Consider the following 117,545-nt stretch of genomic DNA (forward strand, 5'->3'; position numbering starts at 1 on the left):
GCTATATATATATATATATATATATATATATATATATATATATATATACATATATACATAAATACACATATATGCATATATACACATATATATATACACACATATATACACACGTTTATACATATGAACACACACATATATACATACATATAAATACATATATACAAATATATATATACAACGTATATGATGTCATTTTTTCCACATCTGTATCACAGCTGTAAAATTAGGCTCATGATGATTTGAGTCTAATAATAGTGACCTTCACGTGATAAATGGAGGCTGCATGTGACACCGTTTGAAAGGTGTCTCGTTTTTGTTAAAGAAGCAAGAGGCAGGCCTGACAGAGGATCTCTCATTCAACCTATTTGATCTGACCCATGTACAGTCTATGGTCTGATCCATGTATAATGTACGATCTGACCCATGTACAGTCTATGGTCTGATCCATGTATAATGTACGATCTGATCCATGCACAGTATATGATGTGATCCATATACAGTATATGTTCTGATCCATATACAGTATATGATGTGATCCATGTATAATGTATGATCTGATCCATGCCCAGTATATGATGTGATCCATATACAGTATATGTTCTGATCCATATACAGTATGTGATGTGATCCATATACAGTATATGTTCTGATCCATATACAGTATATGATGTGATCCATGTACAGTATATGTTCTGATCCATGCACAGTATATGATGTGATCCATGTACAGTATATGATGTGATCCATGTACAGTATATGTTCTGAGCCATATACAGTACATTTTCTGATCCATGTACAGTCTATGATGTGATCCATATACAGTATATGTTCTGATCCATATACAGTATATGTTCTGATCCATATACAGTATATGTTCTGATCCATGTGCAGTGCATGGTGTGATCCATGTGCAGTGTATGATCAGTGCAGGGTCTGTGCAGCAGAGTCGGGGGCAGAAGGAGGGATCGAGCTTCACTCTCATGTTCTTCTCGTTCCTCTGTCTCACTGGCGCGGTGACGATGAGCAGGCAGCGGACTCTCTGTTGTCTGGTGCGCACTCTCCCGTCTCCATCGTCAGCTCTCCACGATCACCATGGAAGAGCCTAATTAATGCACGCAGCCTCTACGTGTCCCTCTCCTCGTCCTGCTGCTGCTGGAGCTGGTGCATGCATTTTAAACCTCCGCCGTCACTGAGACCGGACCTGCGAACCCATCACACCCGGACCCACTGGACCAGGACCCGGGGAGGAGGAGAGGAGAGGACCGCGGCTCAACCCTGAAGTCTCCAGGAGAAAAAAGGTAGAGCTCGGCGCATCAGACTGAAGTTAGCCTCTTAGCATAGCTGCCTCTCTGCATGCAGACAGTGATGATGCCTTTATTCCCATCTTTATTTCTAGAGGACAGCAGTTTTTTTTTTTTTATTAATGGCCACTTTCCTCTCGGCGCTGTCATGCTCGGTGGATGAGGAGGTTTTTCATTATTAATAACACAGACTCACTAGAATAAACCTGATCATGTGGACTGTCCACTGAGCTGAGGCTTGTTGTAATAACGCTGCCAGCTGTTTCTGCTGTCTCCTCTTTTTCTGCTGGATTTCACCACATCTTACCTCAGTGGCGTCCAAGCCAAGGGGAAACATATCACCTCGCCAGATGATGGCTATTTTGCTCGTGGAAACCACAGTGTTCATTTTCATGCACGGATGCACGGTCGATGCAGCCGTGGCATTACTATCCAACCCCCCAAAAGGGAGAAAAAGAAAGCGCATGTATTTTACGCATTGTTCTCGCCTCGGCTCGGCTATGAGGCAGAAGAAGCATATCAGAGCACAAAGGAGATGTAGGTTAAAGTCTGGATTCATCACCAGAGCAGCAGCGTCACATAACAGTGACACTCACTGATCATGTGGGTTTTTTCTCTCAATGCAACAATATAAAGATGATTTCTCCTTGGAGCATCAGTGCAATGTGACCTTTTCGGTTTCTTCCTCTGCGGGGCCTGCTCGCAATTCAAGGACTTACACAACTGATGAGACCAACTGAGAGTGGCAGCTCTCAATTCACTCATGTGCTTTCATGGGCTTTGAGCTGCATGGCATCCGTCCTGTTTAACCTTATAGAATATGGTCAGTTTTTTTTAGGAAATGTTGGATTGTTTTGCATCTGAGCCAGGCCATATTTTTTATTGTAGTTTAAGGAAAAAGCTATAGAGAGGAAAGAGGAGCGCATCTGTTTGGACAAATATGTGAATACAATCCAGCAAGGTTCCTTTTGGTGCAGGGATGGTAGATTTAAAAAAAAAAAAAAAATTATATAAACCACTGCTGGTTGTGAGAAATATTTTACATTACTGTGATAAAAACAGAAAGAAAATGCACCAACGTGTTACAGCACACTGGCCTCCTTCAGGGAGACTAACCCTTAGCCACACCAATGAAGGCTGTTCAGTTTTTTCTAGAGCAAGGGTGCTATGGTTTATTTCTTCTTTTGTATCTTATTTGCATGCTTGACTCTCATAATGTCTTTTATATATACACTACACAAAACCTCCTCATATGACCCCAACCATTTATTTGTAAGCCACGTTATATACCTACTTCACTTGACTTCCCATGAGTCCATTCAGAGCACCTCTGCTGCACCTCACACAGTCAGGAAACACACCTTTAGATTTAACTCCATCTTCAAGATGGTGGAATTAAATTGTCAGTATTGGACTTAAACAAAGACACCAAATTCAATTAAGACAATTGGTTAGTTTTTTATGTAGCAAATTTCTCAACCAGGGGGAAATGGTGTGTTTTACAAAGAAAAGAATAAATAGACTGTATCTATATAATGCTTTTCTAGTCTTATCAACCACTCAAACTTCTTTAAAGTAAAAGTACGTTCACACACAGACAGAGCTACAGTACGCAGAGCTCTTTCCATTCTACACCATTCACTGAAGTGAGGAGAAGTGAGGGGATCAGTCTCTTCCCCAGGACACTTTGGAATGCCGACTGGAGGAGCCAGGGATCGCACCAGCAACCTCCTCTACCTCCCGAGCCACAGTCACCATAAAAACTGAATTAAAACTGAAGCTGGACATTGAATTGGCTCCCATTTGAGCAGGAATATTTGAAGCAGTTGTTCATGATGAGTCTGGCATAGCCTTAAAGCAAATCTAACGCATGTAATGGAGCGTGGCCGATCAGTTTGTTTCATGAGTGTACCTGAATCTAATGTTGCGGTTTGAGGACACCTATGATGCGCTCTGTCATCAAGTCATAAAGTGTGCAAAAACGTATTAATGCCACCTGTTCTCACCTTTTTCTCATTCTCAGAGGCAAATAATGCCAGCAGCACCAGAGTCGCTCCCCCTGGTGACGTGCCAGCTCATCGGTCAGACCGCTCTGCCCTCCTATAGCCTCCCTCTCTACCCTGGCAGATCCATGCTGCTGGATGCTCCTCACAGAGCCACGCCCGCACCATGAGCGCCAACGGGCCCACCCCAGACCCAGTCCCAGCCCCCACGGCCCCAGTAGCCCCTCCCGCCGCTACCCCTGCCCCTGCTCCGGCTCCGGCCCCGGCCCCGGCCCCGGCGGCGCCCGCTCCTCCTGCCCTGCCTGCCCCAGCGACCACCACTATCCCAGTAGGTGCGTTGGCACAGAAGAAGCGGCAGCAGTATGCCAAAAGCAAGAAACAGGGCAGTAATGCCAACAGCAGGCCACCAAGGGCTCTGTTCTGCCTCAACCTCAACAACCCCATACGCAGGGCCTGCATCAGCCTGGTGGAGTGGAAGTATCCTTTAACTGTGGCCCTATGTGGGGTAGAGTGCATGTGTGAGTGTGCATGAGGGGGTGAAATTGTTATCGTTAATAGAGTAATCAATTGACGGAAAATTACTAGGCAAATATTTTGATCATTAATAATTTAAGAAATGTATCCTGCAACAACACCAAATATCCTCTGGTTGATTGTGGGGATGTGCTGCTTTTTATTCTAGAACACTATTAAGTGGACATCTTGGTGATTTGGGTTCTTCGTCAATACAAGACATTTGAAAGCATCACCGTGGAGACTTCATTGATGGTCTAATCAATTAGTCAATAAAATAGCTGCCAGACTCATCAATAATAACAATAATTGTTAGTTGTTCTTGTCTAAATCTCACGTTGGATCTTATTTGTAGTAATAATAATGGAGAGAATGAGATCCCTTGCCTTGCAGTTACATCTGGGGTGTAACATCTGATGTCACATCAATGTAATACGGTGGTTTTTGGGAGCGAGTTTTGGCTCATGACCACCTCATTACTTATCTTGTAAACCACTGATGTAATTAGTGGTTACAGAAACAAAAGAAACCAAAAATGCTATTAATGTGATGCACTATTTCTTCAATGTTCAGTCATTTTTCATCCTGTTTTTTCCGTAACTTCTCTTCTCAGGCCATTTGATATCTTTATATTAATTGCCATTTTTGCCAACTGTATGGCCTTAGCTGTCTACGTCCCCTTCCCTGAAGATGATTCAAACTCCATAAACCACGACCTGGTGAGTGGCCTCATTTTTATGTCTTTGTTATTATCCAGTCATCCATTTGGTGCTTGTTGAATCAGCGCTGCTACTTAAACTCAAAGGTTGCAATCAGAGGCGGACTGCTCTTGCCTTGCATAAGGTTGAGCTGGACTGTTTGAGTTGACATGGTCGAAACCTCTTGTGAGAATTTCGGGTCATTATCTTTAAACACATGATTAGAAATAATTAAAGATGATTTCCTCTGGTTCATATCACTCTCTTGACTTTCTTCTCTATTATTTCTATGTATTATAGTTACTTTGTCTTTGATAAATATTGAGATTTAACAGTAATGTGGCTTTGTGTAAAGATGGTGTCGTCATCGGTTCAGTATCTGCTGTGCTCAGAGAAACACCTGACAACTATCCTCATTGGTGCTTTATCATGTCATGGTTTTCCTGTACAGAGGTTTTATTCAGCTTTCTATTTTTAGAAACTTCTCGTCATTGCACCACTCTGTGCACCTTGTGCATGTTTCCTCGTGTGATGAATTATGGGTGTTGTAGTGTTGTAAGCATTGTTCCACAGCTGAGGATGAGTGTGCTCTCCAGAAGCCTGACAGTCACACACAGTGTGGGCCTTAGTTGAGCAGAATTCATCTGTAGTGCTCAATGATTTATGAGCAGCTTATACGGAGCGTCTGCAGACATCTGAATGGTCTTGAAAGCTGCGTCTGAGAGCGGGTGCACGTTACACAGCCTGTTGTAAAAGACGGGCGCTAATGTTTCTCTGTTGGTTACACGGCTGAAGCCACTGTGCGGGATAAGCTGCAGCATCAGTGAAAAGTGTGTCTTGTCCTCTTTAGCAAAGTAAAGGTGCGCTGCTTCCCGGTCTGACCTCCTGCAGGGTGACCTCAGGGTGTTTGTTTACACAGCGGTGCTGCATCAGAGGAAAGTCGGCCATCTGGGACATTACAGTGTCTCATACAGTGTTATACAGTACATTAGGCTTGGTTTAGAGAGAAGTTTGAAAGAGATGGATTGTCTTGATAGTGACAACTGTTAGAAAATGTGCACACGTGCATAAGAAAAATGGAATCTGTTGAAATGTGACGTTAGCTGAAAGAAAGGTTGGATATTGCTAAAACTCATTTGCTGCCCTAATGTTGATATAAATATACCAAGAATAGTGTTTAAACTAAACTAATAGACGTGACTGTGCATGATGGACTGTAGTTGTTGTTTAAAATGCAACAATCTGAACCATTGAATTGATATCAGCATTTATACTGACCTTTCTAAGTGAATCAGACATCAGCCAGAAATGACAAAACCATCTTAAGATAAACATCAGATTGTTTTGGGTCATGTCGGCTTCTTCTGATGAGCAAAGCTACTTTGAAACTAAATCTTCTCCGTTTTATATGAGCTTGCCAATTAATGCTTTCTAATGTGAACAAGGGAACCTGGTTACAAACTCATGCTGACCCTAGTGTTACAGATAACAGCGGACACTTTGGAAGAAAAAGGTGTGTGTAATCAATATCCAGATGCTGCTTTACCTTCACCATGAAAAACTCTGCTCATTAATGTCTCATTAATGTTACCAGGTTCCCTTTTGGCTTTAAATCTGAATTATTAACAAATTGCCACTTTTGCAGTTGTAGTGTGTCACTAAGTTGTGAGAACAAGTGTAGTTTTTTATTTGATGAACGTGGGCGCGATTGTTTATATGTGAAAATAAGCTAAATGGGTTTTATGTGTTTTAGAAAATGAAATCGATGTTAACATGAGGTTTGCTGATTTTGAATCACGGGAGAAACAGTCAGATTGGTGCATCACTGCTTTGACTTTATTTTGACTTGTTATGACGCAAAGTGCTGCTGTGAACTAAATAAATGTTTTACTACAAAGAAGAGATGTGAGGTCAAGAGAAGCTACTTTCAGCCGTGCGGCAGCTCTGTTGTGTTGTAAATGGCTGTTGAGCTAAACAGCTCTCAGTGACAGCTCACACTCACTAATATGAGCCGAGCTTTGGACTAATTGACCCTGGCTAAGTGTTGACAGGTGCTTATTTCATACTGGACAAACCATTATGAGCTTAAAGAGCATTTTACATTCTTATTGTTCAGAGCTTCACTTGGTCATGTGATGAAGGTTCTCTGAAAGAGAGAAAGGCCTTGAAGCATTTGAATATTGACCACTAATGTCCCAATGTAGGAATGCCAGGATGTGAAACCAAAATTCTTCATCTTGTATCTTGACAAGGGAAAACGTAACCATGACACCCATCTCCAACCCGCTGCCCCCGCTGCAGGTGGAGTTTGTTGAGCTCTCGTTTATGGAGCGACGCATGCGAGCTAGTTCAGGCAGCCAGCTCGAGCTGCGCTGCTCCAATCATGTGACATACATCAAGTGACATACCTCACTCTCCACAACCATCTATAATACACACCCACCTTATCAGGTGGTCTATTTAAGCAGAGAGAAATTTTCCATCATCCCCTTTGCTCGCACTGCTGCTGCAGCATTGCTACCAGTTGCTTCAGCCCCTCCACCACCCCAGCATCCACCTGTAGGCTCCGACGGGGGGGTTACAAGTATTTGCTCATCACTCCCATCATTCCTGTGTAATCATACGGGGGAGTGATTAACTTGGAGCCTAGACGCCAAACACTAAACCTGTTCTACGGAAGAAAACTTCTCCATACTGACATCCAAGTGTCTGTAAGCCCCGACATTCAAATCTGACTCGAGCCTAAATATCCTATATCCTCCTCTGGAGCCGTGTTCAGAGGTGGATCACAGTGGACATTTAGGCCAAAAACATGGTGTAAATGACTCCATCATCGGCATAGTGGTGAGTCAGCATAGAGTCAGTTGTCTGGAGCTGTATGGGTATTACTGTGCAATATTTGTAACTTAATTCTAATAGAGCAGATATAGTTCTTCTCTAAACATATGTGTCAGGTGGACACCCATTCAAAATGAACTAGAAATGTTTTGTTTTAAATACTATCATGGACGAGACCAAGTAGAGGTGAGAGGACAAGCTGATAAAAAGATGGATATTAGATACAAAGATATCTTTCGTATTTTGGGATTTTGTCTAACCCTTATAGTCAGGACAGAGTTTTAAAGATGCTCCTCTCTGCATATACAGAGTCTTCTTTACCTGCTCCATGTGTTTTTCTGCTTACAGCGGTTATACTGACTCTTGTCTTGCACTACAGCCAGCTTTACATTGCTTGCACAGGACTTTGGTTTAATTCTGCAGTGTCAACGTTAACTCACCAGAGGGTAAATAATGCAATCTCTCTCTTTTCAGCAGAGGTTGAACAATTCAATACTTTTTAGTTGAGTGCAGGTGTGTGCCAGCTCGGCCGTAGTCGTTCCACAGAACTCACGCTGTTCTCGCAGGAGGAGCGCTACAGAGCAAAATGCTGAGCTAGTGTTGCTCTTGTCGACAGCAGGTAAGGCTGTCGGGAAGATTGCCATTTCACATACTCTCTGCTCTGCAGCCTCACAGGTGGACTGAGGACTGATATGAAACCCGAGGTGGGGTGCTGAGAGGCCTGATGTGTAAAGCAAGGATCAAATTATATGGCAGGGCAGCAGAACTACGCGGGCTTTAACTCAGTGTCACACTCAGAGTAGGTATAACTTTCAACACACAGGGACACTGAGAGTCTGATACACACCAGCTGACTTGTAGGGCCTGTGTAGACTGTTCGCTCAGTGCAGTGTCACTGAGGATTCTCAGTCACATTAGCTTCTGAAAGCTAAAAAAAGGCTGCTTCTGTTCTTTTGCTCATGCTACACTGTGTAGACAGTGTGTAGGTGCTGCACAGATGCAGTGAGATAAAACAGTGCATTGCTGCAAAGTCATAGAGGCCTTAGCAGCATGAGTCTCCCCGTCTTGTTAGTAAGGCTTGGTTAAATGCAGCAGCTCATTATAAATAGAAAGCAATTTCCTCCTCAGGCGGAACACAGGGCAAAAGATTGGGGTCTTGCTACCACCAAGGGGCACAAGTGAGTAACAGGAAGTACACATGCGCACGTGAGACAACAATCTCTGTCAGGATCTCACAGTCATTTCTAAATCTTTTCTTACTTCCCTCTCCTTTTCTTCCTCTTCCCTTTGTTGAGTCATTTCACCAGAATAGTAAGAAATGCGCACACATCCCGTCCTTGCACATGGATGTCCTTGTCACCCACCTTGTCTGTGGGACAGACAAATCGTCTGCAACCCTCCTGCCTTTGCTTTAAGGTCATTTCTGACTTATCTGAGACTCAACACCCCGGGCAGCTCCCGCTGAAGGTAGCTGAGCAAAACAATGACCTTTTCATGGTGAACATGATTCATAAATCTTATCCTTCGTAAAGGAAACATGCAGCGAATCGCGTCCAGTATCATGTAGTGTTTGCCCGTATCATTGTTATTGCATAATGCCTCAGCCGCAGAGCTATTTATTTTACTGGGGACAAAAAGGACAGAAACATGTAAAGACTGAAATGTGTGCGTACGAAGTGATAGGGAGGTCATTTGGATGCCGTCGCAGTTGGAGTCAGTTTCACATTCAGATGCTCTTACAATGTCAGCATTTTTTAAAACAGGAATCATTTAGCTAATTCTAAAATATCTTAATCATTTACTACCCTATATCATATCTAGATTTGATGTAATTATTAAATTAAATTTAGAGATGGTTGTTGTGAATGACTGTTCTCCTCATTTAAGATTTACAAGTGAAGCTCTCTTAACGTAATGACAATTAAAATGCTTGTCATCTACCAGCAATGTAATATGTTACAGGGTTTTCTACTCTGACAGACAGCACAGATCATTCAGTAACTCACATGACAGGACTTTGTAGAACTATTTTACAACACATACAATTACATTTGAATTCCTAATTTAGCACAAAATGATCCATAAAAAGACAACATTTTATTGTCAAAGGTTATGTACTTATACTTCTCTTGGTATGCATGATGTAAAGTTCTGCTTGTGTCACAAGATTTCTAATTATACTCTGTAAAATTGGCTTAGCCTTAGCTTTGGCTGGCTCACTACTGCCTTTCAGCTTTTACTGGCCACAGTATATAAGCACAATCTGTTGACCAGCAGGCAGCACTAGTTCCTGCCACAGGTTCAAATACAGATTCACGTATCACACAGATGTAGCATCAGTTTCACTTTGAACCTCACATCAACAGTAAGATCAGATAGTTTAACACCAACTGACTCTGAGGCCCGAAGCTCAACAGCACAGAGGACGTACTTTAGCAGCGTGTGCTAATATATATTTAATACGACTAAGTCATTAGTACACACTGTGCTCCACAAAATGAGCAACTACAACCTCAGAAGTCATTTCTGATGTAAATACCAACAACCATCATGTTGCCAAACTGGTGATTTGAAGTCAATGCCTGTTGACTGATCACGGTCACGCTGTGCTTCACTGTGACAAGCCGCCACTGAGAGGCTCCCAGTGGTTCATGTCCAACAACATTAGAGGCACAATACAGTGAAGGGTTTATTTTTAAAAGACGTTTATGACGCAAACTATTTAAAGTTTAGTAGTTAGTTGGTTTTTAAGCTGAAAATTTGTTTGTAAATTATTCCATTCATTAGGTGCCTTAAAGCCTGAAAAATGTCCTTTCCAATTAAGTCCAGACTTAACAACAACAACAGAACAACAACTGGCTAAATGAGCCAAGAATGTTTGTATCATTAACAATGATTTTGTCATTCTTTTGTACAAAAGTGCCTCATGCTGATACAGTAACTGTGCACTTTGCTTTAGAGTCTCTCATGGACAAACTAAGATTAATAAAATAGCAAACTAGAGTAATAAATGGTAAAATATAAATTATACGTCATCTGTATTCTACTGCACTGCCGGGTGTATGAGCATAAACCTTGTGTTTACCTTCGTCAAGGAGATTATGCTTTCATCTGTGTTTGTTTGTTTGTTTGTTTGTTTGTTTGTTAGCAGAACTATGCAAAAACTGAACCGATTTCCATGAAATTCTGTGGAGGGGTGGAGAATGACCGTAGGAAGAGTCCATAAATTAAAATATATATTTAGAATATAGGACAAGATGTTGAATATCCCTTGTACGCTTTATATATAAATTTATATAAATTTCAGAATGGATCTGGATGAATGGGCGAATCCAGGAATTGTTTTCACTTTCTTTTAAGTGGCGAGATAGAGAATGGATTTAAGACACAAGCTGCCACTGTGTCCTTTGGAACAACTTCTTCTCATCACTGTCTGCTACAGTCTTCGTAATAATTGTATATCTAAGTCTATAGGCTGAGGAAGTTACTGACCTGGATTTTCGTTGGAGGAGAGGTTTATTTTGGAGGCACTATTGTGTGGTATAAGAGCCAAAACGTGTACCCGATGAAGCAGTCAGCTGTGTGTGTGTGTGTGTGTGTGTGTGTGTGTGTGTGTGTGTGTGTGTGTACTGGCTGGCACAAGCAACAACGTCTGGACTGTGGCCTCCCATAGAGACGATGGTGGAAGTATGTGTTTAGTCACTTAACGTAACTGCTCATTTGTGGCTCACACTAGCAGTGTCCCTGCTCGTTATCTTGAATGTGTATTTCTGTGTGTGTGTGTGTGTGTGTCAGTGTGTGTGAGAGAGAGAGAGAGAGAGAGAGAGAGAGAGAGAGAGAGAGAGAGAGAGAGAGAAGAGGGAGAGAGGAGAGAGTCAGAGCTGTGTTAGCTTTGTGTGGGCAGTGCACAGTGTGTGTGAGTGCATCCCTGATAAAGTACAACAGTGGAGCATGTGCGTCAAACAGAGCATCTTAAAGGAAAACAGACGATTTGCGGATTGATTCATTCTTTCTCTCTGGTTATGTAAATAACTGGTATGAACTGGGACTGTGAGGCAGACTGAACTCCACATTCACAGATGATATTTAACATGTGAGACATGAACTGAGTGTGATGGCCACAGCCACAGAGCTGAAAGAGAAACATGGTCAAATTCATAGAGTCTCACTACATTCACATGCAACATACACATTTAAAAATACAGAGGCCTGAAAGATGGATCAGCATGAGGGTGTTTTTCTTTGTGTGAAGTTATAGTCTATATTATGAATTCATTTTGTTTCATATCAGCCAGTATATATGTCTCCCTCTTGTTTTAATCTTTTCAAATGAAGGAAGGAAATAACTGATTCCTTAGCGAAGAAAAAGGAAGGAGGAATAGATACATCTCCAGGAAGGGTGGAAATAAAAGAGGGAGTTGAAAAAGGACAGCAAAAATTATGGGTAAAGGAAGGTAAACATCTTTTTTTCCATTCATCCAAAAAACTGTTATTGGTCTGGAAGCTAAAGAAGTTGTGTTCAAATTAGCAAACTGAAGATTGTGGGTTAAATCAGTTGCACATTGTAGGTAAACATTCTACTGGATTATGTGAGTGTGGACGTCCTAATGTAGAAAAGGAAAGTTGTTATAAGAGATTGTTCAAGAGTAAAACAATTTTCCATAAAATCTTTCTTTGGTCAGAATGAGAATCCTCATCTGATCATTAAAGCAGTTTTGCAGTTCCTGTATGATTCAGGGTTCTATATGAAAATGGGAGTGTTCTAGTGTCAGTTAGATTTGATCCTGCAGAGGTTTAATACTCTGGTTGAGATGAATCCCATTTTGTGAAAAGTCACCCTGTGTTTGTTTCTCCTTTGACTGCTGGGTCCCTGACACTCAGGTTGACCCGGAATCAAACTGGGAAGAGTTGTTATAGACTAAACAATGACGAGAGTTACCAAACCCAGACACATTGATGGAGACACCTGCACCTTTTAGGCAGCTTCTGCGACACACTTTTTCCTTTGACACAACTATTTGTTCCATTCTTTTGGTTTCCATGGCAGCTACTATACGTCACATATACAGCCTTGCATGGACACACATCTGCAAGCATGACTGCATGTTCATGCAGATGAACTGTACAGTAACAGAACATTAACTTTCACAAATGAACAAACACCAAAAATGTTGGAGAGATCACGAGTTTTACTTTTGTCATTTGTATTCTGTTGCCTGTGTCTATATTTAAATGTGAAATGGAGAGCGTGGGCTGACCTGAAATGCTTAACTCTGTGTCAGGTGTGTTAGTGTTTAGGTGGCAGATGTAGACTTTGCAACATTTGCACGATTAGACGACATCAAGAGGAGCTTTGATGGTTTTGCTAATGAGCTCCATTCCCCCTTCACTCTTTAAACTTTGAAGATCTCTTTACAGGCTGATGCAGACTGGCTGACACATGGCTGGTGACAGCTTCGGCATTTTGGGAATTGAGGAAACGGCTACAGCTTGATTCAATGATTGCGTTATATTCTGTGTGTCGATTGTGTAACTTTAGGGCAGAACTAGGTTATACATCGGCAACAACCTTATGCAACGGATACTCAGTGTGATGTTGTGTTTCTTTGTGAAGCTATTTGCTTGGTGTGGGTATGACCTGCACTCGTGGTGTTTTCCTCGGCAGTGGGACATCCACATCCTCACACACCTCCAGCCTGCCCCCACAGTGCTTCACACACATAAACGTGTGTGTACACTACACACGCTATGCTACACACAAACTGTACACACAAACACATGGGCACAGCTAAGTGATAAAGAACAGGGCATTAGAGCAGATGAGCTGAACATTATGTTGTATTTTGTGTTGTTGTTGTTGGATTCAAATTTTCATGCGTTCAAGTAGAAACAAGAGATGTTGTTTCATTCACTGTTTTAGTTTTGGATCTTCAGTGTTACATTCCATATTTTTACAATTTTTCCCTTCACGATAACAATTCTTATACCTGGACTTTTGTGTAGCGGCTGATACTGAGTAACAATATGATAACAGTGCATTTAGAAAAAAAACTTATATATTTTAATATTGTATAATATTATAATATATAATACATTCTTTGTATTATTTGCTACTGACCCTGTATGGAAATGATGATTATTATCATTGTCGTGTGGCCTGGCTCAGGTTAAGAAAATACATGCAGAGAATGAATCTCATAGAGTTTCATTTATTATTTAGTTTGATAGTTCTAGGAATACACAGCAGTTACTTAATTAAATGGGTACAAATAATAAGACCTTTATTAGATTGCTAGTTTTGGCAACACTATTGCCACCCCATCAAACTGAGGTCTTGCATACAGAACATGCCACCGTTTTACTGGTGGGACTTTCCAGCTTGAATTATTGCCAAGTTGCTGACATTTTAGTTAGACCTTGCAAACTCTATGCTACCACATACCACCTCTTCTTCACCGCTCTAAAAACACTGCTTGTCAGTGGCAGTACAGCACAACTGCCTTTTTGAAGCGGCAAAGAAGAAATTGCATGTTTTATCTGGGTGAGACTGATATATTTTAAACATGTGGAATCTGATTGGTACATAGATCTGTGTACTCACCCATGCTCAGAATATGTTACAATAAATAAAACATCTATATTTTAGTTGATGTACAAACTGATTCAACTGGTGGTGCAGCAGACCTTATTAAAAGATGCAAAAGACAAACCCCATGCATAACACACACTGGAACAGCCATCCCAACATAGTCTGCTCACTCAAGCGCACTTACTTACTGTGCAAACCTGCAAGAGTAGGCGGTGAAGAAGCACTAAATGCTGGCTGCCCTCACCCCCCCTGGCTTAGCTGGGTGGCACTGACTGATCTATACAGACAGGGGAAGGCAAGGGAGTTGGGGAGAGATGGAGAGAGAGCGTGGGGGGAGGAGAGTGATGCGGGAAGTCCTACAGAATACACGCCTGCTCATTGTGTGCAGAATCAGATCCGAAATGACATTATTACGTTTCTGTGACACTCAGGAGATATCTGCTCTCAAACTGTCCCTCAGCTGACGGCTGCAGAGTTTTGATTAGTTTAAAGTAATGTGTTGGCTGCTGTGTGGTGTGTCGGTGCTGTTGTACTGTCCACTGTGCTACATATGGCTTGCTCTGACATTGTCGTTGTTGCGTATAGTGTGTTGTGTTTTCACTGCCGAAGCGCGCACAGATATCAAACATGCATGTTGTCACTGTGACTCATGTGACTGGGCTCGTCGCCACATGCTCAGATGTGGTCTTACATATACACACACATGTGGCGATGAGACACTCTCCGACTTAATAAGAGAGCTATATAAATTAAGCTTATTATTGTTATTATTATTGTTATTATTATTATTATTATTAATAATAATAATAATATATTGCTAGCAGTTTCCCCTGTTTCAACTCTTTATTCTAAACTAAGCTAACCGTCTGCACTTATATCAAACTTTTCCTCAAGTTACTCTCAGAAAATAAGTCAACTAGTGTTTTTCCCAAAACACCAAATGATTCCTTCAAATGCTGTTTCAGTAACTGTTGAACATCAGTGATTATTAAATATGATACGTCTGGGTTCGTAGTTGCAGGAGCAATAGCCTGTATTTAGCCTGTGAGGTACTGTGATACGTTTTGATTCCCATGGCCTCACTTCAGGAAACTGTCATTTAAAATGGACTTTATATAGATAATAGAAGATAATGTTTGATCAGTTTTAGTGACACTGCAAGATGTTCCTTGTCCCAGTCCCTCTCCTTAATACGCACAAAATTAACTGATTAATTTCCTGTGTGTAGTCTGCAGGAGGATGCACTGGGCCTCCTGAGCACTGCAAACATGCGTGTCTGAATTGTAAATAGGTTTACATAGCTGCTATCTGCCTGGCTCAGTCCTATGGCGAGTCAGAGGAAGGCATCATGAGATGAACTGAGACATGAACACTGACCCTGTGGGAGAGATAGGGGCCTGTTCAGCTGTGAGAGCGCAGGAGTATCGTGCATTATGCTGTGTGGTCTATTGCTCTGCATGAGTTCTTTGTGTCCTGTTAATGTGCATTTAGGGACGTGTGTGTGTGTGTGTGTGTGTGTGTGTGTGTGTGTGTGTGTGTGTGTGTGTGTGTGTGTGTGTGTGTGTGTGTGTGGATGTGTGTGTGTGTGTGTGTGTGTGTGTGTGTGTGTGTGTGTGTGTGTGTGTGTGTGTGTGTGTGCGTGATTGCATGATGTATCTTGTTGTGATAATGTGACAAGATAGCAGTAAGTGAGGTGAACATATAAGTGCTGATAGAATGCATATGGTGCAGTATAATGATAAAAGAGGACATATTACAGTGAGTCTCTTTACAGCACAAATAAATGAAGATGAGTCAGAGATATTTATGGTCCTCCCCAAAGGCCTCTGTCCTCACTGTCATTGTCTCTCTTCCTTTTTTTTTCAACCATTTTATTGGAAAAAATGTTTTTAAACATCCCTGGAAACAAACACACATCAGTGCAGAAGAGAACAACTGAAAACACACACACACGCACACAAAAGCCCTGATTGTTGCATCAGTGCAGATCAGATCATTTTTTTATCTTGTTAAAAGGTGTCTGAATTTTAGGTCACTCAGGCTCCTGTAATTGTAGTCCAGAAATGCTTCCTGTAGTTTTCATCTCTGAGATTCATCTGATTATTATTATTTTGATTATGTATTTCTTTACTCATCTCGCAATTTCCATTTTCATTAACATTGTCATTTCATGAGATTGAATTGGGAGGGAGGGGGTCAGGGATAAAAAAATAATCAAAATATTGAGAGACGATTTTTTTCCAGCAAAATATTTTTCCTAGAAAAATATTGAGAAAAAGATCGAATCCCCCTCCACTCAGAACTGAGTGATTCCAGAAGGAAATAAAAAAGATCAGACATGTAAAAATCTTGTATTCATTAGTCACTAAAACATGTTTCTGCTAATTTACCATGTTACTGCAGCAGCGGCTTACAGTCGTCTTTTGGTCTGTAAATGCCTCTGAAATTGTTCACTCGTCCCTCTGTCACTTTTTGTCCATCTTCGTATGAATCGCTCTGTTCTCTCTGCTCCCCCCGGCCTGAGCATGCTCATGTCACAGAGGCAGCAGCCAAGAGCTTAACTCAACCTTTTTACTGCAGTAACAAAGAGGGCCACGTCTCTTATTCTGGGCTAAGTGCTTCTCACAATCTGCAGTAAATGGTTGGGAAAACAAGCCCCGCAGCCCACAGTGCTCTTGCGCTGCCGTTATTGTGTCCACAGAGAACACAGAGCAGAGGATTAAGGACTCCCTCAGGTGGAAGAGGTTATTATGTTTTTAATAATATGTTAGTGTCTGTGCATTTGTCTGTATTGTATATTATAATAATCCATGGAGGTCCCATGGGAAAAGCGAAATGACGGTGTCTTGTACATTCAGTGTAGAGTTGTACTGATGGACTGATAATGTGAAGACCAGCCTATAGGCAGAGTTTACGTTGACCTGCCTCTTGCATAAAGGATGAAGAGGTCCTCTCTCTTGTTTCATATCCCCAGGGAGGTCCCAGGACCGTCCTAAACTGCTGAGTCACCCTGTGGTGTGTCCACCTCCAGCTTCTCACACATCTCACTGCATTAATATGCACACAACACCTTTATCTAAGCTCTGTGTGCCTCAGTTGTCAGTTTCACTCCCGGCCGACCTCGACCTGATGGCTTCATGTTCCTGTGTTCTCTCTGTCTTTGAAACAACCGCAGGAAGGCACAATGTTGAGTTACATCACTGGCTCTAATCTGTATGTGTCCCTCTAAACACAGCCATTTTATTCAAATTCTCTGTGTCCCGTTTTTACCTCCACCGAGGAGGTAAGGTTTGTCTGTTGGTTGGTTGGTAGTGTTATTTGTCAGCAGATTAACACAAAAACTACTGACTGCACAAAACCTGGTGGAAGAATGAATCATTTTTTTATAACCTTTTTTATTGTGAGTTTTTTTTTGTTGACATTTTCACCAATTTCCCAGGAAACAATTCATGGATCTTCTTTTACAAATTAGACATATTTAGGGGACTGATTTCTATGAGTGTGTGCAATTTGGTGCAGCTCCGAATAAAAATCATAATCTAGCAGATTTAAATTTTGTTTCAGGCTTTATTTCAGCCTCTGTATAGCAAGTACAGACACAAACCTACCCACCAACGGGTAGCAGTAATAATGTAATGCATTCTTAGCTTATAAAACTCGTTTGAATTTAAGGAGACTGTAGGGCCTTGGTAAAGGTATGCACTCTACTGAGAGCCACTTGGGTTTATTCTCAGCATCACTCAGATACATTGGTGCCTTGAGAGCCCACTCCCTGGTTGTTCAGACTTGTGAATGAGGAATTTCCACCCTTTTGCCCCTCACAGCAAGTGGGTGCTGGATTCTAACCTTCCAGCCATCCAGGGCCTTTCTGTGTGGTGTTAGCATATCCTCCGCATGCCTGCGTAGGTTCTTCTGTGGGTACTCCGGCTTCCTCCCACAGTCCACAGAAATGCAGTCAAGGTTGACTGGAGATTCAAAATTACCCGCAAGTGTGAATGTGAGCGTGAATGGTTGTTAATGTCTGTATGTCGGCCCTCTGATAGACTGGCGTCCTGTCCATCGTATTGTACCCTGACTGTCACCCCATGTCAGCTGGGATTGGCTCTGCCCCGTGACCCTTGAAAGGATAAGTGGGAAACACAGACAGACAGAGGGATGGAGGGATGGAGGGATGGATAGTGCAGTTGTCTTTTAATTTGTTCTTCTGCCTTTTCCTCTTCCACAAAGGCACAGTACCCATTCTCACATAGTTTTGATTCATTTCAAGGATTTAGTTTTGTTCATTCAGGATTATGAGCAGAGGGAGAGAGGCTCAGAGGGTACATGCACGTCAGTGGCAACTTTGTTCTTTGTGGTGTGTTCTAGAGACAATGTCAAAACGTCCGATCAGTCCACCTCTGTTATCTCTGGTTCTGTGAGGTGTGATTGTGTGTCAGGACAAAAACTGTTTATCCAGTTTAATTTGAGATTACAGGTTCGAAATAAAAGAAACGGACATTTCACCGTTCTTATTCCAAAATGCTATTGTGCATCTGGTCAAAGTTTCTCATATTGTGTGAATATGTGCTGAGACATACGTGTTGGAGAGTGTGAGAACCACATCAGCTGAGAACGAGGTCAGGACAAGGGGAAACTTTGCTGCTGTGGTTGAGTAATGTTGTTCAATACATTGGAGGGACACAGTACGACAGAATGAGTGTTTTTACATTTCATATTGATCGGGTTTTTCAATGTAAAAGAAAATCAACGTGTGACACTCACCAACAACGTTTTAAAGACATGCTTGTTATCTTGTGCTTGATAAGCCAATGTGTATGCATATACATAACTATGTGTGTGTGATCACATATGTTTCTCTTCTGTGACTGATATTGGTGAAACAATGTGCACCCTTCACTTTCGCCCCAAAAGCCCCACGCTCTCTTTTTACCAGCTGATTGTGCTCTTCATGAATTTTATCCCATAACATAATACTGTATCAGCTAAGATGTGTCCTCGTAACCTTCATCACTGAATCTTCTTCCCCTGGTGTTTAAAGGGGACAGGATTTAATATTGAATTGTACTTGTTAGTTTGAAGACTGTTATGAGCACAGTGGGGCTCCGACTAATAATTATTTTCATTATCTATTTATCAGCCTGACAATTTCCTCATTAATTTATAATGAATGAATGAATCAAACAATTCAAGGTCATGGTTACCTCCTCAGATGTTTAGTTTTCTCCATCCAACTGTCTGAAACCCAAAGATATTCAGGTTATATTCATGAAAATCAGCAATATATATAACAATATATGAAGTGTATAAGTGTACTTGTATACTGTGAGTACACAATCTTTTTATCCACTTGTTCCTGTGTGCTTCGATATATATCCTTTAGTGTTAGTGCCTGTATGTGTTGACCATTCACAGACGTAATGTAAAGATGGACGATACGTCACCACTTCCTCCCACTGTCCAGAAGTCCCAGATATGAAAGCTATCATCTTGTCAAGTCTGCGCAGTAACGATTTGGGGATGGAGCCGCTAAAATGACAGAAACCATCTTTGAGAAAAGTTTATTTAACGTTTATTTCGACTTTTTTGGTTTTGTCCATGTCCCATCTGCTAACATGGAGGAGGCAGGGTTTATGACCTATGCTGCCTATACCAGGGTGTGATCGAGACGCTTCAGTCACATCATCCATCTTTATTTATACAGTCGATGCGTCCATCCAAAACAATGCCCTCCAATGTCCATGTTTAATGATAGTCCTTTATATCTGTATCCTAATAACAATCTGTTCTCTTTTGTGTGTGTGTCCACAGGAAACCGTTGAGTATGCCTTCCTCATCATTTTCACGATCGAGACCTTTCTGAAGATAATCGCCTATGGTCTGGTGATGCACCAGAACGCGTACGTGAGAAACGGTTGGAACATGCTGGATTTTGTCATTGTCGTCATAGGGTAAGTTTTAAAGTGCTCGTATTTTTGAACATAGTAAACATAGTTGACATCCTATCAGATGTGTCCGTCTGTTGACCAGGTTGTGAGGTTTTTGTTATGTTAGTAACGGTCTTGAATTAGCTCTTCGAGTTCACACTTTCAACACTTGCAGTTTACAGTTTTTCAGAGAGGGAGTCGGTGTTGAAGTTAAAGTTGCTTAATCCTTTGCTCCAAGTGGCCGAGTGCTAATAGAGACCCTCGTACACCCACACTATCTGACCCAGAAAAGACAGAGAGAATAAATCAGAGCTTTACCACTACTGGAGTGAGTCACCATGCATCTCTCCATACTTCATCTCTTCTCCAACACTCCCATCTTTCTCTCTCTTCTCTCCGACTGTCTTTCACTCACACTCTCTCTCGTTGTGCTCGGCTTCGTCTCTTCAGCTCTTCCTTATTCCGTTTTGATCCCTCAAATTGTTGTATTTGATGATTTACACTTCCCCACCTCACTCTGCCCTCGTTTCTGTCTTCTCCACACTCTCCGATTGATATCTACATCCCAACTGCACCTTCTTTTCTCTCCTCTCTATCTTCTTACCTCTCTCTCCCCTCTCTCTATCTCTCCTCTAATGCGCACAGTCCAGTGGGTAGCTGGGTCAGATCTCTGTCTGTATGCGGCATGCAAGGTTGATCTGCCATGCAGCCAGATGCAAAGACGCCTGCTGCTGCTGCTGCTGTGAAGAGTGACTGTTGCTAAATCCATGAAATGTCACATATAAAACACACTGTCAGTATCTGATGTGAAACTATAACTCAAAATCACTCTGAAACAGCTTTAAAAAAAGGTCAAAGTTCACTCCACTTCACACCAGGCTTTGATATGATTGTCTTGTATTCATAGACTATAGCAGGTCGGGTTATGGTTTAATGGAGGTTAGAAAAAGGTTGTCATGTAAGTTTAATATTTAACTTTATGAAACATATTCTTCATAGAGAGAAAAGTTTGAAAATGCAAGAAAAAGGCATGTAAGATATCATGTTGAACTTCGGGCCTATTTGAAGTGGAGGTGATGGACGTTGCCTTTGTAATTGAAAGTTTTAGCTCTTTACCTATAAATAATATAAAATACAGCGTTTCCCCCAGAATGAATTCAATCTATTCCAAGTGATAGAAACAAAATAGCGAAAGAAAAGTTCTCATTTGAGAGAGAGAACTGCATTTCCTGCCACTCGCTGGTCCGTGCACATCTACAGCTAAAAGTCCGGCTGTCTGCATGGACGCTAAAAACTTTGTTGACGATAGCGGGAGCACGCAATGCCAGTTATGAGCATGTGGCAAAACGCCAAGCTAGAGATCTCTTATGTTATTATGAAAGGTGTACACATCTTGGATGGGACTGGCTGCCACAGTTTCAATAATTAATGGGAAAGACCGACATATACAATGTGGTTTATTGTCTTTACATCCCACACATTTTTGTTTTGGTTCTCTCTCACCACTTTTGTTTGCTGCCACGTTGGGCATCTGTTTCTAGGAACACGTGCAGATAGACTGACTGGTCACTAGCAGCAAACAGCTTGTAGACAAAAGTAGCTAAAGAGAAAAACAGGAGTTGGTGAGGATGAAAATAGATCTGCAGAGGGATTAAATATTGAACATGGATTCATCTGGAGGCCAGAAACATGCTACTTCATATGTGCTGGATGCAGTAGCATTGTTTACAAATTGATTGTAAAGAAAGTGAGAGTTTGTAGATTTTAGGCTAAAAATGAAAAATGTTTGAAAAGACATAATAAGAGACTTGATCTGATTTCACTGGTGAAGCAGTCAGATGTATCACCTACGTAAAGGCGGCTCTCCTCAGGTATGTTCAGCAGAACAGTGTTGCCATGTGAAGGCTTTTGATTAGAACGTGATTGGATGAGTAATGAGACCCCAGTGGCAGCCGGTCAATCTTACAGCTGTGACTTAGTGCAACATAAATCTGAGCAGACTGTGCGTATAGCAGCTTCATTCACTGTGTTGAGCCCACAGCTTTGATATGATGTGGTGAGATGATTTTTCCCTCTTGGCTAGGTGAGTGACGTCCAACCCACTGCAATGAAGTGTCCTCCATCGTGATTCAAGAGATTTGTTCACTGCTGATTTTAATTTGCGAGCGCAGCAGGAGCCCGCGTTTGTGCCCCATTTATCTCTTTACATTGAGGCTGAGATATTTTACTGCTCTCTCAGCTTTGCCCCTGAATGTCTCGTGTGTAGCGTAGAACTGTGTTTCTTAGTGATAATCTGCTCAGGAAACGTAAGAACCGGCAATTATTTTTGTCACGTTCTCAAAGACACTATGCACTTAATCTGAATATAATCTGAAATGTGTTTGGTAACCCGTTTTTAAAAAATTGTTATTGACTAAAATTAACATATGCTTCAATCTCTTATACTCTTAATAATCCAAGTGTATCCTGGTGATATCAGTATGGTTTGTGGGTGGCTGTAAATAAAACTGGTGACACTACTTTACAGTTTCACAGTTAAATGTTACTTTGGTGGTTCAGCAACAGTAAAACAAAGACACTAACTGTTTATTTAATAGAGTGTGAATAGTGTGAAGACGCTGAAAGTGTGAGAAAAGACAAAGATTTGTGTTTTTAAGTCAGTTTTTAATGTTTTTATTACTGAAGAGAATGATTGATGAATGACGATGGTATTGTAGATTTAATACGATGCACTAATTATGTAACAAAATATCGTAAAATGTACAATTTAATGTTCCACAGCCCATGGAGACCAAATATTTTTACTCTGCTTTGCAACAAATAAAACATTTAGAAGCTGTAGTTTCCATTTCTTTTACTTGAAAATTGACTGAAAGGATTAATCAAATAAGAATAGCACGCAGTAGAGCTCATAACCCAACAGTCCCCTTAAATTCAATCAGGCAGCACCAAATTGCACACACTCATAGATATCAGTCCCCTTAATGTGCCTGATTGTTTTCATCAAGATCCGGAAATTATTCTCTGAGAAATTAACGACAATGTTTGTAAATGTCCTCTATCGCAATGTTAAAACAAGCGGGGAAAAAAATATCCTGGATCCAACCCATCATCCGGATTCGCACATTATATTTAATTGGTTCTTCCGTGACCAATACCACATCCTTTCACAAGGTTCTGTGGAAATCCAGTCAGTAGTTTTTGTGTAATCTTGCTTAAAATCAAACAAACCAACCAATATACAAACACACAGAGGTGAAGACATAACCTCCTTGGCAGAGGTAATGATTAATTAACCAAAATGGATTATTCTTCTGTGGAATGACTAATTGATCATTAGACATTTCGATCACCTCATCAGCTCTGATCATCTTGAATTCAGATGCTGTGGAAATTCAGCACATGGCTCATTTGTCAACACTCAGGTTATCGGTTGTCCTCAGAATAACAGTGTGACTGCCTTCTCTTTGCTCTCTGACAGACTCTTCAGTGTTGTCTTGGAGCTTTTGACCAAAGAGGAGAAGCCAGAAGGTGACGGACTCGCGGAGAATCCGTCGCTGCACGGCCATGGAGGTAAACCAGGTGGATTCGACGTTAAAGCCCTTCGAGCCTTCCGTGTGCTGCGACCCCTGCGGCTGGTCTCAGGAGTACCCAGTAAGAACCGGACCCGCTGAGCTCCACACACCAAAACACATGCAACCCACAGGAATCCAGCGTGACCCAGTACATTACATTTACCACATATAATTTCGTATATATATTATATATTATATCGTATCGTATATAAATCTACACCCTTCTTTAAGCGTAGGTTGAAGGGACAAGTCCAGATGGTGTATGCGCAAACCCTGAGGACTGTTTTTCATCTGTACATCAGAGCCCCAGAGACATAAGTTCTGTGTGGAATACAAACAAACAAACTCACAGTAAACACTCCTGACACATTTATATGATACATGTGGTTCCAGATCAACAGAAAAATGTAATGAAGCCTTTTTCAATTTTGCACATAAAGCCAAAATGGTCTACAAAAACATTGACAGTGATCAAAGAAGGAAAATGTATTGAATTAAGTAATATGTTGTGCATTTAAAAACATTTTATATATTTTATTTATATATGGATTGCATTAAACTGCATTTAGACGATAAATAGGAAGATGTTGCAAAATATCAAACTGTGTGGCCCTCTGGATCGACAACGAGAATAGAGACAGTTTGTTGCTATATATATAATATATATACATATATTATAATTTTGACTGTGTATATGTTTGTACAAAGACCAGTCAGGCTTCATCTAATGTGTTTTCTTCTTGCATAGGTTTACAGGTGGTGTTGAACTCCATCATTAAAGCCATGGTCCCTCTTCTTCACATTGCTCTGCTGGTCTTGTTTGTTATTATCATCTATGCTATTATCGGCCTGGAGCTTTTCATTGGGAAAATGCACGCAACCTGCTATATGCCTGGATCAGGTACGTCCTCATCATTGTCTGTTTTACATATGAAATGAAATCGTGATCTGCATTTTAATTTATTGTACCAAGCTGTTATTTTATGTTTTCAGTAACAAATATAAACATGTATTTCAACTTGAATCCAACAGCATATGTGACCAGATCAATAGAGATCTTTTCAACCATTTGTCCAAACAAGTAGACACAATTGCTTGTGTGCATTACGTATTGCGCAAACTGAATCAGAGAAAGTCTCAGAAAGGCTCTTTTACCCATGGAGCTCTCAAAATATTATTTAAATCACAAGACATGATCAGAAAATTTCTATTTTCAACACAATGACAGAAAGGACACTTCGGTCCTACAGCATTTTAAGTTCCACTAAGGACATGGTTTACACAGCCTGTGAGTTTCTGTCTAAAAACACAATCACAATTTGGTGGTTTCTTTTCCCACAACATCTCTGTTGATACCTTGTGGCTGATAAAATGAAAGTAGTAGTTCATGAATTCATCCATTCTCTACATCACTTGGCCTTTGGGGGTTGTAGAGGGGAGCTGGAGCCAATCCCAGCTGACATTGGGCGGGAGGCGGGGTACACTTTTGACAGATTGACACATTAACTCTCACATTCACAGTCAATTTAGAGTCTCCAGTTAACCTTACCCCAATCTGCATGTGTCTGGACTGTGGGAGGAAGCTAAAGTACCTGAAGAAAACCCATACAGACGAGTGAAGAACATGCAAATGCAAACCGGGATTCGGACTTGAGGTGACAGTGCTATCCACCGTGCCGCCACGTAGTTTCATTTTAAGAAGTAAATGCACTTGTTCTGCAGTAAAATGTCCCCAGAGACTACTATTATAAATGACATGGTTGTGAACACTGATGCCTCAGTGTGTTTTACTGTAACAGGGTCGAGGTGGAGCTTGTTTGGTTCTGTGGCTCTAACCTGGAGATCGAACCGCTCCAAAGAGTCTCAAGATAAATATTCTAAAATAGCTGTTGTGAGTTGATTAATTCGGATCATTTTGAAGTACTTTCTCCTCTCTTTCTGTAGATATGACAGCAGAGGAGGACCCGGCTCCATGTGCGATCTCAGGTCACGGGCGCCAATGCCCCATCAACGGCACAGTGTGCAGGGAGGGCTGGCAGGGTCCCAACGGTGGCATCACCAACTTCGACAACTTCCTGTTCGCCATGCTGACGGTGTTTCAGTGCATCACCATGGAGGGCTGGACGGACGTGCTGTACTGGGTGAGCTCCTCCCACTTTAATAACCTGTGACTTTGGCTGGCCGTCAGCGTTAAATGTGTGTTCAGATCAGACACACAGCAGTGATGTGACTGACACTCTGATGATGAAGCTGCTGATCATTTCCTGAGGCAACTCTTATCACGCGGATGTGATTGATTGACTAAATGACTGAAAGCAGCTCCTCTGACAACGCGACGCACTGACACTATTCCTGCTAATTGTCCGTTTTTCTTTATCTAAAGAAAAAGCTACTGTTTAACCCGTGTTCTCTTCTTTTCTGACAGTCTCTAACTTACATTTCATTCTGTTCCTTCTCTACATTCCTCTATCTCTCCCTCCTCTCCTTCATCCGTGGCAACGCTCGTCTTCCTCCAGATGAACGATGCTATGGGCTTAGAGCTTCCATGGGTGTACTTTGTCAGTCTTGTGATCTTCGGCTCCTTTTTCGTTCTTAACCTGGTTTTGGGTGTGTTGAGCGGGTAAGCACCTTCTTCTCTCTTCCGACAGAGACCCTCAGCTTGCTCGCTTGCAGGCTGGAGGTTCTCTGTCCTTTTATGTGTTTCCTGTCGCGTTAACCAGCTGCATTTTGGTTCCTGTAGGTCAATGACGCCATCGGATGGGAGACGCCTTGGATTTATTTTGTTAGCCTCATCATACTCGGCTCCTTTTTCGTGTTAAACCTTGTGTTAGGTGTGCTAAGTGGGTAAGAGGCAACGTCTTGCAGTGGGTTTGCAGTGTGCAAAGCGTGTATATATGCTGTGGGTTGTTGTTCACCCCGCACGGCTTGCTGTGTCAGGAAATAGTCTTAACCCATAATAGAGTTTGCGCTCTGCTGAAAATTCTCATGGATGTGGGAAGTACACAGATCCTGACAATCGTTTTTGCAAAACTAAAAAAATATATTGCGTTAGGCCCATCGAGATAAATGCACATTCTCTCTCAGGCGTTCTCCTCTGTCCTCTGTCGGCGTCAAACTATCACGTTCCTCTCCACGGCAACTGCAAAGTGAGCCTTTCCTCCCCCCACCCTGCCATCCCCAACCCACCCAACCTCCTGTGAGAGAAATTAATCTCATTCCTCGCCCTTCACTCCCTCTGCGCTCCTAAGCTTTCTCAAACCCCACTTTGCTTTCCCAGCGCTGCAGAGTGGGGGGTGGGGCATTACAGTAGAATTAACTCTGGATGGTTGACCAGCAGAGCCTAGTTAAAAAAAAGAAAAAAAAAAGCCAAGAAGGTTGTCATAATCATCAACTCAGATCCTCTCCTGCGGTTCAGACGGCTAATTGAGATTGGCGGGGTCAGATTTCTGAATGCAGTCTAACAAATGCTGCTTTCTCACCTGCTGACATCCAGTCTTATTGTTGTGTGTCAGTTCATCTCGTATTCTTTACTTGATCATCATCAGAGCTCAAATAACACCATGACACCTATCCTGCCATACATGTATATACAGAATGTATATAATATCTAGGCCCTGTCTACTGAAGCGCTTCACATATCGCTGTTTCCGCAGTAGTCGTAGTTGTTTTATATAATGTTTGAATTTTGATGTGGTGCAAATGTTGCATGTCTCTTGAAACCATCTGTCCACCTAAATTACCTTTTCTGTATGATTAAGATGCTCGCAGCCTGAAGGATACGCTACTGTACCGTCAGGCTCTAAATATAGCCGCGTGTTGTCTTTCAAAGGTGTACATCTCCCTCCAGTGGCTGCGCTTCAGAAAAACACACACAGCTTTGAAAGCGTGTGTTTGAAGTGTGTGAATATGCAGAGCAGAATCTGGACGAGGAGAATTAACAGGAAATACACACACAGGCTATCTTCAGTCAGTGCAGTAAAAGCAGAGGGTTTTTTTTTTCTTTTCTGAAGGACGAGTTGTTTATTTCCATTTTGCTGTTTGCTGTGGAAGTGTGTGTTCTTTTTGTGCATATTTATGTGGTGATTTTTGCCCTCCTGCTGGTTTGAATGCGTTTTCCGTGTGTTGTCTGTGTGTGCCTCTGCAAAACCAGAGAGTTTTCCAAGGAGAGAGAGAAGGCCAAAGCTCGTGGAGACTTCCAGAAGCTGCGTGAGAAGCAGCAGCTGGAGGAGGATCTGAAGGGTTACCTGGACTGGATCACTCAGGCTGAAGACATCGACCCCGACAACGAGGACGAGGCCGATGAGGAGACCAAGCGCAACCGTAAGTGTCCTCTCCCACTCGCTCCTACGATTTGTTAAGTGTAACGCAAGAGCCCTTCAATACAGAAAACTGATCAATATATTCAAATGTTCTATCCACCAGTGTGTATCATTATTGACTTGGGAGAGATATAATTTCTACATATAGGCTTAATATGTCCTTTATCCTATTTTTTCTATAGTCAGGAAATAAGGATTGTTCTCCAGAAATCTGAAATGTGAAGTGGGAGGTTTGTAAAAAGAACATGGTGGTTTGCAGCTAAAAGATAATTTCTCTCTGCAGGAGAAAACGTTTCAATATTTAAACTCATATTTAAAACAGAATACATGTTTTTTCTCTAAATTCTTGTTTCCTTGTGGGTTATGTGCTCTATTTCTCTTATTGCTCCAGAAAATAAGTCAATCTTGTTGAGACATATCACAGTTACAGAGGGTTTACAGTAGAAAAAAGAGCCAATGCATAAATCTGACCCTGCACGCAAGTCTTCTCTCTCTTTTTTTTTATTGTGATTTTGCATCAACTTGTGACCGTCCACCAGAGACAAGAGAATTTCTGCTTTTTCCACCTGCGGTAGCATCAGCAAATTATAATGCAATTCATGTAAATCTCCAGTGAGTCTGAGTTGAACTTGCAACTTTTCAAAAGCCATCTTGGAACTGTAGGAAATCACTGACTGAAGTGGAAGTAGATAATGCAGGTCGATCAATGCTGCAAGTAAAAGATCAGTTGCACTTAAAGAAATCTCGGAGCCCATCAGCTAATGATGAATCAGCCTCTGGGGGAAATGGCCAATATTTTGTAGACAATGGACCGAGACGCCATCTTCTGTTCGCTGTGCGTCGTTTACAGTCTGTCGAGGCCACACAATTGGAACTTGTCTCCACACAAAACACAAACACTGATACTTTTTGTAGGTGTTTTAGATCCCGGTGACAGTTTTGCTAATCTCTATTAACGATATGAATACAGAATATGTAAAAAAAATACAGATAGCCGATGCATGTCGCTCAATGTGTTCCACCTCTTCTCCTCTCCACACCAACTGTTTACCTGTGGGAAACCGAAACTTGCTCAAAGGTCAATTTGATTCTAGAATATAGGACAATATGTTGAATATCCCTTTTACGTTTGAAGGTCTTCTTCACAAATTAAGTTACCAATTACCAGTAGATATTAGTGCGGCCCTGAGCGGACATTAGGGACATAACATTAGATGCGTCATCAAGTGTTTTGGCCTTGTAATCAACAGGCCGAACGTGAGGTTAGAATGAGGCTTAAGATAAATCTGACTGGCTACTGGCTGTTACTATGAAATCCATGTGGCTGCTCAGTAGATCAGACATCATTACCTCTAAACACTGTCCCCTGTCAAACTAGAAATAGAAACTAAAAGATCCCAGTCTTGTCCCTCACCTACATAGTCACATGCAGAATGCGTTTATAGAGATTAAATAAAGTAATCGCTAAATATCTCCTGGGACGAACACTGTAGAACAAGAGCTGAAACTGTAATAATGATGAGTAAATATTACTGGCAATTTTAGGTCTTGGACACAATATTGAAATAGAATTTCACTCAGACTACCTCTGCATCTATAAAGTCCACTATAAAATATTTTCACATTTACGCAATATTTCGTCCATCTATGAAAAAGAGATCGCCTTTTCTTAGTAGTGGTTAATATAAACATGTGTGAAGTGTTTGAAGCAGAGTGTACAGACCGGTTTTATCTCCACCATCAATGAACAGTGCACCACTGACAGAAATGGAGCATGCTGCGACGCCACTGGATCTTCATGAGGAGGGAAAAGGAAAAAATCATGTTACTTGAGCAGTAGGAAAACTCTTAATCCAAATCCTCTTTATATAAGCAGCACACATGATGCAGAGGAGAAACTGTGACTGCTTCACCTAAGAATCTGTGTATTTTTTTGCACTGCTCATTACAATCTCCCCTCATTTTTAATGTTCTCCCCGTTCATTCACTGTTGCCTCTCCCACCTGTCTTCTCCTGTAGTCAAACCTCATGTCCTGTATAAAGTCAGGTGTGAGACAGATGTTTAAGTTTTGCAGGTGAAGGTTCTGTGTTGCGTGGAGGCAGGTCCATACTGCTTCTCAACATCCATCCTGGCTTTCGGTGTCTGTCGACGATGTGCGAGCCCCTTTCTAACATGTTATCATGCAAAAGCTGTAATTAGCGCTGTAACATGTTGGTACAGGGCCGTGTCCCCTGCAGGCGTTTCCTGTGACTAACAGCTCTCCATGTCGTTCTTCTGCCCTCCTCAGTGTCTGCAGCCCCTGTGGCTCCTGCTGCGCTTGCCATTGTTGGATATTGATATTTTGAATACTGTTGTTGTCCTGTGGTGCTTGTGTGCTCTGACCCATTTTGATAGCAGCCCATTCTCGCCCCCCATGTCCCTCTGCTGTGCCGTTGTGTCTGAATGCATGGGCTTGCATGCATTACACATGAAGGGGTGACTCTGGCTGACCTTACTGAGAAGAAGAAAGGAAGGTTTGGGTGGTTCAGCCAGTCGTCCGACACTCATGGTAAATCCTGTGGTTTCCCTCCATTGTTCTCTTGCTATTATGTGTCTGTTTAAACGTTTTCTTACATATGTGTGCGAAAGAGTGTATGTATGAGTGTTTGAAGCACAATCTAATCTCAAAAAGGAAACTCGAATGGCACTTAGTGTGGTGCATACCTCCACCAAGTCACAACAGTCCCCTTCAATTAATACAAGCCTTGTAGCTGAGGCCACATTACGTTTCTTAGCTACAAACTGGTGATTGTAACAGGTTTCCAACCCTATTTGTTATGATACAGCAGCTGAAAAAAGACTTCACCCCTCTAAAACCATATTTAAACCCACTAGATCCAGGTTGTTATTTTGATCCACATGAAATTGCACACACTCATTAATATCAACCCCCTGAATATGCCTGAATTTTATTGAAATTATCCTCAGAGAATGAAAAATGTGGAAAAAACACCCTATTTCGTAATGTTAAAATAAGTCCTGGATCCGCCTGTTGATCAGGATCCGCACCAAAATTGAACGGCTCCTTATTCCTCCTCCTTCCCCCATGTTTCATGGAAACCTCTGAAGTAGTTTTTTAGAGATAGAAATGTTACCAGCTGTATTATCTGATAACTACCCCACTACTCTTTTGTTTTCCATCTTTCAAGTTCAAGTTCAAATGTTTTTGTCATTTAAGTTAACATAGGGTCAATGATGCACTGTTACGTGGTGGATGTGAAGAGCAAATCAGCTTAGCAATAAGTCTTGACAAATACAAATTAAGAAAAAGAAATAATATAAATCCTTAAAAACATTAATGTTAACAGGGTCAGTCGTCCATTATTGTGGCTGCGTTCTTCACAAACACATTTTTTGTCATTGAATAGTACAAGGAGACGAGTGAAATCAATTTTAAAGAACAGCAGCAAAAAGTCCAGTTGAATCTTCAGAATGGACTCCTGTGTGAGTGTGTGTGTGTGTGTGTGTGTGTAGTATCTCATCACTGTGCCTTACTGCTGTGTTTAACCCCCACGTTTGAGCATCAGAGCCTCTCAGTTGTCTTTATTCCTTTTGCCCTGCTGTTTTTTTTCCTCTTTTAAAGTCTACCGGTTCTAAATGAAACCTTGTCTCCGTTAAGTGAGTGTGACGTGGAGCAGTAATACAGCTGCCACGCCCTGTTTCCTTCCCACGTCCCATTTCAAAAAGCTGGAGCTCAGTATGAATATAGGAAACAGGGCTAAACCCAGATCACTACTCCAGCAGTCAGCACTATTTCCAGAGCTGAGAGCTGTCCTAACACTCAGGAATCAAAGCCAACACGTCTACATAAGCTAAGCAGCGGCGGCAGTAGCACACACACCGTGCGAGCTAAAGCACTGAGACGTTTCACACAGTTAATCATCATCCGGCTGCACAGACAGTCTTTGCAAGGAGCTGGCAGTATTTGGAGTGTAGCGTTTCAGCGACAGCTTTAAGAGCTCCGTCCTCCTCACCCTGCTCCTTTCTCCACTCCGCTCCTCATTGTGTGCATCAGTCAGCTCCGGTAGAGCAGCTGTCCACTCGCCTGTCCCGTGTCATCTCCCTCTCAGCACTCAGTAAATGATACTGATGATGACAATGATGCACAGCCACAGTGCCGCTTAGTGGCCTCCTCTCTGTGAGGTAGTTTTAGAGTCGAGGCTTTGGAGTTTAAAAAAGTTTCACCTTTCATTTATTTAAATCACTATCAAACAGTCGGGATGCCTTTGGAGACTTTATAGTGTAAAGCGACTTGTACAGAATGTTCTATCTTTTCTCTTCTTTTTGGAAGAACTCCAAACTGATGCAGCCTCAGTGTTATTTCTTCCCATACGCTTCTTCCCCCTGGGATGCTCTGCACTGTGAAATATCTTGTGCCACTGCAAAGTGCATATGATTATTTTTTTTGTAAGTGTCTGCTTTATTTGCTGCCGCAGCGAGCGTCCCGGCCAGCGAAACGGAATCTGTGAACACCGAGAATCAGAACGGGGAGGATGAAAAGACGCCATGCTGCGGAGCTCTGTGGTGAGAACATACAGCACCTACATGACCACTGTTATTACATTAAAGTGTAATAACAGTGGGGTTACTACTTCAATAAAAAACATGAATCACTCACATCACAGGCTCTCAGCCCAGTCATCACCACTTCAGGCTTCTTTTCTCCATAGTACAAGTTACTCTTTAATATTTATGTTGTGTTTTTAGTAATGACGTCACTGTTTCACGATTTCTTGTATTTACTTCATTCCTCATTTATTTATAGATTGATGTATTTTTCTCTCGTTGTCTAGTTTAAAGTTGTACTTTTATCTTTTCTTTTTTCTTTCCCTATAGGTTTATTTAAGTTGTATTTCAGACATGTAGGTCCATATCAGTATAAAAATAAAATATAAATAAATAAATGGCAAAATACAGAATGCAATTATCACACTTTACAATATAGGGACTGTGTATATACAGACTTTTGTGTTTTGATTTGGTTAATTGAAACATAACATTATGTGTTATATCAAATTCCTCAGGAGAGCAAGAAAGGCTCAAGCTTCCAAAATCCTGAAGGCATATAACTGTTGTGTTCCATATTACCAATCCCACAAAATAATTCTATATTAGGTTAAAGCAAACATCTTACATATGCATGTTTATATTTTCTTCCTATACTGCTGTTGACTGTTACAGCAGGACACGTATAATGACTAATCAACCTTTTTTTCATTCGCACTAACAACTTTCAATAACTCAACAAACAACCTGTGATGGTAATATTAACTGAATTCTTCTTTCTTTCAGTCAAAAAATTTCGAAGTCTAAGTGCAGGTCAGTATATTTGTGCCTCTGTGTCTCTGCATGTTGAATGTTGAATAACTATCCCTATACAGTGGTATAGGGATATAACTACAGTGCCTGCGTTAGATTGTATCTATTTTTTTATTTGTAAGTTTTAGGGTTTTATTCGACTCTACCAGAGAAGATACATTAACAGCTTTTAGAAAGTCAGCATGTACCATAAGGTATTTTTAGAGAATCGCCTTACACAGTGTTTTTTCAGCTCGTTTACTGAACAGTATGACTTGCAGAAAATATAGTGATGCAATTCCCTCATGGCCCTTCCCCCTTAGTCCACTGCATCTCTGTTATTAATGGGAACAAACCTTAGTGATTTCTTAAAAACAACCGCTGATGTTTTTATTTTATTGTTTGGACATTTTAAGTTTGAGACCAGAGCCTTTGTTTTTCTAAAGCACTTATAATGACGTTGTTCTTTGTATTAATGTTGCTCCCTCCTCCCGCAGTCGGCGCTGGCGCCGCTGGAACAGGTTCTGCCGCAGGAAGTGCCGGTTGGCTGTTAAATCGGTGCCTTTCTATTGGTTGGTCATCATCTTGGTGTTCCTCAACACCCTCACCATATCATCAGAGCATTACAACCAGCCGTCGTGGCTGACCCAAGTGCAGGGTAGGAACCACACTGCAGTGCTTCTTATTGTTACCTGACATTATTACCTTATTATCTCAAAAAGCTAAAACACAGATATGGATCACAGTTATTTGAAATCTGTATTTCACAGTTTTTCTAAATTTTATACATCATAATCATTATCTGTATATAAAGATGGACGACGTGACAGGTCCCCAAAAGTAAAGCCAGAGCATCTCTATCGCCACCTGGTGGCTAGGTCAAGTATAGCTCATAAATCCTGCCGCATCCATTTTAGTGGATGGGATATGGACCAAATTAAAAAGTTAAGGTTCACATCAAATAAATTATTCTCAAATATGGTCTCTGTCATTATAGGTAGTTGTTATGACACTGATGTTTGTTAACGTGATCATTTTTCCATAAAGTTTGGTTTTAAATTAGTTATTTGATGCTTTAAAAACAGGGTCAAACATCATGACTGACAGCTGAGACTAAGTCGTTAAGCCTGTGTATTGATGGGACCTTTTTTGGGTTAGGGGTTTGGTTTTATTTCTAGATAGTGGGAGGAAGTGGAGACACATTGTGGATCTTTATTTACAGTCTGTGGTCATGAGGATGACGTATACTCTTCATTGTGTTATATGTGTATTTTCTCATGAACTACTGCAGTTGTGTCATGTACTCTATGTTATGCTATTATGATGTTCATTTTGACTTTGACCGAGGATGAAGGTTAAATTATATTGAAACAAAATAGAACACTTTTCTGTTGGAACATCTGTGCTTAGACCGAATAAAGAGTAAATGTGAATGACATATTTTAAGTGTTTTAAAAGCACTGACACTTCTGTGCTGTCAAATAATCGATCTTTTCTGTGGTTTTCAGATGTGGCCAACAAAGTGCTGTTAGCCATGTTCACGTGTGAGATGCTGGTGAAGATGTACAGTCTGGGGCTACAGGCCTACTTCGTGTCGCTGTTCAACCGCTTCGACTGCTTCGTGGTGTGTGGAGGAATCACTGAAACCATTCTGGTGGAGTTGGAAATCATGTCTCCCCTCGGTATCTCTGTGTTCCGCTGCGTGCGTCTGCTGAGGATCTTCAAGGTCACACGGTGAGACCACGCTTTGTTTGTGTGTGTTAGTGTGCGTGTGTGTTTACGTGTGGTGTTCAGCTAATCGTCTGTCTATCCTCTCTCTGTAGTCACTGGCAGTCACTGAGTAACCTGGTAGCATCTTTGCTCAACTCCATGAAGTCCATCGCCTCCCTGCTGCTGCTGCTCTTCCTCTTCATCATCATCTTCTCCCTGCTGGGCATGCAGGTGTTTGGCGGAAAGTTCAACTTTGACGAAACTCAGACCAAGAGGAGCACGTTTGACAACTTTCCCCAATCTCTTCTGACTGTGTTTCAGGTACAGTTCAAATTATGATATAACTCTACGACCTGCAAACATTTCGATTTTGCCATTAGTGCTTTATGATATACATAAATTAAAAACACAGATAATATAGAACAAATGTGATGTATTTACATTAACACATTTAGAAAGAATTAGGGTTTAAGATTTTACTAACAACTGAAGAGATAACAATAAATGAACAATAAATCAGACAAGCTGAGATAACGCCATCAGTGTGTGCTTTGTCTGATATGTAACAAGAAATTGCAAAAATGAACTTTCAAACTCTTCTTAAAACTAATTTACTATTGTCACCATTATATAGTTTGACCACTTCAATCAATCAATCAATCAATCAATCAATCAATCAATCAGTCAATCATTAAGCATTAAACATAATTAATAACCAGTCAGATTAGTAGATTTTCTACTGCACCATGTGAAAAAAAAGCTGTTGTCAGCACATTTTCTCTAAAACTGTGACATTTGACATTGAAATAAGTATCATGACTGATTTTAGATCCTGACCGGAGAAGATTGGAACGCTGTTATGTACGATGGCATCATGGCGTACGGAGGCCCTTCGTCCTCTGGGATGATTGTGTGCTTTTACTTCATCATCCTCTTCATCTGTGGAAACTGTATCCTCTCTCACTCCTACTAGCACACCTGACGCTGCTCCACACGCTAAGTCTAAGTTCATTCATATATGTGTTTGGAACGTACATGAAATCTGTTGCTGGAGTGTTGATAACGTATGAATAACGACACTGATCTGTTTTCAGTCATTGCTAAGTGTTTGTGTAGTTACACTCAGTGGTTGAAGAGAGTTGTCCTTCACTGAAGCCTTCGCTCAGATATCCTGCTGAATGTCTTCTTGGCTATCGCTGTGGACAACTTGGCAGATGCAGAGTCTCTTAACACAGACGGAGCAGACACTAAAGGGTGACTGCTGATCTCCTGCTAAGTCTTTGTGTGACAAATATGATTTAAATATTAGTTTCAACCAGTGTGTCTGAAGGAGAGAGGTTGTTCCTTCCTGCAGCTTCTGCTCCCAGTCGACCACATGCACCTTATATGTCACTCAGGGTTTCAACTAATTCACTGTAACTGTGCAATAATCATTTCTGCCATGGAATTTCAATTTAATATATATTCGGTTAACATTGTACACCAATTTTTTTTATTCTAATGTTAGATGTCAAACATTTACAACAAATATGTGTGGGTTTATTTCAGGGACAAAAAGGAGGAGGAAAAAGAGGACAAGGTATCTTTAACTTCTTTCTAACACTGAGTCAAAGATAGATTGAGATGTTATGTTCACTGACTCACTTTCACACTTCCTGCTTGACTGTAAGGAAGAGGAAGAGGACAATGATGACACGGCAGCGGAGGAGGAGGATCCAGAGGTACCGTCGGGGCCTCGGCCCGTCCTCTCTGATCTGGTAAAGAAAGAGAAGATCACTCCTATCCCAGAGGGAAGTGCCTTCTTCATCTTCAGCACCACGAACCCGTAAGACAGCATCACAACAACATCGCGCACGCCACACAGGCAGATAGTGTCTGAGGTCTGTGTTTCCTTTGTCCTGCAGGGTGCGCGTGTTTTGCCACAAACTCATAAATCATCACATCTTCACCAACCTCATCCTGGTGTTCATCATGCTGAGCTCCGTCTCCCTCGCTGCTGAGGATCCCATCCGGAACTTCTCCGCTCGCAATATTGTAAGTTTTCAAACCTTCCTTGGAAATGTATGGTGACCTCTGACAGATTGGAGCGAAGAATAGTGGGTCAAGTGATATTATGGAGAAATAATTTTTGTGATAATAGTAGAAGTTCTGTCATAAATGTTTGGTTCTTAAAATGACTTTGCTGGTGCTAACGCATTTTTTAGCTGATTCATTTTAAATTGAAGACTTTCTACATGTCTACTGATCCGTGATGTAAGTTTATACATTGAATTCTTACCATCATGTCTGTGTTTAAATAGCAGTTAAAGTAATTATTTGATATGCAAGACAAATGGACAAAGGCCGTCGACAACAAAGGTGTTTGAAAAGATTTGAAAAAGTGATATACAATCGTTAACTTTACAATAATAAAACCTATACACTAGCAATTTAACTATAACTATAGCATATAGGATGTCACCAGGAAAATTACATCAGGTTACGATTGCGAAAAAGACGTGTTTGTGAGTCTGAACTAATCTTTTCCTTTGAGAGGCTAGAGCTGCACTTTTTGTCCTTTGCTGCAGTTCTATAAACCACAGAGAGAGAGAGAGAGAGAGAGAGAGAGAGAGAGAGAGAGAGAGAGAGAGAGAGAGAAACAAAGTGAACAAATGATTAAAAGAGTGAGAGAGAGAGAGAGAGAGAGAGAGAGAGAGAGAGAGAGAGAGAGAGAGAGAGAATACTGGTGGTTTATTTTCATTGTCCAACAAATACAGTATTTCATCTGTCCTGTCCTTGACCAAGATCACTTGTAGATTATTTTCCAGAACAATACATTCAGTTTATTTGTCTGGACAAACCTTCGCTCTTGTCAGGACGCCGGGACAATTCTGTAAATTACGGTCTGTGTGTATTAAAAGTCAATGACTGGTCACTGTGCTCGGTTCCTATATAGTCATGATTTAAGGGTTAGATCGCCAACAGCAACATTTTAAATCAAAGAAACGACCAGAGTCACATGTTTGATTGACAGTAATGTTTTTCTCTTATAATTGCTTTTTTCCCCAACAGAATAGCTTTTGAACTGCAATGATTTGTAGCAGCTGACTCAAACATCTGAGAAGTCAGAGTGTCCTTAAATGCACCATGGAGAAGAGATTTTACAAATAGTATCTGTGTTTACTCACTGAGGCACAGGTAAAGAGATCAAAATACCTAAAAGACACAAAAAGGAAGGAAAGAAGAAGAAGAAGACTTAAGACAAAAGTTGAAGGAGTAAAATAATACAAATTAACTAGATGTGTAAAATAATAAAATAAAATAAAATACAATGATGTTTGATCTTAGATTTTGTAAAAATACTTTGGTTAAAGTCCCTTTTTTCAGCTTTCAGTCTGGATTCAAAAGCTGCAATGGACAAAGGATCCAACAGCTAAAAAAAATTAAGCAGATAATTGATTTTTGTACTGTATTGTAATGAACTGAGATGTAGGTCTGTGCACTTAAAGGTCCAGTGTGTAAGATTTAGGTGAAAGGGATCCATTGGCAGAATTTGAATAAAAAATAATCCTAGTTTTGTTTTCACCAGTATGTTTCAACTAAATTGTACAAATTGTTGTTTTCTTTATCCTAGAAAGGGCCCTTTTTTATTTACATACTTAATATTTAAGCGGGTCGTCTCTACGGAGGCCGCCATGTTTTTTACAGTAGCCCAGACTGGACAAACTAACACCTTTTGAGTTTTTATGACAACTGAAGGCTTCCACAGGTTCTCTTTCATGTTTGGAAGGGGAGGGTGAGGTGAGGGGCATTCAGCTGCAACATGCAACCTCACCACTAGATGTCACTAAATTCTACACACTGAACCTTTAAGTTGGCAGTAATATTAAAGCCTCCTGTTTATATTTCAAGAGCTACAACTTGCAAAAACAACAGGCCCGTCCTCTATAACTAAATAACCCTAAGGCTGTGTTGTCGATGTGTTGTTTTCTGTGCATTGTAATGATCTTTATTTCATTCTGCTCAAAATGGTTCATTTATGACCTTCAGTTTTCTGCATGGAAAATGACAGAGAAGTAGTGAATTATCTTTTTGCAAGTAATTAAATGTTTCTGTGCTATCGTTCCAGAAGATGCTTAAAATGTTCCTTTCTTATTCATTTAGTTTTTTTATATCATGTATGAAGCTGCACAATGAACTGTCTTTGTTAAACATCTGCGTTGCTTTTTGCAGATACTTGGTTACTTTGACTATGCTTTCACGGCTATCTTTACTGTTGAGATCGTGTTGAAGGTAAATGCCATGTGTCCCCTGTCCGTGCTGTGACTAACCACACCCCCAATAACACTCCAAACGTCTCGTTGCCTTCCAGGTCCTAGGCTATGCAGATTATGTCTTCACTAGTATGTTTACATTTGAGATCATATTGAAGGTAACCCCTTAAAATGACAACGAGAGCCTTGCTGCATTCTCTCCTTGTGTGTCACCTGCCACTCAGTACAACCTGGCTTGTTTGTTTCCTTTCTCTTATTTACTTTTTTCTTCACGGCACCTCTTTTAAAATGAATACATAAAAAAAAATTAAAAAAGCTACAAACTAATATTGGAGATGTAACATTGCACACACGAACACAAACACAAAGATTTGTTCAAGTAACACTAATCACAGAACTCCTGTTGGGGGAAGGAAACATGACATCAACATTACATTCAACTCACATGGGCGTCACGTCATTGGGGCAGTCATCACTGAAATGATTTTCATGACACAGATATGATGCAACCCTCGGTGCGATGCAACACAAATTTGACGGGCTGTTTCAGACATTGTTCAGGCATTGGCTGAAGTTGAGTTAGGGGCAGGGACGCTGGGAGTAGGGGTCCTGAGGGGGCTGCAGCACTCCCTACAGGAAGGAGACTGGAACTTAATTATTTCTAGAGAAGAATATTTATGGAACTAAAATCAACATTTTTCTTTTTTATAATATTTGATTTGATTTTAGAACATCAGCGTATTTTCTGTGTAGATAATTCGGCACAAACTGGGAGGATCAAAGATTTTATTTGTAGTAATAGTGGGTTAGATAGGTCTCAAAAAGAAAATTCTCCATTTCCTTTAATGGCCCTAAAGCTATGGGTTTGCTGTCTGTTGTAATTTATAATATTCTGAAAACTGGTATAAAATGCTGTTGGCCATTGAAACCATGAATGTTATGCTGCTGCATTTAATATGACGTCATTATGTACTTTCTCTCAGCACCCCCAGCTCTGACTGACTTCCAGTGTCCCTGGTTAGGGGTAATTCTAAGTGGGGGAGGGTGGGGTTCAAAGACGTAAAGTCAACTCCAGTCAAAGCTAAACGCCATGCCTCTCGTACCGACTGCTCTTCAGATAAGCCATAAAAGAGGGGGCAAAACCAACCATGTTCCTGCCGAGCATGGTTCAGTCTGCTTTCCCCTGACTGAGTGCATAGAAATGTGGAGTTGCGTCTGCAGCCGTTTGGGCAAAAAAAAAAAGCTCCTGCTACTGTCTGACTTGAAATTCTCAGCTGCTCTCAGTTAGCGCTCCCCTCTCTCCACCTCTCTGCAGGGCTCCACATTTCCATGCACTCGGAAAATTAATCCTTTACTTTTATTATTTGGAGAAGAGTTTTTTTGGCTGGTTTCTTCTTCTCTGCCTGCTGAACTCTGAAGTTTTAATTGGGAGCTGCTTCCCCTACATTATAAATATTAAAGAACATAATGGTATGTGCTTTAAGATGACGGTCCACATGAATGTGACAGTAAGGCCATTTCGACTTTCCAATCACTATAACTAGAGCTCTAGCAGGTAGTAAATATCCCTGACATCACGGCAACAAAACGCATGTTTTATTGCCTCATCCCATAGTCGATTGTGAAATGAATGACTTACTACTACATTCATGTAGTTAGGGGCCGTGGGGGTGGCGATGGTAGATTTAGCCTCCTGTTTCACTGCTCTGAGCTCGCCACCCCGAATCAGTGTGATTTAAAGAGTGTGGAGACGTGTGCGTGTGTGTATGTGTGTGTGTGTGTGTGTGTGTGTGTGTCTGTGTCTGTGTCTGTGTGTGTGTGTGCGTCTGTTTTTTTGCAAGGTAGTGAGTGCTAAGAAAATGTTTTTCCTTTAAACGTGTTTGTACTGTATGTGTGTCTGGGTCCTCGCTGACCATAACCGTAACGTGTTTGTGTGTGAAGTGTGTGCGTTGGATTAAATGTGTGAGTGTTTTTCTTTCTCATTTGCTCCTCTAACTTCTTCCAATTTCTCCTCAGATGACCACGTACGGAGCTTTTCTGCATAAAGGTGCATTCTGTAGGAATTATTTCAACCTGCTCGACCTGTTGGTGGTGGGAGTGTCCCTTGTCTCCTTTGGCATTCAGTGAGTACAAACAGGAACATTTGCCTTCTGGCCAAACACTAAAGAGACGGCACGACTTTTAAATAAACTCAACCATAGACTGTATGTAACGATGGACCATGAATCTCCACTTCCTCCCACTATCATTAAAACAAAGGCTAAATATCACTTATAGCAGCGCTGCCATTTTGTGCTTTTCGAGTCAGTGTCTGTGCACTAGCGATCAGGGGATGAAGCCGCAGCAGCAGGGTCCCACCGATACATGTGCTCGACCAATCTCGAGTCAGTCTCAGCTGTCAATCATAACATTTCACCCCGTTTTTGTTGCCTAAAATAACTAATTAAAACCTAACTTGCTGGAAAAAACAAAAAAAACCATCTGTGTTATAAAAACAACCTAAAAAGACAGAAACCATCTTTGAGAAAATGTTATTCGACGTGTGCTGTGACAGCTTTGAGTTTTAGTTCGCTCGATGTCACTTTTGAGGAGCATTCATGTCGTCCTTCTTTATATACAGTTTATGTTTTTGACCAAAGAGCTCCAGGAAATACAGAGACACAGGAACAAATCGTAGGATCTGTCGAATCTTGTTTCTCTTAAAGAGAAAAGACAAAACATGTCAGAAAACAGGCAATTTCCTCGTATAAGAAATCAAGAACACAGAGTTTTAGCTTCAGTCTGATGTTTGACTGGATGTGATGAATGGATGCAGAGAAGAAATGAAGAGGTAGGAGATTGACAATTAGAGTGTTGTATTTATTTATTTGTACTTCAGTACATAACTTTACTGACTTCTCCTCCTTTTCTCTCTTTTAATCACGTGCGCATTAAACCCATTTGTTATCATTTTTCAGATCCTCAGCCATCTCAGTGGTGAAGATTCTGAGGGTCCTCCGTGTTCTTCGGCCCCTGAGGGCCATCAACAGAGCCAAGGGCCTGAAGGTGCGGCCTATTCCCAAGTCATCCTGCAGCTTGTTCACTCTTATAACCACAATCTTAGAGTTGTCTGTTCATTAGGGATGAAACAACCTCTAAACACTTTTACCACTTTGTCTTACAGCACGTGGTGCAGTGTGTGTTTGTGGCCATCAGGACCATCGGTAACATCATGATCGTCACCACTCTGCTCCAGTTCATGTTCGCCTGTATAGGGGTGCAGCTGTTCAAGGTCAGCAGTTACCCAGGATGAGAGGATATTGGATTAATATTCTTTTAATATTCAGATTCAGAGAGAAACTTTTTTGTTTTCCTCCACAGGGAAAGTTCTATCGCTGCACAGATGAAGCCAAGTCCAGTCCAGAGGAGTGCAAGTTAGTTTAACTTATCTGGTACAGCAAATTTAAAACATGCACAATCCTCAATTAGATCTTAACCATAATACATGACTTTCTCATAGGGGCACCTACATCCTGTATAAGGACGGAGACGTGAACCAGCCAACCATCCACAGACGACTGTGGCACAACAGCGACTTTAATTTTGACAACGTCCTGATGGCGATGATGGCTCTGTTCACTGTGTCCACTTTTGAAGGCTGGCCTTCGTAAGATTCAAACTTTTTTCTCCCCAAGTTAAAGTCAAATCTCTGTAAAATCGACACCACCTGAGAAACGGACAACACACCGATGACATCTGTGTTTCGAAAAACCGTCTTCACACACTCTCCCCTTCTTCTCTTCTCCTCTCAGGTTACTGTACAAGGCCATCGACTCCAACAGGGAGAACCTCGGCCCCATTTACAACTACCGCGTGGAGATTTCCATCTTCTTCATCATCTACATCATCATCATCGCCTTTTTCATGATGAACATCTTCGTAGGTTTTGTGATCGTCACATTTCAGGAGCAGGGAGAGAAAGAGTACAAAAACTGTGAACTGGACAAGAACCAGGTGAGAGTCAGCAGCGTCACAGAGTGTGGGGCAGCAGTTTGTGAATGTGAGGTAAAAATATAAAGAGAACATAAAATATACTGATATATTAAGATTAATATTCTTTTCTGACATTTGTTTTCTTGTATTTTCATAACAATGAGTACAAATTATGCAGTTTATTTATGTCTATCTTGTGGCTCAAAACAATAATCTAGTTTAGATTCCGGTTTAAAATGAATTTTTGTTTATCTCTGTGCAGCGTCAGTGTGTGGAGTACGCTCTCAAGGCTCGTCCACTGAGGCGGTACATACCTAAGAACCCGTACCAGTACAAGTTCTGGTATGTGGTGAACTCCACTGGGTTTGAGTACATCATGTTCGTGCTCATCATGCTCAACACGCTCTGCCTGGCTGTGCAGGTAAGACGTCAAGTTACATCTCTGAAACCAAGGATAGAAATGGGATCATACTTCACCGTTATTTGATACACAAGCAAAAAAATATGCATAGATAAACATTTGTCAACATTTTGAACAAAGTAGGTGTTTGTTAATGCTCATTTAATTTGAAAGCAGTTGACTTTCAATAATAGTGGGTGAACATAATATGTGATATGGTCTATTATTACATTGGCATTTTGTACATTATGGAGAATCAAAACATTTTGAATTTGGTGCCCCCTCGTAGCAGACTCTTAAAGACGCAGTCATAAACAGCAATACAAGGAAAGATGCTAAAAATGTAAACTTTTAGAATTATTTTAAAGAATGCTGTGAATGCATTAAAATATACGTTATTAAGTAAGTAATTAAGTTAGGGCTTTTGAGTGCTATATCCCATTTTTAAATATATGCTATATCCCATTTTCTTGTTCAAACATATCTATTTTTAAATGTTTCTCTTCAGCATCTTTGCAGTTCTCTAAAATGCACGTATTGGCCTTTTCATCTGTTTTTTTTCACCCATTCCTCTGTATCTCCTCTCTGCAGCATTATGGTCAGTCAGCGACATTTAACTATGTCATGGATATTCTCAATATGGTCTTCACTGCTGTCTTCACTGTGGAAATGGTTCTTAAACTCATCGCTTTCAAACCCAGGGTGAGTCACCCCCGCAAATACATTCATACTCACACTACTTCCACCAGATCACTAACACACACACTCACTCAAACAGAGACAGAAATAATCTCACCGAAAATATTAATATTGGTTATTAAAGAAATATTTAAAATGTTCTCAGATATTCTCATTCACTTCCTTGCCAAGGGCGAGAGGATCAATGTCACTCTCATCTGTCCGGGAAATGTGAAGTCTGCGTAGCTTAGCATAAAGACTGGAGATGGGTTTGAGTTGTCCAACGTTAAAATCAAATGTTCCTGGTTTAACATGTTAATAAGTCAGTTTTAAAGTTTAAAGGTTGTTTTTAGTTTGGCTAGCTTCACCACTCTGTCTTTATGCTAAGCTAAGCTAACCAGCTGCTGGCTGTGTCTTCACATTTAACAGACAGATATGACAGGGATATTGATCCTCTCAACTAACTCACAAACATTTGTATTCCTAAACATTTCAAATGATTCCTTTGATGTTCAATCAAAGAGCAGCATATGTGAACGTGTTTTCATTCTCCCCTCGACTGTGCCACCTGATCATCAGCTGTGTGTTGCGAAGAAGGACAGGCTTCTAGTAAGAGACTGAGCGTGGGGTGCAGTGTTGATTTTATTTTACCGCTGAAATAGTTCACACTGTTGGCAGCAGTGATTGTGCATGTAATATTAGTATTAGCATTAGCATCAGCGTGGTGTGCACACTCTGCAGATCGATCTGCGTAAATTACTGCACTGTAATCAGGAGCCCTCCAGCTGAAGTAGGCAGCAGGTTGGTTCCTGTGTGTTTAAAATTAACGACATACTTTAAGTGGATTAAAATTTCAGTGTGAGAGTAAGGCCCTGTCTGTTTTTGCTGATCTTACCCTCCACTCGCCAACCACTCACTCCACCTCAATCAGGGCTACTTTGGAGATGCCTGGAATGTGTTCGACGCCCTGGTTGTGATTGGCAGCATAGTAGACATTGTACTCAGTGAGATTGATGTAAGTAAGCTCGGCTGCGACTCGCCTCGCTGCTCTCTGTCGTTTCTCTGTTCTTCCGCAGCTCTCGATGGCACGTCTCCTGTTTTATCTGATTTCTCTTAATGCTTTATCTCCTTTTTTCTCTCTCTTTGTCCTCCCCTAACCCTGTCATTTCATTAAAACATTAACTCATTCTCTACCCTCCTTTTATTTCCTTCCCTTCCCTGATTCTCTGTTTTCTCTTCATGCTCTCTCTCATTTATTCCCATCTTTACCCTTGCGTGTTGTGTTGTGCATTAACAGCACTATTTCGCTGATGCTTGGAACACTTTTGATGCCTTAATTGTTGTTGGTAGCGTCGTCGATATTGCTATCACTGAAGTGAATGTAAGTATTACAATTTTCTTTCTTACAAGTCGAACTGAAGCCTTATAGAAAAGCCACATGACAGTCAACAGTATTATTTGTATACTTGTACTTTTGTCCACCGGTTCGGTCGTTCCCAAATATTTTTGTGAACAGATTAACAGCAACTCTTTCTCCTCTTCCATTTTTTTAAAAATTTAAGGTATCTTAGATCCCTTAAAGGAGACATATATTCAGTTTCAGTTTTCTTAAAGAGACAGGAGCAAAAATCTGTTGTTTCAGACAGAGGCTGAAACGAGGAGCTGCAGCAATGCACAGTATGAGGAAAGTGATGTGTTCTCAGAGCATGTAAACCTTGTCAAGTAATAACAGAAATTTAAGTTATTAACCAGAATATGAGCATAATATGTCTCCTTTAGGAAGTTAGAATGTGTATTTCACAAAGGAGACTTTTTCTCATGGGAACCACTTCTCTAGCATGATCAGTTGTAACCTACTCTTTAAAATGCTATATTTGCTAAACTAAGTGCATGTCCTCAGCTTGAATTATCATTTGTGTAAAGGCATTGGTGTTGAAGTGTCATTGGCTTTTTCTGTAAAGCTTCTGTTTGATCTTCATTTATATATCCTGTTGTAATCAGTGCACATCAACACCAAACGAATGTAAAAGTCTGTCATGCTGAAGTTTTGCTTCTGTTAAACGCTTCACTGTCAGTGTGTTGCAGTGCTGTTAGTTACAGGAATCATGACAAAGTTTCTGGTGACGCTGTTGATTATTAACCCTGCGACGTGGCACTGAAAATGTGTCTCAATAACAGAAGTTCCTCACATTTTCTGAGAACTGTATTTGGTTCAGATCAGGATGATGTGGTTTTCTAATTCATATTCTTGTTCGTTTTTTTTTTCCATAGAAACTTGTAGAGGCAAGTATGGCAATGAACAATATGTTTGTGTGTAACCTGTGGTTTCTAACAACTTTATCTTCGGGGACCCCTTAACAGTGCGATGGATAAAAAACTTAATTAGTCATCTAATGTTTTATTGACTCAGGAAAAGTGGACATTTCAAATTTTCCAGTTCATTAGATCTAGATTATAATTTAAACCTTGTTTTAATATTGATTAAAATAAATGAATGTCATGGCTCAATAAAATAGTGGATGACTACTTCTCTTCTTTAACTAACTACTAAAACACTCCTCTCTTTGTTGCTTGGCTCTTCATAAAAACATCTAAAATGAAAAATAGAATTTGTTGCAATGTGCTTTGCGATTCACTGGAACAAAAATGGGAAGGATTTGTCCAAGATGCAAACAAACACCAGGGATGCTGAGAGACAAAATTTCAAGTTTCCAGGGATTAGTCAGTGACAATGGGTCTAGTTGTAGGAGAACCATAGACCGCTTACCACTGCCCATCCCTCCCCTCCTGGGTGCTCTTGTGTCTGAGCTGCAGTGCTGTTTTGCTGGAGTTATTTTTCATTTTTTCGATGTTTTCTGAGTTTGTGCTACAAAGTGTGTGCCTGCATGAGTGTATTTAAGCATTAACTTTGTTTAAAACATATACAGTGGTGTGGTTAGGTTATTTATTATTCTGCATGTGTGTGTGTATAGTATGTACTTGGTGTGATATACATGTGAGTGTATGTATAGATAAGTATGTCGTTAAATGTTGGGATCGTTGAATTCACAAGGGCTGACAGTGGTTCTTGTGAGGCATCTGTCATCGACGTATCATTTTACATGTGTTGGTGGTTTACATTGCATGTGGTTGTTGCTATTTGTAGATCAGATATTATACTGCTCCATTTAATCATATCAGCTGATCTACAATGGGTTTGATTGAGTGATTTTTGCTACTTGCTTGCTGTTGTCCATCCCAGTCATGAGTTGTGTTTACTTTCTCACCTGGCCACTGTGACCTCTCCAAATGCATGCTGGGTAGCATCAACCATTTACCTTATGTTCCCCTAACATCCTTTCCATGTCCCGCCCGCCCTGCCTCTCACAGATGGCGCTCGGCCACCCACTCCATTCCCCTCCGGTTAGTTGTCTCCATCGAGCCTTGTGAAGTTTGACCTTTCTCTGTTGCCATACCCCTCAATCGTTACCTCCAGACAGAATGGCCCTGGAGCTCAGAGCTTGGAAACGTCCATCCTACACAACATTAAGGGCAATTTTAATATAGAATGTGTGAAGCTCAATCTCTCAGGGAAATCTAAATAAAAGTTTGGATTTCTTTTAAAAGGCATTGGCATTAACTTCCCTTAAAGTTGTGTAGGTCGCTTTACATGCAGCTGATACTATGTATCCAAATCAAGGAAAACAGATCAAATCATTTAGTGTCCTGGATATAAATAAGGATTTTAACCTTATAGGCCTCAGCTACGCTCTGCAAATAAAACTCTTTCACCAGGTAAGATTCGTTGACCAACACAATCATCAGCAGACCCTAAAGAGAGACCCTACATTAGCCCTGATGCTATTCTAACACATACAGTGGTTTAATGCAGCTGAGTTTGAGGTTCTTTGATGATCTTGTGTTTGTGTCTCTGTGAGTGATTGTCTCTGTGTTTTGTTCTGTCTTCCTGTAGTGAGCTCTTAAAGCTCAGAATGGAGCTCATGTGTAGCGCAGGTGTGTAGACTCCAGTCAGGTGCATGAGCAATCTTACACTGACTCTCCTCTCTCTCTCTCCCTCTACACACACACCTCTCTCTGCCTGTCCTCTTCTCTCCTCCCAGTCAGTATGACTCAGTCTCTCTCTGGTTTTATGCTCGTTTTCCCAGTACTGGCCTCTGTGGTCTCCTCCTCCTCTTCCTCTTCCTCTTCCTCTTCCTCTTCCTCTTCCTCCTCCTCTTTCTGTCTGTCTGACTTTCTCTCTCTCTCTCTCTCTCTCTCTCTCCCTCCTGTCGCTCATTCACCTCTTTCTGCACCGGACTGTGAGAGCGCCCTGCTATGGCAGTTTTTTTGCCGGGCACCTTTGACATGCATGAGTCGCTGCATTGCTATGACTTTCACTGGTGGCTCGTCATCACCCCAAAAATGTCTTGCGTGTGCATTGCAGTGCCCCCCCCCCCCCCCCCCCCCCCCCCCCCACTCCCGCCAGCAACGTGGCAATGCTGAAACTCATGCTCCAGGATGCTGTGGCCAGGATTACCTAAAGAACCTCCTCAAGCTCATTTCTACATGTTATCATTTCTGCTCATTCTGCACCTCATACTGACGGTTTGTGAAGTATTGCGACGAGGTATTTGAATGAAGCCATATCTGTCTGGAGTATCTCTCTGTGTTCAGTCTTCTGATATGACTCCTTTCAGTGTTGAGTTAAGCTCTTTTCCTTTTGCTGTAAAATCACATGAATCATCACACAGGTTCAGTCTAATGTCTCATGGCTTCATTTTGCACTATTGGACTTTCTCTGTGTACAAAATGCTCGCTGAAGACTTCTGATATATAGTTTCCTTTTAATGAAATGATTTGCAGATTAAACCTGTGTGTGGTCTTGGGTGAGCGAGTGTGTGGATGAAATTACTTTATTACGTTTATACCACTTCTTTTAATTTTATCTCACCTAAAATTGATTGTTTTCAAAAACTGTTGGTTTAAATCATTACAGCCCAGAGGAGAGTGAGCGTCTTAAATGTACTCCGGCCCTTTGACAGACGCCATTAATGATGCATTATGCACAAAAACATGATTTATTTTCTATTTGCCTGAATCTGAAGCCTTTACGATGACACACATCACAAGTCGAGGCTCTGTGAGAATAGTAGACGGTGCCTAAATCATGACATGCATTCACAACATCTGTTATGTCGATCATTTAACTTCTCATGAACATTGTCTAAAGATCGCCAACGACATCTCAGCCATGAAGTCCATTTAATTCCATCAGGAACGACCATTACACTGGGGCAGTGATAAAGTTGTGTGCCAGTCATACATGTAATTCTGTGTATTTAAGTAACGTCATGTTGTCCGTCAGCCTCACATGCACATAGGAATGTTAAGCTGTAAACGTGTTGTGTGGCAGTCTTTTGAAGTGTTAAGATAATGTTGTATGTCTGTCATCATAATAAGTGTAAGTAGACAATAGGGTGTTAATACATGTCTGTCTTTGTCGTAGATAAAACAACAGGCAGTTTGTCTCGTCAGTGAAAAGAGTAGTGACTTTGTTCTGTCTACGTCTCGACTGACGTCTTCTAGCGTTGTGTGATAAAGACTGAATTTCAAATGTGACGTTTTTGTGTTTGGCCCAATGTGTGTGAGACCTGCGGCCTGTGTACAAGTCATTAATACAGGTCTTTGATTTTAAAGCCAACAGAGGACTCCTCAGGTGGATGAGATGGGGGTAAGAAGCTCCGCCCCCCCTACACCCCCATGTCAGGGCCATGCCATGTTTAAGATTTGCATTTCTTTTCCTTGTTGGTATTCTCCTGTTTCTACTTTGCATCCTATGATCTTTTGATTATTTCATTTTCTTTTCTTTTCCCATGATAAGCTTTCCACTCATTTTTCCCTCACTTTTGTTTTTTTATTCTTTTGCATTTATCCTGAAATTTTCCTAAATGTTTGGAGTGTTATTTTCTAAGGAGAGTGTGTCGCCTCAACGTGACGCTGTGTGTCCCGTCAGGCGGGGAGTGGTTTGGGGCCGCTCCTCACGTTTGCACTGTTGACACAGCTACATGGTCTCTGCCACCATTCTTACATGTGGGGTAGTGACCCATGGATGAACCCCTGGGATCAGGTCACCCAGCTCTGACCTGTGAACCTCCCGGCCGACCCAATGGGGTTGGTCCCACTGTGACTCCGCATGCAGTGACTCTGGACTGAGGGTGCCATGCTTGTGCAGATATGTCCTGTCAAGTATGGCCAGGTTTCTTTCCAGCATGCTCGCCTTCTTGCTTCCTCCCCTGTAGGTCTGTACAGTGACAGGGCTCCTGACCGTGCTTTGGATGCAGACGGACAGAAACATATCAGCTGCAGCTGCACTGCTTTAGAGAATCAACTTATTTTGGATCACTTTCTGTTTCTATTCGATTTTGATCGTAGTCTGTGCATAAAGATGGACGATGCTTCTCCACTTCCTCTTGTTGTACAAAAATGAAGCTAAAAAATCCTAGATACGGGTGCCGCCATTTATGTCATCTGGACCAAGAGTCTGCGCAGACTAACCCTAACAAACATTAGTGTTATAAGAACTACGTAAAATGACAGAAACCATCTTTGAGAAAAACAAAAAAATGTTAATTTGTACTTTGACTTTAGTTAATGTTCGATCTACCAACACGAAGGAGGAGAAGTTTATGACCCATACATTTATTTGAAGTGAACTATGACTTTTTTGTTTGGTCCATGTTCCATCCATTAACGTGGTGGAGGCAGGGTTTATGACCCATACTACAACCTGCCACCAGGGGGCAAACAAGATGATTTGGCTTCACTTTTGGGGGAATAATATTCTCCATCTTTATGCATCGTCTATGATTTTGGCTAAAAGAACAAATATATATGGTATGTGCCACCAGAGAACTTCTCAAATTCAACACTAGGTTCACTTCTGCGTTTATTTGATCACATAATAACGCAGTGTTCTCTCTCAGCCATATGTATCTGGTGCTGAGGTCTGGACTCGGCCCCTCATCATCCTGTAAAAGCACAGCCAGGTCGTCTGTGTTCACTTACCCACACTGTCGCTCCGCTCGCCTCTGACTCTGCACCGTCTCTCCTCAGAACACAGAGGACAGCGCTCGCATCTCCATCACCTTCTTTCGTCTGTTTCGAGTCATGCGGCTGGTTAAGCTGCTCAGCAGAGGGGAGGGCATCCGCACCCTGCTGTGGACTTTCATCAAATCCTTTCAGGTGAGACGTAATAAAATACATCTGATTGGTGACTCAGGGAAGTAGTTCTGCCATTTGTATTAATCAGTTTCTTCTTCCCTCTCCTCTGTAGGCTCTGCCATACGTTGCTCTTCTGATCGCCATGCTGTTCTTCATCTACGCTGTCATCGGCATGCAGGTTGGTGACTAAATATGACTCAATATTTCCATAATCTGTTTTCCAACAGTTGTTTTCATGTGGACACTTTTTGTTTTTACTTCAGGTGTTTGGAAAGGTTGCGATGGTGGACGGCACACACATAAACAGAAACAACAACTTCCAGACCTTCCCTCAGGCCGTGCTCCTGCTCTTCAGGTGTGTAGAGACCTAAGCTCAGGGGTCGCACACTGACGCACTGGGTTTAGTTTAATAGAATCTCTCTGTTGTGCCCGATTGTTTTTCAAGGTGTGCCACCGGAGAGGCGTGGCAGGAGATCATGTTGGCCTGTATAGCCGGGAAACTGTGCGACCCAGAGTCCGACTACGGTCCCGGGGAGGAGATGACGTGTGGCAGCGGATTTGCAATCATTTACTTCATCACTTTCTACATGCTCTGCGCCTTCTTGGTACACAATCATTAAACCGTGTGATTTCTTAGTTTTTTCTTATTTACCCTGCTAAAATGTAGAGTTTGTGTCAAGAGAGGTTTCAGACAAGAAAGTTCAGTTTTGTTGAGGTACACAGCTTAAGGAATGAAATCGGATTGTTTCAGCACAAAATGTTATTAGTTTTATTAGCATACACATGACATATTAGCTGGTTTCCTAGCAAATTTTGAAACATTTGGTTGAAATCTCTTTCACTAGCATGATTTATATCTACCCACAGTTATTCATGCCTGTAGAGACACATGAAAAAGTCCCACAATGCTTAACAGATGAGCGTATATCAGACATTTTCTCGTCCGTCTCCAGATCATCAATTTGTTTGTGGCTGTCATCATGGACAACTTTGACTATTTGACACGTGATTGGTCCATTCTCGGTCCTCACCACCTGGATGAGTTCAAGAGAATCTGGTCAGAGTACGACCCAGAGGCCAAGTATGTGCTTTGTTACCTGCTGCGTTGGAGAATATTTCACATCCATGTTGCTGTAACTGTTTTCATCTTACATGTGCTATTTTCTCTCGTGCAGAGGCAGGATCAAGCATCTGGATGTGGTGACTCTCCTGCGTCGTATTCAGCCGCCTCTTGGCTTCGGCAAACTGTGTCCTCACAGAGTGGCCTGCAAGGTGTTGTCTTCTACTGTCTCATCATCAAAGATCATTGATCATTTATCTGTTCTATGGTGCTAAATGCCTCGGTTTCCTCTCCTCCCTCAGAGGCTGGTAGCCATGAACATGCCTCTGAACAGTGACGGCACAGTCATGTTTAACGCCACCCTGTTTGCACTGGTGCGAACGGCCTTGAAGATCAAAACAGAGGGTATGAGCCAAATATGAATCACATTATACAGTACTTCTGAATAACAATACACAAAGTACTCTGCTGATGCATTTACATAGCCTGTTATTCTCTGTTTACTGTAATTATGGGGTCGTGTGAATTTAAAATGGCTGCAAACTGGAGTGCTGGTTTCTCAGGGTCATGTGTTTCCCTGTGGTGCAGGTAATCTGGAGCAGGCCAACGAAGAGCTGCGGGCAGTCATCAAGAAGATCTGGAAAAGAACCAGCATGAAGCTTCTGGATCAAGTGGTGCCTCCTGCTGGTGGTTAGTGGAATCGGCCTGTGTCTTTCATTGAGAGCATACACCTGCTAATCCTGTAATACACATACCAAGCTAAAGCAACCTGCACAGAATCACATACAAACACAAACACAAGCACAAAACACAATCATACTCATTAGTGTAGTTCTATCTTAGTGAGGATACTCATTAGCGTAATGCATTTCCTAAGGCCTAACCCTAACCTTAACCATCACAACTAAATGCCTTTACTTAATCCATACCTTAACCCTAAAAACAAGTCTTAACCCTAACCCTCTTAACCCTAGGACTGACCAAAATGTCCTCACTTTCCTAAAATGTCCTCACTCTGTAAGGTCCATCACTTTTAAGGACCCTGCGACCCAGCTGACACTGGGGAAGAGGTGGGGTACAGCCTGGACAGGTTGGCAGCATATCGTAGGACCAACATACAGAGACAAACAACCATTCACACCCAAGCGCAATTTAGAGACTCCAAATAAAATCCAGGCAAACATGGGGAGACCCTGCAAACTAAAAACAGAAAGACCCCGACTGAACCGGGATTGTGTTTCTTGCCGTGAGGCGACAGTACTAACCGCCGCACCACTGTGCCATGCTCTAAAAGGTCTATGCTGAATGACCCTCACAGAGATATAAGTACAAGTACACACACATTCACACACACACAGAGTTAAAGCTGTATCATGTTGTTTCTGTTCTGCTCATATCTCCTGGTTGCCCCCTCAGCAGTGTGTTTCTTATCCATGTGTGTTTGATCCACACTCCTCCCTTCTGCCCTGGATGCTGATGGAGACCACTGACTGTCCGCTGGGCTTTGGGCTTGCATGGCCTTGTAGACCACAGTGCCAATGCATGTTCTGTCTCTCTCACTAATATCTGTCTCTCTCCTCTCTCTGTAATCGCTGTCCTGTTGTCACCGCTTGAGCTTCGACAGCTTAATGTCCTCTCACTTTCTTATCTCTGTATCCAAAACTCTGAAACACTTCAGAATATTCTGAAGCAGTTCTGTTTTAGGGTGGTGGCATGGAACTGGTGTTGCCTCTGTCTCCAATCTCTGTCCCCAGCGTGCTTGTTCAAAGTGATTCAGACCCCTGCTTCAGAATGATTCTCACAAATTCTTAAAAAACAAAACATAATGGGACCAAATGCAAGAACACAGCCATGCGCAGTTTCAAATGTAGTTTTTACTGACTTGCATCATAAGAAAGATGCAAACATAAGCATAGACAGGAAAATTTACACAAACACACCGACATGTATGATGCATAGATCTGCTTGCTTGCATGTGCAAAAGTAGTTAAGTAAGTCTCATTTTTGGACTCAAAAATATTAGCTGATAAATTTAGATTTGATTTCAAAGATAATTTAATAGTAATCCTTCAAGTTAAATATTATCTGAAGTTTGGGTCACATTATCTTGCAGCCTAAATGTTACTACTAGCAAACTAGTTTATTAATTTGGAGTTTCTGGGCCTATTTGAACCTTAATTCTGCTTAATCCGTCCCCTGCTATAAGCACATTTAGATCCACTAAATCTGGATTGGTAAACTCATAAATATCAGTCGCCTAACTATGCAGGATTTTTTCATCAAGATCCATTAAGTATTTTTGCAGAATCAACCTAAGTGTTGAAAAACGCCCAAGCTCACAATGTTAAAGAAAGTAAATCAAATTTTTTTGATTCGTTTTTGCTTAATCCTGCTAACAAATACAAATATAAACATAACCTCCTTGGCAGCAGTAACATTTGGAAGTTTTGCATTCATAATTCATTTGCTCATTTTAAAAAGGAACATATAATGTAGAAGATTTCACTTAGATCATCGAAAGCTTTTCAGAAGTAGAAATACACATAAATTGAAGATATTTTAGCCTATATTTGATCTTCTGTTCCTTCTGAAATACAGTGAAGAATCTGCGCTGGTACAGATTGAGGTACAGTATATACACCATCAAGATGGATGTATATGATTTGAAATAAAGTCATTTGTTTGATGGGGTTGCAGCGTGCCTCACTTTTCTTCCTGAGGTGATGAAAGCCGCAGTTTTAAGAGGGAGTGGACGAGGGAGGAGAAGAGTCTCTCCTTCTCTCTCCCAGAGTTCTGTGTGCGTAGTGACCTGCTGACACAGGAAGCATTTGTGTGGTCTGTTCACTCAGATGATGAGGTAACCGTGGGGAAGTTCTATGCCACCTTCCTGATACAGGACTACTTTAGGAAATTCAAGAAACGTAAAGAGGAAGGCCTGGTGGGTGCTCACCCCTCGCAGAACAACACGGCCATCGCTCTGCAGGTGAGTCCCAGAGAGTGTGTGTGTCTCTGAGAGTGTGTGTGAAGAGAGAGGGGAGACTGCTGAAAGCTGTGTGATAACATGATTTTAAAAGCACCGTTGTAATTTGTTATGTCAAGTCTTTGTGCATTCCATTCAAATATCATTAAGGGTGCTAATGTTGTGGTTTATAATCCAGCAGGACATTCATGATGTTGGTGTCCAGTACAATTCTGTATCTTCCCAGTGTGTGACCTGATTTGTGTCTCTGTGTCTTTTAACTAATCATATATGTTGATGTTAAGCGTGTGTCATCATCTCCAGCCATCACCCCATGTATTTTCTGTGCCTCACAGTTCACTCATCCACTCATGAAACTCACAATGCAAAGCTTGTTACCACTTCTGTTACCGTATAACGTCTGATATATGGCCTCAGTGTATCACCATATATCATATTGTCAGACAGTAAACGTGACCAGCGTGTAGTTTATTTACAAGAGACTCTCTGTGCCGATTTAGTTTTGTTCACCCGCAGAGGAGAGAAGTTTGTATACTGCACTCACTGAGGCCTAAGTTAGAGAAAGCACAGCTGGATGCCACACAAGACATTTCAGCCAGTGCAGTAATATCCACAGCAGGTTGCATTCAAGAGAGCACATCTGTCTGTCTGTGTGTTCTCATCTCTCACAGTCTGTCCCTAGTGTAAATGTCAGGTGTTGCATTTACTCCAGCACAGGTGTGTGTGATGGTTGTGACTGCATATGCATATGATGTCAGTTTTTTCGATATATTTTTTCGCACTGTGAGTTGTGAGATGAAGGTCCCAGCTGTAGCTCTTAGTCCTCTTGTTGTCATGGTTACAGGCTGGCCTTCGCACGCTGCATGATATCGGGCCCGAAATTCGCCGAGCGATATCATGCGATCTGCAGGATGACGAGCTAGTAGACTTTATTCCCGAGGAAGACGAGGAAATTTATAGGGTAACCCGTTTTAATTTTACCTGACAGGACGAATGTTTGTGGCTAAACTAACATGTTGTGCTTGAAGTTACCAACTAACGCAATTCCATGGTTATACATAAAAGTTCTCCTGTACTCAGAGAGTGTTAAGTTAAATCTGTCATAGATGAACTGTTTCTTATTTTTATCGCCACATTAAGTAGATTTTTTTCATTTGGTTTATTTTTGCTGAGGTTTTTCCTCCATTTCAGTTCCAACAAAGTACAGAGTGCATCCATTTTGCTTGCATGCGTCATAAACCATGAAACCAGCTTCTCAACTTATTTTTGCTCATTAAATTTCTGAAAAGAAAATCAGCTCGCAGCCTTAACATCAATAGCACGTGTGTTCTGCTGCTCTGTGAGAAGTCCAGGACTTTGGATGTTTTACTCTGAGCGTTCCTCCACAGCGTAACGGCGGCCTCTTCGGTAACCATCTCATGAACGGTGGTCACCGGCGCTCCAACGGCCATCAGACCAACGCAACACAGCGACCCCTGCAGGTGCAGCCTCCGCCTCACTATGCCCACATGGAGCAGCCGGTGGGACGCCTGTCTCGAGCCAACGCCATGTCCCAGCCCAACCACCATCATCACCACCACCACCATCACAACCGACACCACAACTCCTATGGCAAGTCTCCCAAATCCACCAACATCAACCTCAACAACGCCAACGTGTCCAGTTTGCCCAATGGAGGACACCACCGCTACTATGAGCACGCACCTCCCAATGGCTACCCAGGTCTACGCAACTCCTACTACGAGTACGACAAGCCCCGGACACCCCAGGGTCAAAGGTATCCACACATCGATCATCATCCTCAGCAGCATCATCATCATCATCATCCTCAACCTTCTGATTCAAACAATACAGAACTAGATTTGTGAGATACCTGGTGACATTTAAAATCCAACATGAAACAGATCAGTGAGATTGAGCCCATTCTGTTTGGTTAGTTGCTGCCATATTTGACCAGATGTTAAAAGTACATGTGAACTAAAAATCACACCACGTTCATGACTGTAACATTGATGGAAAACTCAACTCATCAGTTTGGACAGGTCAAACCTGAACATTCAGACTCAGAGATCAATTGTAGAACTTAAGGGGAAATAGTTTAAAGAAATAGTTCCACATTTGAATAACCTTTATTGTTTTCTATAGCTCAGAAGACTAATTAAAATTAAACTGAATTTAACTTTGAAACTACTTTCATCCAGAAGTCCTGAATACGTAGACGTGTCCACACAGTGTGTATTAAACAACCAGCCTCCTTGTAACACCTTTTTTCATTCAGCTATGGCAGCACATAACTTGGAACTAATGGGCTTTAAAAAAACAAATTGTGATTAGTTTTCACTGAAGTGTTTTATTTCCACAGGCAGGAACCAGCTTCTTATCAAACTCTCCTGTGTCACAAGCCTTTATTGTAAACCTTTCCGTCCATAACGGATTCACAAGCTCATACTGACAGTTTACGACACAAGTGACCAACAGAACACTTATCCCCTGATTTTCCACACTCTCTTTAGTCCGCAGCTCCAATTTCATCGCTGCCACTTTACAAAATTGAATTCTTAGCTTGTCTCTGATCTTTAATAGTAGAAAATGGAATTGTCAACCAACACTGGGGTCGACGTCCACCATCATACTCTCTCCTCCTCATACATATATATGAGAATGCTGTATATGTTTCATATACTGTATAATATATATATATGTACCCACGCTTTCTCCTCCATTTTCTCTGTGTTTCTCTCCTCCTCCCTTTTTCCTTCCTAACCAAAATGCTTTCTCTTGACCATCCCTCTGCTTTCTTGGACAGAAGGCGCTACTATGAGACCTATGTTAGGTATGTTGTTTTTCTAGGATTGGCTCCAACAGTCTGTCTCAACCGTAAAAAGAAGGACTTTTATTTTTTTAAATCATTGTTTTATTTTGACTTGGTTTTGGATCAATGAATGGCTGCATCCCTGCTAAGTCAGTGTTATGAGCTATATGCTGGCTAGTCATTTGTCTGGTTATTAGTTTTATTGCATAGTTTTATTTATACCTAAAAGGAGCAGGAGAACAAACACAAACGTGAGTGGCCAGCATATTGCTGAGAGCAGCCCTGCTTCATGCATGTGTAAAAGTGATGTGCTTGCTTTGAAGAAGGACCCAGAAGCTCTAAAAGAAGGAAGTGTGTGAGAACGTTTTGAATATTCTCTCCACTAGTCACCACTAGTTCTCATTTACACTCCTATGCCCAAAGTTGCACAGCCCGACTACACCCAATTCACTTCAAGATTCTTAACCAGACAGAAATCTGTGTTTTGATAAATCTGATAAAGGACGTCGAAGTGGGATGAGATCCAAAGATGACAGAGCGATGCTCTTCAGCCCAAAACTTCTGCCGGTTGTCTCTGTTTGACTGTGGTTAAGATTAGTAAGGGTGGTCAGTTCAATTGCTGCCCCCTGGAGGCTTGCGTCTGCATGGCAGTGCATGGCCCTTTTCCGTTCCCCTCCCTGAATAGCCACTGTGTGCATGCTCTGACCCCTGCACCCTGACCTTCCCTCAGGTCCCACGGAGGGGATGGCCGCCACCCCACCATCCGCAGGGAGGAGGAGTTGGATGAAGATCGCTTATCTGGGGAGTATTACAGTGGGGAGGAGTTTTATGAGGATGACAGTATGCTGTCAGGGGAAAGGTACGACTCTCACTGACTCACAATTTAACACATGTATTATTAAACCCTGGCTCCTTCACACAATTGTATCAAGTCTCTCAACAAGCTCTCTATTCAATATGCTGACAGGTATCAGAACAGTGACACAGAGTATGAGACTCCCAAAGGTTACCACCACCCTGACACTTACTATGACGACGACGAGCAGCCTCTCTACCGCGACTCGCGGAGGTCACCAAAGAGACGGCTGCTTCCTGCCACACCTCAAGGTAGGCTCCTCATCCTCATCTGTATCAGGGACTGTATCTAAAGATGGACGACGCTTCTCCACTTCCTCCCACTATCCAGAAATGAAGCCATAATATCCTCAATGTGAACATCGGCATCTTGCACATTTGCAGTCAGATTCTAAGAAGTACCGATCTGGTGATGTAGCCGCGTTAGCGAGGTCCTGTCGTTGCACATGCTCGACCAATCGCAACTCAGGCTCAATCAATAACTAATTAAAACCAAACTTACTGGAAACATGAACACTTGAACATGAACATAAATCAGTGTGATAAGAGCGACCCAAAAAAACTGAAACAAATATTTAACGTGTGTTGTGACTTTAATGTTTGGTCTATATCCCATCCACTAACATGGAGGAGGCGGGATTTACAACCTATACTGCAGCCGCTTTGGCTTCCCTTTGGGGGAGGTATAATGTTGTCCATCTTTAGGTACCATCTATGGTCTGCATACGTCCCTTGCAGCGGTCATATGTAACAGTAACAGTTACATATTTACTTTTCACTGTGTGTATCCAACATAAGATAACATTAGATTGGAAAATATACATTTTACATAGTTTAAAAGAAAAAAGAAACATGTTAATGTAGAATGACAAACTGTCTTATGTGTATTGTTCATTGTTCCTGTGATATTGAGTTCGATAACCAATCTGGCCATTCAATTATCCAGTTATCCCATCATAGCCTCAGCTATAGGCTAGCTATAAAGCCTTGGTGTTATATACAGTATGCAGCCTTGGGAGTAACCATCACAAATCTCCTTTCCTTCACTTAATGCACACACACCAGTTCTTATATGATTTATCCACTCACCCGGTTTCACAGTGTTTGCAGTGTGAAAGTTTTGCATGTTGCTGACGTTTCCTGCATGATGTCACTCACAGCGCCCACTTGTTCAGGCCACAGGAGGCCATCCTTCAACTTTGAGTGTCTGCGCAGACAAAGTAGCCAGGACGAGCTTCCACATCAGCGCACTGCTCTTCCACTGCACCTTATGCAGCACCAGGTAATGCAGGCACAAAGACTGCATGCCCATTGACACTGCATTGTGTTTTGTCTGGTTTGAAGTGACCTATTCCATCAAACTGTACATTGAAATGAAATGATCATGTCCCTTTTTAATGAATGAATATGGCATTTGTTGAATCAAGGTAACTCTTATGACACAGAAGAAGAATAAACTTCTTACATGCTAGTGCTAAAAAGCTACAATATCAATGAGCTGTCATGGAGCTCTGTGTAACACCTGTGTTCGTGGCTTCCTCAGGTAATGGCTGTAGCAGGCCTGGACTCCAGCAGAGCCCACCGCCTCTCCCCGACCCGCTCCACCCGCTCCTGGGCAACTCCCCCTGCCACCCCGGCTAGTAAAGACCAGTCGCCATACTACACCCCTCTCATCCGTGTGGACCACCCCCACAGGGAGAGTGTCGCTAGCAGCCAAGTGTCCGTGCGTAAGAGCTCCTGGTACACAGACGACCCCGACTTCTCCCAGAGGATGTACTCACCTGTCCATCTGCAGGTGCCACCTGAATACCACAGCCAGTACCACCAGAAGAGAGGCAGCGCCACCAGCCTGGTGGAAGCGGTGAGTTTGAGGGTATTGAGAAGGGAGAGATGTCCCCGATCAGATCATTACATCTTTTTAGATCTTTACTCTTGTTCAAATAGAAATGTTGCAAGCCAGATAAGCAAAAATCCAACCTATTTTTCTTCCTCATATACTCTGAGCAGGTTTTGATATCTGAAGGGCTTGGGAGATACGCCCAGGATCCCAAGTTTGTCGCCGCCACAAAGCACGAGATAGCAGACGCGTGTGAGATGACAATAGACGAGATGGAGAGCGCAGCCAGCCATCTACTGAACGGTGGGATTGCCCGGGGCGTCAACGGGGTCAACGTGTTTCCCCTTCTGACACCAAGGGACTATGAACTGCAGGACACTGCAGCCAGCTACAGCGACGAGGAGCCAGAGACAGAACTCAGAGCTCCTTACGAGGAGGACCTGGCAGACGAGATGATCTGCATCACGACTTTATAGCAGTGGCTGGAGAAATCTGCAAATTAGAACCTTTTGTGAGACTACAACCCGTGAAACTACAAAAAAAAGAGTAATGCACCTGTTGGCTCCAACCAAAAGAAGTGCCTTTTACCTTGAAGAGAAAAGGCATATTGAGGAAAGACACATAGTCCCGTTCATTTAATTATTCTCCGCCTGCCAGCATGAGGACGTCACAGCGCAGAGCCACACACCACCCCCGCTGTACACAGAGGGACCGGCTGAACCCTCTCGTCAAAAAGGCCTTGACCTGGAGGTGACGTACAGGTTCAGCCTGCGGCCAGTCAGAGACAACGACAGTGATGCCATTGAAAGATGGACCAATTGGCAAAGGTGTGAGACGCTGTATAGGGCGGGTCTCTAAGGGTGATGACAATCAGATGTACGATGTCATTACCTCAGTCACTTTATTAAGGTTCGGCATATCATGCAAGTTTTCAATGCAAGCATAGAAAGGCATATCTCCTCCTTAGTCGTTGGAACGAGTTGATCCCTCTGTTGTTGGAACAGATTGTGAAACGGTTGCTGCAGCCGAGTCAAAAAAGCGAAGAGCACCATTAGAGTTGTACCAGATTTATGCAGGAACAAACTGTCCTACTTAAAGCATCACTCAACTTGAGATATGTACTTTTGAAGCGACAAACGCATTTGTGATAAATGCACTAGCCGGCAGGTTATTTTAAATTTTAGAATATCCTGATTAATATTTCATAGTTGATATGCTGTAAATTGTATTATACAACAAAAGAAACTTTGTAAAGAGATATTCTATATTTTGTAATTACATATCATTTAAAAGATCAGCAATATGGACCCTTGTGACTCCCGTTATGCTATAAAAGCAAATTTGCATTTTATTAGGTACAATATTCTGACATTTCTTTGCCTTTTGTTTCTTTGCTAATATGCACCCATTGTTTTGCCTATGAAACGGCAGTTGAAGAGGTTCCACTTGTGCGACAACACTGCTGCACAAGATATGCAAATGGCTTTGATTTCTCAGCAGCATGTGCTACTTCATCAAACCAACACCAGTTGCATAAGGTTAAGTCCCCTTTAAAGGAGAGTTTTTCAAAAGCAAGCCTCAAGGATCCAGTGCCGAAATTTTATACAGATGTGACGAACACATTTGTTTTACATCTTTTGTGCAGGGCATGCACAAGAATTTAATGCTGCTTTTTTTAGTTGGTTTTCAGAATCTAACTTTTCGGTTTCGTCAGCCCCAGCTGAAATGCCTTCTTGCTGCTGAAAGGAAGAAAAATGACAGATGGTGATAACAGGGATAAAAATTAATATTTCTCATAGCGTGTGCTGGGATTTGCCATGAATCTTTGTTGATCATGGTGTGATTCCATAAAAAAGAAAAAAAAATACCTTTGTACTTAATCTTCACAGTTAAATCATAGTCTTCATGTAGTGTGCGAGGGCATCGGAGCCCGTGGTGGCAGGAGGCGACGCATGCACACATCCAAAGGTCAGAAACAGCCCAAAATGCATTGTACATGGAAGGACAGAGGGTTTCCTGGTGTCAGGACGCTGGAGAGAGGCTAAGCAATACAACCCCCCCCCCCCCACCCCCACCCACCCTCCCGCCCCTTTCTCTCTCAGCCTGCCTGGTTCCTGCATACAGAATACCTCGTTAGGCGACGGTGACAACATATCATTGTCTCAACCTGTCTGTCTGTCCACAGTGGAGTGTGAAAGAGATTCCGTAGGGTTGAACTTGGACTTTGTGTTTTTTACTCTAATCAGAGACCAGGAAGGAGAAACTCACCCTGGATGCATGAAAAGGAGCGACTGACGCCCACAAGTTGGAACCCAAACAACAAAACATCTCTTATTGGTTATCACTTATTGATCACAATGTGGCTAATGGACTAAAATACCTAAATGGGCTTTTTCAGGCATTACCATGGAGAGTTTGAATTATCACCAAGGATATTTAGGGTGAACGTGATCTGTTGTTCATGAGTGTTTGATTGGCAGGCGAGTGCAGACTGTGCTCTAACTCAACCGAACACTGTCATGAAAATGTAGGTTTTCCACTTTGTGTGCACATTGAAAGGGCTCTTTGAATTGTTTGTGAGTAAAAAAAAAAAAAAAGTGCTCTAGTCCTTTTTGTTGACGACCGTCACATAAAAAGGACCAATGCACAAAACAGGCACATTGTACTATTCGTAGCAATTACAGTACTGATGAACTGAAGATATGCATCGTTTTGTAAACACTTTTAAAAGTTGTGTTAAACTAAAGATGAAAAAGAACTTACTTTTACCTCATGTCAGGGATTCCTGAAAAAAAGAGAATAAATGATTTGGTTCAGTCTATACCAATGGTATTTAAATATTAGCACATAGCTGTTTGTCTTTGCACAAGTAACTGTATAGTGCTTTTGTTTCTCTTTTTTCTAAACAGATTTGTGTATTAAGGTGAGAAGATTTTGTACTTTTTGTGACCGTGTGTATGGTTTAGTGGAATCTATATTTGTCATTTACACCACACCTGCTGGGAATGAAAGAGTAGAAAAAAAGTATTTTCAAGGTGCACTGGTCCTCTGTTCATGGGATGGGGAAAAAAATATAATGGTAAAGAAGAGTTTACAGAGAAACACATTGATTTGAACATTTCTTTTAGTTTTCTTCATATTGTTCTGATTCTAATTACTATAACAACTATTAATGTTCTGAAAGCTGTATTTAAATAGAAGATAATGTAAAATATGTACAAAAGTATGGAAAGACCCATGGTAATGTTCTCTACTTGAAAGTCTTGATATTTGCTCCTTAATGTTTTTATTCAGTACAACATGATTTATCTTAGTAGCAAATGCTTTACTATAACCTTCTAGGTTTTGTATAAATACTTTTTTTATTTATTTTGGCCTTGACTTTATTTGAATCGATACTGATATTTTATTTTCTATTGATCATCATTGAATAAACTTATGCTTAATTACTGTTCTCATTTATTTGTTTTCTGCAAAATTACACTGTACACATTTTTCACACATTATAGATGAGCTCATCATATATATATATATCTCTGTATATCTCACATCTCTGTTTAAAAAAACAAAAACTCTCCCACACTGTAGTTACAGCAGATCACTGATGTCCGTGTAACAGATGACAAAAAATGTGTGTTTAAAGTGAATTATACACGTTTCAGACACAAATGTTTTCCGTTTGTAGATGTGTTGGCTCTTCAGCTGGGAGATACTTTGTTCGTCGCAGTCTCCACAGTCGTTGCTGCCTCCGACTCGTCGTCCTGATCGCAGGGCTCTTTCCCACACAGCAAGAAGGGCACAGCGTACTTACGGAACTATAGAAAAACAAAATGACACAGAACCTAACAAGTTTGGCGAAGACAAGGAATACTGTCTTTTTCCCCTGCATCAACAAACATTCACACATCATTTAGCTGCTGGCTCAAGGTGTCATAATGTGCGTAAATACATAAATCCAAATAATGTAAATTATATCCAGTATAACATATACGTCAGATTTATCAATTATTAATTTTGATGTATTGCAAAATAAACAATACATTCAAATCAACTTTAAACATTTACAATTTTTGTTAGTCTCAAATAATTAAAAGCCAGTTAATTTAAATGTTTTCTTTATAATACTATATAAATACTAATAACCCTGCAATGAGTATCTCTTCTACGACAATGTACTTTGTCGTAATAACACTAGATGGTGCTGATGCCCCAGGAGAGAGAAATGTTTTATTCATAAGCTTTCCCTTCAGTTTATCCTGCAATCTGACTAAACTCCATTTTAAATGTATCTGTACGGTGATACAGTACCTGTTTGTTGAGGAAGATGTAGATAATAGGATTGTACACAGTGCTGCTCTTGGCCAGGTAGACGGGCACTGTGCCCACCAGCGGGTGGATCTCCATGTCAGGGTTGAAGACCGCCAGCATGGCCAGGCCGGCATAAGGCAACCAGCTGATCAGAAACGTCAGGACCATCAGGATCACCATGAACGCCACCTTCATCTCTGCTTTAGCGACTGCACCGCCCTCCACACAGGCCAGCTTAGATACCTGAAACACACAATGACAACACAAGTGTACAACAATGTTAAATATACCTTGTTACAATTAAAGGCAAGAAAAAAATCAAAATCCTCCTGCAGCAAGAGCACTCAAGTATTATTGGAAAAAATGTATTTTAGGTATTAATTGCCAGTGATGAATTCTTTTATATGACATTTTTACATTGATAATATTCTTGCAACATGTTATAGGGCAGCACAGTGGTCCAGTGGTTAGCAGCACCCCCCAAACAGCAAGGAGCTTCTTGGTTTGAATCCCTGTTTGCTTAAATGCTTACCTGGGGTAAAGTCCACATTAGTTTTGTGGAAGTATCAGAATTATGGCAAAAGGAGCTCTATAAGCCAGCATGTAGTAGACCAGGGTCTTTCTCTGAGGTGTTTGCATGTTTGTGTCCGTGGTCGTACTCTCCTCCCACAGGCCAAAGACATGATTGGGGTTTAGTTCATTGGAGAATTTAAATTTACCATAGGGGTGAATGGTTGTTTGTGTCTGTATGTCGTCTGGTGACCTGTCCAGGTTGTACCCCACCTCTCGCCCCATGTCACCCCAGCCCTGCCATGACCCTTAAAGGTCAAGCGCCTAGATAAGAAATGGATGAATGGAAGTTATATAGCATTTTATTAGCTTAATACCCAGGGTGGTGTTTTAGCCCAGTGGTTGGTCCCCTCTTTGGGGTCTCAAGATAAATCTGCAAGGTTGTGATCTGAATAATGGAGTAAGAGAGAAGAAGAAACGATGTTCTGCTGTGCAAGTTTGTTTTCTTTTGGCATTTGCAATAACCTTTAACCAAGATTTAGAAGAAGTAAGAACAGAAATATGAGAAAATGACCCATAGTTGCTTTTTTGTAATGGATCATCAAAGAAGGTTTGGAGCCAGGAAGCATTGCATTATATTTTAAAGTTATATCTTGTGTTTTTTAATGTGAATTCTTAATCTGAAAAGTAACCACTAATTGTACTAATCAGATAAATGTAGTGACGTACACATTTCAATATTTCCCTCCTAAAACTAACAAGGTGAAAAGTAAAATAAAATGTAAAATCACCTGATGTAACGTCCACAGCAGTTTTGCGTAGGATATCACAATGATAGCACAAGGAACCGCGAAACACACTGCGAAGTAAGCCAGGATGTAAGACACGTTGTGAGGGTCTTGGTTGTGCCAGTCCGGTGCGCAGGACGTCCCCACACCCTCCAGCTCGTACCTGCCCCAGCCAAACAGTGGGGGCAGGTTCCAGGTGAGCGACCACAGCCAGGACAAGACAATACCTCCAATCGCATGCTTCTTTTGGAACAATATCTGACCCAGAGGCTTACTAACAACGAACATCCTCTCCACTGCGATCAGAGCGACTGTGCACAGAGATGTGATGCCTGCAGACAGTTGAAAACATGTGAAATGAATATTGCACAATGTAAAAATTATAAATTGACATTTCTCTTCTTGTTAATCTAAATAGTTTTAATACATTTATTGTGCACATTAAGAGATAATCAATCACATCAGAGTCTATATTTGTACCATAACTCTGTATTTTTTAAAGAACTACTTCACATGAGTTGGTCTTGTCTTTCCACTCACCACACAAGGCCACTGCGAAGCCCTCCATCACACAGCCTGTTCTGCCCAGGGAGAAGTACCCCTGGGCATTGTTGACCACAGACAGCACCCCTCCAGTCATGGCTGTGCCCAGGTCAGCCACAGCCATGTTCACCAGAGCGTAGTTGAGTGGCTGCCTCAGCTGCTTGTGCATCAGAGACACAATAATCACTGTAGCGTTGAGTACGATGGCCGGACCAGTGAAAAGAGCCATAAGGATGGAGAGAATGATGAAGCCTGTGCGTGACAGAGGGGGATCCCCCGGTGGGCCAAGGTACGAGGAAGCATTTGGTGAAAAGTAAGACGGCTGCATGGACGCAGAGGTTTTATAAAAAGTTGGTCAGATAGTGCCTTCTCCACCCGGGACTCCTAGATCCTCGATATCTAACAACTCGAGTGTGACGGCTGAGATTTGAAGCCTGGAGTCCAAGAATAACTCTTCCAGATCTGGACTTAACAAAGAGTAATTCCTTCAAATGATGATCCTGGATGCTTTCAGTTAATTATAAAGGTACTTACACAGGATGACTACGCATGCGCTCTTTACTGGGATAGGTCCAGAGAGCAAGACCAGTAAAAACAAAGAATTAACCAGCTAAAGGTTGATGGGAGCAGATCATGTGTTTCTGGTACTTTCTCTCACTATCTGTTGTCACTTTTCAGTTTCAGTATTCAAGCCAGTTTATTTATAGAAGACATGGAAGACAACATATATCAACCAAAATTCTTTACAGTGCCAAACAATTAACATAAAACATTGGTGGCAGGGAGGTTGACTTGTGAACAAGCTGTTAGTAAAACAAATCGGACTGACAATGTGATCAAGATGGTAAGATGACAACATCAAGCACAGATGCACAGTTCTACACTGAAGTTGAACAAATGTAATATAACATACAGGCTGAATTTGGAATGCCGACTGTCCCTGTGCAGGCTGGTTGGAAATATGCAAATCCCGTGGTGGTGAGCATGACCATCCTCCTCTCAGAATAGCTCACATGTTATTTAAATCTTTTTTTGTACATTGTTAGAGTCAAATTATATATTTCACATCCCATTAAGAACAGATACAAGTAAGTATATGATATATGCAGCTGGACTGGACACCTGCTTTTCTTTTTCATATTATTACGTATTTTTTAATTGCTTACAGGCTTAGCTGTAGGATTATTAGGGTCATTTTATCTTTTCCATGCAGTGTTATAATTGAAAAAGTATACATCACATGATGTATAATATTTTGACTGTAGAGGGTTTTCCTTTTTCTATTATTTGTCCTGAAGAGGATTGTGTTTTCTGTGGGTCACTGAGATCTTATTTAACCCCTCTGGTATTCGAAAATAAGTAACTAGTTACACTTAGTTTTGCAGTTATCTTTTCACCATTACTGTTACACCATTACACTACCATCATGTGACCTTATGAATGAGGATACACAGCCCTGGGTGAGTATAAGTTGGACGCTGGAGGTTGTCTGAAGTGTATTATCCCCGTCTGCTGAGGGCACAAGGTGAAGTTAAGCCCCTGGATTTATGACAACAGGTGTCCGATGTTTCACCTTCTAAGCACATCATGTCCAATCAAGTCAAGATGGAGATTAACACTGTTTGGGTTTAGAGTTCAACAGCGGTCAGGCTTTGAAAGCTCCCTGTCCACAACAATAACGTTGTATAACAAACCCTCTTCTTAAGAATAGTTGTGAAGAATATAATGTTTTCAACAATGCTCAAAGACAAATTACATAGGTTGAAAACAGAAGAAGCAAATTTAATATAGAACTGCAAATACATAGAAATATAAAATACACATTAATCACAGCTGAGGCCTGAGATAAATTACTGACTTAGTGGTTGTGTCATCAAATCTGTGGATGTGAAGAGAGAAGCAGAGCTGTCTGACCACCACCTGGAAGTGGGTCGGATCAGGCTGAAGCTTGTTGATTTAACAGATCTTTATGACAGATGAAGATTCTCCGATGAAGTCTTGGGAAAAAGGATGTAAGCTTAAACCAATAGACTGCAAAACAAATCCAGTACCTACCATAAACATCATGTGTTTTTTGACACATTTACAACATTTAAAATTTATGAGCAGTTAATATGTTAGCACTTTATCTGTTTTTGGTGGGTTTTTTGCCCTCATCTGTATTTATCTAGTTATGTATGTACATATGTCTGAATGAATGAACTGTCTCTGTCATGTGCCTTTTTGACCTATTTTATCACATCCTCTGTTTTGTAGCTAAATTTTGAAATTTTTTCAAGCTGGGTCAGCGATCTTTTGTTAATGAGGTAAAATCACTTGTTTTGTCGAAAGTAAATTTCAGACAATAACTACTATTCAAAGAAAAGTATTTTGTGTCTTAAAACATGTCAGGTCGGAATAATCCAAATTGGAAACCCCAGGACAGAGCTACATCATGTCAAACACTCAGTTATTGAACAAATGTTTCTCCATATGTGATGTAGCTGTGTTCATTTGACCTATAACACTGTGTAGGTGGAAGTCAAATCCAATCAGCTGGACAACGAAAAGAAACTCCCACACACAGATTGCCGCAGCAGCCATAGAGAAAATATCGACTCATTTGTTGAAGGACTTGAATCCCAGTCATTACAAATAAGAACTTGAGGACTTTCTTTGGTGTCTAAGCACAAACAACTACTTCTATTTTCTGCTGATGGTTCATTAAAGCATTGAGGCTGCTGAGGGGCACAGAGACTGGATGATATTGTCCGTCATCCAACATGCAGACGGCTTATCGGCACGTCCCAGACAGTACGGGCTCCTCACAACTTTGATGTACGATGCAATTACTAAACTAATAAAAGCGTCAAGTGGAAACACTGCTCCTCCTGTGCTTGTGGTGGTGATGGTGGTGAGGGAGGGGTGTGGACGGACAGCAGCCCCTGCATCATCCGGCCCGCTGCCCTGACATCATTATCGCCTCCTAATCATGGCCCAGAGAGGAGGAGGAATGGTGCGTGTGCAGCTTGTAGTTTACTGCACAACCCAAAAAGTTTGAGGAGTGAAGTGTGTCTTCAGTAGAGAGACACATCTGGAATCATCTCTGAGGTCCAAGCCGTGAAAAAGTTACTGGTGAGTGACGTCATCGATATACGTCATTACTGCTGGTGCTGCTGTCATTAATAACATCAGTGCATCTATAAGTATCACTCTTATTAGTTGTATTATTATTTATATTCTAACAACCAGTCTGACATAACGGAAAGAGGAGTTACTCTCTCTCTCTCTCTCTCTCTCTCTCTCTCTCTCTCTCTCTCTCTCTCTCTCTCTCTCTCTCTCTCTCTCTCTCTCTCTCCTCTCCTCTCCTCTCCTCTCTACCCAACCTGTCGAGGCACATCACCACACAAACTGAATCGGGTTCTGTTGGATGGAAAAATGTTTTTTCCTTCTCTCCACAATCACCACGTGCTTGCTCATTGTGGGAACTGTCGATTGTCCTGTAAACTCTCACAATGTAAAATTCCTTCAGATTATGTATATTGAGATTTGGCGCCTTCAATTAAATTAAATTATTAAATTGAATTAATGTGATTAACCAGATTTCAGCCAATCACTGACAGAATAATCTGTTCCTGGATTTGTCTTCTTCCATCGTGCTGCTGAAACCTTCATCCCAACATCTGCAGTCTCATTATCGCCATCTTATGTGGGAGTTCTCCCTTTGAACACCAGGCTACATCTCCACACTTCACCCTCGTGCTCTGCAAAACATCCCTGCACGACATCATCACACTTCAGTGATTGTTAGCGAAACGCACGCGTGTAGATCTATGTGCTTTTGCAGCGTGGGGACTGGAGATAGTGGGTAAGCGTGTACATCGCGATGCAGCGTCTGCGTTCATTCCAGTTTGAGGCTGCTTTTTACGCGCACGCGAGACGTGCGCTGCAGACGAGAACAAAAGTTCAGTGTTTTACAGATACAGGATTACAGGATTTTCTCTTTCTCTGCAGCTGATGCATCAGCCCGTGTCTCTCTGGGCGAATCCCTCCAGAAACCACACTGTGTCCACTTCACACCTCCTCCACGCGCTTCATGGAAGAAAGACCCGTGCGTCCTGCAGCAGAGAGACGACTCAGGGTTTATCCTCTTTTCAGAGGTAGTGAGGGAGCGCAGAGGATGGAGGGCGATGCTCTCTCTCTCTCTCTCTCTCTCTCTCTCTCTCAGATACAGTAGTGTACGTGCTGCCGGAGGAGAGAAGGTGCACCGGGGTCCAACACGGTGCTGGAGCGGGGACTTTATTGTTGAATCTACTGTACATAAATATATATATTTTTCATTAAGCGGAGATGAAGATGCTGGGGAACTGGAGGAGCATTTCCTCCCACATGTGCAGCAGCAGCCTCCCTCTGCTCTGGATCTTCGTCGGCTTGAATGTGGTGGAGGTGGCGGGGTCCCAGCAAGGAATCCCCCTGTCAGTGTGAGTGTGAGAAGCAGCTCTGCAACTTTATCCTCACGTGTAAATAACTAACATGTTGGTACCTTAGTGGCAGGTAAAATACCAACCTTGCATTTTGATAGATTGCGAGGAATTTTTACAGGTGAAAGTTGTGAGATTTGGAATTGACACATAGAGATCTCTGAAAATTGAGTTTGTTTCTTGCTCGTTTTCCTTGGGATGAAGTTTCTTCTATGGAGTTAAATTTAACCACAGACCACAGATGTGTTCCCCCACACAGGCCTTATTAATGCTTTTACTCAGCTCTCAGACAGTTGTGGTGGAGGGAAGAAAGAAATAATTACAGAGGGGATTTTAGCAACTAACCTGGAGGATTAATAAAATGCAGGAGGAATTCAAAACAGAGTTGAAAAGACTGCTACAGCAAAACAGTATTTATATTTCAGTCTTATTTTATTGTGGTTTTTGTGTTAGGCTGTTAGTTCTGCCTAAATGAAGACAAACATTTGTATATCTGTTGGACTTGTTGTGTGATTAATTTCTCAGCGGAGCCATTTAACTAAATCTTTTTTCCTACTGAATAATAATAAAGAATTGATGAAGAGCAGGCCGATTGTTAATTAGTTTTACAAACTTTTATAGTAACTGTAAATGTACTTTGTCGAAATCACAGCTCTTTAGCCCTTTACAGCAATTGAATACTGTCAATGTTTTATATAGTGAACTGATCACACATTTTTGAATGTGTAAATCATCTAAATCTTGTTTTTCTTTGTAAATCAGATTGTATCTGCAGCAAACTGCAGGCTTGTTGAACTGTACTGGTTTACTTCTGCAGGATTTAGTTTCCTAGATCTGCCTCCAACAATTAGCAATGAAAAATCCCAAATAAAAATCTTAGACATAAATTGAATTTCAATACTGAATCATGTCCTTTAAAACACTGATGTCACTACTATAATAACCACTATAGGGTAAAGCGCTTTGAGTGGTCATCAAGAATAGAAAAGCGCTTTATAAATTCAAACCATTTAAACCATTTAATTTAATATTGAGTCTTTTAAATCTATATGTGGGAACGTATATACTATGTACATTGTCAAAAAAGCTCTATTAAAGTACTGCGTTTACTTTACTCAGTACTGGAAGCTTTTCAAATGTTTCATTTAGTTTAAAACGCATATTGTTACTTCAGAAATCCTAAAGATTTTGTAAACCAACAGAGAACAGAATATCAACTATAATCAAATTATAACATTTTTAGGAAATCTCAACCGCAAGAAAAATACAAATCCTTAAATTTAGATTATTGAAAATAATTTGCAAATAATTTTTGAATAAATAAATCAGGTCACTCTCTTGAAACATTTGTTTCCTGAAGGGTTGTTGCAGTCATCTTTATTTCATATTTTAGGTACACTACTGTTTCATTTAGAGTTTTAGAGTCTTCTTAGAGAGAAGATGCTCCAATATTTACAGTATATAGATCATTCAAATTACAAGCATCCTGTGTCTGGACCTACAGGTCAGAACCACTGGGCCATGACAACTTCATTTTGATGGATCATGTCAGAAAAAAGAAGAATGAATAAACATAAAATGCTTAAACAGCAGATTTGATTGAGAGCATGGAATATTCAATAAATACAATAAGTCTGGGCAATAATTTCTATTTCTAAAAGTAAGTCAGTCTGTTACTTTTCCACGTATTTGTTTTTACATTTATAATTAAACTTATTTATACATTTGTCCATGATATCTGTGAGTCTATTGGCTGAAGTGTTATTTCTTTGTCTATTTTGTGTCTTTTTTTTAGGGTAAAGCTCTGGGCCTCAGCGTTTGGTGGAGAAATTAAATCAATTTCTGCAAAATACTCTGGATCCCAGTTACTGCAGAAGGTACTCTTCTTATTTCCTGAGTCTTGTGTGGGCACCACTGATCTTTCTCTTTGTCTGACGGTCATGTAGTTACACACATCGTACGGTGTAAGGCTGTATTCCCTCTCTAATGACTGCAGAGACACTTTGGTGTCGCAGCTGAATGCTGATGCGTTGTTCTGAAGGAGACTGGCTGAGAAGGAGACCTGCATCTCAGTGTGTGTGTGTGTGTGTGTGTGTGTGTGTGTGAGAGAGAGAGAGAGAGAGAGAGAGAGAGAGAGAGAGAGAGAGAGAGAGAGAGAGAGAGAGAGAGCACATGTGTTTGTACTTGATACGGCCCATTAACCACGGCTCTGTTCCTCATCTCTCATCCCATCTCTCCAGTCAACTCTCTGGAGTCAAGAGTTTCACCCTCTGGATAAGAAAGCGACCAGGAGACAAATTGAATGTGTGTTGTGGGGTTGGATGGTGGGTAAAGGGGCGGTGATATGACGAACAAGTGAAAACTGGAAAAGGACGAGCGATATTCTAGGGCAGTAGATTTACATGTGTGACCACTTGATGGCAGAGGTGTGCTCTGTGTTCACAAGCATGCAGCTTATGAAGGTGGTCGGAGGTGGATAAATGGTGAACTGTTACACGAGGACCAGAGCAGAGAGTGTGAAGTAAACAGCTGGAGGTGAAGCTCCGCTGTGTGAATGCTGCAAACTGCACTGCAGTGATACAGTCCAGGGATACAGTGCATACGGCACACGCTCTGTGTGACGCTCATGTGTTTCGGTACAGTAAGGAATGTGGGAAATAAACAGCATGTGTGTGATGTGGTTTGAGACATTTCATTCATACCCTTTGGCATTTTTTAAATGGATCAAAGTCTAATGATGTCGTTAGGATACATTATGGAAAAATGCGCTTTACAGAAAGAGAGAAAAGAATAGAAAATACTGAGACATGGCACAAAAGCATATCCACAAACTGCACAAGCCTTCACACTAGATGCTATCATGAAAAGTTATTATAACACTGAAAATGCACCATATTTAAAGAAAGAAATATCCATCAGCTCTGTGGTAGTTTTGGTTCACACAATGTTTCCCCAGAATGCAGTGTGGCATATTAAGTGTCATTTTAAAACAATGGGATCTGCACTAGACTTGAAGTAGAGATTTGGTGTCTGAATGAGTTTTTAAAACAACGAACCCACAGGGTCCCTGGTGTTGCACGTGTGCACATGCATCATAAACACAGCAGGCTCCCACAACGGCTTCTAAATAAGGTTATCGACTAAAATGTGTCGTTGCCTTTGATTACTATTGTTTTGTTTTTTAGAGAATGCAGTGAAAAGACCACCACTGACTTTAAATACACTGAACGCTGCAAAAATGTATACTCCTAGATGTCATGTCATTTCATACATCATGTGATACATACATGACCTAAAACGTCCAGTTTCAGATGATCTATTTCAGCTGTTGGTTTGTCGACTCAGATCTATGGTTTGAAGATGTCATTGTGGTGTCAAACTCGACTGCACTGTGCTCAAGGTGTTTACAGAATTGCCTAGAGACACAGTGCAATGATGCATTTCAAGAACAGGACAAACTACAGCATCAACACTCAAGTTTCATTGTCAACATATTTACATCTATTGCACCATATGACAGTGCACAGTGGTTTCTGATTATCTGCTCTCATCAATGATGTATAGATGCATTTCAGATGAGACACTCTGTAACTCTCCTTCTCTCCCTTCATTCGTCTCCTCTCTGCTTTAGGAGCTATGGGCCATCACAGCGCCACGTCCTGGGACCAACTCCAGCTCTGAGGCCATCGCCTCCGGGAAGGGCAGCAGCAGGATTAATTCTAAAAGCTCCACTGCATGTCTTGGAGGTTGGGAGGAAAGCGGAACGCCCAGAGGAAATCCACGCAAACATGGGGAGAGCATTCAAACAGCGTTTAGAAAACGGCTCCAGGGTCCAAACCTGGGACCTCCCTGCTCTGAGGTGACATTTCATTACAATTAAGATTTGAGTGCAAATGTGTGATCGAAGCTGAAGCACAATGTATCACTTTCTCCTCTTTGTTACAAAATCTGAATTGTATCATTGTCCAAAATCACTTTTTGCAGATTTCTTCCCTTTTTGTGTGTGTAAGCACTTTTCTCATGCTCCTGTTCATGGATGCATGTCTGCAGAAAGCTGTGCGGAGCCAGTCAGCACAAAGCAGTGAGCTGTGAGGGAAGTGACGGGTCGTTAGGGGCTTCTCATTAAGGCTGATCATTAGATTCTTTTATGATGAATTACTCGCTTCCAATAAGACTTTTTGCCAAACTGGGGAAACACTGAGGCTCGTCAGGCTGCCGCTGGCAGGCAGACCTCACTCCTGCACTGGTCACTACTCTGATCAATAATCATGATCAGTGCTTTTGATGGATGGGGCTTAACCTCCACTTGAGACTTGAGGAGTGTGAGTCAGGAGGAGGAGGAGGAGGAGGGGGACTGGGGGACTGAGGGTGCTGAGGCGAGGAGGACAGGCGTGAAATGAACTGTTCTGCTCCACTGCGAGCCCACACTCTTCCTTTCAGTAGGTAATTTGTCGCCTCATGTACTGATGTGTGTGTATTTTTTGTGCGTTCCATGCACAAAACGTGTAATGTGTTTGAGCCCATTGTGGTTTGGGTTTATTTTTAGATAAGGTTGTGGGACATGTGTGTGTGTGTGATGTGGCTGACTGGACAGTGAGAGAGGAACATGCTTTTGTTTTCATCAGGCGTGTGTGTGTGTGTGTGTGTGTGTGTGTGTGTGTGTGTGTGTGTGTGTGTGTGTGTGTGTGTGTGTGTGTGTTTGTGTGTGTGTGTGTGTGTGTGTGTGTGTGTGTGTGTGTGTGTGTGTGTGTGCCGGGCAGGTGTGGTATTATGTAATGTTATATTCCTCGGAGCTGTGGCGGGCTTTGTTCTGTATCACTGGAGGTCCTGTGCATCCAGCAGAATCAGCATGATGTGAGGTGTACTTCATTACCCAGAATCAGCCGAGCTTGACACATTATTATCTTTCTCCTGTGCTTTGACTCCATTTCAATTACCCTCTTACCATGCATAGCCTCCAGAGCCGGCCCCGCCCCCCCAACGGCCACCCAACAGGGCCCTCTCCATCCAATCAGGGAGGGAGACGCGGCGTGTGCAGCCAATGACTGAGACCAGATAAAGACAATCAATCATTGTGTGCTGCAGAGGCTTTTATCAGCCGTTCATCTGAGACTGGCTGCATGCAGCTTGTCAGCCAACATGTGAAGGCTTATAAGCCTCGTTTAACAGTTCCCAATCTCTGTGGAGCAGTGGTCCTCTGAAATGCTGCAGAACACACAAATAACAAGGATGTTATCTATATGTGTTCTTTTTTCCTTGACTTACTCGAATTTAGTGAAAGTTTTAAGACCCCCTGAAGTGATGAAATTATGTCTTATTTTATGTTTCTTTTTAATTATGTAGTTGAGCTAATTGCCTATAAACTTCCATAATGTTTTTAGTGTCATGAGATTTTTCAGTTTTCCTCTGTGTCAATGCCACACTGTTGTTTTCTGTGGGGTTTTTTTCAGAAATATAAAGAATTGGAGAAGTCTGTCCGAGTGGAAGAAATCGATGGAGTGAAGCTGGTCAAAAATCTGGCTCTGAAGATGGAGGAGATGTTCCGCAAAAAAGCAGAGGCCACCAGGGTGAGTTAACATCTGGCTTGAAAAAGAATATATGTGTTCTCCTTTCTTTCATTTTGTTTCAGGGGTAAGGGACTGTATTCAAATGATCCGGGTGTGGGGGAGAGCATCAGAGATGGAGGAGAGTTTTATATAATGTTTTTATTTTAATTTTTCTCTTGAGGGAGGGTCTTTGTTCTTATTTTGGGGTTCCTGTGGTTGAGGGGGTAGAGCGGGTCACCCACTAACCAGAAGGTAGGAGGTTTGATCCCAGTCTCCTTGGGCAAAATACAGAACCCCAAAATGCCCTGACAGCAGTGCCATCAGTGTTTTAGTGATGTATGACAGATACAGTGTCATATGTATGTGTGTGTGAATGGCTGAATGGCAAAACTGTACAGTAAAGCCCTTTGTGTGGTCATCAAGACGAGAAACTGTTTTATAAAATACACAGCATTTACATCTAATGGTGCGCTGAAGGAAAAACACCCGTCTCTCTGTGGTTATTTTAATCAGGGGTGGGATTACAAATCTACACTTCTAAAGCCTTTCATTACTGAGGTGCAGCATCTGTGCCTGTTTCATTCACTTACTGTGCTAATAGCTCTTATTGTACAGTTGTTGTAACATCCAGTTGCTCTCAGTGCAGCGTCATTCTGCATCAGTCGTTTTACATTTTACTATTGTGCAATTTGGCACCTCTGTAATATTTAGCTTTCCTTAAACTTTATGATTTTAATGATCGATAGTTTTATTATTTTTGAAATAATGAGGGTGTTATAATTTTACTTAAATGGTCCAATGAATCCATTGGGAATCATGGCATTACCTGAGTTTATGAGCTCATGTAATGTAAAGATCGCTGTATTCAAAGATGATTTTTGTCCTGGTTGCCGGTGTCAGAGGTTCGTCTGGAACATGCTCTTGTATCTAGTTTATTTCAGTCCAGGTCTGAGCTGGAGTCAGAGTCAGAGCCTCAGCAGCAGCAGCAGCAGCAGCAGCCTCGGGAGCTTGTAACCATTTTAATGCTGCACCTCGCAGGGACTGCTGGGTAATGATAACGTTTATCTCTCCCAGCCTGATCCCATGTGGGTGACAATTCATACCAATTCCATAAATTACACCGGCAGGAGGGCGCTTAATTTAATAAACCTGGTTTCTTTGTACCATGTGAAAGCAATTGACTTGGCCTACAAATTAAAAAAATAAATAAAAACACACTCACGTCTCACCGGCACATGCGTGACAACCGATGACGTCATTATTGCTCTTGATATAAAAAAGCTAAACGAGACCTTGACCTTAATAAAGCGTTGAAGGTGAAAATTACGCACCAGTCTGAAGCAAATAGAAAACTTCCCATTTCCTCCATGGCTTTATTTATTTTCCCAGCTGCTGACGACAGGAGATCTCTGCGCCACAAGGTCAATTGAACGTGGCCACCGCGGCTCAGCGTTGTGTTTGTATTGCAGTTATTTTGACACATGATGTGACTGATGTTAATTATATCCGCTCGGCTACGGGAGGCGAGAGTGACCGGACTGTGCGAGAAAAACAGAGTCAAGCACATTTTCCTGAAACGAGTTATTACAGGAGGAACTATAGACCGTAACTGCTGCTGGTGCACTGTGGGAACCCCCCGCCCCCCCCCCCCCCAGTCCTGCCTCCATCAGTCATTTCACACCTGCACCCCGCACAGCGATGGCCCACATTTTCTACATACATGTTTCTGTCCTGGAATGACAAGGGGGGGGGGGACTCAACATTTGGGCAGCAAATGTTGATTTCACCCAGATTTGATTGTACGCCCTGGCTGTGGTCCTCCAGTGGGCTGACATTTGTTCAGATGTGGAAATAACAAAGCACCAGAGCGAAGTTTGAGAAATTCAAAGAGCAGCAGAGGGTAAAAGAAACTCCTCGGGAGTAGATGCTCTATAGAGGCCTTCTGGAAAGTTTGTGGCAGACTTTGAAACGCCGGTAGTCGCATTTATATAAGGTTTATACAGGACGTTGGGAAATGGTGGTTTCTACATTTATATATATTGTTTATATAAACTTTTAATCATGTGCGTAAAAGCAGTGGTCTTATTAACCGATCGTTTCCCTCCTCAGCGGCTGGTGGAGGCGGCAGAGGAAGCGCACCATCAACACGAGGACAATCCGGACCTGCAGGTGAGGGGAAAAATAAGAATAGAAAAGAAAAGTGGAGACATAATTATAAAAAATGTGTCATTTGCGTCAGACCGGGTTGGATCATTTTTTTTGTCGGCCAGGGGAGGAGCGGCTGCAAGGTGAGAGAAGGGTAATAGGCCTTAAAAGTCTTTAATTGCGTCCTTCACACTGATGTCCTGTCAGCGCTGTGATTCATAATGTTCCTCTGATAAGATGAGCCTCACACACTGAAGGCTGCGGCGCCCTGCTGTCATAACTCACTGGAACAAATCTCAAAAAGCAAATCTTAGAGTTCCACGTACAGTAACGGAGCAACTGTAAAGAACATTACGGGCCTGTCGGGCAAAGTCGCTGCGTCTGTGCGCAAAACCAGAGGCTGAGCTGCAGGAGGACATGTGTAGAATTCCTCTGCAGATATATAATGCTTCAGTGGCTCAAGTCTTTGCAGTAACATGGGCTAATGCTCAGAGAATCATGGGACACGTCTTAATTTTAATCACACCTCGCAGGATCCGCTCATGTCCTCAGAATCTGCTCAGTAAAAATAATTTAGCCACTCTCATTGCGCACAGAGCTGCCTGAGTCTCTGCAGAGGTAATGCAGCATTCCTGTCGTCTGTTACTGCTCCCTCTACCCCCCCCCCCCCCCCTTCTCTCTCTCTCTCTCTCTCTCTCTCTCTCTCTCTCTCTCTCTCTCTCTCTGTGTGTGGACTAAGATGAATGGAACACTTTTACGCGGCGCATTGTTTCACTCTCATGGCTCCAGATTGGAAACGCACTGGAGCAACAAAACACCACTGAAACAACGGCAGCACTTACAGTTAATATAAGCATTTACATCATCCCAACACATTTCAGTCACCTTGTTCTCCGCCCGCTCACACGTCTGTAACAACACAGGTTAAAGAAAATGAGAGTTTCTAAGGAAATGTTTTTTTAACCAACACTTTTCTTCTTTGCACTTCTGAAACAGATCTACAAACACACAATTACAGTTCAATTCAAAGGTTTATTTAATTGTATTTATTCTCTTTGCATCATTTTGTTAAATCATATTTAAAGTGCTATTAATAAAACAAGGTTTCCATCTTCTTAATATAAAGTCACTTTATATACAATTTTCAGATCAAATAACGTTATCGTGGACTCACTTTGTAAAATACACTGGCATTAATTACATGCTTCATATTTTTTGAAGACATGGTTTTCTAAAAATTACTTTAAAATCATTTCTATCAAATTAACACAGTTAAGTTATATTTTATTCTCTTTTTTGCTATAGAGAAATAATGTTCCAACTATCAATGTATTTTTTATAAAGCACAGGAAAAAATGATTACAATTCTTGTATTCTTCTTTTTTATTGTCAGTTATTGGTAGCTATACAGCACAGGCCTATCACTGAAATTTCATTTTCAAGGGTATAAAAAATAATAAGAAAAAATTCAATATCCACCTGCTGTAATGATGTGATGCTATAATATTACTCCTTGTGGCATCATTTAGCCGAGCTCGCCTCCTCTGACACCGCACATTCTTCATGCACCATTTCATTGACCACGAGGAGATAAGCCCGCCGCCCTTATCTCGGCTGCTTGGTGTCAGCACAGTCGGGTGTTTTGCATTGACCCGGGTGTCTGCGGTTCAAGGCTGTGCAGATCACGTCTGATGGAGCAGCAGAAACTTGGCTTTTCAGAAATGTATCTCTAGTAATATTTATTTATTATAAGTGCAGGTTTTTAACATTTATGTGGGCCTAGAAAATGCCTCTATTATACTTTCAAAGTAAGGAAGATATGTAGTGGCTCATGAGGTTATTGTTTTAGCATTTCAAATAAGCAAGAGGTGCAGACCAATGGAATAAACACGTTTTAATTTTTTGTGGAGTCGGATTCTGTAGTTTTTAATGTAGATTCTGTAGATTACATTTCTGACTTTGTGGAAACAGTTTGCAGCATCAGTAAAAATATATTATTAGCCTTTTGTTGTGTAATTTAGGAATCATTGTTTACTTTGTATTTAGTATAATAGAAAATTAAACAGAATTTAATTGGAAAAAAAGTGTGTTAACAATTTTAGAAATACATGTTATTTTGGAATGGCCCACTGCTACCATGGGAGTTTCTTAACAATATGAAATGTATTGCACTGCCTACATTATTATGCTACTGATTGTTCAAAATAATAATGCAGATGTTTTTAAGTGAAGTGTATTTTATTAAATTCCCTTGTTAAACATGTACTTAATCAAACGACATCTTAAAAAAAAATCTTCCTCTTGAAGAATGTGATTATAACATCAGGAAAGGATGATATTAGTTGTAATTTAAGTGCAGGGCCTGTTAAACCTAAAGGGTTCAGAGTTGTACTGGTTGAGAACCACCACCTCCACACACTGCTGCCTGGTTCTACAGTAAAGGCCCAGCAGTCTGCAGTGAGGGGCTGGTCTCTGCTGCAGGGCCTCCAGATAACTGCAGTGGTGTAAGAGTCAGTGGGGCGTCTCGGAGAGCTGCAGTGTCCCATGGCCTGCTCCACAGTAATAACCCCGGTGGTTAACGTGCCTCTCCACAGCACTATCACTTCTGCTGAGGGTGCACGTTTCTCTCCCGCCCTCTGCGGCTCTCTCCTCCCCTTCGCCCCACCGCAGCTCGTCAGAGAGCTGCTCAGGCGTGGTATGAGCTGTCAGGGGCTGCTTGATGGTGATGCCTGCGCGGCCTCCCCCGAGTGTGATGCTGCAGAGTCCATCACCCATCTCTCCCCTCTCTCCCCTCTCTACCTCCGTCGCTCCCCTCTCGTTCCCTCTCTCCGCGCAGACAATGAGGACCAGAGGCCACAGAGAGGCTGCTCAGACGGGATGAAGTATTTCTCGTGCGGCGGCATAGGGAGTGAAGGACAGGACAGACACACTGTTGGGTTTCACTTAAGAAAGGCCAGACTTTTCTCTGGCAGCCGGGAAGCTCTCCGTGCACATTCTTAGACACCAGAGACAACTGCAATACTTCACGTACATTCTCACAAATGGAGGCATTAGAAAAAAATGGTGCTGACTAAACTTTGACATAAAATTTCCAAACTGTCATGTACTTAATGGCTGTTAATTAAGAGTTGGTGTAGCTCAGGTTGTCGAGCGAGTCAGCCTTTAATTCCTCATCTACCGCTCATGCTCACATGTTGAAATGTCCTTGAGCAAGAGGCTGGAACCCAAATGCTTCTAACTTGCTTCGGACAAGCTTATGCAATGTAAAAACTATATAATTGTATATTACTTTTTGATGGTATATTATTGTAATTATATATTGTGAAAAAAAATGATTTGTAGCTGATAGAAAATTTAGGGAAATGTTCTGATTTCATTGTGCCATTTGCTTTATTTTCTTCTAATCCTTCTTCACAAGTCAGCTGTCTTATTTTATCATTTCTTATCTCATGGCTTGTTATTGTGAGGGCATATGTAGACTACACGCATCATTATAATGGTTCCCTCGCATTGTTATTAACACTGAGCCTCAAACCCGGAAAAAAAAGGAATTTTATAAGTTTTTTTCAAGTGAGGTATAGGGGCGAAACCAGGGGTGGGACTAAGAGGGCACTGGCCCCAGCTGAAATCCGACTGGCCTCTGAAGTGTCCCTGTCCTGCTAGTAGTCCTTATTTTAATACACTAATCACTATCTAACAATAAGTATGACAATTTGTTAAGATTTTTTTATTTTCTAAGTTTTTTTGAAGTACATAATGTGCTTGAACAAGAAACAATTTTCCAAATATATTTAATGACGTGTGGCTTTAGAGCCAACAGTAAACCTAGGAAGGACTTAAATTTGCACATCACTGAAAAAGGAATTGAACATAGATGTTGGACATATTATTGATCCTGCAGCATAAATTGTGGCCCCTTTATGGCCCCTGACTTAGAAAAATCTTAGATCTGCCACTGGAGTGAGGACTGTGGATTTTGTCTCCCGTCACTTACTGTGCAATAAAATCATAAAAAGCAAGGGATCTCGTAATGAACAGTAATTACAGGAGGAATCAATAAAGCAACAAAAAACCTCCAGTGTACATGTACATGTGAGTATTTGTAAGGCAGATTCATAAAGATAAATAAGGTACAAGACTGTCCTTGTGAATATGAAAACTGTACAGTGCCTCTAACATCCTTCACATTCGCTCCTCTCCTCAGTATGAATACTTCAACGCTGTGCTGATCAACGAGGTGGACGAGGAAGGTAACAACGTGGAGCTCGGCGCAGAGTTCCTCCTGGAGCCCAACGACCATTTCAATAACCTGTCGGTCAACCTGAGCCTCAGCGTGGTGCAGGTGCCCACCAACATGTACAACAAAGGTGAGGGGCCATGCAGCCAGAGGACAGGATTATGTGTGGGGTTATTTAACCACAGTGGGCTGATGAACAGGGGGGGGGAGGAAAGTGAGAGGTGAAAGGGAGAGGGATGGTGGCTGAGGCTGTATCAGTGTTACCGTCTGGGAGAAGTGGAGTTCGGGGTGGATCGATAGCTGTCCAGGCTGAAAGAGAAAGCACACAATTCAACGACTTCAGAAAGAGAGCCGAGGGAGGCGGGGCCGGGGAAAGATGTTGCTCATTGGGAAGCTGCTGGGTCTTTTCTTGTTGTATAACAGAGTGTGTCACCTCTCCCTGTGTGTCGCCTGGGCTGCTTTTGTTTGCCTGTAATGGACTCTCCATAAGTCCGTGTTCGCAGCACAAAGGGAGGCTCATCCAGCAGCAGGAGGGGAGGGGATGATGGAGTCAGGCACTAAATCTCCTTTTTCTTTGTGGGTGGGGGGTCAATACGGTACAAAGGTCAACTGTGCACTGTGCAGGATGGTCCAGGATGAACACCATTATCACCATTATCACCATTTCATTGGCCTGTCTCTTTTCCCTCCTCCTCCTCCTCAGATCCTGACATAGTGAACGGAGTTTACTGGTCCGAGGCCTTGAATAGAGTGTTTGTTGATAATTTTGAGAGAGACCCCACGCTCATCTGGCAGTACTTTGGGAGCGCCAAGGGTTTCTTCAGGCAGTACCCTGGTGAGTGCTGCCATTTCCTATTTCTGTGTGTGTGTGTGTGTGTGTGTGTGTGTGTGTGTGTGTGTGTGTGTGTGTGTGTGTGTGTGTGTGTGTGTGTGTGTGTGTGTGTGTGTGTGTGTGTGTGTGTGTGTGAAAAGAAAGGGCCGTCCCATGGGAGCTATCAGCTGTCAGCGCGGGAGAGAAAAAAAAACCCAGAACAAATGATTCAGGAGAAGTAAAAGGGTGATTTGGCTAATGTTGTAATTTTACAGACCATCAGAGAGGATGCATATATACAGACTGTAATTAATCAGCATTTGCCAGCGTGGACCTTCAGCCACAGTGAGGAACAGTGTGTGGCTGCTGCTGCTGCTGCTGCTGCTGCTGGATCCATTCAGAGATATCAGAGCATCACAGATGTGAAACCCGGCTCTCTGGAGTGAAGCCACCGAGATAAAATGAAACTAATGATATAGATTGTGTATATATGTTTAATGTATAAGAAGAAATACATAATGGAGAGATGAGAGAGAGAGACACTCTCTTACTAATGTTCTCATCATTGAAACGCTAAAATCCCACCCAAGTCTTGTTTTGGACAGATTCTATCGAAGATAATAGATGTGTTTTCAGTTTTAATAATAATTTTACCTGCATTAAACACAAAAAAGTGAAATGTTATTTTATATTTTGACTTTTTTGTCAACGAATTAGATGAAAGGCCAAAAATAACCTCAACATGTAAAAAAAATAATATATAGGCTACTTTCACTTTTTTAAAAAAGGATGAAAAAAATCCCTTGACACATCTGTGCATATAGACTTCAGCAACCTTTTCTGTCACGGGTAAATAATGTAGTTTCCTTTGTCAGGGAGTATTCTTAGCCACATGTGCTGGTTTGTATTTACTGCTGCTGGATGGTGGATGTGTGGTTGTACTCAAGATAAACTACAGTGTGTGTGTTCATCATAATGAAGGAACACGTTGCTCCTGCGGCCGCTGATGTCTTTTTAATGGTCTCTGGACAACAGTGGAGGTCAATGACTCAGAGGAATAAACTGTACCAGGCTTTCATTACACAGGCAATTTATATGTTACAGCAGAAATTCTGGCAATAATGAGTCTATACAGTAGAATCTCAACAAACTCATCCTGTTAACATATACAATTTGTGTTGCACAATTTTTTATACAATATAGAGTTTATTCTACAAAATCCAAAATGGCATTTGCTTGTGATGTCTGCCTCCAGTTTCTCAATATCACTTTGACCCCCTCGGGTTAAAAATGCTTTTACCGTTTACGTGGGACAATCTGGCCTGCAGCCTATCATGTTTTTTAATTAAGATTGAAAAGATAAGATTCACAGTGGATGGATCCATGTGGAAGTTTGGTGTTTATGTGGCAGCGTTTTATTTTATATGTAGAACAGTTGACTATAGGCCTCTTAATGCTGGATAACAGGTGCTATGTAGTAAATATTTAGGTAAAAACTGTGGAGCATTTTTCTTGCATGTAGGGTTTTTTATAATAGTGTTTGATGTGATTTGTATGTCACAGTCTGTGTTATGTTTCTGCTGTGTTTCTGCATTGTGTGTATGTTTAAAACTTAAAATACATTGATCATGATAAGAAGAAAATTAAAAAAGAGAAAATACACTTTGATGCGGCTGCTATAATCTTGATTATTAAATATCCTCTGTCCGAGTTTATTCTGCAAAACTCTTATATTCTGCCTCCGTCCCTCTCTCCTGCATCCACTCTGCAGGAGTGAAGTGGCATCCAGATGAACACGGCGTCATCGGCTTCGACTGCAGAAATCGAAAGTGGTGAGCCTCCAGTAACCAGAGAAAAGATTGTTGCACAAATTATAATTATTATCACTACTGTAACAGTTGGGGTTTGATAGTGTATAATTTACTCTTATGTATCACAGGTATATCCAGGCAGCAACGTCTCCAAAGGATGTGGTTATCTTAGTGGATGTTAGTGGAAGTATGAAAGGTCTGAGGCTGACCATTGCCAGACAGACCGTCTCCTCCATATTAGACACTCTGGGAGATGACGACTTCTTCAACATAATTGCAGTAAGTTTTACCTAAACTTTAGTTATATCTTCATCTCAGTCACATTTGTCTTTAATTCGAGTCTATTTGTGGTCAGTAAATGTTTTTAGACTCTTCTATTTGGATATTTTGGAGACACTTGTGCTGAGGCTCGCATGAAAAAACAAAGAGGAATTGTTTAATTCTCTTTTATCTAAATACTGTTTATATTTCCTCAGTATAATCAGGAGATTCACTATGTGGAGCCTTGTTTGAATGGAACGCTGGTGCGGGCCGACCGAACCAATAAAGACGTGAGTCTCTATTCAAACTGACTTGTGATTAATGCATGTGGGGTTTTTTTTATCAGGCTGAATTTGTGTGATTAATGTTTTAAACCGTTGTGTTTTTTTTTTGGTCTCCTACTTTCATTGTTATCTGTCAGCATTTCCGTGAACATCTGGACAAGCTGTTTGCCAAAGGGATTGGGCTGCTGGGCGAAGCTCTGACCGAAGCGTTCACAATCCTGAGTGATGTAAGTTCCACTACAGTAAACTGTGACTGTCAGTTTAATGAGGACGCTGCTCGAACAGAAATCCGCCAAGTCTATCCTCCACTGAAATTATTTATCATGAAGCAGATCATCTAAATTCTTGTTTTCTGTTTACTGATTATGTGACAATGGTGTTGAGTATTCATGAGCTTTCACAAAATGAATACTTTTTTTATTGATTACTTTAGAAGAAAGTAATGAATGTGTGCGTGTGCTCGGATATAAAAACAAAATGTATTTCTAAGGCTTCACTTGACCAGAACAGTAGGAAAACATTCATTTTACAAGCCACATTTGTTTCCAGGGACAGTGTTGAATCATGTTCTGCCTGTTCTCAACTAATCATAGAACGTAGCAGCACTCCAGTCAAATATATCTGAGCGTCTGGGAGGTGTGTAGCCTGTTGAAACGCTCCAGTGCTATCCCCATCCCGCCCTCCAAACACAGACACATCTATTCTGAAGCGTGATTAATGGCTCTAATTAATGTCAATGATTAATAATGTGGCTGATTGGAACACAAAGCAGATAAGGCCAGGAGCCACGCCGCACTCTTTTTATCTCCCTGCTTTCAGGCGAGCTTTGGCTGCGCCGCTGCAGCAGAGGGTGTGCAGCTCTTACCTCTGCATTTGTCAGATTAATTAAAGCCCTGCAATGAATATGGTAATCAGGTAGCCAGCAGCACGCTTTCCGAAATTCACTGTTGTGCCGCTGCCCAGTGAGTCAAGTCAAAACGCAGCCTTATATCGTGGAGCGGATCAAAAAAAGAAAAATGCTCTTGCAGAGCACTGCAGCATTTTTTTACATTGAGTCAACTGAACGAGAGCCGAGCTGCGATACAACATGTTTTCACTGGGGGCTGATATCAAAGAATCAGAAAACAGCAAGACTACGATAAAAATATTTCACCACATTTTATCACAGAATATGAAATACAGATTCTTAAATGATTTCAGAGCAAGAACATTGGCTCCACAGCAAAACGAGCTGAGGATTTTCAAGATTTTATCAACATCGAGTCCTCAAATGTCCCTGTTCATTATAAGTCTTCTATCTGTGACATTTATATTTCCACACTCTGGACGATACTGAAACAAATGGTATAACACACACTTAAACAAAGACTGAAGACTCTTTCAGTAATGACTTCAGACACTGCCCACTTCTCTTTCTCTGGCTCGTGTGGGGAAACGTAATAGGTCCATGTAGGAAATAATTTGAAACAGCACAATTTATTAAACTAAATGTGGCTAAAACAAACAACATGGTTAAAGCAATTGCAGATTGTTTAGGGCTAAGGGGTGAGGATGTGTTGAATGGTGCAAAAGGTGGAAAAAACGATGAAGGAAAAAGAAGTTGGCAACTAACGGCAGAGAGAGAAGAGGGCGAGCACATGTGAAACCTCTTATATGCAAGGTCCAGGTGAAATACATGAACCTCTACTGTCAGTGAACTGTCTCCTGAGCTTGATGAGAAAAAACCCACAGACGGCTGCTTTGACCTTTTCTGTCTGAATCACATTTAGCTGCTTCACTTTAGTTTCCCTGGGTTTGCTCGTGCTGGTTCACTGTCATGATTCACTGGGTCACCTGGATAGAACAGATCTATCAATGCTTTTAGTTCTACCTGTAAAAAATGATCTTATAAGCATAACAATTCATTATATGTAACATTCAAATGTTTTAAATGACCATGTTATATCATATCTAATTGTGCAGCACAATATTTTGTCTCTAATAATCTGGAATAAGTGTTTCATCCCGTTCCTGTTGATTTCCTCTCCTGCTCCACACAACCTGTCCCAACGGATGAAGTTTATTATCAGAAATTGGCTCCTTGAGTTTGAGATTAAACACAATCTAATAACAATATAAACTATAAAGGAAAACATATTTTTATATGATTATGTCTGGTACAAAAAAACCTTTTTAAAGTTACATCGCCGCTGTTGTTGATCTCAAACCTGTCACTTCACATGACCCCCCCCGGAGCATTTATTTCCCTGGCTGGCCAGAACGTTATCACAGACTAAAATCAAGAATTACATTTTTAACTAATGCACCTGGAATTCGTGACAGACTGTTACAGAATCGTTGTGAGTTCACATTAAATCGCAAATGGTCTGTATTTTTATTTTTAGCACTTCTTCAGTCATGATGACTCAAAGTGCTTTACAGTAAAGTTATGCCATCTACCACAGTGCATCTATGTGCAGCTCTTTCTCCGGCATACATCACTCATACACACAGCCGTCAGAGGAAATTTAGGGTACTGGGAGTAGGGGGGGGGACGGGGATTGTACTGCCAACCTTCTGGTCAGTGAACGAATCGCTATATCCCCACTGCAATACATGACTGACTAGTGGCATCATTTCATTTCTGTGTATGCACTGCATTTGTATGTGTGTGTGTGTGTGTGTGTTACTTGGCCTGTACGCTGCAGCACTCAGCAGGTTTCAGTCTGTGAGTGTGTCTCGACAAACTCCTCTCTCTCTCTCTCTCTCACCACATTCCCTGTTACAGGTCAATAAACCACTTAATTACCATCATGCATCTTCTTCCCTCACAATAAAGTGCAGCTCATTCCTCAAGTTTATTTACAGAGACATTATCTGTATTTTATTAACCGATGGCCTCACAGCCGCCATATCAGACATCGCTGTTATAAGTTTAAAACTAAAACACACGTAGAATTGTTTTTTGTATGAATCCACACGTGCTGTGTTTCTCTCTGCAGTTCAATCAGACTGGTCGTGGCAGCTTGTGCAGCCAGGCCATAATGCTGGTGACCGACGGGGCGACTCAAATGTACGACAACGTTTTTGAGAGGCACAACTGGCCAGAAAGAAAGGTGAGTTTCCCTCTCTCTTTCTCTCTTTCCTTTCCTTCCCTGTCTCTCTCTCTCTTCCTGTCCCACAGGGTACCTAATGTTCAACGCTACCCGTGTCCTTCTCAGAATTTCCCGCTTGCGCTGCACTTTTTCCTGCTTCAGCGATAGATGTACATTTTAATACTCGATATGCCGGCTGGAGCTCTGCCTGTGACGTTTGGAGGAATTGGTTTCGTCCTTCATTACTAACTCTGTAATGTAAAACCCCATGTCGGTGTGATGTTTTTCTATGTGTTGACACATTACAGAGCAATATTTGCCCCATGAGGAATAAAACATGTGAAATTAAGTGCTTTCAAGGGCAGAGCGGGAACGAGCAGCTCAGCCTCAGAGGCTCCTGTCCTCGTGCCCCCCCCCCGCAGCGCTCGGCTCAACACTTCTTCCTGGTCCCAACTCTTTTGTTAGGCATCCTTTGTCAGACCTAAAAGCAATTGAAATCAAATGGACTGCTGTGCTATTCACACAGCAGTAAAAACAACAGCTCAGGGGCTTTTATTCAGCCCTACCGAGCATATGTGTGTGGGCAGCGTTTGGCAGCGTACGGGGCAGTATTTGGCAGGGTGTCCCATCCCCCCCTCATACACCCTGAGGGCCGCTATATGGCAGCCATTCAGTGTTTTCTATACGCATTATGCTTAGCAAAGCATCTGGAGCCAATGAGCCGTACTGGTTTGGCCAAGTGTCACGCAGCGTTCTCTAAAAGGACAGTGGAACGTGCCCTCGTGCCCAACCCCCAACCGAAGAGAAATAATTGAATTTATCTGCATGAACTGAAAACCGGGGGGGGGGGGGGGGGGGGAATCCACAAGTCACTGTAAACGAAACAGAAGAGGTGGAAAAGCAGCTAAACTCTGTCCCCTCATGAGGATGTAAAAACATGCAGCCGCTCTTTGCTCCTGACGCAGATAGAATCAGGACGGGAGGATAAGGTGGGAGACTGAGGAGACACATCGCTTTGCATCTTTTGTGAATCCTTCCATCTTTGAATCTGTCGACATCTGCGTGTCCCCTGCACAGGTGCGGATCTTCCCCTACCTGATCGGACGAGAGTCGGCGTTCGCTGATAACCTGAAATGGATGGCTTGTGCCAACAAAGGTTTGAGGCGATTTGATAAACTCATTTACAGCATCAGCGAGTGGAATGAGGCCCGATGTGGTGTTTCTGTGCACTAATGTGACAGGTTAGGGATGTGTTGGGATCCATGTGGTTGGGTTGTGTAGCGTGTTTGTGTGCGTGCGTGTGTGTGCATGCGTGTGTGTGTGTGTGTATGTGTGTGGTGGCTCAGGCTCTTTCTGCCAAGAGGCAATGAAGTGGCACTTGAGGGGTCAGGGGTCAATCTGCTCTAATCCCTCTTCCTGTCAGATTGTCTCCCCCTCGGCTGCTCGCTGCTGATGGCTCCGACATGTCAGCGCTCTGGATGAGTGCCCTCTGGAAAGGAAAGTCACAGGCAGGAAAACAGATCACATGGGGGATCGTGGGGAGACAAGCCCCAAACCTCCCTCCCCACTCAGACCCCTACTGCGAAACAACCTTACATGTCCAATATGAAGCATTGTCAGCAACAGCAGGAGCTGACACCGAGTCAAATGACTCTTGTGTCGCTCTGAGCTCAACCACTGGAGACCTGCTCCACAGTGGTTCCCACAAATTATCCGCAGTGCTTCTCCACCTCTCCAAAACAAACTGATTGAATCTGGGGAAAAAACACAGTTTAGTTCAGTAAGAAAAAGGCAAAAAATCTGTTTTACTCTGTCACAGTGACTTCAGAGAATTTTTCTTTTGTAAATAAGTTTAAAAAGTAAATACGTCTTTTCCCCCATAAGGTTACTTTTCTGTATTAATGCCTCGCACTTACAAACACATTTTGAAGAAATAGGTTGTTGAGAAAATCAAATGACAGACATGCACACACACACACAGTTTTCTAGATTTATCTATAGGACTCATAACTATGTTTTTGCCCATTTTAAACGTGTCTGTTGCTGCGCTGCATTGTTACAAAAAATTGCATTATGAGGATTATGAGTTAAGCAATGTTGTGATGTCAACGTTATCCCGTCATTTAAGGGTTGTGTCTAAAATATGGTTATCAAGGTAACAGTAAAGCACAGTTGGAGGGTCAAAGGTTAGGGTCTCAACAACCGCTGATCAAAAATGTACAACCCACACAACACCTTGGTGGGTCCTCAACAACAGACCCGCTAGATTCAACTTTGTTCAGATGGGCAGTTATCGAGTAACATCAGAGGACAAACAGATAGACAGAAAGACAGACCTAAACAGACAGGAAGACAAACAGTCAGAGGGATTTCTGTATTTATCAGTAGCATGTGTGTGTGTGTGTGTTTTATTGCAGGATATTTCAGTCAGATCTCCACCTTAGCAGACGTTCAGGAGAACGTGATGAGGTACCTTCACGTCATGAGTCGACCAAAGGTTATCGATCACGAGCACGACACAGTGTGGACTGAAGCGTATGTGGACAGTGCTGTAAGTTTGTCATATAACCAGTGTCATGACTTTTTGTGTGAGTGTCCAAGATATAAATCCTTATTTAGTGTACAGTGCATTAGCATGCTTTCTAACAGGAACCTCAGTGAAATGTCATCCAGTACATTAACAAACGCATTGAACTTGTAACAGAGAGGTTCCACTATCAGGTAATTTCCCAGGCTGTATTTTTGGGTGTTAATATTCTGCATTATAGTAAGTTGTAAGGTGTCCCTGTTATTTAGTCCACCCCTGCACTGCACAGTGAGAGTGCACATGTGTGCGTCTGCTCCCTCATCATTACTCTTTGTGCCGCTGCAATGATTCCTCATCACGAGCTCCGTTAATCTGCATGGATCTTCCCCCCGCTGTATATCTGTGTCCACAAAGTCAATGCAGAAAGTGCCTACTTTAATTCAAAGGACGATTCAATTTTGATGTGTCTTCTCTTTCATTTCAGCTCTCACAGGCTCATAAAGTAAGTATCTGCATGTGATCAGATCTCAGTGTGCTCTCAGTTGGAGTCAAAGTAATGGAAATTACAGCGCATACCTCTGCCAAGGCCCAGCAGTCCCTTTAAATTCATTCAAGTTGCACCAGATTTCTCACAAATATCAGCCCCCTGAATATGCCTGAATTTCTTTTATCAAGATCCATGAATTATTACCTCGGAGTTTTGTGAAAATGTTGCAAATGTCACGAAAGTCATGAAAGATTCCAGGATCGTCCCCCTGATCTGAATACGCACAAGAATTTGATGGGTTATTTCTTGACGCATGTCCCATCTGATTTCGTGGATAAACGTATAATAGTTTTTGAGTGATCCTGCCGACCCTAACAACTAACCCTAACAAAAGCCATTTTCAGACATGAACGGTAAATGTCCAGAAAGTTTCGGACTGAATATTTTCTGGAGTTTGCCTTTCACATATAACGAATGCAGCAGATTATGCAGGTCAGACGAGTTCACCACAGCAGGACAATACTGTATGTGGAACAATTGAGCATGGGGTGGTGCCTGGGGAGATCATGACGTGTAAATTCTGGAAAATTCGGTATTCTGGAAAATATCTGGTGCAAACTGACTTGGACATTTGCGTTCTCACATACAGCCTTTACGGAATATTTCAGGAGATTATCCATGCAGACTTCAGTGTGTGACTGAAAGCTGCTTTGTTATTATCATAATAATAAAGTTGAATCTATTTTAAAAGCATTGGTTGGATGTTTGAGAAAGTATAGTTTTAAACTTACAAAGTCAGACGACAACACTGGGACCAGAGGGTTAGTTGGTGTGAATTAGAAGTGACGTGTGAGGATAAGCAGCTGCTTATTGTCACTACATTTCAACATTACGCTTCAAACATTCCTTAAGATGAGAAGAGACTCCTTCCTCTGAGGAGCAGAAGCAGGGGAGAGGCATTTATTGCACTACTTTCCTGTATGGAGACGATGAGCATACTCACACACACACACACACACACACACACACACACACACACACACACACACACACACACACACACACACACACACACACACACACACACACACACACACACGCACACACACAGAAGGGTTGGGAGATTGTCCTCTGGAGTGTGTGCTGTTGTATCTCAGCCTCAGACACACCATTCATCATTCTGTGGATCATTGCATTTTATCTCCTAAAGCCTATAATAAAACTGACATTGGAGGAGAGACCAAGAAAGAAAGAGAGAGAGGGAGAGAGATGGAGGTGGAGGTGGTTGGGCATTTGTGGATTTCCTGTGTGCGCGTGTGTGCATATGTGCGTGTGTGAGTTTGTGTGTATGTGTGGACTTAAACACTCCAGTTTTCTCTCCCATTGTGTGTTGTGATGAATTTAAGGAGCCACCATTCTTCATTTTGTCAAGTTAGGTAGTACACACCACAGTTCACGGCTCGTTTGTTTCATATGCATGGACATACACAAATGAACAACAGCACACACACACACACACACACACACACACACACACACACACACAGACACGCTCAGCTGTGCCGACTCAAGAGGTGAGGGAATAGCAGACCTACTTTAACAGCGCTCATGTGCTTCATTATGTCAGCCCTCGTCCTCCTCAGCTGACCCTGTCCTGAGCCCCACTCGAGCCTCGCACGGTGCAGGTTTGACAACAGGGAGGCTGTGACGAGGACATTGTAGACGTGCAATTCTACAGGACACATTTATTTTTTGTAAATTCTGTTGTTTTAAAGCTCGAACCAATCTGACATTTCGAGATTGAGTGAGACTTTTTTCTTTTGTTGCTGGTTTAGTTATAATTATAAGTCATGAAGCTGCTACTTTTTTTACCTTCACCAGGGAGGTTTGGTTTTCATTTGCATTTGTTTGTTACTTAGCAGGATCACTTTAGAACCACTGAACTGAAATCCACTGTGGAGGGGTGGAGCATGACCCAAGGAAGAACCCATTCAATTTTGGAACTGATCCGAGTAAACAGGCAGATCCAGGATTTTATTTAACTTTCTTTAACATGGCGAGATAGAGTGTGTACGTGTCTAGTTTAATATGTGTGGACATTTTAATTGAATTTTTTGTGAATCATGAGTAGTTATTTGTTGTACAGGTCGCTGCGTTTATGAACATGTCCAAGGCTTGTTGGGTTTGTGTTTTGTTGTTATTAGCTCCACCAGGGAGGTTATGTTTCCATCGGTATTTGTTTGTTACCGGCATTACACAAAAACCACTGAACGGATTAATGCGAAACTTGGTGGAGGGATTTGATACGGGTTACAATTAGGTGCAGCTTGATTGAATCTAAGGGGACTGTTGGGCCTTGGCGGAGAGAAGCGTTCCATGCCACTCTCGTTTTGTTTTTGTCGCTAATTTTGCTGAATCATCAGTATCATGGAAAGTGTTTTTTGTTTTGTGGTACTCACTGTTGTTACCGTTCCTTAGGTGATTAACATTTTACATTCAATCATATGTTTAATCTATAAAAGATGTTGCATCATTATACATCAAATTTCAGGTCGGCTTCACCTCATCTGGGCCAGCGCGGCTTATGTTAATGCGTTAATAATCCAGTGATACAGTTATATGATACAGTACAAACAAAAATACACTTTGTTCATACAGTTTTGTTCTTTTATTTAGGTCAAACCTTGGACACAGGGCTTGTACTTGTACTAGAAGTACTTCTGCAGAGTTGTATTACTACTTTAATTTAAATAAAAGACACAAGTACTTCTTCCACCACTGATAACAATTTATTGTAATAGTTGTAGAGATTGACAAAATACTTCACCTTTGGAATCTCATTTTGACTGATGCTTGAAAACCTGAGCAAAGAGCAGTTGTATCCTTCTCTCAGTGGTCTCTCACTCTGCTGTATAACTAAGTCCTGACTCTGTTTCTCAGTTGAAAGACAAAGCAGGCCCGAGTCTAATGACCACAGTAGCCATGCCAGTCTTCAGCACAAAGAATGAAACGGTGAGTGGGTGAGTGAGTGAGAAGCTAAGTTAGGATTTGTAGAGTTTTCACCTAAAGTTGTGTATCTGTGTGTGTTTGTGTTGAATCCTCTCATGCAGAGGAACCAGGGTATTCTGTTGGGGGTCGCAGGAACAGACATCCCTCTGCAGGAGCTGATGAAGCTCATCCCCAAACATATGGTACCATCAGCTGCTCGTGTGCTTTTACTTTAACTAAATGAATGTATTAATATATTTATATATCCACGTTCTGTCTCTCACTTTGTGTCTCCAGTTAGGGATCCACGGGTACGCGTTTGCCATCACGAACAACGGCTACATCCTGACCCATCCGGACCTCAGGCCTCTGGTAACTCACTTGTTTTACAGTCTCCTATAGCGTTCCCTGACTTTACCCTGTTTTGCCTTTTTTGTTTTTGTCCATGCAAAATTGTATGCATAACCAAAATGATGACGTGAAACCCCCTTGACGAGGGCACGCAGAGACTAATGTGTTTTGTGGTTAGGAGGCGCCATGGGCTCGTATAGTCTGTAATCCCCACCTTTTCCTTTGGTGTATGCATGCAGGGATAAAGGCCACTCATAGGGCTGGCTGGCCTGAAATTTCCCAGAGGTAACTTAACACTCGCTGGCAGAGACCACAGCCGCTCACGCTGGGACCGCTGGTTCCTCAGGAGCTATGGCTGTGCTATAGTGGATCTGTGTGTGCCAGTGTTAGTGCTATTCCTCTGTGTGCAACTCTGTGTGTGTGTGTGTGTTTGTGTTGTTTTATTTTTGTGAGTGTTTCTTTGTGGCTAATACTTGTGCTGTGGGTGTAGTCATTGACTTGTCGTTTTCTTGTGGTCCCGGCTACGTACTGTAGCAGCATCTGACATGTACATTGTAATGCATTGACGTACAGTTGTTTGAGTGTGGCTTTTACTATCAATCAAATTAATACATTTTTAATTTACCTGACAGTGTTAATTTCACACATGATTTGCTAAATAATTGCTCTGCAAAATCGCCACAACAGCTTTTATAAATGAGAGTCTTTGTTTTAACAAGGAAACACAGAAAAGACTAATGATGTTGACACATTTATAAAGAGATTTATTTATTTAACTCATAATTTGTAAAATCTTGTGTCACGTACAGGTTTTACATGAGTTTGTCATTTGACATGTCGGAGCAATAGTTGAACCTTTAGTCAAATATAACCCTGTTGCCCACGGGGGTCATTAAATTGTGTATATTGTGTTATTTTGTGTAGTATCAGGTGGGTCAGAAGAGGCGGAAGCCAAACTACAGCAGCGTGGATCTTTCTGAGGTGGAGTGGGAGGACAAAGACGACATTGTACGTGTGTCAAAAACAATAATACAACATAAGAAAGTTGCCGTTATTTTGTTGTTGACAATGGGGGGGATACTGAATGTGCTTAAATCAAAATATAACATTCGATGACTGTAATTTGTGCAATTTCTATATTCATGACTTTGTCCTATGAAAACAACGGTTTCTATTAGATGAGAAAAATTATCACAGTATTAACGTTCAGGTTTCAGAATCACAGTCAAGTTGCAGCCAATGACAAAATGCCGGATCAATGACCCCACCTCCACTTCTCTGCTCCGTGTGCTTTATGTTTCAGCTACGTAACGCTATGGTGAACAGGAGGACAGGGACGTTCTCTATGGAGGTGAAGAAGACAGTGGACAGAGGGGTGAGGCTGCTGATGAAGACGCTCTCTCTCTCTCTCTCTCTCTCTCTCTCTCTCTCTCTCTCTCTCTCTCTCTGTTGTCTCTGGACTAAAGGAGTAAATCTCATCGGAGCTGTTCTTCTGTTGTTTTAGAGGCGCGTCCTGAAAATGCACAATGACTATTACTACACTGACATTAAAGGAACTCCATTCAGGTGGAAGAGAAGTTTTATTACGTTCCTATACGACCTTCTGTCAGTTTATGTCTCTACTCCAGTCAAACACTGACTGACTCCTCCGTTGCTGTTTCCAGTGTCGGAGTGGCTCTGTCCAGAGGCCATGGCAAGTTCTTCTTCAGAGGAAATGTGTCAGTCGAAGCAGGTACGTAACTTCAAATTCAAGGGGTTTGAAGGATTTCGGGGGGCCCAGGCACAAAGGACCTGGGGGGGGCTGTTTAGTTTTTAATCTGTGCTAGCGAGGGGGCGAATAACAAATTTGCTTCCAGTGGCAAAGTGGAGATAAACTTTGGTGAACTTTGACCTGCGATATTCTCCCATTCTTGTGTATTTGTGACTCTTACACATTTAGTCTTCAACTTAACCTCTAAATTGATGAAACGTTTGGCAGAAAGCTAGTATGGGGTCTTGTTAGAGGGTTTCCGACCTTGGTTTTTTTCCACCCCCCTGTTCATAGCTAATTATAGAATTTAAGGGGTCCTAGCAAAATTATGTGAACTAACATAATCAGCCATTTTCAGGCCCCCCCCCCAGCCTGAATACAGTTTAGATGCATGTGACTCTGACCTGCTTGTTTTATCAGTCCTCCCATGCTGGCATTGCTGAAGCGTTACTGACTTGTGTTTTTCAGGGCTCCGTGATCTGGAACAGCCAGATGTCGCCCTGGCAGATGAATGGTAAGAACTGGGATTATATGGAAGAGGGCATTCATGCGTTATGTAGGTTATGCCTCAATGTTCATCAGGGAAGTTGAGGCACTCATTGACGTAACACTGTGGTTCTGTTTGGACCACAGGAACTACTGCAACACAGAGGAGCAGCATGAGCATCGTCACCTCACCCAGATTCAAGCCATCAAGCTCTTCTTGACGGGTCGCAGACCACACCTCAAATGTAAGAGACATCCGAGTCGGACATAAATCAACAGGACTGAATGGAGTGTGTATCAGGTATTATTGAAATAAGGTCTGTATTTGTTAATGGGGTCATTGTGTTACGTTCGGCAGGTGACAGGGAGCTGATCCAGGAGGTTTTATTTGATGCGGTGGTGACTGCTCCACTGGAGGCCTACTGGACTGGACTGGCCCTCAACAAGTCAGAGTAAGAACCACGTGGCACCACTACTGAAATCTGAAATCATAGATGTTTGTAAGCTCTTAGCAAAGGCTCATGAGTTTTGCCTGTGAGTGATCTGCAATTATAAATGGTAATGAATCATCAACAAACAGCACTAATGATGATTTAACAAGTCTGTAGTTACCTCTGCTGCATTTGGTGTTTGTTTGTTTGCAGGATTAAGCAAAAAGTACTCAATTGATTTTCACAACATTTTGTGGAGGGTATAGAGAACGACACAAGCAAGAGCCCATTGAATTTTGGTGCAGCCTACTCATTGCTTCACTAATAATTTTGTAAATCATAAATTTAAGAGGAAATCACAAATCTCACAAGGGGTTGTGTAATAGTGTGTAATAGTGTGTAATAGTGTGTAATCAGCAGTCAGACATGCTCGGGGTCAACACTCATAAATCAAGCACCAGTGCTCTGCTCTGCATGAATCCTGCAGGAACTCAGACAAAGGAGTGGAGATCACCTTCCTGGGAACGCGCACCGGCCTGTCGAGGACCAACCTGTTTGTCCCTGCAGATCAGCTCTCCAGTCAGTGAGTGCCGCTGCTCCGCGTCTCTCTAATCATTACTTACAGCACCAGGCGAGGCCGTGATTGCGCCTGATGAATCTAATCCGTGGCTCCTCACTTCATCCTCTGTGCGTCCTCAGAGATTTCCTGACAGCGGAGGACAAGGAGGGTGTGTTTAATGCTGATCACTTCCCTCTGTGGTACAAGAGAGCAGCAGAGCAGGTCCCCGGCACGTTCATCTACTCCATCCCCTTCAGCACAGGTACGCAGGACAATGTCACTCATCACGTGTGAACTGTGCACCATCAAATATCATCATACAACCACACAAGACAAACGTTTATCTGTAGTATCTGCACCTTCCTTCACACAAGTTCATCTCAATATGCTCGACACTCCAGAGCAGGAGTATATAAAGCACTTTTTGAAAGCTCAAACGGTTTCCTTAGCTTTTCAGCATTTTCACATCTTTCTTTTTATCCCTCGGTGTGTTGTGGTTTGTGGTTTTTACTGGTTTCCACTGAGAGGACGTGCAGCACAGCTCACCTCCCTCACGGCTTTTTCTTGCAGTTTATGTGTCCCCTGTTCAGGCTGCTCGCCTCAGAAAGGAGAATAAAAAGCCTCACTCTCCAGGACATTTACCACCTTTTCCCTGTTAATGATAACTGCATCCAGTCAGGCTTCACCATCATAACCTGAAATGTCCCATCACAGCGCTCGTTTCAGAAAGATTGCAGTCATCTGGCTGTGGAAAAGCCTCCGACTGGACTCCATTACTGTACAGTAATGAACTGCTGCTGAGGTTTTCTTTCTCACTGACTGAGGCTGCTGAGTGCAGGGCGCCATCTACTGAGCAGAACGTGAACCGATGAATGATAGCTATCTGCTCTGTCTCCCCAGCTTTAGAGAATAAGAGCGTGGTTTTGGCCAGCACAGCAATTCAGCTGCTCGATGACAGAAAGTCTCCAATTGTTGCAGGTAACAACATCTGAACTGAATTTCACATCATCATGAATCCTAAAGTTTTGGGGGGGTTTTAATTCTAAAACCGGCTTTTATCTGTTTTCATCCAGTTTTATTTTTGTGTTCTTATTGTTGTTTCACTGTTTTAACTTGTCCTACTTTTTTTAGATGTTCTTGTATCTATTATTATTATATTATGATTTTCTGTTTACTACGAAGCACTTACTCTTTCTCCTAAAACCATTAAAACTAGGTGCCAGTTTTAATGTTGTGACTCATCTGCATATATGTATGGCCTGTTTTAAAGAGTTCTTTCTAAATCAATAATTTGATTCTAAATCTATATACTAAGCCAAAAATACACTGATGTACCACTGTCTATAACAAGTCATTGTTTGTGATGTCGTGGCTGATCGGTGTACATAAAGTTATAGCTACTATTATATCGTTCAGTCTCTTATGCTCTTTGTGCTTTGCTCAGCTGTCGGGATTCAGATGAAGCTGGAGTACTTTCAGAGGAAGTTCTGGACGGCCTGCAGACAGGTAACTACACAACAACTAACGTGACACGTTTTTGTTGTTTTTCTGAGTGGGTGTGAAACAAAAGTCTTCATGTTTTGTGCTCAGTGTACAGCTCTGGATGGAAAATGTAGCATTAGCTGCGACAATGAGGTAAAAACAGTCACTTAACTCTAACTTCTTATTCTCTTTTCCCTTTGTTTTGTTGTTTTGTTTACTAAATCTTTTTTATTCACCCACTCACAGGACATTAACTGTTATCTCATCGACAACAATGGATTCATTCTGGTCACAGAGGAGCACTCTCAGGTACTGTGTGTGTGTTTGTGTGTGTGTGTGTGTGTGTACGTGGGTGTGCACACGTCTGTGGATATATGTTTAGATCTTCACCAGCTTTGCATCATCTTAAAAGATGATATGTGAGTCTTGTGTTTCTGCAAGTGATCAAAAACAGTTACTGCTGGTTTGATTATTTTTATTTCCATTACTTTGTACTCTTCAATCTACAGTGGGATTTGAAGTGTGTGGCTGTGTGCGTTGAAATAACTTCTCTCTCAGACAGGGCTTTTCTTTGGAGAGGTGGAGGGGGCCGTTATGAACAAACTTCTCCAGATGGGGTCCTTCAAAAGGTCTGAGCCACAGTTTAACACCAACCAGGGGTCCAGTGTACCTGGCATTAAAAGCATGTTTTTGTTAATGATTGTATTTGTTGTTGTTGTTGTTGGTATTTTCTTTTGACTGTAACCACTTCCTGATTGTGACAGGATCACGCTGTTTGACTACCAGGCCCAATGCAAAGAGTACGCTGGGAGCAGCGACAGTGCACGCACTTTATCTGACGTAAGTGACAGATCACCTGCTGGTAGATTTAGAGATAAAGACATGAGAAGCAGTCATTTTATCACCTGTAAAACAATACATCCACATTTGCACAGCCAGAGCTAAGGCCAAACTCTGTAACCTACTGAGCAACAGCGCCCTCTGCAGCCACACGGGGTGATTCATTCAGTGTGTGTGTAGTTTCTACCCACTCAACAGAAACACACTGAACAATAGATATTACCCATGATCCCTGGCTTCCTGAACCAGAAGAGCTGCAGCTGTAGTAAAATACACCAAACTCTGTTCAGTATTTTTCATACGTTAAAATTGTAGCTGGTCTTTAATGACTTCTTTTGACTGATCTAAAGTTCATTACTCTAGAACTCGCTGGGCCTGATTCTGTCAGTTTAAGCTGTGACTACTAGTTACTCTCTCACAGAAGTAACATAGAACAGTCGTTAAGGGTGTTAACTCTTTTTGAAGCTGATATTTTAAGGTAAATAGTGTTGCTTTCAGATCATGACCCTAGAAGGTGGTTCGTTTCATAGAGTTTGTGGTGAACAGTGTTTAGACACTAGTCAAATATGAATATAGATTAAACTAACATTAAATCTTTCTCTCTCTTTCTCTCTCTCTCTCTTTCTTAGCCTTTCACTGTGGTTAAGTGGCTCCTGACTGAACTTGTCATGTAAGAATTTAGACAAAATTATTATATTTGTTTAGTACGGGAAGATAAATAATATATTGTGACATACTGTATATCATACCTGTACTAATTATCATTTATACAATACTGAGCACAAAACAATTAAAAAGTTAAATGATAAAAACATAAATGGACGATCATCACACTACAATGAACACTGCTAAGATATAATCAGTTTCATCTTTAACTAATTCAGTTATAATTACATTTACTTTATGAACTATGTAATGAAACCAGCTGATAATAATGTTAACCAATAACAAGACACACTGATTAATGGTTGTTTTAAAAGAGCTTAAATGTTAATTCATATGAATGGATGTCCTAATTAAATGTGATGTTTGTGTTTCTCTCTTTAGTTTTCTGCTAGAATTTAACTTGTACAGTTGGTGGAACGTGGACCTGACAGTAAAAGGTAACTGACTGTAAAGGTGTGACTTATAGGCTGCATACTAAATGTGTTGGAGAGGAAATAGCATCATGTACGGTGAGGGTGTTGTGTCCGAGTTCTTGGAAATTTCCATTACAGACGTTTGACATAACCACAGATGTGTGTATTTCCCTGTCCTCACACACACACGCACACACACCCCTCTGCGTGTGTTGAGCTTTTACAAATACACCTACAAAGACAACTTCTCTCAGAACCTCGTTTGTTGACCAAATTTCCACCACACGTCTGTGGTTCAGTTCAGTTTTCTTTGTCCCACATTCAGCTCAGAGGTCTCGGGGTAAAACCATGATGGTTCCATGTGACACCGAATACCCTGCTTTTGTCTCTGAACGCACCATCAAAGAAACAACAGGCAACATCGACTGTGAGGGCTGCATCAGGTACTGCTGCAGGCCATTTTAGATTATTGACTCAAATATCAACAATCAATTCCTTGATATCCATCCATATTAAACAGTGTGTGTGTGTGTCTGTGTTTGTTGCTGCAGGTCTTTTGTCATACAGCAGATTCCCAGCAGCAACCTCTTCATGGTTGTCGTGGACAATAAGTGTGACTGCAGCAGTTCTCCTCCAGTGACCATGGATCCCATCGAGATCATGTATATCCTTTCTAAAGGAAACACTAATATTTGATAAGTGGAAGCTTGAATATGTGATTTGTTTCATAACGGAAATACTGACTGAGCGGAGCTGCATTTTTTATTTGGGGTTATTTTTGGAGTTGTACGACTCGAGTGTTCAGTTTCACATCAGCCTAAACGAGTCGTGATGCAGGTAAGAGAAGTTTTAAACTTAGCTCTGTTCAGTTTGTCTTTTTTTTCCTTGACACCTTTGAACACAACGAGTCCCTGAAATGTGACAGACTGAAGTTTCAGAAGGACAGAAAGAAACCTGAATCCTGTCATCCGTTCCACCCTGAGGTATGACAACATGCCTCTGTAATGTTACCTGTGTGTGCGTAGATTTGTATGTGTGAGACCACACTGAAATACTCAGATCCACTGAATGAAAGACACAGTTTATACAAATAATCATTAATTGAATATCTTAGTTTGTTGTATAAGTATAAGTCAGATGGAGAAAGAGAAATTAGTTATAGGACGGTTATATAGGTAAACAAATTGATGGTATATCTTTCAATTGCTGACTGACTTCACCTTTAACTTAACGTACTTATTGCAGCTGTATGCACACTTCTCCTGTGCAAAGAATTACTAACAATATTTCACATGCTTTCTTCCCGTTTTACTCTGAAACAAAGTGGTTTCTATAAAGTGTATTTGAGTACTGGTAGTTCCTATGAAGGATTCTGATCCAGCTTTCTGCTTGTGTGTGTCTACCTTTGTGGGCTTAATCAAAATGGAATTACACCTTACACGTAAACTGCTCAAAAAAATCTTTAATCACACACAACTGTGTCTTCTGCAGGAAAATGCCATGGAGTGTGGTTCAGCAACACGCCTCTCCAGTGCCCTAACAGCGGCTCTGCTCCCTCTGATAGCAGCGGCCGTCAGCAGGTGACCGTGAGCAGCAGGACTGGACCCGAGGACGACCTCAACTAGAATATGCTTATAAACACATAGAGAATATGGCCAATCAGAGATGAATTTGCTCATTAGCTCTGCAACTGGCAGCGCTCCACTAGGAAACAAAAAAAAAAACTGTAGCACTGAGACTCGCATCCATTAATGCAGAAATCATGAACGATGTGGCGCAGCAAAAGAAAGTGAGATTCACGGGAGTGCTTGGTGACTTTGCTCAGAGCATTGCAGTTCACTGTTTGCCATATTGTCCCGAAAGTGCGCTGAAATTAAACAAGAGAAAGCAACATGTCTACAGTCAAAGCAAAGGCATAGGAGAAGAGAAACGTAGTACTTTGTGCAAAAGATGATATAAGATATCAAACATGTTTTTTTATCGCAAAGTACAAACCGAAAGTTCATGTGAAAGTCTACAGAACGTAAAATGCACTTTCGTCATGTGAAAAGGAGGCAGAGCGCTCTGTATTCCTGGCATTAAAATGCTATACAAAAAAAAAAACACTATTGACAGTGGCGTCATATTTTTTCATACATTCCTCAGATATTTTAAGTTTATTTTTGAACTGAGTTCTTTCTGATGTTGATAATAATGTGGATGATGTAAAATACCAGAGAGAAAACAGAACTCGTGAACTTTCCTCTGTCAGTTTCTCCTCGTTTTAAAGCAGGAGTCGGTTCAGATGAGCTAAAGATGCATGATGAAGATTCAACAAAGTGTGTTCGAAGAATGTCACGTTCATACATCCAGCCATGATTTGTCAAGGTGACCACATCTTCTCACCTGTGCGTTTGAGAGAGCTGACGAATAAACACAAAGAAATATTTTACTTCATTTACACCGTGCGTGATTTTCTCAAACATTGTGTGTGTTTGTGTGTATGTGTGCATTACTAATGTTGCAGGGACATAAATCAGTTTATCTTGTGGGCAGAAGACTTGGGCAAAGGTTAAGGTTACGATAAGGGTTTGGTGCAATTCTACACTTCATTATTAAACAGTGAACACTTTTATTATTATTGCATGATCAACTTAGTTCTCACCACACACAACTGCTAACTCCCATGACCTTGTTTCTTCTAAGAAATGACAAAACAGAAACCAGTTGCATGTCTGTATATCAAATCAATCAAATTTTATTTGAAAAGCCCATATTCACAATTTGCCTCATAGGGCTTAACAAGGTGCAACATCCTCTGCCCTTAATCCTCAACTATAGACTAAAGAGGAAAAAAAAATCTTTTAACAAGAAAAAAACATAGAAATTTCAGAAAGAGCCACATTTGAGTGATCCCTCTCCCAGGACGGAGAGAAGTGCAATAGATGGCACATGTAGCAGAGCACATCGACAGAATAACAATATTTACAACGTTCATGAGAAAAGACAGTGTCTAAATGGAGAAATGTATACATTTTTAAAAATGTTATACAAAAGAAAATGTCTGACAGAGATGAAGGGAGCAGCAATGACGAATTGAATAATGCCAATGCCAATAATATCTTATCCAGGTTTCTGATTCCAAATCTGCTTCCAAACCCAGAGAGGCTCAACAACAGCCAAGTGATGGAACAGAGACACAAACAGAAACAGCCTCTCACGTTCGAAGCAAATCAGATACTAATGTTTTTCTCTCGGCCATGACAAACTGAAATATAATTGGTCATTTAGATTGGAAAAAGTTTGGTGACCAATTGTAGTAGAGAAGCTATACATGCCATCCTTATTATTATATATTACAGTAAATATCAATGGAGTACATTTCCAAACACTATATGACTTATAATGTTGTCTGCTATAAGCCATGTTATAGGAATTGGCTTCTCAATAACCACAGGCACATTATAAACTATTTCAGGAATCTCAAATCCACCACTTCAATTTGTTTATGAAGATCCCAGCAGGTGCCTGTTCAGGTAGCATGCAGTAATCAGTAATCACTAAGGTTCAGAGTGACACCCCTCAACCTCGACCTGCTGGTCCCTCTCTGACAGAAAAAGAGACAGCCAGCAGAGACTCAGCAGTTTCCTGTCAGTTTACAGATTAACACTAGACCACGTACATTAACCACATCATTTTCTCTCAGTATTAGATCATAAAATGCTGTTTGATAGACGAGGCTAAAATTACACATGGTTTAAAAACAAATCTTTGGGCAGTCTCCTGTGTCTTCCTCTAAATCGGCTGCAGGGTGCTGTACACCATGTTGTTTGGGACTGATGCAGACAGCTCCTCAGAGATGGTGTCGTACTGGTGGTAAATGTCCCACTAGAAAAGAAAGATACCAACTCTGAGCGCTCTTATGACATCTATAAACCTCTATAGCAACCATATCCAATACTGTGCCTCGTGTCTCACTTACTTGTTCATATTGAGGCTCTTGTCTGTTCGGTTTCTCGGTACCTGTGAGTGTGTAAGATGACAGAGACATTGAAGTTAGATGTGTCTGATATAGATTTTAAAGACCTACATTATTAACAAACTTCAAGTATGTACGTGTATATTAACTGGACATAAACAGTAAATGGACACAGTCCTCACCACTTCTTCTCGTGGTGCAGAGAAAGGTCAGTCCCAGTGAGATGAAACCCACAGTGACTGCAAAAGCAGCTGTAACTGCCAGTGCCCTCAGTGTCCACATCATCATGTCTGTTTCAGAGGAAACAAGAATCAGTCAAACTCCTGGCACAAAAGCAAAAGGATGATGAATTCTGGAATTAGCAATAATTGTTACTTGAAGGCAAAAATAAAGAAATATTAAAATGAAATATTTAGATATTTCCTAAAACATTTTTTTCTCGTCCTTTGTCACTGTCTAATATATTTTTCTTTGTGAGGCTTTCAGAAAAGGGATTTTGTCAGCTGGTTTCCCTGGCGTTGGCGAAGAAAAAATAACATGTTCCCTAGCGTTCCTCGATGTGCTGACAGTCAGACCTGGTGAATAAAGAAAAATATATTTAATTGTAATGCTTGGAAAAAAGTCAAATGTGATTTTATTACCTTTTGTAGACGTTACAGGAGTTGAAGTAGGAGGTCCTGTTGAATAAAGACAAGGATGAGTTTCCTTTGTAGACAAATGTGTGGGACAGCGAATTAGTGCAATATTTTGAGCAGGTATCAAAAGATGCAGCGTGTACTTTGTGATGCACCAATCATATACACAAAATAATACTGTGAATACTCTAATACAAAACATTAAAAATCTAGAAGCTGAGAAAAAAATATTTAAGAAATGTAACTCACTGTGTATGGTGATGGAGGATATTTCGCTGTGTGGAGATGGAGGATGTGTATCTCCAGAACTTACAGCGTAAAAACATTTCACTTTAACCTCAGCGGGGGAACTCTGACCTGCCATCAGCAGCAGCTCGCTCCCTGACAGTGTCGTCAGACATGAGGAGATTTTGGTTTCTCCTCCCTCAGTGTAGAAAAAACACTGAAATGCATCAGGTGGACACTGACAGTCCAGTGTGACTGTGTCTTTCTCTGTGATCACCGGTCTACTCACTACCAGTTTAGGTTGAAGAAGAGCTGAGAGGGTAAAGAAAAACATTTAGTTATATTAAGCTCTTAGTAGTTGCATTAATGTCATAAAGTAAATGAAGTAAAGAAATTATACTGTTCAAGCAAACTGATTAAAAACGGTCAAATTAATAACAGCTCACAATAAACGTTACATGCAGTGAAAACAGCAGAGCTGAATGTGAAATGTAAAAGATCAGACTCTGACCTTGAATTTGAATCTCGTGAAAGGAACCTGCTGGAAATAAAATAGATGCAATAATAAGTGATACTGTAGTCTCATAAACAAACAGAAACAAAAAACTACAATATAAAAGCCAACATTGATAATTACAAAATCTCTACCCACCGATGAGAACGACGAACAACACCAGTCCCACCATGACGAAGCTGTCCAGAATGGTTCAGAGGTACTTGTGTGTCTGAATACTGAGACTTCACGTACTGAATTCTCATTTTGCAGAATGAGGAAACCACAGCAAGCCTCAGAAGTGAATCACCAACCCATACATACCCTTACATACCCATACCCTTACATCCTGTTTAAAGTAGCCTTCCTGGTGCATGTGTTTTATTGAGCTGAAAATAAACTACATTAGAGACAAACCTCTGAGAAAGATGGAACTTTGTTCTGCATTGTTGTTTTGTTGTTCCCAGATATACAGATATACAATTTCAGCTCATATACATACATACATACATACATACATACATACATACATACATACATACATACATTTAGTGACATCTAGTGGTGAAGTCTCCAGATGCAGCTGATTACCCCTCACCTCACCCTCCCCTTCAAAACAAAAGAACCTGTGGGAGCCTTCAGCTGTGATAAAAACTCCAAAGGTGTTTAGATTGTCCAGTTTGGACTACTGCAAAAAACATGGCGGCCTCTGTAGAGCGGACCCGCTCCCTGTAAATATTGAAATATAAAGGGCCCATTCTACGGAAGAAAACAACAATTCATACAATTTAGATGAGACACACTAGAGAAAACATCACTAGGGTAATTTTTTATTCAATTTCTGCCAATAGATCCCTTTCACCTAAATCTTACACACTGAACCTTTAAAACCATTCACACGTGTACATTGTGTTTCACAAAGTTCAGTTTTCTTTGTCCCACATTCAGCTCAGAGGTCTCGGGGTAAAACCATGATGGTTCCATGTGACACCGAATACCCTGCTTTTGTCTCTGAACGCACCATCAAAGAAACAACAGGCCTCATCGACTGTGAGGGCTGCATCAGGTACTGCTGCAGGCCATTTTAGATTATTGACTCAAATATCAACAATCAATTCCTTGATATCCATCGATATTAAACAGTGTGTGTGTGTGTGTGTCTGTGTTTGTTGCTGCAGGTCTTTTGTCATACAGCAGATTCCCAGCAGCAACCTCTTCATGGTTGTTATGGACAATAAGTGTGACTGCAGCAGTTCTCCTCCAGTAACCATGGATCCCATCGAGATCATGTATATCCTTTCTAAAGGAAACAGTTGTACGACTCGAGTGTTCAGTTTCACATCAGCCTAAACGAGTCGTGATGCAGGTAAGAGAAGTTTTAAACTTAGCTCTGTTCAGTTTGTCTTTTTTTTCCTTGACACCTTTGAACACAACGAGTCCCTGAAATGTGACAGACTGAAGTTTCAGAAGGACAGAAAGAAACCTGAATCCTGTCATCCGTTCCACCCTGAGGTATGACAACATGCCTCTGTACTGTTACCTGTGTGTGCGTAGATTTGTATGTGTGAGACCACACTGAAATACTCAGATCCACTGAATGAAAGACACACAGTTTATACAAATGATCCTTAAAGGGATAGTTCACCCAGAAATGTAAATTCACTCATCTACTCACCGCGATGCCGATGGAGGGGTGGGGGAAGTGTTTGAGGCCACAAAACACTTCTGGAGTCTCAGGGGTAAACAGCGTTCAGTCAGACATCTCACGTTCAAATGTTTATTGCAACAGTGGAACGTGTTAGTGTTAGGAGTCTAGGCCCCGACTTAGTCATTCCCCCCGATATGATTACATAGATATGATGGGAGTGATGAGCCCCCCCGTCGGAGCTTACAGGTGGATGCTGGGGTGGTGGAGGGGCTGAAGCAACTGGCAGCAAGACTGACGCAGCAGCAGGGCAAGCAAAGGGAGTGAGGGGGAATTTTCTCTGCTTAAATAGACCGCCTTATTGTATTATATAATTGTATTAGAGATGATTGTGGAGAGTGAGGTGTGTCGCCTGGTGTATGTGACATGATTGGAGCAGCGCAGCTCGAGTTGGCTGCCTGAACTAGCTCCAAGGCGTCGCTCCATTTAGAGCAGAATCCAATACAATTGAAGTAACTGGTGACCAAAGCAGAGACGTAATAAAACAACAGAAGTGATACAATACAAATACAAAGAAATATTTTACTTCATTTACACTGTGCGTTATTTTCTCAAACATTGGGTGTATTTGTGTGTATGTGTGTGTGTATTACTAATGTTGCAGGGACATAAACCTGTTTACATGGGCACAGCTGGGCCATCTCGTGGACAGATGAAGCATTTCCTCTGAACATAAATCATTCCCTCTTTAGGGTGGAGACTTAGTCGAAGGTTAAGGTTACGATAAGGTTAGGTGCAGTTCTACACTTCATTATTAAACAGTGAACACTGAGGTAAACATTAAGGTTTTATTATTGTATGATCAACTTAGTTCTCACCAGCTTTGTTTTGGTTTCTGAGAACTGCCTGTAAAAGCAAGCTGACAACCACAGCTTCTCCACAACCAGCCACAACTTCTCACTCCCTTCACCTTGTTTCTTCTTTGAAATGAGATAAACAAGTGTCCGTTACATTTGATCAGACTTCTGCTTGCTGTTACAGACGGTGAAGCAGAACTTAAACCTGACTGCACCTGATAATCACATCCTCTGATCCTGTCACTGTGGACAAAGACAATTCAGCTGTAAAAACTAAAGTGGATGTTGGCTCTAGAGATGCGACAGTTTACTTCTCAAAACACTTATATTAAAAATGAAACAAAAAGCCACTCAGAATATGTGAATGAGTGAGGTTTTGAGAGACCCGGATGTGCCAGAAACCAGTTGCATGTATGTATTCATCAATCAAATTTTATTTGCATAGCCCATATTCACACATCACAATTTGCCTCATAGGGATTAACAAGGTGCAAATCCTCTGCCCTTAATCTAAGGAAGAAAAAATAAAATAAACTGAAAGTTATTTAAGGAAAGTCAAATCAAACACTTTGATTTGTTTATGAAGATCCCAGCAGGTGTCTGTTCAGGTAGCATGCAGTAATCAGTAATCAATCAGGTTCAGAGTGACACCCCTCAACCTCGACCTGCTGGTCCCTCTCTGACAGAAAAAGAGACAGCCAGCAGAGACTCAGCAGTTTCCTGTCAGTTTACAGATTAACACTAGACCACGTGCATTAACCACATCATTTTCTCTCAGTATTAGATCATAAAATGCTGTTTGATAGACGAGGCTAAAATTACACATGGTTTAAAAACAAATCTTTGGGCAGTCTCCTGTGTCTTCCTCTAAATCGGCTGCAGGGTGCTGTACACCATGTTGTTTGGGACTGATGCAGGCGGCTCCTCGGAGATGGTGTCGTACTGGTGGTAAATGACCGACTAGAAAAGAAAGATACCAACTCTGAGCGCTCTTATGACATCTATAAACCTCTATAGCAACCATATCCAATACTGTGCCTCGTGTCTCACTTACTTGTTCATTTTGAGGCTCTTGTCTTTTCGGTTTCTCGGTACCTGTGAGTGTGTAAGATGACAGAGACATTGAAGTTAGATGTGTCTGATATAGATTTTAAAAGACCTACATTATTAACATACTTCAAGCATGTACGTGTATATTAACTGGACATAAACAGTAAATGGACACAGTCCTCACCAATTTTTCTAGTGGTGCAGAGAAAGGTCAGTCCCAGTGAGATGAAACCCACAGTGACTGCAAAAGCAGCTGTAACTGCCAGTGCCCTCAGTGTCCACATCCTCATGTCTGTTTCAGAGGAAACAAGAATCAGTCAAACTCCTGGCACAAAAGCAGGAAGACTGTGTTTACCTTCAGTTTCTACCAGTGCATGTTAAACCACTAATGAATACCACAACAGTATTTCTCTGCTACTAATGTGAAACGAATAAGTAAAATTACTAGAGTGATGAACATGATGAATCCTGGAAAAAGCAATAACTGTTTCTTGAAGGCAAAAAATAAAATTAAAGAAAACATCTGTCACTGTTAAATAAAGGTTTTCTTTAACATCTGTGTGAATTTTTAAGAAAAGTGATTTTGTCACCTGGTTTCCCTGGCGTTGGCGACGAAGTGCTAACATGTTCCTTAGCGTTCCTCGATGTGGTGACAGTCAGAACTGATGAATAAAGAAAATTACACTTCATCATTATGCTTGGAAAAAGGCACAAAACACGTGTGATTTTTTTACCTTTTGTATGAGGTCTGTCAACTGTCAGACCTGTTAAATAAAAAGATTAAATTAAAAGAATTAAAAGAACAAATATAGTGAGTGTTTTTGTCATGATAGGTTTATTATCTTCTGATAGGCTTAAGTATTTCTTTCAATGAAGCAGTGACAAGAAAAAACTGTATTTCTAGTGACAAACTAAAGTGACAAAAGTGGTGAACATGATGAATCCTGGAACTGTTTCTTGAAGGAAAAAAGTAAAGAAAGGTAAAAACACCTGATGCTACTTTCACTGGCGTTCGTAGAGTAGAAATAACATTTCCCATAGGGTTCCTTGTACTGACAGTCAGACCTGATGAATGAAGGAAAATACAATTCATTATTAAGGGCCCTATGAGACAAATTGTGATTTGTGAATATGGGCTATACAAATACAATGTTATTGATTGATTGATTGATTATAATGGTTGAAAACAAAGTCACACAATATTTTGTATTTCATTACCTTTTATAGACGTTACAGGAGTTGAAGTAGGAGGTCCTGTTGAATATAAAAACTTTTACAACTCTTAACAGAACAAATATACTGAGTGTTTTGTTAAATAGATTTCACTTTAAATGATGAATTCTGGAATTAGCAATAATTGTTATTTGAAGGCAAAACTAAAGAAATCTTAAAATGAAATATTTAGATATTTCCTAAAACATTTTTTTCTTGTTCTTTGTCACTGTCTAATATATTTCTTTGTGAGTCTTTAGGAAAAGGGATTTTGTCACCCGGTTTCCCTGGCGTTGGCGAAGAAAAAATAGCATGTTCCCTAGTGTTCCTCGATGTGCTGACAGTCAGACCTGGTGAATGAAGAAAAATATATGTAAGTTTTATATTTGGAAAAAAGTCAAATGTGATTTTATTACCTTTTATAGACGTTACAGGAGTTGAAGTAGGAGGTCCTGTTGAATATAAAAACTTTTACAACTCTTAACGGAACAAATATACTGAGTGTTTTGTTAAATAGATTTCACTTTAAATGCAGCATGCTTTACCTGAGGTCATAGGAAATTGCGTAGTTTGCATCGTGTGTGACTCGATTTCCACAGTTTCTATACAATAAAAGACGATGGATCAGTTTCCTTTGTAGACAAATGTGTGGGACAGCGAATTTGTGCAATATTTTGAGCAGGTATCAAAAGATGCAGCGTGTACTTTGTGATGCACCAATCATATACACACAATAATACTGTGAATACTGTAATACAAAACATTCAAAATCAAGAACCTGAGAAAAAAACTTTACTTATCAAAGTGACAAAACTTTATGTTATGGGAAAAGAAGTTGTTGAATGGTTGTTTCTCTTCCCTCACTCATTCACACACAGTAAAAGTAAAAGTAAAGTAACTCACTGTGTATGGTGATGGAGGATATTTCGCTGTGTGGAGATGGAGGATGTCTATCTCCAGACCTTACAGCGTAAAAACATCTCACTTTAACCTCAGCGGGGGAACTCTGACCTGCCAGCAGCAGCAGCTCGCTCCCTGACAGTGTCTTCTGACATGAGGAGATTTTGGTTTCTCCTCCCTCAGTGTAGAAATAACACTGAATCGCATCAGGTGGACACTGACAGTCCAGTGTGACTGTGTCTTTCTCTGTGATCACCGGTCTACTCACTACCAGTTTAGGTTGAAGAAGAGCTGAGAGGGTAAAGAAAAACATTTAGTTATATTAAGCTCTTAGTAGTTACATTAATGTCATAAAGTAAATGAAGTAAAGAAATTATACTGTTCAAGCAAACTGATTAAAAACGGTCAAATTAATAACAGCTCACAAAAAACTTTACATGCAGTGAAAACAGCAGAGCTGAATGTGAAATGTAAAAGATCAGACTCTGACCTTGAATTTGAATCTCGTGAAAGGAACCTGCTGGAAATAAAATAGATGCAATAATAAGTGATACTGTAGTCTCATAAACAAACAAAAACTACAATATAAAAGCCAACATTGATAATTTCAAAATGTCTACCCACTGATGAAAACGATGAACAACACCAGTCCCACCATGACGAAGCTGTCCAGAATGGTTCAGAGGTACTTGTGTGTCTGAATACTGAGACTTCACGTACTAAATTCTCATTTTGCAGAATGAGGAAACCACAGCAAACCTCAGAAGTGAATCACCAACCCATACATTTACATCCTGTTTAAAGTAGCCTTCCTGGTGCATGTGCTTTATTGAGCTGAAAATAAACTACATTAGAGACAAACCTCTGAGAAAGATGGAACTTTGTTCTGCATTGTTGTTTTGTTGTTCCCAGATATACAGATATACAATTTCAGCTCATATACATACATACATACATACATACATACATACATACATACATACATGGATTTATTCATGGTTGGATGTACTTGATCCCAAACTGGAAAACTGTGTCTTGATCCTGTTAATAATAGAATATTGGTGCAAACATATAATCAATGAAAGATTCCAGCCCAGGTTGGACGGGGTGTGACGTCAGCGCGGTCCCCTGATGGCTGTAATTGACAACCCCTGATGCATGGCACCTGACGTGATGTGATGCACCTGGTCTCATTCCACCGGAAGCAGCTGCATAAAGACGGAGACTGCAGCGGCAGGAAGCACGTGTCGCGTACTTTTACACTTTGGGGAGTCTGCACTGTGAGTCCTGTTGTGATGCCTCCTAAAAAGCCAGCAGCGGACTCTGCGGATGCGCCTGCGATATCCTCCAGCGACGCGCCTGTGGAGGAGAAAGTCAAAGCTAAATCAGGTCTGTGCGCAAACGCCAATGACTAATATTTAGTTTCTGCTGCTGCTGTGTGGCCAGTGTTTGAACCATCCCTCTCTCCTATAAATATATCAACATATCGTTTGTTCTCTAGATGCTGCAGCTGTGCGTAAAATTGCAACTCATCCATCCACAGCCATTATGGTGAAAGAAGCGCTCAACGAGCTGGACTCGCGCAAAGGGGTCTCCTCCCAAGCCATACAGAATTACATTAAACAGAAATACCCCTCTGTGGATTTGGTGAGGTTGAAGCACTTGGTGCGCAGAGCCCTGAAGAAGGGTCTGGAGACTGGCACGCTGGTGCGTCCTGCCAACTCCAGTGTCGCCACAGGCGCGATGGGTAAATTCAGGGTAAGCTGTCAGGTCTGCAGCTTCATTAAAGCGGGTCAAATTGCGTGAATAATAGGGTGTTATTTGTTGTCCTGTCTTAAGCTTGCACCAAAAGTCAAGGAGCCAAAGTCAAAAGCTGAGAATACGGATCCTAATGTGCAGAAAGCTCCAAAACCAGCCAAAGATGCAGCCAAGAAGAAATCCCCAAAAGCAGGTGAAAATAGACTGGTGACATTAACACAGGTGGGTCATTCTTGTAGGTGGTGATTTTTAAATGTCCTGTAAATTCTTACAGCTGCCACAAAAAAGAAAGATGTCGCCAAGGAACCCGCCAAGGAACCTGCCAAGGAACCCGCCAAGTCAAAGGAGGTGAGATGATGTTTTAATGCTCAATCTGTGGGTGAGAGATGTCAGATTATGTCGTCTATAAATTCTATAATGTGGTGTTGTATGTACTTTTTTGATGGCTGAAATTATTCCTGGCACTATATTTTGAACTTGCTGTGGGTTGCCTGAGCGTAAATGTTCTTTGCTCCTGTTAAGTCAAGATTAGAAATGCCTTGGTTACTGAATTTATTTTTCATTTCAGGACACAAAACCTCCCAAAAAGTCAAAGAAGGACGATGAGGCTGCTATCACCACAAAGCCTGCTCCAGCGAAGAAGCCAAAAGCAAAAAAAGCTGTCGAGAAGGAGGATGCCAAGGGAGCCTCAGATTCAACCAAAACAAAGGCGGCAAAGAGCATCAAGGAGGCAAAGGCAGGAAAGGTGTCTCAGAGCAAGGCGACTAAAACGGTCAGCGAAGCCCCTGCCCCCAGAGTGACCGCGAAACGAGGGAGGAAGGCTGCAGAATAAATTAAAAGTTCTTAACTGATTTTATATTATATTGTCTTGAAATAAAATCTTAACTTACTTATCACTTGTGCTATTTCTTTTAATGTTATTTGGTGCCTCCTTGTCAAGTTACAACACTCAATAGAACTGGTGATCAGTTTCAATAGCTCTCCAGTAACACCAACTGCCACACACCTCATTTCACTAATGGTCATATTTGTGTTAATGGGAAAGTTTGCAGTTACTTTTATGTAGCTTTAAAACAGACTGGCTCAATTTAAAAAAAACAAATATACATCACAAACTTCACGTGTCTTTCGACCCAGTTCATTACTCTTGTAAGCACATGCTACCTGCGCTGCTGGTCTTCGAGGTCCTCTGCAATCGCTCCGAGGTCTCGTGTCAGTTTTAAATTTCTAAAGGCAAGACTAATCACAGTTTGGACATTAGAGCTGAGGAATGAGTGTCTTGAAAGAAGCTGGAGAAGTCTGACACCTGGAGTGAGTTAAGATAACTGTCAGGCCAGAAACGTGCAACATGTACACACGCATACAGGGAGGCATGCACAATTGCAGCGGCTACCCTGTGCAATAATTTATCTGTAAGTGATGTCTTGTAGAATATTTGTTGTATTTCATTGCACGAATATTTATTTATAGGGATTTCTCTTCGTTTAGTGAATTTCTCTCGTCTCAGTTGTGCTACGTGTTAATGCAATGATAATAAATCCATCTAACTCCATCTCCATAATATCAATGCGGCCTTATTGTGCATTAAATGGTTTAAACTAAAATAAGATGCTGCCCATTTCCACATCAAAAATGACCAGGAAAACATTCAGCTTGGCTCCAATGTGTTGGACCTGCATGTACCTTGTGTACTAATATAGACTCATTTTTTTTAAATTGGAAGTCTGTTCCCTGTGAGTCACAGAATAACTGTTGATAGTCGGTGCAGTGGAAAATGTTTAGATGTTAAATTTGATGCTCTGAGCACGACTGTAAATAAATCTTTATATATTGTTTGAGCATCAACACATGTTCACCTTCACTGGCAGAGATTTAGCTCAAGACCTGCACTTAAACCCAGAATGGCCACATGCTTTGCATATAAACACAGCATCTTTGCAGTAACTTGATATCTTGATAGCTAACTAGATACTTACCACTCACTGGACTTCACGCTGCCAGACTGAATTAAACCACTGGGGTTCAAGCTGATATTTTCACTTAACCTTAATAAATGAAATGATGTTTTACTGAGTGTGCTCTTCTTTCACTTACGACAAAATAAATCACAGCGACGTGTTAAAAACAAACCTTAATCAGTTTGTTAGCTCTTAGCTAGCTTACATTGACTGTAAGGTTTCCATATTGCTTAGCAAC

General features: G+C 41.4%; 5 protein-coding genes across 22 annotated transcripts; 3 read left to right on the forward strand and 2 right to left on the reverse strand.

The window, feature by feature from the left end:
* Positions 1-888: 888 nt before the first annotated feature.
* On the forward strand, positions 889-64,307 carry cacna1da (calcium channel, voltage-dependent, L type, alpha 1D subunit, a). Of its 6 annotated transcripts, none has more exons than XM_034585119.1 (47): positions 889-1,301; positions 3,328-3,784; positions 4,434-4,539; positions 19,754-19,893; positions 23,351-23,523; positions 24,193-24,345; positions 25,389-25,585; positions 25,961-26,064; positions 27,595-27,764; positions 30,238-30,312; positions 32,240-32,327; positions 33,096-33,122; positions 33,599-33,759; positions 34,610-34,835; positions 34,925-35,132; positions 35,641-35,761; positions 35,978-36,065; positions 36,360-36,390; positions 36,482-36,636; positions 36,716-36,845; positions 39,024-39,083; positions 41,081-41,187; positions 42,022-42,109; positions 42,228-42,335; positions 42,425-42,477; positions 42,564-42,710; positions 42,856-43,057; positions 43,299-43,457; positions 44,028-44,138; positions 45,412-45,495; positions 51,207-51,335; positions 51,427-51,492; positions 51,578-51,669; positions 51,760-51,919; positions 52,268-52,395; positions 52,490-52,586; positions 52,677-52,779; positions 52,963-53,064; positions 55,224-55,357; positions 56,199-56,315; positions 56,743-57,131; positions 58,164-58,187; positions 58,897-59,025; positions 59,134-59,273; positions 60,182-60,303; positions 60,565-60,882; positions 61,029-64,307. In XM_034585119.1, the coding sequence occupies exons 2-47, from the start codon at positions 3,474-3,476 to the stop codon at positions 61,332-61,334; spliced, it is 6,339 nt and encodes a 2,112-aa protein (XP_034441010.1). In that variant the 5' UTR covers positions 889-1,301; positions 3,328-3,473; the 3' UTR covers positions 61,335-64,307. The 6 variants fall into 6 exon arrangements, with proteins under 6 accessions (XP_034441010.1, XP_034441011.1, XP_034441008.1 ...); XM_034585117.1 differs by having other exon boundaries at positions 890-1,301; positions 58,161-58,187; XM_034585118.1 differs by lacking the exon at positions 39,024-39,083 and adding an exon at positions 39,163-39,222 and having other exon boundaries at positions 890-1,301; positions 58,161-58,187.
* Positions 64,308-64,415: 108 nt separating this feature from the next.
* LOC117761479 (parapinopsin-like) lies at positions 64,416-67,345 on the reverse strand. Its single transcript, XM_034585406.1, has 4 exons — positions 67,005-67,345; positions 66,468-66,796; positions 65,167-65,409; positions 64,416-64,673 (listed from the first exon to the last, which is right to left on the reverse strand). Exons 1-4 carry the CDS (start codon positions 67,333-67,335, stop codon positions 64,557-64,559), a joined length of 1,020 nt encoding a protein of 339 aa, XP_034441297.1. The 5' UTR covers positions 67,336-67,345; the 3' UTR covers positions 64,416-64,556.
* A 3,731-nt stretch (positions 67,346-71,076) lies between these two features.
* Positions 71,077-105,091, forward strand: cacna2d3 (calcium channel, voltage dependent, alpha2/delta subunit 3). 2 transcript variants are annotated; one of them, XM_034586001.1, is made up of 39 exons: positions 71,077-71,467; positions 73,263-73,344; positions 75,099-75,326; positions 76,918-77,034; positions 79,123-79,182; positions 83,363-83,525; positions 84,099-84,230; positions 85,978-86,038; positions 86,146-86,296; positions 86,494-86,568; positions 86,700-86,789; positions 89,544-89,657; positions 90,714-90,792; positions 92,054-92,187; positions 92,648-92,665; positions 95,591-95,662; positions 95,761-95,841; positions 95,936-96,010; positions 96,914-96,997; positions 97,293-97,364; positions 97,494-97,555; positions 97,654-97,721; positions 98,208-98,253; positions 98,373-98,470; positions 98,584-98,677; positions 99,144-99,239; positions 99,356-99,477; positions 100,116-100,193; positions 100,660-100,721; positions 100,806-100,850; positions 100,944-101,006; positions 101,256-101,326; positions 101,462-101,537; positions 102,167-102,207; positions 102,585-102,640; positions 102,942-103,059; positions 103,168-103,280; positions 103,517-103,599; positions 104,108-105,091. In XM_034586001.1, the coding sequence occupies exons 1-39, from the start codon at positions 71,337-71,339 to the stop codon at positions 104,198-104,200; spliced, it is 3,504 nt and encodes a 1,167-aa protein (XP_034441892.1). In that variant the 5' UTR covers positions 71,077-71,336; the 3' UTR covers positions 104,201-105,091. The 2 variants fall into 2 exon arrangements, 1 of the variants encoding a protein (XP_034441892.1); XR_004613885.1 differs by having other exon boundaries at positions 103,168-103,599.
* Positions 93,024-114,298, reverse strand: LOC117761842. Of its 12 annotated transcripts, XR_004613890.1 has the most exons (12): positions 114,216-114,298; positions 114,082-114,111; positions 113,595-113,882; positions 113,237-113,293; positions 113,108-113,143; positions 112,470-112,544; positions 112,070-112,141; positions 106,757-106,864; positions 106,578-106,618; positions 106,066-106,483; positions 98,702-98,707; positions 93,024-93,034 (listed from the first exon to the last, which is right to left on the reverse strand). XR_004613890.1 is itself a non-coding variant. In XM_034586131.1 (10 exons), exons 1-10 carry the CDS (start codon positions 114,247-114,249, stop codon positions 106,391-106,393), a joined length of 834 nt encoding a protein of 277 aa, XP_034442022.1. In that variant the 5' UTR covers positions 114,250-114,298; the 3' UTR covers positions 105,439-106,390. The 12 variants fall into 12 exon arrangements, 11 of the variants coding, with proteins under 11 accessions (XP_034442028.1, XP_034442032.1, XP_034442026.1 ...); XM_034586131.1 differs by lacking the exons at positions 93,024-93,034; positions 98,702-98,707 and having other exon boundaries at positions 105,439-106,483; XM_034586132.1 differs by lacking the exons at positions 93,024-93,034; positions 98,702-98,707; positions 106,066-106,483; ... (1 more) ...; positions 106,757-106,864; positions 113,108-113,143 and adding exons at positions 111,178-111,389; positions 111,484-111,524; positions 111,664-111,771; positions 112,698-112,733.
* Positions 114,299-114,758: 460 nt separating this feature from the next.
* Positions 114,759-116,249, forward strand: LOC117761839 (protein B4). Its single transcript, XM_034586123.1, has 5 exons — positions 114,759-114,980; positions 115,093-115,349; positions 115,431-115,542; positions 115,624-115,697; positions 115,918-116,249. Exons 1-5 carry the CDS (start codon positions 114,770-114,772, stop codon positions 116,179-116,181), a joined length of 918 nt encoding a protein of 305 aa, XP_034442014.1. The 5' UTR covers positions 114,759-114,769; the 3' UTR covers positions 116,182-116,249.
* Positions 116,250-117,545: the final 1,296 nt, after the last annotated feature.

Source organism: Hippoglossus hippoglossus, chromosome 5, assembly GCF_009819705.1.
Source record: "Hippoglossus hippoglossus isolate fHipHip1 chromosome 5, fHipHip1.pri, whole genome shotgun sequence".
Lineage (NCBI taxonomy): Eukaryota > Metazoa > Chordata > Actinopteri > Pleuronectiformes > Pleuronectidae > Hippoglossus > Hippoglossus hippoglossus.

What these genes read in the sequence shown, in the direction of transcription:
- cacna1da (XM_034585117.1), top strand. Translation starts at nt 3,474, where the DNA reads ATGAGCGCCAACGGGCCCACCCCAGACCCAGTCCCAGCCCCCACGGCC. An exon ending in TTGCTATCACTGAAGTGAAT is followed by an intron (nt 45,496 to 51,206) that starts GTAAGTATTACA and finishes GTCTCTCCTCAG; the next exon opens with AACACAGAGGACAGCGCTCG. An exon ending in CGGACACCCCAGGGTCAAAG is followed by an intron (nt 57,132 to 58,160) that starts GTATCCACACAT and finishes TTTCTTGGACAG; the next exon opens with AAGGCGCTACTATGAGACCT.
- LOC117761479 (XM_034585406.1), bottom strand. Translation starts at nt 67,335, where the DNA reads ATGCAGCCGTCTTACTTTTCACCAAATGCTTCCTCGTACCTTGGCCCA. An exon ending in CTTCGCAGTGGCCTTGTGTG is followed by an intron (nt 66,797 to 67,004) that starts GTGAGTGGAAAG and finishes AACTGTCTGCAG; the next exon opens with GCATCACATCTCTGTGCACA. An exon ending in TGCTGTGGACGTTACATCAG is followed by an intron (nt 65,410 to 66,467) that starts GTGATTTTACAT and finishes TGTGTGTTTCAG; the next exon opens with GTATCTAAGCTGGCCTGTGT.
- cacna2d3 (XM_034586001.1), top strand. Translation starts at nt 71,337, where the DNA reads ATGAAGATGCTGGGGAACTGGAGGAGCATTTCCTCCCACATGTGCAGC. An exon ending in ACTTCTTCAACATAATTGCA is followed by an intron (nt 86,297 to 86,493) that starts GTAAGTTTTACC and finishes ATATTTCCTCAG; the next exon opens with TATAATCAGGAGATTCACTA. An exon ending in GTGCACGCACTTTATCTGAC is followed by an intron (nt 101,538 to 102,166) that starts GTAAGTGACAGA and finishes TCTCTTTCTTAG; the next exon opens with CCTTTCACTGTGGTTAAGTG.
- LOC117761842 (XM_034586131.1), bottom strand. Translation starts at nt 114,249, where the DNA reads ATGGTGGGACTGGTGTTGTTCATCGTTTTCATCA. An exon ending in GTTGTTCATCGTTTTCATCA is followed by an intron (nt 114,112 to 114,215) that starts GTGGGTAGACAT and finishes TTTTATTTCCAG; the next exon opens with CAGGTTCCTTTCACGAGATT. An exon ending in GCCAACGCCAGGGAAACCAG is followed by an intron (nt 106,865 to 112,069) that starts GTGACAAAATCA and finishes CCTCTGAAACAG; the next exon opens with ACATGATGATGTGGACACTG.
- LOC117761839 (XM_034586123.1), top strand. Translation starts at nt 114,770, where the DNA reads ATGCACCTGGTCTCATTCCACCGGAAGCAGCTGCATAAAGACGGAGAC. An exon ending in GAAAGTCAAAGCTAAATCAG is followed by an intron (nt 114,981 to 115,092) that starts GTCTGTGCGCAA and finishes TTTGTTCTCTAG; the next exon opens with ATGCTGCAGCTGTGCGTAAA. An exon ending in GAAGAAATCCCCAAAAGCAG is followed by an intron (nt 115,543 to 115,623) that starts GTGAAAATAGAC and finishes AAATTCTTACAG; the next exon opens with CTGCCACAAAAAAGAAAGAT.